Source organism: Cupressus sempervirens, chromosome 1 (assembly GCF_028749045.1).
Source record: "Cupressus sempervirens isolate cs-2001-9-10 chromosome 1, ASM2874904v1, whole genome shotgun sequence".
NCBI classification, from domain to species: Eukaryota; Viridiplantae; Streptophyta; class Pinopsida; order Cupressales; family Cupressaceae; genus Cupressus; species Cupressus sempervirens.
Genome location: NC_143118.1, coordinates 562,685,652 through 562,829,830, shown reverse-complemented (window position 1 = coordinate 562,829,830; position 144,179 = coordinate 562,685,652). Strand labels below are relative to the sequence as shown.

Here is a 144,179-nt window from a genome sequence, read left to right as displayed (position 1 = left end):
CAAGGGTTCTCACTTACCTAAATGCCCTACTCCCTGCATGTATACCCCCTAGGCCACCCAATTATTATAGATAGCCCATACCCTACTCTTCTAATGGGCCCCTACTCCTACCCCACCTTTTCCCTATCATTTTTGTCACCCCTTAGAGAAACAAAAATTCACTAGGGCAGGATATCTGGAGTTATAGTATCCAAAGGGTAAGTAGAAAGGTGGTATAGAGATCATGAACAAAAAGCTATAGAAATTATTCAATCATCATATTTGATTGATAGGACACTTGTGGGAAGAAAAGCTAGAAAAGTAGACATGACAAGAGGTTACATGAAGGATGATATTAGACATTCTATAGTGCTCCTGAGAAGGATCATGGGATTGTTGGATATAATTGATTAATTTTGTATTATCTTTGATGTTACACAAATGTTATATCATTATCAGTCAATATATGTCAAGCTCACTTGGGCGGTAAAGATAGTTTTTTGTGTCTACCAAGCGTTCTTGTTGTTGCCTAGTTTAGAAGGTATTGTCTATCGAGTTCACTTGGGTGTCAAAGGAAAGTATACAAAAGATGAGTGTTAACGAAGCTCACTCAGTTAATGAAGGAAAGTTGGATGGAACCAGTGCTAATTGAACTTAGTTGCCAAAGGATTTTCACAAATTTGTAGTGTTAACTGAGTTTCTGTTGGTTAACATAGGAAATCATTTCTGAGTTAATTTCTACTGAGCTGGGTTGGCTAACAAAGAATTTTCTTATTTTGGCATATTAAGCTCAATTGATTTATCTATTAATTCCAGCTAACTAAGGTGATGAATATTAATTATTCTAAGTTTTATATAAGCCAACTTGACAATATGAAAGATATAAGGTCAAGTTTTGGTTTCAAAGTGAGCAAGCATGAAGATGTTATTGAAGATTTAATAATGAGAAGAGGAAGCAAATTTGAAGGATAAGAAAAATATCCTTGTGAAGCAGAAAAGCTATATTTGATTAGAAAGGATCAAGTACAAGCTAGAACAAAGATCTATAATCAAAAATTTAGTTGCATTCAAATTAGATCATCTCATTGTTACTTTCTAACCATTGTAGAAGTTATCTAAATATCTTAATAGAGTTGGCTTAACATCTATTTGTAAATCCTCTAACAAGGTGGCAGTTCTCTTGAATTGTCTAAAGACCTCTAACAAGGCCACTCCTAATAGGGTGATCGAATCCTTTAATAGGGTCACACCTAACAATGTGTTTTATAACCTTTAACAAGGTTGGCTCCTAATAGGGCTCATTTCAGAAGAGTGAAAACAACAACTAGTTGCAATTGGTGATTTTTTCCAAATTGGGTTTCCACATTAAGTTCTAGTGTCAAATGTGTTCATGTTATTTTTCTTTTGTGTGTTTGAAACTAAGTTAAAGTAATGGTAATCACAGATAACATTTAAAGTTTATATGTTAAGAATTTACCAAGCACATTCAGTAATTACTGAGTTACAATATTTTATATGTGTTTATCGAGCATCGATAGTATTTAGTTTTTAGTATGTAGTTTTGTACTGACATCTACGGGATCTAAGATATATTTTAGTAGTAATTGATTCACCCCTCACCTCTTAGTTACTCCTCTTATATTTCCAACAATTGGTATCAGAGCTTTTGGTGCTTGAAGAGAATGTTTCAAGGACCTAAGCCAAAGATCAAGATGTCTTACAAAAGAGAGATTCCCAAGCTAAACATAGCCAATTTTGCAGCATGAAAAAGACTCATGAGGTTACACTTGGCTGCCATCAGTGATTTAGGATGAAAATATCGAATCATAACATCATGATGATTGATATTGTATCTGCTCTTAGTTATGTTGAATTTGATGAAGTCAAAGACCGCAAGACAACTTATGAGATGTAGAGCAAACTAAAAGATATATATGGAGGAGATGAAAATGTAAGAAGAGCTAAGGCTTAAAGTCTTAGAGGTCATTTTGGTCATATGAAAATGAGAGAAGATGAGAACATTGTAAAATACGTGGAAAGAATCAAAGCAAGTGCAAGTACAATCAAAGCATCTAGAGGAGACATTGAAGAAAAAATAGTTGTAAGTAAAGTACTTAGAACTCTTCTTCCTATTTATGAAATTAGAGTGTCTAATATTCAAGAGATGAGATGTGATCCAAATAATAAAATATCTTTGGATGCTCTAGTTGGAAGATTAATAGATTTTGAATTAGATAACTTTGATAACTATGTTCCTAGTTCAAAAGTTATTGAATCTACTTTTAAAGCTAAACTCTCACTGAAAGAAAAGGGTAAGAAATCAAAGTCTAGTCAATCAAGAAGTAAACAAGAAGAATTAAAATAAATTTTAGATAGTGATCTTGAAGTTTTTAAAGCCTTACTTGCAAGAAAGTATTCCAAAGGCAGAGGAAAGTACAAAGGTAAAATTCCTCTGATATGCTTTTCCTATGAAGAAGTTGGTCACATTGCTGCTAGGTGTCAAAATAAGGAAATCAAAGATGAAAAGAAAATAAATAAGCACAAAGGAAAGAAGGATTCCAAGAACTACAAGGACAAAGGTAAGAAATCTTATTTTATAGCTAAAGATTCTGATAACAGTGAAGATGAAATGGTATATATTGTTGTGAAAGATGAATTTGATGATGAAGGAGATAAGATGACACTTATCTCTCATGTTAGAAAAAATGATACATGGATTATTGACAATGGTTGCTTACATCATATGACTAGACAAAAAATGAAGTTTGACCACATGAAATATTATGATGGAGGTAGTGTGAGATTCAAAAACAATAAACTTTGTAACATAAAAGGAAAAGGATGTATTTCATTGACTAAAGAACTTGTATTTGACAAAGCTTATTGGGTTAAAGGACTAAAGTGTAATCTACTGAGTGTGGCATAATTGAATAACATTGGATTCAAAGTTGAATTCATGAATCGACAGGTCAAAGTACTAGATGGAAAAGGAAATCTAGTTGGATCTGGCAAGCAAACAAAAGGTAATCTATTTTATCTTGATCTCAATGACTGTTCATGTTTTATTGCTCAATTTGAAGAAAGCTTGTTATGGCACAAAAAGCTATGTCATGTAAACTTTGATAATCTAGTTAAGAAAAGAAAACATAGAAGAGTAAGCTCAACTTTCCTAGTTTGAAGAAGCCTGATAGGGGTCTATGCAAAAATTGACAAGTTGGTAAGATGGGAAAGACTAGTTTCAAAAGCAAAAACTATCAGTCAAAAGAAGTTTTAGAAATTTTTCATACAGACCTATGTGGACCTATTGGTATAGAGATTTATAGTGGAGATTTTTTTTTCATTTTTTTAATGACTATTCTAGAATGATGACTGTAATGTATCTAAAAGAAAAATCAAAAGCTTTTCAAAAGTCCAAGTGGTATCTAGAAAGAGTAGAAAAAGAAATTGGAAAAAGGTTGAAATGCTTAAGATCAGAGGTGGTGAATTCATCTCCAATGAATTTAATAATTATTGCATTTAAAGAGGAATCAAAAGACAAGTATCATCCCCTGGTACACCACAACAAAATGGTATAGCTAAAAGAAGAAACATATCTATATTGGATTGTGCAAGAACCCTAATGATTGAAAAGAATGTTGCTCTCAAATACTGGAAGGAAGCTATCAACACTATAGTTCATACTTGAATAGAGTACAGTTGAAGAAAGATTAAAAAAAAACTCCTTATCAACTATGGTATGGCTACAAACCTAATGTAAGTTACTTGAAGGTATTTGGTAGCAAATGTTATATCTTGAAAGAGTCTAGAAAAGGAATATTTGATGTAAAAGGTGATGAAGGCATATTTCTAGGATACTCCTACAGAAGTAAAGCATACAAATATTTGAACTTGTCTACTCATAAAATAATAGAAAGTGCACATGTTAGAATTGATGAGTTTGTAGAAAAGAGTGAAGAAGAAAACAACAAGGAGCTAGAGGATTATAGAAGATATGTTTACTATGAACCCAATACCTTGCCAAATCTATTTGAAAGAAAGGAAGTTTCATCTCCTGAGTCCCCAAAATCCCCAATAGTTACTGAGTCATAGACATTGCAACTCGAGTTATAGTCTAAAGGAACTGAGTCACAATCAGAGGCTATTGAGCTAGTTCAAACCAAGCTTGATGGACCTGAGTCACAAACAGAAGGACCCAAGCTTGAAACTGAAGTTCATAATGAATACAGTGGAACTCATTCAAAGCCCAAAGAGCCTGTGTTAGCAAGATATGACAGAAGACATCATGCACCTGATCAAATCATTGGAGACAAATCTAAAGGCAAAATGGCAAGAAGCAAATTAAAAGGTACATGTTTGCTTGCTAAATTTGAACCTAGATGTGTTAAAGATTCTCTAGAAAATAAAAGTTGGATTGAAGCAATGAATGAAGAAATAGAACATATAGAAAAGAACAAAACTTGGACTCTTGTTCCTAGATCCAAGGATAAGAATGTAATTGGCACAAAGGTGGTATTCATAAATAAGATAAATGAAGATGGAAAAGTTTCAAGAAAAAAGGCAAGATTGATGTATAAAGCTTATTCTCAAGAAGGTATTGATTATGGTGAGACTTTTGCTCTTGTAGCAAGACTAGAAGGTGTTAGAACTTTAGTAGCATATGCAACACATAGAGGATTTAAAGTATATCAAATGGATGTCAAATCTACATTCTTGAATGAAATTCTTGATGAAGAAGTCTACATTAAACAACTAGAAGGTTTTATAGATCTTAGCAAAAGATACATGGTTTTCAAGTTACACAAAGCATTATATGGTCTCAAGCAAGCTTCCAAAGCTTGGTATGAAAGACTTCATAATTACTTGGTACAGGTTGGCTTTCAAAGAACAAATGATAATAGTAGTCTATATATCAAGGAAGACCAGACAAGAAGATTGTGTTGACAGACATATTTGTTGATGATACTCTATTTACAAAAAATGATGATTTGTGCAAAGCATTTTCAGAAGAAATGAGTAAAGAATTTGAGATGTCCATGTTCGGTGAGATAAAATTCTTTGTTGGATTGTGGATACAGCAGAACAAAAATGGTATCTACATCACTCAATCTAAGTAAACCAAGGAGATAGTTAAGGAGTTTGGAATGGAAGATTTAAGACCAGTTGGAACCCCTATGTCTGCTGGACATAAGCTCTCCAAAAATGATGATTCCAAAGAAGTAGATCAGACCACATATAGATCAATGATTGGAAAATTGCAGTATGTAGTACATACAAGGCCTGATATTGCTCTAGCAGTTGGAATAGTGGCAAGATTTTCAGCTAATTCTAAAGAAAATCACATGATTGAAATCAAAAGAATCATGAGATATCTTAAGGGTGCTGAAGACTATGGATTATGGTATAAACTTGGAGACAATTTGGACTTGAAAGTATTTACTAATACTGAAATGGCAAGAAGTATTGATGATAGAAAAAGCACTAGTGGTGGAGCATTCTTTCTTGGTAAAAGACTAGTGTCTTGGACAAGCTAGAAGAAAAATTGTACATCTCAATCTACAATAGAGGTAGAATATATGGTAGCAGTAGTTAATTTTTCTAACATTGTTTGGTTCAAACAATCGTTGGAAGGATCCAATAGTCATATACTGTGATAACACTAGTGCAATCAATATATCAAAGAATCCAGTGATGCATACCAAAACAAAGTACATTGTAATAAAATATCACTTCTTAAGAGAATTGGTGTAGGAAAAAGAAGTCAGATTGGAATATGTGAATATAAAAGAATAGATTGCAAACATATTCACCAAGCCATTACCTAAGGATGCATTTTTGCATCTAACAGGTAAGCTAAGGTTCATTCCCCTATTTGAAGCTCATTAAATAAAGTTTATTGAGGCATCAACAATAGCTAAGTTGAAGATCAATTAGTTGGTGCAGAATTGACAAGGGCATATTGCAAAAGAAATAGTACTTAAGGTACATTGGTATTAACAAAGTTGTTGTCTTTGGCATGTGTTGTCAAAGAGGGAGAAGTTTACTATCATATCTTTGAGAATTTTTTTGGAACATGAATAAAGTAAGGAACTAAAAGAAGGAGAAGTTTGTTGTAAGAGGGAAAAATTTCTATGAATGAACTTGGCAGGAGTTGGTGCAAACAGAGAATAATCCAATGAAAGGAAGAGCTCATATTGATAGAGGGAGTTCTCAAGAACAAATCCAAAATTTCATTGTGCTATGACATGTTGTGTTGCCATCAATGCCAAAGAGGGAGATTTTTGGATACAATTGATTAATCATTTACTATCTTTGATGTTACACAAATGTCATATCATTATCAGACAGTATATGTTGAGCTCACTTGGGCAGTAAAGATAGTTTCCTGTGCCTATAGAGTGTTCCTATGCTTGCCTAGTTTAGAAGACAATGTCTACCAAGTTCACTCGGGTGTCAAAGGAAAGTATGCAAAAGATGAGTGTTAACTGAGCTCACTTGGTTAATGAAGAAAAGTTAGATGGAACTAGTACTAACCAAGCTCACTCAGTTGCCAAAGGATTTTTTTGCAAATTTGTTGTGTTAACCGAGCTTCTTTTGGTTAACATAGGAAATCATTTCTAAGTTAGTTTCTACTGAGCTAGGTTGGCTAACAAAGGATTTTTTTATTTTGGCATATTAAGCTCAATTGATTTATCTATTGATTCCAACTGACTAAGGTGATGAATATTAATTATTCTAAGTTGTATTTGAGCCAACTTGACAATATGAAAGATATAAGTATAAGGTCAAGTTGTGGTTTCAAATTGAGCAAGTATGAAGATGTTATTGAAGATTTAATAATGAGAAGAGGAATCAAATTTGAAGGATAAGCATAATATCCTTGTGGAGCTAAAAAGCTATATTCAATCAGGAAGGATCAAGTACAAGCCAGAATAGAGATCTGTAATTAGTAATTCAGTTGCATTTAAATTATGTCATCTCATTGTTACTTTTTAACCATTGTAGCAGTGATCTAAATCTCTTAATAGAGTTGGCTTAATAGCTATTTTTGAATCCTCTAACAAGGTGGTATTTTTGTTGAATTGTCTAAAGACCTCTAAAAAGGCCACTTGTAAAAGGGTGATTAAATCCTTTAAAAAGGTCACACCTAATAGTGTTTTGTAACCTTTAATAAGTTTGGCTCCTAATAGGGCTCACTTTAAAAGAGTGAAAACAATAACTAGTTGAAAATGGTAGTTTTTTCCAAATTGGCTTTCCACATTAAATCCTAGTGTCAAATGTGTTCATGCTATTTTTCTTTTGTGTGTTTACAACTAAGTTAAAGTAATGGTAATCATAGATCACATCTAAAGTTTATATGTTAAGGATTTACCAAGCACATTCAGTAATTACCGAGTTATAGCATTTTGTGTGTTTATCGAGCATCAACACTATTCAATTTTTAGTTTTTATTTTTGTACTAACATCTAAGGGATCTAGTATTTATTTTATTAGTAACTGATTCACCCCTCCCCTCTTAATTAATCCTCTTATATTTCCAATAGGGATTACCAATAGTAGGAAACTTAAACATATGGATGGTACACTTCATCAAAACGACAAAGATGCCAATTGACTAGGCTACAATACTTAGTGAGAATTTGGATGAATAGCTGGTGGCCATCAAAACTGATCCAAGATTCTATATGACCTCATACTTGGTATATCTGTTAGTAGCAAGGACTACTCATTACTCAGGGTTGTTTAAGAGGGGAAGCATGCAAGATGCTAATGCTTGGCCATATTTGGTATACCCCCAGCTGGTGAAGAAGAAATTTTCAAATCAAAGTAAAGAGTATCAGATTATGAATGACACCTTCTTTTTTGCAATAATCAAATTCATTAAAGGTGATTATGAAAAAAGGATGTCAGTAGAGGCTACACCAAGAATTGTAGAAATAGGTGCCTACTACATCCAATTTAAGACATTCACTTACCTAAGGGTAGCAGGCACAATGGTAACTCCTAAGAAGCTCCCTAGGTATTTGTTTGATAGACTCATTTTTCCAGAGATAGCAAGACAACTCACATTTGTGTATGGAAGAGTGAGGAAATAGCATAATAAGACCTAGGTATAGCCTATCACCATAGGTCCTTTTGGAGTTAAGCAAAAGCTAGATATAATGACTTTTGATTTAGAATGGGATCAATATCCCTTGCAGGATTATAACTCCTCTTGTTCGTGTTTTAACAATATTGGTAGAGTCCAATATTTGATAGGAAAACAATTTGAGCATGAGGATGCCATAGAAGATCACTGGATGAATGTGGTAGATGACTACGATATCTGAATCAGGGATTATTGTAGGATGACTCCTTATTTGACAAAAAAGTTCTTGAAGGTTAAAGTCCCATTGAAATTGGTTCAAAAAGAAATAGAAGAGGTCTTGGATCCTTTGAATGATCAAGATAAGCTATTTGATCGACCAATCTTGAACGCAGAGATTGATAGGGAGGAGAATGCATATATCAACGATAGGGCAAGACATACTACCCAATTAACCAAAGATTGGATCAAGAAGCCTTTCAAGTTGGACCTAGTTTTGGAAATAGTTGTCTTATAGGCCAAAACCTTCCTAGTAAAGGGAAGAGGGGCAAAAATTATAGTACCAACATTCACAGCCCAATCTCCAATTAGGTTGGAAATGGTGTATCAACATGATAGAGAAGTTGGATACATCAAGGTACAAAAAAGCAAGAATAAGAGGAAGAGAGTTTCTCCTTAGTGAGCTGAGCCCAAAGCTAAAGGGACTCAAGCCTAGGAGGCAACTCAAGCCCCTGAGAATCAAGAGTCAGGAAATGTAGAAACTACTCAAGTCCTGGACAATCCACAAGTGCCACCACTAGAACAAGGGAAAGGATTGGAAGAAAGAGCACAAGAAATGACTCGAGTTGACCAAGAAGAAGCACAAGAATTGTCTCCACCTATTCAAGAGGCTTCCCCATTAGTAGCTAAGAAGGATAAGAAGAAAAAGACTCCATTAAGAAGAAGTAGGAGACAAAAGGTGATAAGAAGGGTTATTCCTATTCCCTTAGTTCTAGAAACCATTCCTAAAGAAGTGGAAGAGGATGACCTTCCCTTAAGTCAAAGGACTCATCTTCCTAGGGCTACGAAGGAAGAGTAAAGGAGTTCCACCATAACACTGCCATCCATCCCTGCACAACCTATTCAGGTTACTACTTCAGAGGATGAGCTAAAATAGTGAATTGATGAGTAAGAGGACCAAGGGGCTGATGTCTTTAAGATGTTAGATTTTGACTTCATGCCTGTAGGTATTGATCTTATAGGTGATAAGATAAGGGATACACCAACAAATCGACCTTTAGAAAGGGATTGGAGTCAATCACCACCTCAACCACAAGGACTTCAAGGTGCCTCGCCATCACCAAGTCAAGAATTATCTTTCTTGGATAAAAATTTAGCCACTCCTCTCCCTCCAGTCAATGAAGAATAGGTGCAACCAATGTAGGAAGAAGAGCCACAATAGACACCCATTGATGAAGTATCAGAAGAGGGGTAGATATATGAAGAACCTTAGAAAACTTCCCAAGATATAGAGGCAAGGACTGTGGACTCAACTAATATGATGATGCTTGATGTAGATCTCTTATAGAAAGAGAAGACTTTGAAAAGGAGTGATAAGGGAAAGTGGCTAGCCATATAGACCACCTCTTTAGCTTAGTATATGTCTTCGATGGGAACTTCTCCAACCTTGTTGAAAAGGGAGGTGATGATTAGAAAGAAGAGGAAATTTCATTGTACTGAGGATGAGGCAACAAAAGAATTATTTGAAGCCCTCAAGAGACTTGAGCCACCCACAAGTGATGTGCAAACATCAGCCTTCATTATGAAGAAACAAAATCAAGACTTGTTGGCTCATATTGTCATCCCTTCATTACATGTAGCTATTGAAGATCTAACTCCAAAATACTAACAGATTAAGGAGGTCTTGTTGGAAAAGCCAACGGTGGACACTACCAAAGTTTTGGTTACTACTGGAATCAAAGAAGTGTTTAAACACTTAGATAGAGATGAGGCTAAATTGGTCAAGTTGAGAAATAAAAATGAAATCATGAGGGGATTTTTGCATGAGTTAGTTGGTCCTATTGACCCAAATAATCTAGAGGCCACTCTTGAAGTAGTTTTAGAGAAGAAAGATAAATAAAAGGCAGTTTTACAAGTGGATCCATTTCCAAAGCTTGTCAGTTATGGTGAGAAAGTTTTGAGGAAAAGGGTGTGCAGATAATATAGGGGAACCTTAAGTTATTGTACCATATGAAAAATAATATAGACAAACTAGTTGCTATTTTGAACTAGGATTTTGGATTGATGGACAAGGTACATACCTAGGGAGAAGATCTTCGAGCATTGCAGTCAATAAAAGGTTAGAGGTATCGTATGATGATGGATGCATTTACGAGTGATGAGTTAAATAAGATAGATGATTGGATTGAGAAGATTGTGGTTGGTAGTATAGTAATGGAGACATTGCATGTGGATATTCATAAACTCAAGGATCATACCCAAGAGCAGATTTTGGAAGTAGAGAAGTATTACAATGAAGCATGCCTTGAAATTTTTGAAGACAAGTTGAAAGATAAACTCCTGCTAGTGTAAATAGTTGTTAAACAATTTCAAAATATCTTTGATGAATATTTTACTGATGAAGACATTAGACAAGCATTTAAGACAAAGGAGGCATTATTACAATTGAATATAAAACTAGAAGATTTTGTGGAGACTCACATAGAAGTGGGTAACTACCGGTAGATAATAAAGGATAAGTATAGTGCTTTGGATTTACTAGATGCAACCAAAGTGATGGAGATAATAGAAAAATTCAAGATAAACATCTAGACATAGCTCTAGTATAAAGGAGAATAAAACCCAAAAGCTAGAATTTCAGTTTTGACACTTGAGAGAAAATTTTGGTTTTTTTTTATCCCTATCACTGAGATGTGCCTCTCCAAAGGTTTACAAGGTGTGCTTCTCCCAAGGTGTGCTTCTCCAAAGATGCACCAGAGGTGTGCCAATTTTTAACTGCTAGTTTCAAATTTAGAGCTTTCCATGCATCAAAAATGCATTCTAACGACAGTTTAACTCCTACAAACATCCAAATAAGGTTGAGATCCTATTTTTGGCATCTCTAGAGACTTCTACACCATCTAAAAGCTTTCTTATTCTTCTTATTTTCTCATACCTTCTTTTTTTAAGACATGTAAAGACTCATGCACCCATTAAATGATATAAACAAGGGTGGACCTCTACTTAGCACCATTTAGAGAGTCAGTTTGTACATAAATAGATTTGTTTTATTAGTTTAAATGCATATATTTGGATGAAGAGATCTCTCACTCTCAACAAAAATTGAGGAGAAGATTTCCTATAAATTGAGGAATTAAATATGTATTCTAGGCCATTATTTTGATGTAATAATATATGCTATTGGTGCTTTCATTCTGAGTGCAGCTATTATTGTCGGAGTATGTTGTATTTTTTGAATGTATGTTCATCGAGTGTAATGGAGCCAATAGTTTTGTTGTGTTATTTTTATTGAGCGATCTTTTAATTCTAGTTTTTGTTACATGTTTACAAATTTCACTGACGTACTTAGTTGGAGAAGAGATCACCTATTGTTCTTACATAGATTATTGTCTTGCATGAGTGCACTTTCTATGGCCTTGCAATTTGATGAGAAGTGAAACATCTTATGGTTACTGAATTCCCATCAATGATTGCATTAATGGAATTAAGGAAGCATTGCTCCTATTTTCATTGGTTATCTACTGATATTTTCAAAGGCTTAACTCGCAGACATGTTTTTTTCGTGGCTTATGTCCTTTAGGGATTTACTTTCATGTTATTTTCTTTCATCTCTCATTACCGTATCTTCGTGATTTGGTTTGCTAGCCCTTGGTTAAATTAGGAATTCATATAGTTGCATTGTTAGATTACATTCATTTAAAAAATAGAAAATACCAAAAAACATATCTCTTTTGTGGTTAATTTTGAAACAACAAGTGGATTGAGATCTTATCTAAAATTGGTTTGAACCAGCAAGCCTCCTTCTGAATAAACACATTTATCTTCAATTGAAAAAATTCTAGTAGGTCACAAGATCACTTGGAACCTTGGAGTTGATGCTAGATCAAGTTTCTAAGAGAGAATTTCGAAAGGATTCCTATCGTTAAGCATTGTGAAAAATGACAGCTCAATAGTATAAAAGGCTATGACATGTTAATTTTGAAATAATATTCAAGGTAGGAAGGAAGAACTATGTAAGGGGTTTATCCCCTATTACTAAGCCTAATAATTTTATGTGTAAAGATTATCAACTAGGAAAGTTGGCAAGTTCAATTTTCTCTAGCAAGTCACTTACCTTCGAACATGTACTTGTTACAAGCTAGAGTTGTCGTTGCAAAAAAAAAATTGACCTATCAATGCCCAATACTATTGACATTATAGTCAATTTTTTTTATTAGTGACACACTTATTTAGACAGCTAGTAGATACCGAGCTTATTGTACAGCTAACAATGTTAACACTTAATTTAGACTCTGCCGATTTCTATAGTTGCTACTGAGCACCAGGAACATCATTCAGTTTGTGTTGAGAGGTTACTACCAGGTTGGTGATATTAGTTTCGACCAAGCCTCATAAGGTTTACCAAGTTTTTGAGTGCAAACTAAGTTCTATAGTGGTTACTGAGTTTACAGTTATGGTGATGTGAATCTAATGTTGACTAAGCTATGTAGTGCGAACTAAGTGATTTAATTTATATGCTAAGTTTTGCATTGTTCACCAAGTCACCAGTGTAGACTGTGTTCAGACTACTTGGAAGTGATTATTATAAGCCAAGATTTTATGTCTACTGAGTGCATGATGATGCTAAGCATTTACAATGGTTGTTGAGTGTCAGAGCCTCATTGAGTTTGTCTTTAGAACCCAACTACCTGTTGTTGGGCTGATTTTGTGTATTTTGGTGAAACTTGTATTGTAGCTGACTTTGATGATTTAAAAATTGGATTGGTATATATGTAATGTATTGTATCACATTCAAATATATATGTAACAAGCAGTAAGAAGTAGAAGTGAAAAGTACAAGGCTACAAGCAATATAAGGAGCAGCAAAGATTTATCTATCAAACCAAGGTGATCATTACATTCAAAGGGTGTCTCACTTAGAAAATCATAGTTGTAGATTAGGGATCAACCACTAGTTCATTCTAATAGGTTGGAAACTTAAATCCTTTCACAAGGTAGACCTAACAGTCTTTTGTAAATCTCTTTACCAAGTGCATACTTCATTGTATGTTTGTAAATCCTTTTACAAGGTGGACCTAGCAGTCCATATTGCTCCTAATAGGGTAGATCATTAGAAATGACCATTGTAAGCATTAACAGGCCAAATTTATACTATAGTACTAAAGCTTGTGGTTATCATCCCCACCCTAGTTTTACTTTCTATTTGGAAGGTTTTTGGGTCACCATATTATGTGTCAAAGTGTTATGATTTTTTTAACACTTTTAGTTTATCATGTATGCAATTAGATCAGAATACACATGAAGGATCAATTGGTAAATAAAGATTAAGTTTTAACTGGTTACTAATTCACCCCTCCCCTCTCAATAACTTATCCTATCATATATTTCCAACAATAGTTATCAAAGCTCTGTGGTTCTCAGAGAAAAAGTTTAACTACTTGAGTAAAGATCAAAGGCGATGGAGGTATTTAGACTTGATAAGGCTATTGACAATGAAAGTTGGATTTGGAATTGGCTATTGGGAAACTCAAGAAAGCAAAGGAGTAACTCTCTCAATCCTTGAAAAGAAGAAAATATCTTGCAATATAGATGAATGAAAAACTTTACATTGAAGAAAGAATTGAAAACACCCATTCAAAAAGAAATAAAAATGAAGCTAATGAAGTAATCAAAGAATTATTAGAAAAGAATGGTACACTTCAAGAAAAAGTAAGAAAGCTGAAAAAGAGAACAAAAAATTCAGTCAGTAAGATTGTGTGAAGTCATGGAAGAGAAAAATAAGATAAAAGAAGAGTCAAAAGGAAAGAATAATGAAATTCAACATCTATCCCTTCAACAGGCAAACTTCATTGGTCAACTTACCAATGCAAATGAAGAAATCATGAATCTAAGATTAGAGAATGAAAGATTGCAGAATAATCTAAATGCTGAAAAGAAAACCAACGAGAGGATGATGAAATCTCAAGCAAACATGAATCAATTGAATGAGAAAAGCCAATATAGACAAAAAGGAAAAGTAGGAATTGGATATACAAAAGAGGGTGAATCATCCTATTGGTATTTTAAAACTTCATAGTTTCAAATTACCTCGATGAGAAAAAGACACATCTAGGGGCAGCTACTTCCCATCTTCAACATACCCTTTCAGACATTGAGCCAACTATAAGGTCAAACCCTTCTTCTACTTTAGGCTCTGCAAAACCTACGCAGGTGGACCTTTGAATCACTTATATGGTACCAGTGCTAAAACATACACTTGAATCTAACAAAGTAGATGAAACCCTTAATCTTCTAACACTTATACAGAGATCCCAGACATGAAATAGCTAATGACATGACCTAAGAAATTGATAAGCTAAGTGAGGGAATCCTTTTCAGTTCCTTCAACATTAAAGGGAAAGAAATTTGATTAGTGATGTTGATTTCAAAAAAAACATAATATAAACAACATAACACTCTGATCTTGTAGCTGATCAGTGCATTATCTATTGGAAAATCCCACAAACCCCTAACACACATCCATTAAAGTCATTGACATATCCCCTACATCAAGACTTCTTGATCCATCTATTCACCTTGTGAATCAGACATCTACATCTTTTTGAATCTCATACTCAACCTATCCCTTCATGAGATCCGCAATCCTATGATGATAAATCAAGAATTTACATGACTCCTTGAGTCATAAGAAAAATAAATCAACATATACAACCAATAGATTGCAACTGAGTTTCATACTCTTTATTTACAAAACACAAAAGATCACAAATAATATGAATGAGAGATAAGATATCAGAATGAAGATTAACTTGCTCCTGCATTTTCATTCATTTCTTTGAAACAAATACAATAAGATGCATGAAATTGAAATGTAAAACTTCCTAATAGATGAGAACTATCTGTATTCTTATTTCTTGTTGTTCATTACAAGGGTAGTTGTTGAAGAATGTGGTGGAATCATTGCTCTAGATCCAACAATGTGGTCTTACAAACAAACTAGAACCAATATGGTATCATAGCCATGAGAAATTTTCTCCAAAATTGGAACCTCTACAATAGATGAGAAAGAGAAAGATATAGGGGAAGAATGAGATCTCAAATTTGATCTGGAAGTGACATGTGTCCACTTGAATCTTCATTCTCTGCTGTTGTAAAACATCTCTCCTCTTTCTACCCATGAAATCTGATATGATTTTCATCATGATTTTGTAACAAACCCAAAATATCTCTTCCTCAATGATGACAACCCTTGTGTTGCCAAAATATCTGAAATGCATGACAAAATGCTTATAATACCTTGATTAAACTAATTTGGAAGTGACAAAATTTTCCCCTAACTACCTTCATACTACCTTTTATGTTCATGCAGTGCACCATTTCACTGGAAATGAAATCTGAACTGCCCCAACTAAATGAAACTAAAAATTGGGTACATGAGACAAATCCTCAAATAAATTGAACTAGTGACTTCCTGTGCAAAAACAAAAGCTCCAAAAATGGAAAGTTCATTCTCTCTCGATTCTAACAATATATAATACTTCTATACTTTCTTATAAAAAATGCTCAGAATCCCATTTTGAAATTTCAGCTCCTTGGCTTTGAGACTACATTTTGGCATATATTTAACTTTTCCTAAAGTTTAAACAATAAGATTAAATCAAATTTTATTTAAAACTCCTGCTGCATGTTCAAAAAAAAGAAAACAATAAAAAATTACTATTTTTTATGCCTGTTTGATTTTTCCTCTTTTCATCTGGGTCAAACTAGTTTGACCAATCCTGACACATGTTAATGTTTGATTGACCTGATTTCCTACTTAGTCACATGATACCTACCACCTGGATGCCATGTATGCCTATCTCATTGGTCACCTATTCTTCCACATGGTAGTCACCATGTCGCTATCCTAGTCAACATTGTGCCACATCATCGTGACATAACAATGTCGCAACATGTGTCACTTTGGTCCAAATCAGCATCTAGTTGGTAGTGCCACATCATTGCCTCATCACCACACCATGTCAGCCTACTATGTCATTGGTCACTGTCACATGACACATCATCATGGTGCCACATCATCATGACATAGCGATGTCGCAACATGTGGCACTATTTTCCACCTTAGCACCTTGGGAAGTGTGTCACATCTAAGTCACTCTACTAGGTGTCATTGTAAGATTCATTAAGTTGGATGCCACATGTCACCTACTGGTTGGTCAAAAATCTTGTCAACATCTAGATGTGTGTGTCTATTCAAAAGTACCTCTTGAGTTCCCTCTAGCCATCCACAGGTCCCACACGAGCATGATTATGTTGCCTTTGAAAAGGCTTGTGTCTTAAAGACACTTATGTAATGACGATTGGGGTACTTAAAGACAAATAAAAACATTTACAGGGCCAATTTTGGACAATGCAAGATGCATTTCTCTTGTTCTAAATATTTGGACTTTTGATGGTGCTAACTCCTGCAACTTACATTAGCTACCATATTTGTATATCTACTTACTGAACACAACTAGAAATCTCAAAATGGGTACTACAGTGGTGACAACATGGGGGTCATTGTGAAACTTTTGTATACACATTAAGTAGCATGGGAAGATACAAAATTGTGTTTGTACTAAAAACAAAGGAGTCCAAAGTTGAAAGTTGAAAGTTGAAAGGATGATCATTGCAAGTTAATTCAATATATCTGCTTAACTGATGAATCTTTCCAATGAAGCCCTCCATAATGCACTTCAAAATATGATTTTCACGAATTTCAAAGGTGGAGGAAAGAAAATTGTGTTGCATGTAATATTGCTATGGTTGTGAATGAACTCATAACTTTATTTACTCAAACACTTCCAAGGTTACTTCCCTATTCAATTTCAAGCAGATGGGAGAAAATCATTGAACAAAGAGACATATATTTCTTAATTGGCAACCAACTTCCTTAAAAAATAATTTATGCACATTTTTATGATAAAAAATTTACTACATTAAACCGCAGTATCCTGCATCAGGTGGCTAATCTATGAGTGATCTCCTCAACAATCAAAATGGTGTCTTAATCTTCAATCTCTTCTATGCTTTGAAACTCCTCATTGATTCCTTCTTTCTGCAACCTCCCATGCCATGCTCTATTCTTCATCAAATGGATTAGTCAATTTTCCATTCAATTGATGGGTTTCTTCTTCACGATGAAGGGTGGAGGCCTGAAAAATTGGTTTATGAAGGAATGCCAGTGTTCACTTCAAAACATACACTCCTTCTTTTGTCTGTGGTTAGTACAATCTTCATCTAAACTTTGGAATGATTGCACACCCCTGCATCTTGTAACCGCAATCTCCCCTTTTTATTTGACTGCTCTACCTTCATGGTGCCAAAAAATTCTTCCTCAACTTTGACTGTTATAAGGAGCTTCTCTATATGTTGTTGTGGCTCTTCTTGGAAAGACAACTTCATCTAATTCCTTTGGAAGATCAAGGGTACTTCTAAAATATCACTCCAAGAGATATCAAACAATGCTAAGTAGCTTACAAAACCACCATCCCAACTCATGCCTTCATGAAATATTTATGATTCCTTATATACTTTATTTTTCTTATATTTCATGAATGGAGAAACTCCAACATCCTTTTTTTATGATCAGTGATGTAATAGGTATCATTTCGTTTATTTCTTATTCAGGTCATATAGTCTTCAACCTCCAAAATATTAATGATCTTCAACTAGTCTCCATGGTTTTTCTCCATGCAAGAACAATTGCACATTTCACTTCACTCTACATATCTTCCCGTATGTAAAATCAACATCCACTTGATCACTACCAAGATGACACATATACACTAAAATATTATGGTGATCAAAACTATTGTAATCCTTCTTTTGTAACACCGTCAAACTCCCAATGCTCTAATTGGTTAGGTGAAAATAGTTGGGCCCCAAAGTGGGTCCGACTAAAAAATTTCAAACTAAAACACATGATTCCTCAAACTGATCCACTAGACCCATCATACTAATAAAAATAAAAATCAATCACTAGAAAAATAAATGAAACTCACTTTTCCACTTATCTACAAACTGTGATTTTCCTATTAAGGGGTCCTTTGACTAGCTTTAAAAACTAACCAAAATACTCGATTGTGCTCTGCAAATCAATATATTGAGTCTCTACTCCACATTCTTGCACACTGCCAAATCTCGTCTCATGAGGAATTCTCAATCAAAAGATATTAACTGTCAAATTTGACTTTTCAAAACTTCCTAAAAGCAAATGTGTTAGAAAACAATAAATTGCATTTGGATTTGACTTTGAAAATAGGGCAAGCTGACACTTGGGGAAACACAAAATGGGGCATTGGTTCATAGTTATGAGGAGAGTATAAATCTATGATTTGGGCTCATGATGAATAACTGGGCATATTTGGCGAGTGGTCAAAGTGGGCTACTTGGATTTGCAAAACTAGAAACATTGGCAAAAAAAGTGATTTTTGCAAACAGAATGGACCTGAAAAAGTGTGCAAATGGATTCATCAAGACTTGCAAACTGGCCCACTTAAAGAATTTTCAGAGTAGAACACAATGGTATAATCCATTTGATCTCACCTATCATGGATTCAGAGTTATAACATCTTGAACATGGGTACTGACCAATCTACGCTTTGACACCAATAAAACATCATAAATTGCATTTGAAATTGCGTTAAAAAATTGATTAAACAGATTTTCATAAGCTCAAAATTGAAATATAACAAGTCTCTAACCTCCAAAATGCAATGTAAAAGGAATTTTCTCATTTTGGTCAACTAGGTCAACTCTATAACTGATCAAATAGGGCCTTCCACAATTTTGAACAATTTGCATCAACATGACAATAATAAACGACCAACATTAAGGGATTCAAAACCTAGTCAAAACATGTTGAAATGACTCAAAATTTGAAACATAGGTTCTCTAATATAGATACTAAACACTCCTAAAGTGGTGAATAATGAAACATTATTGGGTGTGAGATATTCAAATGCAAACAAGGCCTCCTTTCATTGTTTGACACAAGCAAAAATGTAAGTTTGGACATTGCTCAAACTAGAACTTCATGGAATGACTCGAAATGGAAATTTATCTTCATAGGACAAGTGGATATATTGAATGCAAGGTGTTAGAAATATTAAAGACCTCTTAGGCCTCAAATAGACAGCCAGGTACACATGCATTAAAAAGCATTTGTAGGGCTTGATTTTAAAATGGTACTCAAAATTAGGGCTTCAATTTTGAGTCCCAACACATCCAAGAAAGGAGCTCAAAAGAATCAAATACCTACTTGTAGTCACTGTGGTAAGTTGGATCATACATCAAACAAATGTTGGAGCAATGGAAAAGCTAAATTTAATGGAAAATGCTACAATTGTAATCAGCATGGTCATAGAGCTAATGAATGCAAAGAGAAACCTAAATTTGAGGGTAAATGTCACAAATGTAAGAAGCATGGGCACAAATCTTCCAAATGCAAAACCAAGATATTGAATTCAGTAGAACATATTATAAAAGCTAGATTTGGTTGGGATTACAACACTTGGTGCATATGTCATTACTGTGGAGAATTTGGACACATTGGAATAAATTGTGTAAAACATTACATGAGGACAAGAGACACCACTAAGATGTTTCATTTGTACAGAACTTGGTCATCTTTTCAAGAACTATATGAATATTGGAAGAATTAAAGATGAAAAGAAAGCCAAGGCTGATAACATCAAAAAGTAGATGAGACAACAGTGGATTCCAAAATATTTTGAGAATGCAAGTCCAAGAAATGAAGCAAATGTTACTCAAGAATTGGGTGACTCAAGCATCTCTACTTGATCTCCCATGAGGAGAACTAGAACTAGGATTTTAAAACAGACGTCTTACATCAATTCCAGTTAGCTAAACAAAAAGATCCATAACAGAATTCAAGATGCAAAGGGATCACTGAGTTTCTGAAGAAATTCTTGTCATTACCAAGCAAGGTCGGGTTGCAGACCCTACCGAGCAAGTTTAGGAGCAACTAAGATTGTTATGTGGACACTGAGTCATGGATGGCTCTACCAAGAAATCAATGCAAGTTGAGTGGAAGACACTCCATCATCAACCAAGTGATCGTACCAAACATTTATGGTGATTAAAAGTTGAATTTGTTAAAAAAGATGAAATCAAATTCATTTGTCACTGTGAAATTTCAAGAGATATCTGCAAAGAGAGATTTTTGTGCATCCGAGATATCTGTGTGAATTATTGTTGAAGTTTTCCATATTTTCTCAAACCCTACTGAGTGATGGCATCCTCTAGTAGCAAGACAAAGAAAGGGTCAAAAATGTTGGTTTGAGGCATTAAATGGAAAGCACCAGATTTCAAGCTCAGTCCAACTGTCACAGAAACCATAGATCCAACCAGAGCTCAATCTCAAATCCCAGCTAAGGTACTATTGGTTAATAATATTCTCTCACATTTTTAATGTTCTATCCAAGACATAGGAACCTTGGAAATGGATGAAACTTTGGAGAAGCTACGTGTGAATGGTGTGTTAAAACTAGAGCATCAACACCTGGAAGCGAAGGGTTTAACCCACATTCCTCACATGCCCTGAGATTTTTAGATTAAGTGGATAAGGTTTATCCTTAGTCAAGTGCACAATGGGAAGTTATGGTTGAAGCAACCTATTTTGATAACAAAGAAAATGATCCATTGGATCACAAGGCTTCCAATGTTGGCGAAGGCTAAAACTACCAAAATGCTAAGTCAGGTGGAACTGGAGAAGAAAAACCTTGCCGAATGGGATGGAAGGGGTATGAGGATCAGCTGTGTTACTGATATGGAGATGAAATTGAGAATACATGTGATTGCACATAAGATTTATAGCTCTAATAGACTTAAAATTGTATCATGTGAAGCAAGGTATCTTGCTTTCAAAGTGGTCAAGAACAACCTATCCTTTGACCTTGAGGAGTTGATGTTGAACCAGTTCAAAAAGAATATGGAAAGTGTCAGAACTTCAAAGAATAACCCTTGTAAGTTTGGATCACTCTTAACCTATTTATTTTTCTTTGTGTAAAATTTTTTCCCATCAAAAGGTATAGTTGTATGGAGAAAAGATGTGCATGTACTTTATCAAATCAATGATTATATAGCATAAATGGGAGAAAATTATGTCAATATCATGGACAACTATTTTTATGCATTCAAGGACAAGATGAATAACAGATTCAGGATACCAAAAAACTTGTAGAAGACTACAAGAATGATATTTGTTTTATCGTTGATTGTGATAAAGTGTATATACAAGCAATTAGACCAAGAATTGTATGGGTCAAACCTTTAGGTTATGAGGTAAATATTGATGAAACCAAGGACATCATTGAAGCATTGTTAAATGAGCCTATTAATCCAAAGGCTACTTATTTTGGCACTTATGACAAAGCTAAATAAATAATTGAATTAGAGATAAAAATCTCTCAAGCTGTCAACAAAGGGAAGAAAAGAATATCAAAATTGAAACAAACTAGCTCTACTCTCCTATTGATAGAAGGTAAAGGAGATGACATAGAAGAAGATGATCCAAAAGATGAAGCAAAAGATGAAGAAAAATTAGAAGAAGAAGAGCCAATAAAGAAGAAAGGTAAGGTTATTAATCAAACCTACCAAACCATCTACTGTAGTGTTTATAAGAAGAGCATCTATGAAGAAATAGAAATTGGGTGAAGAAGGAGGAGATGTGATTGTCAAATAGCCTCCACCCACATTCCAAGAAAAGTTGAAGGAAATTGACTTTGGAGCCGACATGGAAAATTTCAAATAATTGAGTTATGAGATAAAAATTGTAGAAGAGAAAAAGAAAGTTGAATGGTTATGTCTAAAATGGGTAAATCGAAATATTCTCCTGACCACCTCGCACAAAAAATTTCTAGTTAATTGATGGAGAAATTCAAGCCAAGATGGGAACATGCCAAGAAAACTACTAAAGACATATATGAGCGGACCCTAAGGCAACTCATTTCAATCCTATGTGATAAAGAAGTGAATGAATTCATCAAGCAGAATGAAGAGAAACTTAATTTGAAGTTTAACACTTGTCTGATCCTAATCAATGATATTGAACATGTAGTGAAGAATGCTACCAACACATGCAAGAATATCTATAATCTTCATAATAAGAGTGATTTTTTTATTAATGTTAGTGATAAGGATGATGATGGTGAAGATGAAAAAGAAGAAGAAACAAAGATGATGAAGAAGAGACAAATGATGACAATAAAGATGATGAGGAACAAGAGCAGGAAGCTATTGAGGTGAATCTTCCTAAGATTCAAAGCATTGAGGAGACCGACCCTAAAAAGATTGCAACAACAATTATAGCCTCACCTACTCACTCTCTAAGAAAAGCTTCAAAGCCATCTAGCTTAGAGAAAGCTACTATTAAGTTGGTTGTGTCAAACATTGTAAATCCAAACACTCAACCAATTTTTACACTTGTTCAACTCAGTACTTCAGTGACAGAAGTAATCAACACTTCCTCTAGTGAGTAGTCAGTGATTCCTTCCTTATCAATTTTGGTTACTTAGTATCAAGGTATTCCTTTAGTAAGTGGAATATCTACTTTTACTTCTAGTCCTAACATTTCAACCATTGTTTATATTCCAAGCATGAAAATAATAAGTATGAAGATAATTGAGAGCAAGCCTCAACCGAGTACAAATTTTTTTAGCAAAGGAAAAGACAAGGAAGAAGACATTGATCTTGATGAAGATATAGTTATCCCGAATTGGGATATCTCTTATCTAAATCCTGATCAAATGTACATAATAGGAGAACTTCTATAGAAGAAAGCTAAGCAACAAAGACTTAGAGAAGAAGGGAACAAAGAATTTCAAGTGCTTGAAGATGCAAAGAACATTCTTGCAGAGGCACTAAGCATTGAGGTTGACACTTCTCAACCTATTTTGGCTCAACTAGAAGAAATGGTCTAGAAATTCAATGAATATTTGAATGGACAAGGAAATTTTTGCAAAGAGTAGAGAAGAAATTTGAAAATAAAGTATTGGAGCTAGTAGCACAAAAGATTGCAATACAACAAGTAGACTTGTCTACTATTCTAGGCTAACTAGAAACTGCTGCCAACAATGTGACTTCTCTATTTGATAAACTATATGACACATCCATTTTCACATAGGAAATTAAAGATAAAATCTCCAAGATTGATGAAGATCTAAAGGCAAGTGCACATCAATTGTCACTTGACCCGAACTACAGTTCTGCTCACTATACAAAGATCAGATTTCCAACTAATATGCAAGTAGAATTGTTAAGGGAAGAAGCTAGGATAAGAGCTCCACTTGTAAATATACAAGGCATGATTCTCCCAAACATGGATGCATTGCAAAAACATATTGCACATGCTAAAACTCTCATCCATGATAACAACTTCTCCATTGCCGATCATATGATGGAATTATCAGAAGAAGTGCAGATTGCATTGCATGCAAGCAAGGTATTGTAGAAAATTGTGACAAGACATTGTCATTGATTATAAAGGTACATTCTAATTTCTTGTCACATTTTGTAACAACCATGTACAATACACCTTTGGCATTTATGTCAAAATGGGGGACAAGATATAATATAAGATGTAATATACAAAGAGGGAGAAGATGCGATATAAAGGGGAGAAGATGTATATAATATGTAAAGTATAAAGTATATATATGTATGGGGGAGCATCATAAATATGCATGTAAAAATATTTAGAGAAACATCTCTTACAAAAGAAATTCTGAAAAATCTCAAAACAGAGTATGTTACTGAGTTGAAGACACAAGATTGTTTTTGAAACTTTTTGAGAACTCAGTTTTGGTTGATAAGTGTTTTTGTCACTAATGAAAAAGGGGAGATTGTTGACATTATAGTCAATTTTTTTTATTAGTGACCCACACTTATTTAGACAACTAGTAGATACTAAGCTTATTGTATAGTTAACAGTATTAACCAAGTAATTCAGACTCTACCGAGTTCTATAGTTGCTACCGAGCACCAAGAACATCATTTAGTTTGCATTGAGAAATTACTACTAAGTTGGTGATTATTAGTGTAGACTAAGCTTCATAAGGTTTACTAAGTTTTTTAATGAAAACTGAGTTCTATAGTAGTTACCGAGTTCACAATTTCAGTTATGTGAATCCAGTATTGATCGAGCTATGCAATGTGAACCAAGTGATTTAGTTTATATGTTGAGTTTCACAATGTTCACTAAGTCACTAGTGCAGGTCTAGTTTAGACTACTTGGAAGTGATTATTATGAGTTGAGCTTCTATGTCTACCAAATGCATGATGATGCCAAGTGTTGACAATGGTTGTCGAGTGTCAGAACCTCACCTAGTTTATCTTCAGAACCTAAGTACCTACAGTTGGCCTGATTTTGTGTATTTTGGTGAAACTTGTATTGTAGCTGACATTGATGATTTTTAAATTGGATTGGTATATATTTAATGTACTATATCACATCCAAATATATATGTAACAAGTAGTAAGAAGCACAAGTGTGAAGTACAAGGCTACAAGTAGTATAAGGAGCAGCAAAGATTTGTCTATCACACCAAGTTGATCATTACACTAAAAGGGTATCTCATTTAGCAAATCATAGTTATAGATCAAAGATCAGCCACTGGTTCATCCTAATAGGTGGAACAATTAAATCCTTTCACAAGGTATACCTAACAATCTTTTGTAAATCTCTTTACCAAGTGCATACTTCATTGTATGTTTGTAAATCCTTTTATAAGGTGGACCTAGCAATCCTTATTGCACATAACAGGGTAGATCATCAGAAGTGATCATTATAATCCTTAATAGGCCAACTTTATACTATAGTAGTAAAGCTTGTGGGTATCATCCCCACCCCAATTTTACTTTCTATTTGGAAGGCTTTTGGGTCACCATATTGTGTGTCAAAGTGTTATGAATGTTTTAATGCTTTCAGTTTATCATGTATACAATTAGATCATAATACACATGAATGATCAATTGGTAAATAAATATTAAGTTTTAATTGGTTACTGATTCACCCCTCCCCTCTTAGTAACTTAGCCTATCATATATTTCCAATAGATACAACCACCAGACTTATAGAACACAGGAGGCAGTTAAGCCATGTCACAAATCTTGAAGGGGAACGTTGGCAATTAGTCCAACAATCCCCATCTCAACATTACTTGAGGAGGTTCAAACCTATGACCAAGCTCTGATACCACTTGTTACTAGCTAGAGTTGCCATTGCACCAAAATATCAACCTATCAATGCCTAATACAACCACCAGACTTATAGAACACAGAATGTGTTAATCCATGTCACAAATCTCGAAGCGAAAAGTTCGTAGTTTTTCCAAAAATACTAGATCTAGTTCATATTTACTTGTGTGGTCCCATGAGGATGAAGAGTATATATGGTGACAAATACTTTATAATACTTATTGATTATTTTCTAGAATTATGTGGACTATTGAATTGAAATATAAGTAAGAAGCCTTCTACATGTTCAAAGTCTAAAAAGAAAAAGTGGAAAGGGAGACTAGTAGAGCATTGAAGTTCTTAAGTTTAGAGTGGGAAGGTGAATTCACCCCGTAAGAATTTGGAAGTTACTATGAGAAGCAACGAGTCATAAGACAAATGTTAGCTCCCATAACACCTTAGTAGAATGGTGTTGTAGAGAAAAGGAACATAACCATCATATATTATCTATAACATTGATGATCCAAAATAATATTGCATAGATATACTAGAGAGAGGTTGTATACACCTTGAATAGGGTATAAGTAAATATGAGGACACAGAAGACTCCCTATGAACTTTATTTTGGTCACACACCATTTGTTAGTTACATCAAGGTATTTGGAAGAAAGTGTTATATCAAGAGGGATGAACACCAAGGAAATTTTGAGCCTAAGAGTGATGAGAGTATCATTCCTGGATACTCTACCAAGAGTAGAGAATATTGGTTTTTGAATCTTCTAACAAACAAGATTGTGGAATCTACCAATGTAAAGGTAGATGAATTCTTAGAAAATAATGAGGAAGACAACAAGAAAGAACCAAAAGATTACAAACCATTTGAATGCATCTCACTAAATGATGCAATGGAGAGAGTACAGGTAGAGATTAGACCTATACAAGAGGTTGTACCAGCTCAAGTAGAAGAAGTTGATCATGAAGCAAAAAGAGAAGAATCACCTAAAGGGGAACCATTTCTAGAAAAACATGTGAGGAGGAACTACTTAGTAGACCAAATCATTGGTGACAAAGATGCTAGAGTGACAACTAGGAGAAAAATGATAGAGACATTATATCTTCTCTCACACATTAAGCCCAAAGTTGTAGGAGAGGCTCTAAAAGATGAAGACTGAAGAAAGGCCATGGAGGGGGAAATTGATCAAATAGTGAAGAATCATGCATGGACCTTGTTTTCATAACTAGATGACAAGAATTTAATTGGTACAAAATGGGTCATCTAAAACAAGATTAACAAAGAAGGAGAGGTAGTCAGAAACAAGGCCAAACTTGTTTGCAAAGGATATGCACAAGAGGAAGGCATAGACTATGGAGAATAATTTACACCAATGGCTAGATTGGAGGAAGTTAGGATACTCCTAGAATTTGTAACTTAGAAGAAGTTCAAAGTGTATTAGATGGACATAAAGTCTACATTCTTAAACTGATATTTCGAGGAAGAAGTGCACATAAAAAAACTCAAGGATTTTGAGAATGAACAACATAAGAACCAAGTGTGTAGATTGAGGAAAGCCCTATATGGACCAAAATATGAACCAAGAGAATCATATAAGAGACTGTACTCATACTTGATAAAATTGGGTTCATAAAAACTAGTGACAAGCACAATCTATACATGAAGCAAGAAATATAAATAATTTTGTTGATTGTAGAGATCTTTGTGGATGATATCATATTTGGAGGAGATGATAAAATAAGTGCTAAGTTTTTGGAACCCATGAAGAACTAATTTAAAATGTTCTTGATTGTAGAAATCAATTTTTTCATTGGACTTCAACTATCATAATTAAAAGGGGGAAAGTTTCATAAGGTAGACAAAATTTGTGAAGGAAATATTAAAGATGTTCAATGTGGAGGAAGCAAAACTAGTAGAGCACTCTAATGGTAATTGGTCACAATCTCAAATGAGGATGGAATCCCTAAATTGAATCAAATTATTTATTGATCCATGATTGGTAAACTTTAGTATTTTATGCACATCATATCATACATAGCATAAGAAATTGGACTAGTGGCTACATTTTTCACAAACCCAAAGGAATTACACATGGTAGTTATGAAGAGGATCTTTAGGTATCTAAAGTGTATAGAAGAGTATGGACTATGGTATCCTTTTAAAGGTAAATTTGATCTTTGTATCTTCATTGATGTAAATTGGGCAGGGATCATAGATGATAGAAGGAGAACAACTAGTGGTGCATTCTTTCTTGGTTGAAGACTCATTGCATGGACCAACAAGAAGTAGAATTGCATATTATAGTAAATAGTTAAAGCATAATATGTTGTTGCAGCAATTAATTACACTCAGGTTATTTGGATCAAACAAATCCTTGAAGGAATTCAAGAGAAAATGGAGGAATTGGTGCAATCAATATATCTAAAATTCTATTCATGCACTCAAAATCAAAGCACATATCCATCAAGTACCATTTTTTGAGGAAGCAAGTGTAAGTAAAAGAGGTCAAGTTGGAATATGTACAAAACAAGGAGCAACTAGCTGATATACTTACAAATCATCTTTAGAAGGGTACTTTGAGTATCTAAGAGAAAGGTCAATGATCTTACCCCTATCTAGCCTAAACTAAGCATCGACAGACAAGTATCAATCCATGGTCAAGAAATGAAGAAGTGTAAAGGTGGATTGATGAGAACATGAGACTATTCCATAAGGGGGAGTAGTTGAGAGAAAAAATAAAATAAAAGATAGTCTCCTTTATCATTATTGTCAAATGAGGAGAATTTGAGAGGAGTAGAAGTAGAAGAACAAAGGGGGAGCACATAAAGAAAGAAAAAGTTGAAAAGAATATGTGTACAAAGAACACAAGATAGAAGATAAGACAAGCCATAGAATGGTCAAAGCATATAGATTTACTATCTTAGGGGGAGATTTTGAAAGAAGGAAAACAAAGCACCAAAATAGAGAGTGCAAAAATGACTGTCTTGAAGATTGACTGGTAGATAGAATAACATACTTAGTTATCAAAGGTGTTGTCATTGATTCAACAAATATGAAGAAACCAAGACTAATATAGAGGAATAAATTGCAAATCACGTTAATGTGAAACTCTAGTTCACAAGGGTGGATAGAGAAGAGAAGAAATGTCATCCCAATAGAGGTGATGATAGAGGTAATTCACTTAGTTTAAGTATGATAATTTAATTATGTGTGAGAAAAAGAATGTTAAGTTGAAGGGAAAGAAGATAAACTAGTGAAATGGTTTGGTCAAGTCAACAAGGTGAGCATGGCACAAGATACCCATGACTTCCTAGTTATATAGAGGGTAGAAGTGAACTCAACATTGCACTTAATCTTGATGGGGGAATAGATTGAGGAACACTAAAAATAATTAAAATTTGAATTATTTCCAACTAGATAAAGTCATTGAGGACACATAACACTCATGACTCTTGTACAAATATCCTACATTCGATAGGCGTGACACGCTACTGCAATGGGAAGCCAACCTAGTAGTAGGAGTGAGAAATCAAATTTTGAATTCATAGATTAGGGGTTCCAAGAGAACATGGATGAAATTATAGAAGGAGGTAGTGTTTAAAAAGGAAATGTTAGATTGTTGAGTGATTAGCCAAAGAGCTAGAAGAACTGAGCTAAGTGGAATCTTAGGGTGTGAAGGAGAGTGAGAATAGAAAATTCACCTTTAGAGAGTTTTCATCTTAAAGGAGATGTTAGCAAGCCCAAACAACACAAATTTATCCTATGCAAGAGAAAAAAGAGCCAAGTGCACAAAGTGATCAAGGTCTAAATTTACAAAGCCAAGAGAAGGAAGAACATAGTTCCAGACTAGTCAAGAGAGCTACATAAGGATCTATTTAATGTTAAGTGTATTAGCTACTTATTAGATCATCTCTTATTGTTTACTAATCTTTGAAACAATAAATCTCATCAAGGGTAGACCTTAATAGGTTCTTTGTAAAAATCCCCTAAAAGGGTGACACATTAACTTCTGTTCTAAATTCCTTTAACTAGACTACTCCTAATAGGGAAACACTTTAGTAGGTCTTATTTAAATCCCATAATTTTGTGATACCTAAAAATTTCTTTGTAATATTCTAACATGGATAAACTCTTGATTAGACGCACTTCAAAAGAGTGAAATATTTGTGAGTTTTTACCCTAGCCAAATTTATTTGAGATAAATATTGTGTTATGTGTTGATATTTTCATGTTCTTTATTTTTTCTTTATCCTAATTGATTAAGTTATAGCCAACACAAAACCATAGATAAATGTGAACTATGAATTAGAATAAAAATTTAAAAGTATCAAGTATATTGATTCATCCCCCACCCCTCTCAATACAGTGACCTGTGGAAAGCCTAATAGAATCATGTCCCATGACAGAACATGCCATCTAGGAGTTAGGTGAATCAAAGGCAAGGTAGAATAATGTCTCCACTAGGAATTAATAATGAAAATGATCCTTTATTATTTATACCATCAAGGAAAGATTTTTCATAGCATATTTATCTTTGTTATCTTCTCTTGGAATTTGTTGAAAAGTCACATAGTGAAACTATTTCTTTGAATCAATTGCAATCCTCTTATAAGGCATTATTTTTTCATGTTTCAACTAGTAGAAATCATTCACTTGATTTATAACTAGTTGTGAATCCCCATAGATATGAAATTCATTTACTTTCTACTCAATGACCATTTGCATACCATTCATCAGGGATTCATATTCTATAATGTTGATAGTACAAGGAAAATGTATCTTGTATGCCTTGGGTATAGAATACTATAGAGGTGTACTAAACTAAGTTCAAAGACCATCCTTGTTGCATGAAAGAGCCATCAAAGAACATCTTCATTATCTTCTATGTAAGAACGATAAATATACTCATCTGGGAACTCAATACTTATGGGTTGATCATCATTCAATGGTGCTTATGCTAGCCGATCAATAATTACCTTCCCTTTAATATCCTTTTGATCAGCATATTCAATGAAAAACTTCATCAAGGATGATGACCCATTTAACCAACCTTCCTAAAAGTGTTTCTTTATTCAATAATTATTTCAATAAATTAATCTTTACAACTAGCCTGATAGAATGAGCTAACATGTAGTAGCTGAGCGTTTGAGAAGAAAATACCATTGTCAAGAAATCTTTTTTTATGATAGTGCATTTTATTTCATAGGAGACCAAATTTCTATTGATATAATAGATTGATCTTTCTTTCTTATTTTCATCCTCTTGTGTTAAAAGTGCCCCCAATAATGTGGTAGTCACTGAGATGTAGAGGATTAGTGACTTCCCCTAAATGGAAGGCTTCAGGATTTGTGGATTTGCAAGATATTATTTTAGTTGATTTAAAATCTTTTTACTATCTTAATTCCATTTGTAGGTGACACCTTAATGCAAAGTTTTTTAAAACATTTTTTCCTTGATTGCCAACTATGTTATGAGTCTTGTGATGGATTGCAAACTTCCTTGTAGCCCTCTTATTTGACTAATATTTCAAGGTGGTTTCATATCCATTATAGCCTTTACCATTTTAGGATAAACTTCAATTCCTTCAATTAAGACAATGTACCAAAGAGTGTTTCAAATGTGACTCCAAATGTACACTTATTTAGATTGAGTCTTAACCTAAATTATTCCATTTGATCTAAAATTAGGCTTAGATCTTCCATATGTATTTTTCTTTCCATAGACTTAGTTAGAGTATCATCTACACAAACCTCCATGGTATTGTGAATCATATCATGAAATATGGTCATCATGGCACACTAATATGTTTCTTCTACATTCTTTAGAAAAAAGGGCATAACATTCCAACAAAATGTCCTCTAAGGACAAGTAAATTTTGTTTTCTCTTGATCTTTTGGGTGCTATTTTTATCTAATTATATTCAAATAATCCATCCATCAGTCAATATATCTCATATCCAACAGGCATTTCCACTATCATTTCTATATTAGGAAGTGGAAAATCATTTTTATGACACACCTTATTCAAACCTCATAAATATGTGGACACCCTTATTGATTATTTAGGTTTAGTTACAAGAAAACTATTAGAGATCCACTTAGCATAGTCTATTTCTCTAATCAATCTCCCTTTGAGAAATTTTTCTAGTTCAACCTTTATCAATAATTTTATGTGAGGATGCATTTTACTTAGCTTATTTTTCACATGTTTCACTCCAAGTGCAACGGATAAATGATGCATGATGAGATTAGGATCAAGACCTAGAATATCATAATATGTCCATGAAAATTTAATATTCTTCTCTTTAAAGAATGATGTGAAATTTTTTTCTTCCTCTAATAGGGATTTGGCTAAGTGCATGATCTTTGGATTCTCTTTAGTTCCTAGATTGATTGGTTGTTTTGGTTCTATCAAAACTGACGAGGACTCCTAGAAGTGATTCTAAAGGACATCAAACATTCCATCTTCAGGCACCTTAAAAAGGTTTTCACCCTTAGATATGTCCTTTTTTTTTACTATTTTTGGTTGTGACACTACCACAATGTGGGTTTTTCCATTAGAACATTTATTATCTTTCTTCTTTATTTTGAGGCTGAGATATTCAATGTCTACCTCTAGCATATTCATGATTGGTTCACTGGTGGAAGATGTTATGGGTTTGACAATGTCAAGGTAACATGTGAGAGAGAAGTCATTTTGAAATGTAGGGACTTCAATAGATGTATTGTTGGAGTTCCAATTAATTAGCTCGAGATGCATGAGGGGAACTAAATTTGTCGGTTCAAGTGTGTCCATGATAAGATTGTCAAAATCTCAAACTTATAAGTTTTCACCTAGAGCAATTTCATCTAAAGGTGCATTCAAATCACTATAAGACCTAACATTATCAAAGATGGACACAATGAACTCATTTGACCTAATAATTGACCATTCTCCTACTTCAATTTGGTTATCATAGCTATGAACCATATCTATATACTTATCTGTAGTAGCCAAAAATAGTGAATCAAACTCATATTCATAGAAGTATGTCTATCTTTTGGGAAGAAGGTTAAAATACTTGCCTATAGTCATGGCTATACATTCTCCACTCTCATTGTCTTCTTGATCTTTTTCAATTCCTTACATTGGTTGGGCTTGACTAGATTTATCTTTTTGAAACTATGGAGACATATAGAGTTCACATTGATATTTTGGGTGGGTTATTTGTATAGCATGTAGTTGTTCATAGGTTATTGCATCGATTGACATCGATTGAATCAATTTCATTAGAACCACAATGTCTTTTAGCTATGTTTCCTTGTGGAGATTGTTCCTTATGAATATCAAGTAAATTAGAGATTTTTTAGGGATGGGATAAGGAATGGATCTTCCTCATCTGAGCTTGTATTATGATTCTTAGCAACTGTTACATTTATGTTCCTTCCTAGATAAAATGGTGCATTTCTAAAACCTAAACCTATTCTATCATTAGGCTTCCTAAATTTAGCTTCAGTTGGGTCAATTAAGACTTTTCTATTATTTCCAACTAGACCTTTCCCTTTGTATCATATTCTCTTCATCATTTTACATCCTCTTCCATATTTTATAGGTGATAGGTTATAATGTTTCACCTCTTTGTCTACATATTCTTCCTTATACAACCAAGCCAAAATAACTTTATCTTCATCTTCATCCTCAAGAGGGACACTTAGTTGTATAAAGGTACCATCATGTATAAAATTGTGTTGAAGTTTAGATAGTTTTATATTCTCAAAATATCTACCATACTAATGGGGATATGGCAAGAGGGACATCAATGCCAAAATAGGTTCTAACCTGTACTTCCCCATTCTTGTATCTTTTAACTTTAGATACTTCTCAATGAATTTTAGTTCATTAGCATAATTTCAATAGCTTCCCTATTGTCCAGTGCAAGTGTATCAACATATTTTTTTAATGCATTACAAGTATAGCTAGAGTCAGTAGGCATAGACACCTCTACTCCACTATAGGTAAATTTATGCATTGATGGATATGTAGAAGGTACAACTTGTCTTTCATGCATCTAGGTCTTTCCCAATAGGATATTGTAGGACAAAGATAGATCCAACACTTGGAAAATTACATCTCTCTCTACATGTCCACTCTAATAGGTAGTACAACAAATCCTTTTGATGACCTCTCTTCCTCATCGTAAGATTTTATTGTAATTTTCTTGTGAGGGTAAATAGTGTGTTCATAAAAACTAATCGTGTTATCAAATTATAGGTTCAAATATTAAGTCCACATCCTCCATCTATAAATACATGTTTTATGCATGACTTATGTATCAAGACTTCAATGTGTAGTGGTTTATTATGTAGGTGACTCGAGGATTTATCATTTTCTTCTAAAAATGATAAGTAATGTGGTGAGGTGAAATGACCTACCATGGGTTGATACGGATCCAAATCTAAGTCTTTAGGTATGTTTTCCTCAGTGAGGGATTTGTCCAAGATTCCCCTATGTCTAGGTGAGACTTTCAGCAATTCAAAGATTTTGATTTGAACACTGGGTGTTGTAATTATTCAAGAATATTGTAATTGGTTGCAACAGATGAAGACACTTATTTTCAGGTCTTCTTGGTAGACACAACTATTTATTTATTTTATTGTTTTTGGTTTGATGATGAAGTTCTAACTTGTTTAAGAGTGATCTTAGCTTATGATCTATTTAAAGCTTGTGTTGATTTAGAGTATTTGTCTTTCTTCTTTAAAATGATTATGTTGCAATGTTTTGTTTCAACTAGTTCTATCATCTTGATCACTTTATCATCGTTGGAGTAAATATAGTTCACCGTAGCATTATTCTTAGATTTGGATCCTTCCCCTTTTTCATACTTAGGAAATGGTTCTTTGAAATATTTGTGGTCATTGATTGTGTTATGTCATTCTCCTACCACATCTCCTAAATCTATGAAATCTTAGATTACGCATTTAAGTTTCATGAAATTACTCATTTTGTGACCTTTATTTCAATAAATATTGCAATAGTCATTATCATCCCATCATTTTGGTTTTACTTCCTATTCACGTGTTCTTAAATTATATGATAACATGATGATTTCATTTTGCAAAAGTCTTAAAAACTATTTCAAGAGGTTCTCCTAGGGGTGTAAATTTATGTTTAGGTTTTGGTACATAGGGTCTATCTTTGAATATGTTTCTAGATGTTTTAGGTGTTGATGCATTCTTCCCAACAACCTTTCTTTCTTTCATATTTCTTATTATATTGAAAATAGTTTTGGCATTTTTAGGAGCTACTACATCCACAACTCTGTCATTTACAAAATCATGGTTTTTATTCTAATATTTGTTCTCATATTTCCTCAAGTTATATCCATATTTAGTCTCTTTGTAAAGGATATATCTTCTTTCTTTATCATGAAATCCTCTAGCCTTATATCACTTCTGACCATATCATCAAATAAAGATGGCACTTGTAGTTATAGTTTGTAGTTTAATTCGAGAATAAGGTTTTTTATAAGATAATCACTCTTTCATCTTTAGGGGTCTATCAAGAGTATATATATTATAAACTCCTCTATCTTTGAAGGAAGGTCAAGAAAGGTTCTCTTGTTCTCTATTTTTTATTACAAAGATCCATCATAGTAACTAAATGGTGTATATTATAGGAGTAAAATTATAGGATAGTTTTGGAAGTTCATAAAAAGTTCCTAATTCTATTATGTAATCTAGAAAACCATTCCATAGCTTTTCTACCAAAACTTTGTGGAAAGAAATGCATAAGTTATGATTGATTGTGCATGAACTCCATAAATAAAGAGAAAAAATCTCTAATGTGATCTTGGGGGTAAGAAGTAGCCCAGTACTTGTCATACTTTGGTATTTCCTCTCCTTTGGTAAAAAGGAGGCATGAACATGTTGTTATTAAAGGGGAATGGAAAAATAACATCCAATTAATATTTTACTGTTGATTTTTCCTTCTCTTTCATCATTTGTTGCATTTGTGTTTGTATGGCTTCCATGTCAAGATGGGGTGGTATTTTAGCTCCTTCAAGATAAAGTTCAAGGAAGTACTTTTCCTTCTCTTGTTTTATCTGTAAATTCATTATTTTCCCAAAATTCTTTTCATTTTTTACTTTTCAATATTAGCAGGATCATTTTGATCTCTATGAGATCTTTGAAAGTCCTCATTTTCCTGATTGTGTTTAGACAATTCTTCTATAGGTTGATGTACTAGTATATCATTGTTTGTTCTTACTAGTGTAGGTGTTTTTCTCCTAGTGATAAAATCAAGTTCAAAAGATGGTTTGTTAAAGCTTTTATATGTAGGTTTTTCTTGGAATAGTAGGTTAAAACCTTTCTAATAGTTTCCATATAGCATTTTTTTTAGAAAATTTCATTTCTCTGGTGGTGGAGATTGTGATTTATCATCACTGGATTAAGAGAATATTAAAATCTAGTTAGGACTCTTATGTTTCCTATATCTTTTAGCATATACTTTTCTTGTACTTCTATTCTTAATAGGAATTAAGGTGTATGATAATAGTAGGATTGCACCAATATCATGTTTAAGCTTTTTCTCTATTCTGATGATGGTGACAACATGATGCAGGAGCATCTTGGGCTTGCTTGCAATCCTACATGGTTGGAGGTATTTTGGCTAAGTGTTGTGGACTTTCTCACCTAATAGTGGTGCTCAGTTGCTGAAGGGTCTAGTTATGGTCGAGGAGCTTGATCATTAAAGGAGCTTCGTCACTTAAGGAGATCGACAGATACAATTTTCTCAGCATTCACTATAGTACTCAACATCTTTTGATTTCTTGGCACTCTCTGTGTGCTCAACTTGTGTTGGAAGCTTGGCATGTACCAGGATCTCACCATGTACTAGTAGTCTACTGATACTCGGCTTGGTCTTTCTAACACTTGGCTTGGTCTTGGATCCTGTTGGTGTCAAGTTTTCTATGAGCCAACTTTGGGTATTTAATTTGTGTTGTAGCTGACTTCTGACTCAACATATATTTAATGTATGTGATTTAATTTAATTTGTAATGAAATGGGCCAACTTGTGGCTTAGTTGGGTATAAGTAGGGGGTGTTGTGGAGTCTTTAGGCATTAAGTGATCCATCTTGGAGAAGAGGATGTGAACTTTGAAGGGCTAGTAGATGTGGCTTGAGAATCATAGGATTTCTTGGTGGACTTGAGGGTACAAGTGTGGATTCTTCTTAGTGTTCTTATCCAGTTATGGATCTGGACTAGTTGGGATTGGATTTGTAAAATGAATCTTGAGGGATCTTGTAGGACTATTATTGTAATTTTTCTTATATTTGGCCCTAACTTGTAAGGCCTTATAGTTGGTCATATTGCATGTAATCAGTTATTTTATGAATAAGAGTTGTGATTTGGTATCATATATTTCATTTGTGTGTCATTTTTGCTATGTGGTTATTTTTTGGGGGCTTGAACATCTCCTCTAAGGATTCTCCTACCTTGTACTGCATCATAACAACAAGGTGAAGCACAATAAGGTGTGAATCATCAAAGTAATGGCTAAATAGTGAAGATGGTGACTCTCATAGCAACAAGTGTGATAACACAGTAAATAGTAGTGGGTTGATGGAAGATATAAGACTAGTTTGCACATAAGTCAAGATTTTAACTAGATTTTATTGAATAGTTTAGACTTTAGATTCAACTATTTAGGATGTCAAACAATGCAAATTTTTCCCAGGAAGTGATTAGATCAAGTAGGTGGCCAAACTGGAAATATTTCATTCTCTATTTTGCAAATTTTCTATAGGATCATACAAGTAGATACTCTCCCAAATGATAAATTGCTAGGCTCATATGATAGAATGCAGGTCTTAGATGACAAAATGCAAGTTTTTGCAGATATTAGAAGTATTTTGGCATATGGTCATATGACATTACAAGGATAAATAGACAATAATGTAGGGGTTTCTAGATGATGTTTCAAAGACAACGGGTTATAAAATCCTAACTCATACAAGATTTATCAATAGAACAAATGATAATTTATAGATTTTTTCAATTTTCACAACTTTTGAGGAAAATTTTGACAATAACACATTACAAATTTGGATTTCCATAGCATGTAGGACAAATGTTTAACAACAAATTATGTAAGAAATAGTAGTCACAAGCAATTCACAAGACATAAAGAAATCTCATGGAACAAAAACATGAGGAATTTTAACTCAAGGATTGAAATAATGCAATGTGTATTTTTCAATTATTTCATCAAGTATACCGCAATGAAGACACTTCAAGCATAGATCTATCTAAGAAAAAATTGTTATAGTCTCAAAACCTTTTCTCATGCTAAGTATCTCAGGAATATTGACATGTTGGGGGATGAGTGAACCACACATTCAAAGAAATCTTATGCATGTTTTCATATTGTAGAGTATAGATGGTGAGTGTAATTCTTTGAAGAATTTGTGTAATCCACTGGATCTTTCTTACACACATATTATGATACTTTTAGATGTTTTCTAGGTAGTTTTTTCCCTAGAGTTCTAAATACATGTTTTAGTCACAATTATACCGTGTGGTCCCACAAGCAAGATGAAGGCCTTTCACAACCCCATAACACTCAAATATAAGGCAATCTCATAAATGAGATCAAGAGTACTAGACCCTACATAGATATGAGTGTATTTCATCATAGTTCACCAAAGTATCCTATAAGTACAAGGATGAGGAAAGTCCCATAAGAGATATTAAGCCCCAAAGGCCCCAGACACTCACCAGAGTAAATAGTAAAATAACTAATTCACCTAAGGCACAACAAGGACAAAGTCTCACATAGTAGTTCTTCCAATTAACATCTGTCATAGCTTGAGAATATAGGCTCTTTTGGAAGACAGTCACATGTTACATTTGTATAACCAAATTAAGAAGAAGAGAATGGAGAGGATGAGGTTACTTTATTTATAGATGATGTACTCTTCTTAGATGTAGAGTAGGATGCATTAACTATTGGTTTAAAAAAAATATTTCATCTCTGATAGTTTTATGATTCAAAAGAGGGATCACTCTAGAGCGAGGCTATATGGTAGACATAAGTATAAGAGTAGTGATCTTAAATATGCAACTAAATAGCTTGCATATTTGATGGTAGTGGGAAGTTTACTTCTCAACATTGAATCAATAAAGTGGACACATATTTGACTCTTAGGCCTATAACAAAGGTGAATGATATTATGTTTTTAACTCTTCATTTAGATGGGCAACCCATAAGTAGTTTATTGATAGGTCAATAGAGCATTTTGATCACAAGGATCCAAAAACTTATTTTTGGGACCTTTCTCATCTCAAGTCGATAAGTAGTTTGGATCCCTTCACTAGTGAATTTCTAAGAATCTTTGTCATGGTTCCTAATGTGATAACGAAGCACTTTTTCATGTTACATGCATAAGGTTTACATTAGCCACTTAGAGAATGGCTTAAAACATTTTAATTTCCTTTTCTGTAAGGGACCATCAATAATGCCTAGAGCATGGAGCTTTCAAATCCTAAGAGGTTATATCAATCTAAACCCACCACATTACTTATAGATGAAGTATGCCCACTAGTTTCTAGTGACAAAGAGAAGTTAGTTTGTGAAACATGATGATGCAACTCATGAGGATTTGAGGAGAATCAAACTTTTTAATTGGCGCAAAGAGACTTATGATAGAGATCACACTTTCCCTTTGAAACCTAGTAGTAAATAAAATTATTCTATGTGGATCATATACTATGATGAGATTAATGTTGAAACTTCATAACATGCAACTTGTTCAAATGTTGATGAGGATCAGAGAGTCACTATAGTGTTTTATTGTGAAGCTAGGACTTCACGTATAATTTTTTCTACAACTATATCACCTCCCTTTGCTTTTAGGATGAGAGGGTTGGTAAATGGTCAGAATTACATTGTTGTGCTAGATGCCAAGACCACTCATAAATTCAAACATGAAATTTTTAAGCCATTGTAGTCTACATGCAAAGGAGATTGTTGGGTTTTTAATCAAGTTGAAAATGGCTACACCCTCACCTATACCAAAAGCATTTTTCATCTCTTAGTATTTCTTGGTGACTGTTATATATAGTCATATTTTTATGTGATCAACTTGTGGTAGATGGATGTTGTGTTAGGAATGTAGTGGTTGTAGGACATCGAGGATTTTTCCCTTATCTTACACTTGATGGAGATGAGGTTTGAGTACCAAGGAAAGAGATGTGTTGAGAGGAATCACAATGGGGAGTTATCACACAATTTATCTTGGTATAAATTAGAGTAGGGATATTCAGAGTCATGATATTGGTTAGGTGGAGAAGGTAACATGTCTCGTCTCCTACAATTTATGATTACATAGTTTAGATCAACATACAGGTATAGTTCACTTTTTGAACTATCACTTATTTGATATTCATGTTATTTTGTCATATGAAAATCCATAATTTGAGTTTGATGTTAGTCCCCATTTGGATATGTGAGATGAGGATCTTTGGGATCCCATCATTGCACCAAGATTTCAGATAGGTCTTTTAGAAGAGTTCATAGGGGTGTAGATAGTAAGGGATGCATACAAATTTCCATTTTATCCTTATGTATTGGATATCTATCAAATGTAGAGTATGTTACTATGTAAGCTTGATGATTGGTAAGAAATCTTATCTTGCACAAATAAAGGAGGGAAATCTAGTTTCTTGATAGAGGTGCTTCCACATGGTGCTCTTGCTCATGTATCACTAGTATTAGCATTGGATTTAATTTTGTGAACTTTGTTTATTATAAGGATGGTATTTTCTTTACAATAATCATTTGGTGATGATATAGACATCACACATTTATTTGTGGGATCTTGGTGGATGTGTAACTTTTTGGGGGGTTTGGGTTTGGTGAGTTGCTAGATGTGAGATTACTTGGGAACAAGCAATTTCAGGAAGGGAAGACTATAATTTCCCCAAATTTACTCACTTTGTATTAGATTACTTGAAATAATCTTATAATTCATTAATTAAATTTAATAATTATTAATTAAACTTTTATAATGGAATAATAAATTATTATTTCATATGACTAATTTTAAGTGTCTTAAAACTTTAAGGAGAATTATAATTTAATACTATAATTCAATCTTTCAACTTTTTAAAAATGTAGAAGTTTTGCAAGTAAGGGCTTAATATTTTATATGACCCTTTATTATATGTATATGGGAATCATTCTTGCAAAGGAAGAAATTATGATTTAACATTATAATTCAACTTTTGAATGAAGATTTGACATTATGGTTCAAACTTCAGAACTCAACATTTTTATCCTCATTTCCTCAAATAAGTAGTGTATGGTTGAAGTTGATGGTTGAAGGTGTAAATATGAAAATGAAGGTTTATTTTTAGAAGGAAAGAGAGGATATGCATTGGCTCTCATTTGAATATCATGAGGATATGCATGAAAATTTTTCCATTCTATGTCAATTTAGTGGAGATTACCTACATGTCATCATTTTCATTGGAGACATACTTTAATTGGGCATAACTATACTAGGTTTTCTCTAATAAAGTTTGTATTCTCAGTTTATATAGATCTAGCATTGTAAATATTGCATGTATTTGAGGAGAAATAAATTGAATCTGAAAGTTGGATTGAATCTTAGTTGTTTGGATCATAATTATTTTATTTAGTGAGAAAAATAAAAAAAAATCATAATTCTAAAGTACCAAAAAAATTTTAAAATACCAAACTTTCAAAAAACTTATAATTTAGTGCATGTAATGAAGTTAGAGCCAGCATGGCTCTTACACTCAAGATTTTGTTTAAAATAAGACCAAAATATTAAGAAATTCTAAGATGTTATTTCAATATTATATGTCCAAACATAGGTGTTAAGTTACTTTGCATTATCATTAGCCATCATGTTAACGAGGTCTTAAATCTGTATTGTATTAAGCTCCATTTTAACAAACTTGGGTTAACAATAAGTCCTTCATATTAGGTCATTTTAATTCTCTAGTGTAAGTCTTTAATTGGGTTTCAAAAATTAGAAAAATTAAACTCTAAGGGAAAATTCTAGGTTGTTGTTAGGAAGTCCAGATATTGATAAAACTTCATCTTTTATTATCAACAACTTGAAACTCTAGTTCACTAGCCTAGTGAAAGGAAATACTTTGCCATTTTCATCATTCATTCTTTTGATTCTTTAAGATCTTGGTTTATTTCTAAGTCTCTTAGGTTTTCCTACAAATTAACATCCTTAAGGTCTCAAAACTCTCAAAATCTCAAAAGAATAGGTTGTATTTCCCATCCTTAGCCAATTATATCTTTGTCAAATTTCTCACAATATCAAAAAGATAGATTGCATTATCCTCCTCATTTATATTACATCCCAATACTCAAAAACACTATATATATATATATATATATATGTCAAGAAAATCTCAAAAAAATCAAAGTATTGGCCCAATGATCATTGATCGAGTCCAAAATAAATACGATAAATTGGTGTTACATGTACTATAGAGATAGAGACTTTCCAATTGAAACATCACCCCCATATCAACCTTCCTACTCTCATGGAGCATGTTGTCACAACCAACTTATCAATCACATAAATACAACGTATACATGTCTCAAAATTTGAATCAAACTTATCATGTTTAAGAAAATGGCATTCCTATTTCTCAATCATGAGAGGATAAATTGGATTAAGAAATAGAGATATGTAAAAAAAATTGAAATACATTGAAAAAAAAGGCCCCATAAATCCAAATTACTTCAAAAACTTGGAGGGTCAAAACGTACAAGGATCAAATAAACATACAATATCTCATCTCACAAAGAGATATGACAAACCAATTTCAATCAACAATGAAAAAAATTTTAAAACCCTATCATTCAGTACCAACAACAACAACCAATTGTCCAACATGTTCAACAAACACAACAAACAACACAATTCCAACAAAGAGAGTTCAACCCACTACAACTAAAGGGAAATGTCATATGCAACTAGATTTGCGCCTAAGAACCATGTAGTTGGGTTTTGACCCAATTGTAATATCATCTAGCAAAAAACATACCACCAAAGTTGATATAGTTGAGCTAGGACCACCATTAAAATTTGAACCAATTTACCTACCAATGCAACTAAGATTCAATAATCAATCAAGCAAGAAAGGTCATTTTTTATATTTGAATTGGTTAATAATAATTAAAGTCAACTTGTCCCAATGTCACATATAACCACAAATACACATTTACCATTGGTGACATTATACACTACTATAACTCCTCTTATGTCTTTAAATGCACTACCAAGGGTGTCCCAAATAAGCATGAATATAGGTACAAGCATGCTACCATTTAGACATCAACCAAGCATAGTCATTGTTTCACTTATTTTGTTGCAAGTTCAATCAACCAATACCTTACATCATGAAAATCTTAGTGTATTATCACCAAACCCAAGTAGAAAGAATACCAACCCAAAGTTATGGAAAAAAATAGTTTGAAAACAAGATTATACACAAGAAACTATTTTTTAATATGATATAAATAATCTATCCATGTCTAGAAATGTCTCATTAAATAAAATAAAAATGGTGAAAAACCTACTTCCCATCAAGAAATTGGTCTTGAAATAACCTCCACATTTCCTATCATTCCTTCATCCCAAGAAAAATTGGCATCATATCCATCTAATGATACATCCAATGATGTAATCTCCCAAGCGATACCCAAAAGAGATGTCCAAGATAATCCATTTCATGATCTTCGTCTCCTTCTCCCTCTTATTATTCTTCTTCTTCTTCCTCTTTTCCTTCCTCTTTTCCTTCCTCTTATGCTTTCTTTTCTTCCAATTCCTCTTCTTCTTCTTCTTCTCCATCTTCTTCTTCTTCCTCTTCTTCTTCCTCTTCTTCCTCTTTTGCCTCCTCCTCCTCCTCCTCCTCCTCCTCCTCCTCCTCCTTCTTCTTCTTCTTCCTCTTCCTCTTATTCCTCTTCTTCCTCTTTGTCTTCATTTTTTCCTTCCTCTTCTTCTTTATATTCTTCCTCTTCTTTGTCTTCGTCTTCTTCTTCTTCTTCTTCTTCCTCTTCCTCTTTTGCTTCCTCCTCTTCTTCTTCTTCCTCTTATTCCTCCTCCTCATCCTCCTCCTCCTCTTCTATAAGACCCCTCCTCGTGTGTACTTATTTAAATTTGAATCAACATTTTATGGTTTAGGTATCCTAAGGGAAATGGAGATTAGTTGATACGTTCATGTTTTAATACTCCATGATTTGAAACTTACTACATTATCTCAACTGTTTAAACATCAATTTGCACTAATGATGATACAAAATGTTTCAACTTATGATGATGATGTTGACTATGGAACCTTGATGATTAGGTTATATGCATTTAGATGGTTCAGTATGCCCTATTAATGATGTTTATGATGTTTAGGTATATGCATGCCTAATGATGATTATTCTAGTATTTTAATTTGAATTGATGAATAGGGTATGTTATATTGATTATGCAATTATTGATGATAGAATGTGTGCAGAAATGAGAAAGGATTATTTAAATGAAATGATTTTTTGATCAATGTGATTATGTAATTTGATTTAAATATATGAATATGATGTTATCGAACTATTGATGTGCCAATCGGGTGTGTAGGATTATTAACCAAGGAATTTATTAGAGAATCAATAATTTACCCTATGTTCAATCTATGAAACTAAGGTTGAGTCTAATGAAAAGACGTAGACCTCATTGTTTTGTATTTTATTTGTATCGTAATCTAAATGTGTGTATCATTCTGTATTTTGTAAGGTGTTGAATGTTACATAACAGTGAAACTTATGGTGTCACTTGACACTCGTAATGCATGTATGTGTATCAACATGTTAATTAGGGGTAGCAGAGTAAATTGATGATTTGAGATTGATTAAGTTAGTAACCTAAGATTAATTAGTTGGTAACTTAGATTAATTACCCTAATTAGGGTTTAGTGGAAAGTTTGCATTCCTAGGGTTGTTAGAAAGTTCAAATATTTCAAGCCAATTATAAAGGTCTTAAAATGACCCTAGAGGCCAAAATTAATGTTATCCAAGTGCCTAAGGGTTATGTGTATTGGTTGAGGACATTTTACACCCTTCTAGACCCTTTTGTTGACTTTTATGACCTTTAAATATCTCATTTTCTCTTTAGTGCGAAAATTGAACATCTCCATGAGTTTTCCAAGTTTACACTTCACCAAAAAGGTTTTCTTAATGGTAGGATCAGGTGGGAATACCCTAAAAGGCTTAAGTCATGTCTGGAGGTATTGCCATTTTTGGGTGGGTGAGTTTAGAAGCCTATTTAGTTGCCTTTTTAAGGGTTGAAGGGTGTTCACCCATTCTCTACATTTAAAGAGAGTCAAGATTGAAATTAAAGAGGAAGAAGGATTAGCTCTTCTCAAAAACTCCATTGCCATAACCATTTGTGAAGGTAGGATCCTTCATGGCCTTGTTCTTCATGTTGTGTTTTTATTTGCTTAAGTAGACCTATTGCATGTGTGTATTTTGTATGTGTGATGAAACATGTGAGGGATGGGTTATTGTGGGTTTCTTATTTATTTTTCTTTCATGTTTTACATTTTTTTGTGGGGAAAATTGGAAGGGTTGTGTTGGCATTACTCACCCTTGGATAGGGAAGAAGTGGCCATCTACGGGAAGAGGGCCTTAATTGGACTCTGGGTCAGTGCAGAGTCTCTCCTCATGATGAAGAGAGGAAGAAAGTAAGGTTTTATGGGCCCTTACTTGTCAATACAAATAAGTTCTTATTTGAGGAGATAAGAAGTGAAACAACAAAAGTTCTTTGTGATTAGTAGCCTCAGAAGCGGCACATGTTTGGTGTTGTGATTGACATCTCCTACCCTAAAAAAATCCACCTTCTCCCTAGTCTCCATTCAATATGGAACCTAATGCACAAACCTTGGATGAGATAACTTTTTTGAATGTGTCAATGTGATTGAATTTGATTGTCACCCGATCAATTTTGGTTCGCCATGGTTATCTTCATGTAAATTTGCAAATTGATTAGTTGATACCATGATATGGAGCAAAACTGGATTCAAATTTTTTGGTGTTCTTAAGTCCATTGTTATGGAGACTTCTCCTTGGGAAATATGATCATGATGTATAATTCATTGCTAACTTTATATTTGTAATGATAACGATATTGAGTTTTCTTCCCTGATTCTTTCCTGATTGAATCTTTGAATCAGGTTTTTAATAAAATGATAGTTCCTTATAGGAAAAAAGTTTCATTGAGTTATTATAATGTTTCAATAGTCCTCTCACTGTGATTATTGTTAGTAAATAGAAATAACATATGCAATTGTTAAATATTGATTTGTATCATATTGAAAATCCATCCCCTTGTAATTGGTATAAATCATGAAAGAACAAAGGATTATTTTATTAAGCTTTAGTCATAATATCATATGAAGAAATCAAAATGAATTGTGGAAATATTTACTTGAGTTCACTAATCGAATTCTATGTTTGAAATGATGCACTTCCCTATAGTTGTACCTTAAGTTTAAATATAATATTTAAATGTTAGACTAATATGTTTATAATCATATTAGAACTATTGCATTCTACCTTATAAATCAGCCCAACCCATGAGGAAATAGAAATATACCTAGGAACAAACACCTTATGTGAGAGAAGAAAAAAAATTTTAAAAAAAAGTGAAAAAGAAGCACCTAAGGATGTTGTCTTTTGTACGGAAAAAATAATTAATTTTCAAAATTCATTGACAGTCATAAAAGAATTATATAGTTTCACCTTTAAATGGACCATCAAATCACCCATATATAGAATATTAAACATTTAAATTAAACCTATCATATTCTACACTTATCTCCTTCCCACAAACCCACCTATAAAACTTTTTGCATTTACTACCCATTAGACCTCTTCAAGGTTGGAAGACTAGCAAATTTGAAATAAAGTAATTAAAAGAAGAAAAAAAGAAAAGAAAGCAAGGCACATTCAAAACATTAAACGATAATCTTTAAAATAATTGAAACTCACCTTTTTACCCTCCACATCCCTTGTTTCATTCAATTTGGAGTTAGTCATTCAAATGATGGAGGGGAGGATGGGACACCCATGGGCCCCACCTCCACCTCATCTTCCTCCTCCCCAAATTGGGGCATAGTCTCCTATTAGACAAGAAGAAAATCAAGCCATTTTTAAATGCAAGCAATACTTATTTCAAACGAACCTTTATTGCCCACCTTTTTGCAAATATTCCATCATGGAGGGAGATACTCATTAAGATGAGACATGCATACTCCCAAGGTCAGACCTTGGGCAGCCAACATTCAGCCCTTGGATCACATGCCTAGTCTTTGGGCAGCATCCACCTTGGTCCTTGAGTCCCCACTTGCCAAGTGGGGTGATTAGACTAGGGTTTAGGGAGGTGTTAAGAAAAGTTAACAAGTGTTTAGGGTAGTTAAGTAGGATACTGCAATTTTAATGTTGATTAGTATTTTAGTGTTTTCAATTAGTAAAATTACATGATGCTTTGCAAGATTTTTTTATTGGTAAAATGTAATAGGGGGCTACCTAGTGGCCAAGTGGCCCACTTGTGTTAAGTAAGGGTTAGGATAGTAGTTTAGCATGTAAATGTAGTTTAAGGAGTAGTTAATAGATGTAAGATAGAAATTAGTATATATTTTTATTGTTAGTGTTTTTTTAAAAATATGTTTAGTAATGCATGGTTGGAAAATAGGAGTTCCATTATAAATTGTTCTAATTAAAGGAAACTTCAGTGGTTAGGTTAGCTACCTTAAGTTGCTTATTGTTATTGAGTTTAGAGATTTGATTAGTGGTTGGATTTTTAGTTTTAGTTATATGGTAGAGTATTTTTGGAAATATATATTATTTTATTAAGAAAAAATATTTTAGTAATGTTTCATAATGATATTATGTATTTAATTATGGGTTTGAATTAGTTTGATAATTCTAATGTTAATGATCAAAAGTGATATAGAAAGGATTGCATAGATACCTCGATTGTTTCTTTGGGGTTATGTTGGAGGATAAATTTAAATGTATGTCATAATTTTTTTAATGATGAATATTTAATGTCTTGATTTAGTTCTAATAGGTTATGCTTATAATTGAGGACAAGTATTAAGGTGATAGGTCAACTCCCTAAAAATACAGAACTAGTTCACTGAGGATTTTGAACTAGTATAACAAAATGAATTTAACGTATCATATCAACCTAATGAAAACTTATGTTATTAATTGAATAATGTTGTGAAATGAAATATAATTAAGCAAGGTTGCCCGAATCGTTAAATAGGGTTAAACCCCGAATGTGTCAAGGTTGTGGTGTTTTCTATCCTCATGTCAGAAGATGAATCTTATGATCCTGACTCTATTGAAACTATACCTAACTTTCTCAAAATCAATCTAAGAACTTGGAAACCCTTAAATGACATACTTTTGAAAACATAAACCTAGGGTTTAATTAATCGAACTAATTCAACTGATGCTAAGTGTTCATGTAGTGTTATGATTTATGACCTTGAATCCAATGCAGTGTGTTTAGATACTGACCCTATATCCCTATGAAATGTAATTGAAATTCAAATGGTTGTCTAACTCTAGAAGCAAAGAATGAAATCCTCTATGAGTACTACAACTTACCTTTATCCTAATCGAGATTATAATCAGAGAACAAACCCCTTGATCTCTTTAAACTAATTGTGAAACCTTATAACTTGAAACAAATCTTGTCATCATCTTTTCACAACACATTCAATGTTAGTATGTTTTAAATATAGTCTTTATTACTTTTAAAAAAAAAATTTGTTGATGTGTTTTTGCCCCAATTTTTGGGCATGATATCTTCTTCATCGTCTTCTTCTTTACCCTCTCATTCTTCTTCCTCTTCTTCATCTTCTTCTTCTTCCTCTTCTTCTTCCTCTTCCTCATCTTCTTCTTCATCCTCTTCCTCCTCATCCTCTTCCTCCTCATCCTCTTCCTCCTCTTCTTCTTACTCATCTTCTTTCTCTTCTTATTCTTCTTCTTCTTCCTCTTCCTCTTCCTCTTCTTATCCCTCCTCCTCCTCCTCTTCTTCTTCTTCTTCATTTTCCTCTTCTTCTTCCTCTTCATCTTCCTCTTCCTCCTCACCTTCATCTTCTTCTTCTCCTTCTTCTCCTTCTTACTCTTCTTTTTCCTCTTCTTCTTCTTCTTCTTCTTCTTCTTCTTAGTTCTTATTGAAGTGTAAATAAACAACTAAGTTCTAAGATGGGTGATAAAATATTCTTTTGTTTTTTATAATCTCTAGTTCGTTAATTAATGGTTTGAAGTTTATCTTTAAAAATTCTTCTAATCTTAATGTTGAAAAATGAAATAGCTTCTAATTGATGAAAAAACATATACAAGGTATAAGTTCAAAGATCCTCAACCATAGCACAAACTCTAACAATGATGCCAAAAATGACGTAACTGCATCTAACCATAATGTATTATGTGGATAGATTATGAATCTAATTCAATAGACAATCATATTCCTTATCAAGTAACCTAGAAACTTAGATGTGTTCATTTAACTATCAACTAGAGAAGTGTATCCTCTTAGATGTTAGAATTTTGTGTAGTTAAGGAGAATCGCCAAACCATTTTATTGAGTTTGTATAGGAAATCAATGTAAAGAAATGAACTAAAATGAAAATAGTGTACTAAAGATAAATTTAACAACATAATACTTGTTGTAATAAGTATTTAATGGCACAATACTTGTCATGAATAATTGTGTCTATTAAAGTTAATTGCGTTGTAGTTTTCTCATACACAACTTATCTAAACAACTTATTATTGAGAAATTATGTTTATTAATCTAAATTAATGGAATCTAACAATTATTCTATTAAATTAAAAATATATATACTATCGCTAACAATAATAATCTGAACTACTAAGAGAAATACAATATGTCAAGTGGTCCTCATTTGAGTGTTTGTAATTGTAGAGAAAAGAAAATCAATCTATTAGATTGTAAAACTTTTGGTTTTTTTTGTTTCGAGGGCTAAACTTAAGAATTCCCTTAACCTCCAAAATGATGATATATGGATAAGTGTAATGTTGTGTGTTCTACAAGAAATCATCTGAATGGTAGAAATTTGTGTCAAAATAGTGACATACACTTAGTATTTGTCTAGTGAATCACCATTATATCTTTAGATTAATTTTTAGAAGCATTTCAGTCTTTTTAAAGAACTTCTTCTAGTTTTACCATGAAGTTAGTAGCTTTAGGATTAGTATAGGTGAGTGCCAAAAGAAGCTAGCCTTGTTTGGATTTCCATCTCAATTATTGGATACTCATAACCTAGAGTATTTCCATGTGTCACCAAACAGCTGAGTTCCAGGCTTAGTAGGGTCCAAGCTTGTGAGATATCAGTGACCTCAAAAATCATATTCAATCCTCATTTAAATGCTTCATTATGAACATTCATCAAATATTTCAAATTGAGAAGAGTACATTATTTAGTAAACATTGGTAAGCTACTTGACTATAAAATCTATTAACTAATGGATAACTAGTAACTAACATCAACTCTAATAGATTCAAAAATTTATACATAAAACCTTAAAGAGTTCAATTATTCAAAAACTCTAAACCTACTAATAGATGTTGACTCTATCAAGATAGCAAAGAGTAATTATTTTTCGGTAAACAACAATGAAGGTTATGCAAAGGAACGAATGTCACAATCTTCTTAAAACTCTACTTCATTAAGCAAAAATTATAATTGAAGACATGTAAGAATCGTCCAATAGTATTTATGAACCATGTTTTCTCATTCCACAAATCCTCGTTCATATGATTGGAATCACTCCTAATCAACATCAAATAAATGTGGCGAGATTCATAAATGAATCATCCACATTCCAAATTTCTACTCCTTGGTTACTAATTCCTCAATTACAAGGTTTAATGTGCCATAGATGTTAGTTCTTCAATTTTTGGTTCACACTTAGGCTCTCCTATGGGCAAATTTGTCCAAAAGTATCTTATCAATATTAATTATCATTATCAACATCAAAACCTGTAACATTCCATAAAAATCACCCATGAAATATTAATAATTTTGAATATAGGAAATGTTGAAACAATATATTTGACTATAGTTATTTGCAACCCTTATGCCTCCTTATTCCTTCCACAACAAAAATTGGTATGTAACCTTTTTACCTCCTTATTCCCTTTTAAGGATAGTAGAACACCTATCAATATTAGTCATTTACCTATAATGTATCAAGTAGAATTAAAGGTTTAAAATCAATTAAAAGGTGGGTCAACTCTCTTCCATGGTTAATGTACCCACTCGCATATGGGACATCTAGCAAGAAATAAGATAATTCATTTAAAATGCTTACAATTTTCCATCATTCCAAACTATATCACTTTACTAATCAATGATCCTTAATGCTAATTCAACTAGGAATAGCCAAGAAGATGGGTGACTAACTAAAAATACTTGAAATCTCCTTTAAGCTAGTCCAACCTAGAAGGAAAGACTGAACTATATAGATTTTCCTTTTAAAATACAAATCTTTAGTAAATTTATTACTTTTTACAACTCACAAAGATAAATACCAAAACTAAAATAATTATATTTTTAGCACGAATCTCCAAATTGGAACATTCCACTTCAATGTAAATCTGCCTATATCAGGCAAGGAAGCTCTTTCTCCACAAAATGATCTTTGTCTAAGGGTTTTCATGCTAAGGTGGTAGAAACCTATTGAATTCCATAGTTAGAGTTTCAAATCCTCAACCTCCTTTTATAACACTGCCACCCCCACCCACCACCACCACCACCACCACATACGCACCAAACCTCAAACAATCATAATTTAAAGTCATTTTTAAAATAATAATCATTTTAACTTTTTATAAGCGACTTTATATTATTCTACTCTTAGGAATTTGTTTAGAAATAATATTTTATAAAACAACATTTAATAACTTTCTAAGAACCCATACTTATCTCCATATAAGTCACTTTATAATTAAAATATTTATAATTTCACACAACTACCAAGTTGTGAAAAGTACTAAAATAGGTTAACTATGAAGTTTGGCTATGCCAACGTAAACTTGAGTTCACAAGATATTAAATGAAATTTGGTACATTCCAAAAATAGAAAACTACTCTAAGAAGTGTAGAGGTATTTTGAAATGTCATAATTGCAATTGGAAAGCATCATTGAACTCATCTTGAACATTAAAGCTCGTTGCTATGGTCAAATTTCTTTTTCAATAAAGTAGGCACTCCAAGAAAGTTGAAGTTTCCAAGGATATTGACAAGACCACAATTAGGAGAAATTACAATTACCATACTATTTAATTCTATGATTTATTTTATTGTTGTTGATTTATTATTTTACCCTAGACTTTATTGGACGAGATTTTTTTTGTGAAATCATCAAAATTGATTGTAAGGAAGAGCACAAGCATTTTACTTTCAAAATTATAAATAAAGATTTGATTGGCGTTCTGATTTGCTTCTTGAAATGTAAAATTGTGTGCATAAACTAGACCTGGTTTGCATGTCATTGTTGATTTCTCTTTTTGCATGTTATGGAACGAGATAGGCCTAATTCATTAGTGTAAGCTCAAGATTTTGGAATAGCAAATGAAAGATTATTAAGTTTAATAATTAAAAAAGCCAATGGTTATTTAGTCAATCTTACATCCCAAGTAAGAAAATTTGTACCACATACAATTGTATTTCTCAAGGGAATTGTAATGTTGTGGATACCTCTTTCAACCTTGCCTTGATATATTCTAGAAAACATAGAAGAGATATATTGTATTGAAATAATATTTTCCTCTGGAGCACTACACAGGCCTTTGCCTAGTTTTCAAGTAGGGATGTTGGGTGTCGTTGGTGTTGTTGATTGCATGGAGGGAGTGATGGGTGCCACTCCCTTTAATCTTTGCATTTTTGGTGTGGGGGTTTCTTTTGGAGTAGTGCTCATTGGGCACTCTCCTAAGAGATCTTCTACTAGGCCTAATAATGCTAAAAATGAGGGGTCCCTTCAATCTTTGATAATGGTGGATGAAGCTTTGCTTGTCTTGCCAGACCTATTGTCACTCTTTCTTCGATGGTGAAACCTGAAACTCTTTCTTGTGCTAAGACCTACTTTCTAGTGCTATGTGGCCTTGATGTGGTGGACGTTGTGGGCCTCTACCAACATTGTGTGTAGATTTGCTAGTTTATATCCTTCTCTTTCTGATCTTCATCATTAGGTGACAGATTCTTGTAGACCCATAGTTACTAGTAACATTGAGCTTTTCCCTTCTATTAGGATTTTTTTTGTTACTTTTGTTTCTTCAAATTATTGAGATCTGGTGATGAGAAAGTTGGACTTAAGGCACTCACTCTTTTTTTGTCAAACAATCTCCTTTGACCCTCTTACTGAACTACTTATTATACATCCAATGTGGGTTCAACTTTCCAATCCACCTTCATTTTGGGGAAAACTCTTGTTTTGAGGCCATTGGTAACTGTATTGGTCATTTCTTAAATGTTGATAATACTACACCTACTATGGATCTTTCCAACTTTGCACACACTTTGGTTGGCATGGACATCTTCACACCTCTTCCTATGGATGTGGTTTACATGGATGGGGACAAATAAGGAACTCAGCCGCTAGATTATGAGTGCCTCCCCTTTTAATGTCATAAGTATTTCTCTATTGGTCACCTAGTAATAGATTGTTTTGTCTTGCATTGAAAAGGCATTGGTACTTGGTGGAACGACACTAATGATGATCATTTGATTATCCTAGCTTGTGATTCTTCCTTCTTCTTTTTTCTTGATAATAAGATTTATTTTATTAATAAGATCGTTTGACAATAGCTTGGCCCAACCCAAGAGTAGTAACAAAGGAGTACAACCATCTTTGAAGACAAAACTCTAAAAATCCACTACCAACACACAAATACATTACTATACATAAAGGGAACGAGTGCCACACATTACTTGTCTCATGCTTTAGTGTGAGAACAAAGAATCCTATCAGAGGAAACATCCTTCACCTTCCGCTCCTATCTATTTTTCATTGTGTACCACCCATTTTCATTTTAGATAGCAATGGTGTCACATTCACTAGATTTATCAAAAAATTGCATAGTGTCAACATCTATGGCTACCCTCAAGATCTGATCAATCATAGCTACATTGGCCTCAGGAACCTCTGATCCCAAAGGCCTGTGTTTATTTCCTCTAGAGTACCAACACTAGCACCTAGTTGAAACTCTCTCTCCACCCATAATAGAGTAGTAGTATTATAGTGTCTTATTGGTAACCCCTCCTACTAAACAATCCTACTAGCCTATAGTTATTCCCCTATAACTACCTAAGATAATCTCTTATGTTTCTCCCTTTTTTATCAACTATATAATGTTGTTGGGCAACATCTTCCCACTAGGATGCATCCTTCTATTGCTTTACTCTATCATAGTTTGCAACCATATTGACTAATATGAAATTATATTTTGCATCTAAAAGAAATACCTCCATAGTCCAATGTCTGCACCTAATATGATTTAGAAGTGTTAACTTTGATTTATGTAGGAAGCCCAAATGCAATATATCCATTTCCACTAAAATATGTGCATAGGTTGAACAATACAAGTTTGAAGCATTCTCATCCACCATCAAAAAAATTCTTCAAGGCAAGAATCAAACCAGAGATGGAGAGAAAATTTAGGAAGTCTTACCCTAACTAGAATTTTGTCAAACACTTTAGAGCTTAGATTGAAATCATGGTGCTAGGGTTTCAACATCAACACATACTTTTCTTCCTAGCACCAAACCTAGCCACCTGAAATCATGTTTCTATATTGCACCTTTTTTAAACCAACACTGAGAAAAAACCTTAGTTGCACGGTGAAGCTAAACCCATCTCATTAGAATAGGCTTCCAATTATCAAAAATCCAAGGGTGCAACTGTTGTAGGCTAGGTCAAAGCCTCTAGAATGTCCAATTAAACCCACTTTAGATAATAATAAAATAATACTAGGTTATGCACCACTTCCTCATCCGCTACATCATCCAATCAATAGAGACCACCTTATTAGAGGTAGCCAAATGCTTCCTAGCTAATAACTCCTCTTGTTGTTGAAACCCTAGGCATTTTTTTGCTAAGTGAGACTGAACCTAAGTTTTTGGCACTTCCCTCACCTCATCCTCTCCATGCTAACCTAAGCAACCCCTATTTTAATTGGGTCACCACCATTTTTAGCCTTCATTCGCTTGTCTTCCCCATTAGTAGCATCAACCCCGTGAGTACCTGATAGAGAAAGGACCCCAATCCCCAACTGAATAGCATTCAATGCCCTTTTTCTAGGCCATCTCCCAATGTGAACCATTACCAGAACAGAAGGGTCTTTTTCTTTTTGAATACCCTATCGCTCCAACTATGAGTAATATCTCTCAAACAAATAAATAATATACACAAAGGAACCACCAATTTTAAACACCACCTTATTCCTTCGCAAACGTTGCACCTAACTCTCACACGTAGATAACCCATTAACACCATGCAAATTCATTGGCTACAGTTGCTTACCCAAGCAAGAAGACACAACAACATTGTGTAGGGGGGGGAAACACTACCCCCCTCAACTGCAATCCCCAAAAAGGTCTACGTATCCATTTTCTTATGATTCTTTCTTTGATGACTCTTCAAAGGCTACTGATGACTCCCCTCAAGATGATGCTCCTAATGTTGATTTGGTCTCCTCAAACCTAGTGGATCTTGCCTCGTGTTGTTGGTGCAACCCCACTGACCACATTGACCCTCTTTAATTGCTACTACTACTTTGCTCCAACCTTTGGTTGGCAATGTTACCAACACTCAATCTTGTGGTTGATACTCACAATGAGGCTTCCACCACTTGCCCACCCTTATGGTTTGAATCATAGTGATAGTATTGCTTAGATGATTGTATGTAGATGTATGGAATTCTGTTCTTTGATTTCTCATTCTTCTCCCACATTGAGGGTGAGTTGTCTACCTACTCTTGATATGGCTTACTAGTTGTCTTGCTAGTGCAATGTTAATGGTCTATTTGACCTTGTTGTCAATGGCCTTTCTACTCTATTTTTATGAGGGCCAACACCCTTGTTTTGTTGTTTGATATCAAAAACATTTGCCTCAAAAGTAAACAAATGTTTCACTTGAAAGAGTACTCTAGTCTATAATCATAAGATTGTTAATTGTCTAAAATCTTGGAAGTAAGGTATTATCCTTCAAACTTAGGGACATTATAAACTTTTTAACTAATTAGGGAGAGGAACCTATGCTTGTGAAACCTATTTTGGGGGTTTAATGGACACATTATATACATAAACTAAAAATTATGTGTGTGAATTATTGATAAGACAAGATATTTTTAAAATCAAAATTTAATTGTTATATTCCTTTGAGATTAAAATTAGAGTAAGAACTTACATGGGTGAAAGTTTGAATACATTAAAAATTGTATTAAAGCTAAGTTTGTATGTTGGTATGCAACTATGACAGTACATAAATCCTCGCAATCGGATTATATTGTATTAAAATCTCCTTGAGCATAATTGTACCACGGATGTGAAAATTTCACGTGTATTTTTTCTATGTATTATTCCTTTTACATTGGACAGCTATCATGAACATTGATACTTGTTCATCTATGGCTTTTTTCTTTATGTACTAGTGTACCAATACACATCGCCTGCACTATTTTACAATAACAATGCATTAATATGGGAGGATGTATCTTTTATATTTGGAAGCTAGGGCATATTGGAGAAATGTCTTTATAATGTAGGCCTACAAATGGTTTTTGTGGCACAAACACCACTACAAGGAGATGTGAAGATTGATTCCAAGCATAAGGGACCACAAATCCTGATTTAGGGATGACATGGGGATGACATCTAGTAGAGGTTGGCAAGCAAAGCCCATATCAAGGTCAAAGGAGATTTGTGTAGGAGCAAATCCCCTTGCAAGATTGAGTGATTGCACCACCAACCTAAATGGCCTTTGACACCAAACAAACCTTCATGATGCATGTCATTTGGATAGTTTTACCACTACATCTTCTTCCGCACTATGTCTTCACTATTTCAACATTTCTAAAATATTTGTTCTTCTAATAATAATAATAAAATTTGACCAATTCAAACAATAATGGATTTTCAATTGTGTAGCTTTTCTGAGTGTTTAGCATATGGATGGGGCATATTAGACTACTAGAATTAGGGTTAGTGGTTCAAAAAAAATTCAAATGTATTCATTATTTTTAATTGCAAATAAAGGGCATTTGCAAGTTTATGTGATATTCAAAGCATGTGATTGACTTCGTGAGGGTCCCTAAGAAATTCGAGGATCCCGTCATCAACCCCATGAAAGAGGTACCCCAAGAATCCCCCTCTCTAAGGAAGACATCCTCAAGATATCTGTTTTATAGTAGAAATGATGGTTGACACAATGAAGGGATGTTTTCAACCATCACGGTGTCTCAAAAAACAACCCCATCTCCAAATATGATATTTTTCAAAGGAGACATCCCTATGGAACACTTAGTAGAGCATAATATCAAGTTAGCAACCAAATTCAAATAATAAATATTCCCATTGTGACTTACATCTAAGGTTTTGAGTGGTCAGTTACTTATGAACCATTGTTGTAGGAAACTTCCAACTTATCTTTCTCATCTAAAAATAATCATTCTTATACCCAATTCCAAACTCTTACATTTCTATCAACCAAATCAGTTCAAACTTCAAAAAGGCAAGAAATACTAGAAACCACGATATCAAAAATTTATAACCTTAATTTAGTTTGTTGAAATGTACTCATGGCAACAATTTCTCCCTAAACATCTACCGTGTTGTAAAATAAATAAAAATGGTTCAACTCAGTTATAGTCATATAACACTCTTGATTGTCTGCAAAATTCCATCACAAATTTTTTAATACATTTTATGGTAACATAATTTTTACACTATCTTATAAGGGCTCCAAATTCTTTGGCAATATAATTGCAATGTGATGATTCAACTTTCCTGATGGAGGCCTAATCTTATGCTGATGATAGTATGGGTGAGTGTTATTTACTTAAAGATGGATGAAGAAATACTTTAAGCTATGGGATGAATAGAAACTAATAATAAGAGGCTTGAAAAGAAACCAACCCAAAAGTAATTTGGCTAGGTATAAACAAACTAAATTCACAGCACAAACATTATAAAATGAAAAACGGGTTTTCCACAGGAAAAACAAAGCTTGAGATACAAAAGAATGCCAATAAAAATATATTGATATTTAATCAACAAAGCTCATAGATCAAAGATCCAATGAATTTGTATTGATATTTAATCAAGAAGCTCATAGATCAATTTCTTTTCGGATGGGAGTTTATATTTTCCATCAGGCTTCTTCGATAACAATGTATGCACAAAGCATACATTGATTGTCGTGGCAAGTACAAGACCTAGTCACTCCATATCAGAGGCAACTCTTCAAAGATCAATTAAATTAGTTTGCTAGTGTTTTCATATTTAAGCTATTACAGTGTGTCTACTGTCATTTACCTAGAAACTCTAGCCCCAATGCACAAGGTGTGAGATTATGAGCAGATAAATACTGGGGATTGTGGAATTTGCTTAGATGTCTCATCCCACTGTCACACAAAATTGTTACTATAGTGTAGCCAGGACCTAAAAGACGAGCTACTCGGACAGCCCCAACACAGTTCATGGCAGAGGAGCTTCCAACAAATAAACCGTCATTCTTCAAGAGAAATCTACAAGGAAAAAGAACAAAGTTAATTTCCACGACAATTTTAAATCCCCTTCAAAAACAATAAACAAGAATTGAAAAAGTTAAATCATACCTTGACATCTCAACAGCCTCCATATCTGTGCCTCGGAAAGCTCCATCTAACCTTGCCATCTGAAAGTTTTGAGTTACTCTATTAATACCAATGCCCTCCGTTATCGTGTCAAATGGATTCTTCAACCGTTTACCCTCTGCCTCTTCACGTGTATACATGACCCCTCGTGTAACCTTATTAAATAGGCCAGAACCAGGAGGGTCAATCAAAAAGCACTTGATATCAGAAGCTTTATCCTGCAGAAACAACAGTATGCATAGATTTTGTTAACCCTATTCAACCAGTTATTTGATTTAAGCAATAGTAATATGAGGATCATAAACCTTAAGAAAGCAAGAAATGCCAGCAAGTGTGCCACCAGTGCCTGCTGCAGCAACAAAAGCATGCAGATTGCCACCCGTCTGCTCCCAGATCTCAGGACCAGTGCCTTCATAATGTGCCCGGAAATTAGCAAGATTCTCAAATTGATCTGCAAAATATCCTCGCTTACTCTCATTGCCATCTGAACTCTCTTTAACCAATTTACTATGGTCATCCAGGAATTGGCCAGTGATGGTGTCAGATAATTCAGAATCAACTTTATCATAAAGGTCATTGAAGCAATCAGAGCTCCCCATAAGGTTTCCATTTCTGCACGGCTTCACTTCTTTTTGCTTGGCACAAGTTGTGGCTTCCGTAGCTCTCCTCCTTGCAACATTTACAAAATGATCTTTATGAGTGATGGAAACAGGTCTTACTCTTTCCACAGTAGCACCAAGTGCTTCCAAGATTTGGGCCTGTAAGAAATTCACACTTTTTCACTTAAGGGAACACAAATCCAATTTGAGCCACCTTATTGGTTTCCCGAGAAAATTTACATTGAAAACTAACAGTCCCACAACCAATAATGATTAGTATAGTTCACAAAGAGTTAGAACCAGAGTTGCGAAGGCTGAAAATTTCTAAGTACGTGTTAAAAACCCCAATTTCATTTTGCCTAACATTTGGATAATTGCTTCAAATTCAGTTAGGAAAATAAGCAAAAAAAAAATGGACAACTGAAGTTCAAATATCTTTAGCGAGTGGTTGTGCATTTTAGTGAACAGAAACTAAGGTCTCTTCAAAGCAAAAAATATTGTCAGAATCTTGAAAAATGTGAGTTGATAATTCATTCCAACCAACTTCAAGTATCAATTGACAAACACTAATTTCCAGTAGCTTTCTTACTCATGCACCAATTTCTAGCAATTATAATATTAATAATGTTGTAGTTTCTGCAGGCGATTGTATAAGAATTTTTTCACGTCAACATTTCCGATAACCCTCTGTCATCCATCATCAAAATGTTGTAGTTTCTTCTCCTGTTACTCTCTTCAATCCTGATGATGGATCACATAGTGTAATCTGAAATGTTGATGTTCAAAAATTCTCACACAATCAAATCCGAAAACAACAGCATTAATCTTACGAATTGTGGAAATCTAATAGCTTTAATTATAATATTATTTTCCTGCAGTAAGTAACTGAAAGACGTAATGGAGTTTTGATGGTTCACATAAGGTGGAATATGTTCTGGAAACAAGTAAAGATCAACTACCATACCACACTGCCATTGCATCCATAAGACAGAACAACAGAATTTACAATAAGAAAAAAAATGATTATTAAAGGTTATATTTTTATTCTACAATTTAAAACTTACACCTTAAAGCATCTTTCCTTTAAAAATCTATCGATCAACTTATCAACCATGCTACTGAACCCTCGCTCATGTAAATGGCCTACTTGTTATTTCTCTAGTTTCACAAATTATTGTAACCAATTGAGAACAAAACCTGAGATAACTGTTAGCATAAAATTGTTATTCTAAAGTAACTGCAAAATACTAGAAACACTTTGGAATGCTCAGCAAGTTTTTTCTGATTTTTCATTACCATTAAATGGTGCAAACAGAAGTTTGTCAATGCATTATTCTATAAAGAAAGAAGCTCAAGAATCTTCCTTAACACAAATCAACGTTCAAGGGGTTGGAGTATAACCATTCATATCCACATTGAAGGGGGTGAATTCCATTTACAAATGATGGTAAATCATGTTTGAATCTAAGGTTCTAATCTTCTAGTTTATGTATCCAAGTAAACAAGGAACATATTTATTTTGTTTCAGCATCTCATGGTCAGTCGGTTTACCAAATGCCCAGATTTTGGGCGGTTTTGGTTTTTCCACTGTTCAGAGGTTCAATAAACATGAATATTAGTAAAAACCTTTTGAAAACCTGGTATAACTTGTAACTAGTAAAAAAATAACAGAAGAGGGATCTGCAATTTCAAGAGAAGGAACAGCAGGAAGAAATCAAGCAGGTACTGTATCAGAGGAAGAAATTAACCCAAGTACAATCTCCTTTGACATAGCAATGTTGTGTGTGCACATAACTGGGACATGAAAGTTCCAAAACGTAATAACATCTTCAAGGGATAAATTCATTGCATGTTTGTTGAAGCACAAGTATGGGTTTTGGGATCTTTTGCCCAAGGAGTATGGCTGGAAATTTTGGGACAGTGAAAGGATATATGCAGTTAAGCTCAAAATGGATGCTTATATAGTGGAAAAACCCAAAAATGTCTTTTTGGAAGGTGATTGCATATGCGGACAGCAAGCTTTATGAGTGAAGAATGCGTGAAAGATGAATGGCATGGCATCTACTTAAAATAAAATGTTTTCATCATGAGTCAGCAAGCAAGTACCATCATGAATTTTAAGTCATGTGGCAGTGGTAGAATAAGTGTGGATGAAATGCGTGTAAAGTACAAGAGTGGAGTTTTTGGATGCATTAGCATGGTGTAAAATGGGCTTGTTTTCCTTGGTAATTCCAATCATAAGATGGGGTTTTTAATCCCGACTCCATATGAAAGCAAGATGAAGCACTTGCATATGCAACTTTACAGAAATTGAGATGGAAGCTGGAGCATATCACAATCAAAAACGTGTGCACATTTGAAAATGAAATGATTTTTTTTGCAACAGCAATAAGAACAAAAATATATACATCAAAGCCCTGTGAAAAACACAAGAGTTCTTACCTCTTACCACCAAAAGAAAGAGAATAGGTCACCTCAAATATTTGAGCAAAATCTTAAGCAAATCCAAGAGATTTTCAGATTTAGAAAAGATTGCAACAAAGAGACTTATATAGACTTCAAATCTTTACTCAATTCTCTTGATATGAAAGCATTCCGGAGTCAAGATCCATTGCTTGCCAAGTGTTGAATGATGGAGGATTAAAATGCACAAGAATAGCAATCATATTGACCAAATTAAATGCATATGCAATAGCAACCAAAAATGGTGCCTAGGGCATCAAACGCAACTTGTAATGAACATGATAAACAAGCTGGAAACAAAATTTAATACCCACGAAATTACCCTAAAATCAAAACGTTGAAATTTGATTAAGTAAAGATAAGATAAATTTATTAATGCCCAACAAGGGACCACCAAAAGGGTCCAAGGGACTGAAAGCTACAAACAAGGAAACCACTAACAACAAGAACACCAAACGGTGACCGAGAAAAAAAAAACAAGAAGCAAAGGAGAGAAACGAGAGGAGGGCTACAAGTCCTTCCTTCGCTGAATGAAATCCATAACCGAAGGGTATGCACCAGGGCAACCAATCTCAAGCTGTCTCTAAGTACCACTAGAGATGGAATGTTGTTGTCTGGTGAACCCCCTAGGGGGGTGTCACGGATCTGGTATGCCACAAAACGAGAGTATGGAGCGGCCACTTCGTGCCCTTGGCGGGGGACAAGGGTGAGTAGAAGTCAGTGATATGTCAATCCAAAGCTTGGCTTTGGGGGAGGAGCAGTTGCAAAGTGTGATCACGAAGCTGAGTAGTATTGCGGAGGTAAAGCACCAAGCAAAGTTGATCGATGTAACTGAAAAAGGTTGGCAGGGACCTCTAGTCTCTAAAAAGACAGTGAAATCTCCCTATGATCTCGTTGTAGATGGGACAATGGAAAATGAGGTGGGTCTCCATTTCCATCTACGATAAAGTGCAAAGATGGCAAATCCGGTCCTCTGTCAATGTGGCAGTTAGTCTAAACCCAGGGCCAATGAGAACCAAGAGAGATGTGAAAGGCGTGACTCCACCGTCAGGCGGCTAAGTAGACAGGACGCACAATAATCCCATCCCTGATCTCTAAGAAGTGCTTTGCATAAAAGGCCATCTGTGCTGCAACCCTCCCAGAGGCTTACCACATGTCGTGATGATGTACTACTCGTAAATGTCAAGTCTAACATGCTCATTCAACTCCTGATGTGAGGGGAGGAGGTGGGCAGGGGCATCCAAAGAGCTCTGATAAGGACGGAGAAGTCAATCTCAATCCTAATAGAACCCAATAAAGTAGTGTCTTGAGCATACCAACAATGGGCCCTAGAAGTTGGATCCCAACTAGTGATCGTGATAGATGAGCAATACGCCAACTAGGAGTACCTATCGCGACCATCCACCGAGTTAGCAAACCCTCGGAGGTGGTGAATAAACCAGATCAAATTAAAGATGGCCCCGAGTTTGAAGGGATGGACCCCAAACTCAACCAAAATAACACTACCAGAGTGGATCTGTGGCATCTAATAATACGTCTGAGTAGGAGCGTCTAAACTCTCTCAATCGAGTCCCAATCAGAAGCTAGGAGGAACGAGTCCCACACTACAAAACCATATAAAGTTGTCGGTCTGAGCAAAGAGTCCAAGAGGAGCAATTTGGAAGTAGTGTCTTGAAAGTGATGTTTGAAACACTATCTCTCCAACACGGTGAGGGAGCTCATTCCCTTATTAACTGTAGGTTGAATAACAAGTCTCAAGTTGAAGCGGGGGTTGGAGAACTTATCCTCGAGGTAAGTACATGAAGAGATGATCTCGACCTACTGATCCTAAAAGTTGAAATGGAGATATGAATTCATCAGACCATTGAAGACCATAACTCGAGTCTTGCTCAAGTTCACAACAAGTTCTCATCGAACACAGAGAGAAGCCAGCCCATCAAGAAGTTGTTGAAGTCCCTTAAGAGAGGAGGCCAAAAAAATCACATCATCAACTAAGAGGAGAATAGAGATCAGAACTTGACGCAAATACCGTCTCCCAAGAGGGAGGAATCCCTGAGAAAAGTCTCCAACTCATCAATGTAAATGCCAAATAAAGTAGGGGAGAGAGGGCACCCCTATTTCATCCCGATGGTGCTTTGAATCAGATCGAAAAAGCCCTCAAGACTTGAATCGGCCCACAATAGTCTCATACAGCCTCATAATCGCAGTTAGTAAAGTCTCTAAAATCCCAATGTCTCTAAGTCTTTGAAATAGGGCTACCTGGGGGACAAAGTCAAATGCCTTGCGAAAGTTCACAAAGCAACAATAGACTTTCGCTGAGCGGTGACTAGCCTTCTCAATGTAGTCCACAATGTCAAGATGTGATCCATAGTCTGGAAATCTACTCAAAAACCAGCCTAGCCTCTCGCCCTACAACATCTCTTGTCAAGCTCTCTAGAAAGAATAGTACGTAGAGCAATGGCATGGGCAAAAGTATGCCCCATCATAATGGTCTTGTAGTTGCTAGGTCCGAAACCAATCCGGTCTTATGTATCGAATGGATCAGGTGTCTCGAGTAGGAATCTACGAAACCAATGCAAATCGCTATGTTAAAGAGGAAACCAAACCAAGTTTGAAGATCTCATCATGGAACCCTTCCTCATCCCCAGCTCTGCTACATCTCATGGATCTAACGACCTCATAAATGTTGGAGGAAGTGAATAAGTGGTAGTGGGGATTGGGGGTGTGGTGGAGGGAGGGTTGGTTAAGAATTTCATAAAAGAGAATGGAGATCAAGGATGGAGCAGAGGGGGATGACAGGGGAACAAGGTGCACCAAAGGAGCTTCGAGCAGTGAAAAAGCGTGTCACAAAGGGCTCTGTAATGCGAGGCAACATACCACTAACTCTTTTGACATAGAAGGCGTTGATACGAGAGGTGCAATTGGGTGTAGGAGGTGGAGTGGGCAGCAAAAGCCAAGCGAAGGAAGTGATGGAGGGCCTTACAGTCATCGTCATACCATTGGTTCATAGGACATGTTTTTTGACACACGAAACTAGGAGGGGAAGGGGATGTGTGGTGGGGGATGGAAAGGAGGGGTTGAATCCCATATCGTAGCGGCTAATAAGTCAAACATGGAAGAGACCTTACTAGTATCCGAGAAGTGGTCGGGGGGGGGAGTCGTCTGAGATGGAGGATGAAGAGGTCAAGATCACTCTCTCGGAACTGGAAAGACGTACAAGGGCCAACAAATGCAGATGGGGGATGGAGAGAGGGGCTGGGGGCTGGGAGGAAACATGGACAAGGCTGAGGAGGGCATGATCAGCCATGTGGAGGCGAGTGACAATGAAACGATTGATGAAAGGGATGGAGGAGGTACAAGAAAGGACATAGTTCACCACACTCGCACCATCGCAGTGGGACCAACAAGTAAAGGTCTAAAAATCCAAAGAGCAAGAGATACTGTTCAAGATCACCATGTCGAAGGACTCGCAAAGTTGAATAAGGTGGCAATCGTAAAAAGAAAGAGGTCCCTGCCAATTCTCGGAGAGGCGCTCAAGACCTAAGCTGTCAAGATCAATCTCATGAGTACAGGTCAGGTTAGTGTCGCACTTGTGAAGAGGAATCTAAAGATCTCTAGTCCACACGTTGAAGTCTCCTAGAATAATGATGTCACCCATGATAGAGAACTTGGAGATGCCCTCATGCAAGTCCATAAAGGGGTCACCATCCTCAGAACTGTGTATGGCATACAAAGAGGATGGCTATGAAGATGTCTCAATGATGATGGTTGGTACGACTAGTACGGATCCACTTAAATCTGGCAGAGGTATCAAAAAGAACCACTAAGGTAAAGCTAAAGAGGCCATCTCTAATCAAGCAAGCGACAGCCCCAGAACCACCAGAACCCCATACCTCCTCTTTACAAACAAACAACTATTGATAACCCACAAACCTGGGAAGAGGACGTGCATGACTCTCAAGAGTATCTGTAATAGCCAACACATCATCAGATTCGATAGCATCCCAAATAAGGCCCGACAAGGACCAAAAACTGTCATTACCATTCCAGTACTTGAAAAGAAGAGAGCCAATAGAGAGCTTATTCTTGCCCAATTGTTGGCGACACTGTGGCCATGAAAGTCAGCCTCTGCTCCCAGCCATGAGTTGGTGAGTCATGAATAACCACTCTGAGATTCCTGATAATTGCCCACTTCTCATTACCCCTAGCCTCTGCCATTAGAGCCCTGGAATGTCTAAGCTCCACAACATGAGACCTCATAAGGTCCTCATCAAGATAAATCTTAGAGGGACGAGAGAATAATTTCCTCTTTTCCCTGAGAGCTCATAACCTGTCAAGGAGAGTGAGAAACCAAGGTAAAGGGTGTCGTCCGGACCACCCCAACATCTGTCAAGCATAATATTAGGGATGCCAAGTTGATCATTGAGGAAAGATTGTCACCCTGACAAAGGATTTGTTGTATTGTGAGAGAGGCCCCCAACCCTCAAATTAAGCTCATTGGAACACCTCATCTTTTCCTCATCAAGTTTCTCCTAAACCAGGTTTCCAACACCTTAAAGAGGAGTAAGGTTAGTGTTATTGCAAATGGAAGCCCATGACTTCCCTTGTTGATCAGTTTCAGATAAAAGTAATGTCTGTTTAGCCATGACTTCTAACTGTTTCTCTTTCATGGAATCCAAATCCTCTAACTGCTCAATGACAGAGTCGAATTGGGTTTTGATACATGTTGTCTCGAAGGTGAATGTAGTGGCAAAACTGCTAATAAGTGAAGAATTGGAATCTGCCTGCAAGTTGAGGTCTGCCACAGTCCCAGAGAGAGACAGCACGGTATCCCTTAGGTTCTGATTTTTGGCCTCCAACTTGATAAGGAAAATGTCAACAAAGGTGCCCTAGACGAACTATTTGGAGGAGAAAACACAGTCAAAACAATCTGCAGTTTCTATTAAAATCACCGCCTAGTTATTAGGAACCAAAATGCATAGAGTGAGGAGAAAAAATGTGTTTTTTGATGGCAATAACATGCAAAATAGCATCCAACTTCAAACACACAAGATGAAGGAGAAGAAATGTGTTTTAAAGGAAGAAAAGGATATGCTTTCACTCCCAAAATCACTACCCTTGAGTTTTAATGCCAAACACTACCTTGGAGAGGTTATAACGAGCTTTTTTGACCTTGTAACACATGCTTTGTCACCTAAAATTGCCATTTTATGTTTTCTAATGCAAAATGCCTCATTGGAGAAGTAATGACGAGCTTTTTAGATGGAAAAGGACATGCTTTTGCTTTTAAAACTCAAATGTATATTATAAAGCTCACTATGTAATAATCCTTACTTAATCTGATCCGGAAATTAACATTTATGCTGATGGAATTTTTGTCAAAACAGTTGGTGTACGACCTCTTGTATTAAACTATAGGGCCATTGAAATAAACCGATTCTGGTAATACATGCCAAAGTCTAATAGAGATTGAAATAAATTGATTCTAGCAATTACACAGCAATGTTTCAAATAATGATAACAGGATTAATATTGATTACCCACTACTAGAAATATGACAAGGGAATGAATCAAATTCAATGTTTTTACTTGCAGCAGTTGATTACAGTCTTTCAATACAAACAAGAGTTAATGCACCTGGATGTTAGCCGCTGAAGGAGAACAGCCCAAGTAAGAAGGTATGAGAATCTGCAGCAGGTTACTGGTATCTTGAAGTGGGCTGCTGTAGGTGACTGTCCACATGAGCTGGAGATTGTACTCTGCTGTAAGTTACACTCTCAGATATAATCAACAAACCGTCCCTTCTCTCTTGGATGTGGGCACTAAGTAGACTGTTGCCAAGGTATATTGATGCACTGTGACTCCTCCCGTGATTTGTGTGACCCAGAATTAATTTCATCTACAACCCGCAGACTAAATCCCTTCTCATAACATAGACATAGATGCTGGGTTGAACATGTGACTGCAGACTCAGCTTGTAACTGCAGTTCGATACTCCCTTGCTCTGATTGTGGATACTTTTCCTACTGCTGTGAGGTGTCTATTGACCTGTCTACACTGCAAGGACTATGCTGACTGCAGTCTTACCTCCCTAGCCGGCAATAACTATTACTGAAAGTATGGAGTAAGAACCAAAACAAGTAATTCCTACTTCACTGTAACAAGTAACTTACTTCCAGCCTGATACGAAATCACTGTTCACTTGCCGTTTCCTGCCTGAACCATACGTTAATCCCAGTATGAGGGGTTGGGGTGACATCTAACTTCCTCAAAGAACTCGAGGGGTTTCATCCTCAAAGTTGCCCAATCACATTAAAGCAACCGTGGTACCAATATATTATATTTACCATATTCATCGTTGTTTTAATCCCAATGTACCTCCATGCTTTTATAACCTTGATATGAGGGAAGACACAAACAACTAGGCAATGTGGGATTAAAAGCCAATTTTGTCTTTTAGTCACTTAAGTGACTTTATAACTTTATGACATTAAAATATTTAAATAAATCACTTAAGTCACTTAAACTTTAATATCTCTTGAAATACTTGTCTAATTGCCATGCCGTCTGAAATAGGAATCTCTCCTCATAATTCCCCATGTGACCAAATACACTTTTTAAAAATAGAAAGGGTCCATCTCCATTACCCCTGACTTACTATACATAGTAAGTAAGGCAAATGGGGTCCAAATGACATCGAACGAAGGCCAGATCCATAAATCGCTGAATGTTGGAGATGAACCAAACCTCTGAAGACCCTCTAACCATCCTCATTAGCCTACGAGGATCCAATATTAGGCTAAACCCTGAAATACTGATGTTGGCAACCAATGGGGACATTATAGTCCTCCCTTCCCGAGATTGCTTGCCCCCAAGCAATCCAGCACTAAACTCCAACTTCCACCTGGATCCCAAATGAAGTAGTATGCGATACCCCTCTTAACATTGAACCAATTGCATACCACTAACATCATCAGGACCAACAGCATAACCTACAATATAGCACTCAAAACTTGTGCTAATGATCCAGGAGTTAGAATATCACCATAATAATCCCCCACAAGAAATATCTTTATCCTAGTTCTCACCCATATAATATAAACTGGACTAGAATTCAGATCAACATTCCCTTGAAGAGACATAGCTACAGGAGAACCATATGCACTTATGCCAACTGTATCAACCATAGGTGTAGCCACGTCAAAATCTGTAGACACAAATATGTTACTAACTATTGCAACACAAAATCGAATCTTTACAGATGGTGAAAATTGAGCCCCACTCTACTCAGGGAAGTGATCAACCTCAAACTCAAACAACGGATTGTCATAAGACAATGTTGTATCCATGTCAAAAGTAGGATTATCCATGAAGTGAACATCAACACTTTGTTGATCGATAGTGTAACATGACTCTATCACTACATCGCTCACCTCATCAACAATAACAAGTGTACTATCACCAAAGCACACATATACAACCACATGCATACTGCTAAACTCCTCAATGGATGGCTCAACTAACACAGAAGTGGCTACTGATATGACAATATCATCACATTCTCCTAATCCCACTATCATTGCATCACCATCAAATACATGATCTGGGGAACTCATGCCAATAATTGCATCATCTGACTTAACCTAACATAAATCCTCATCACATTCCACCTCAAGTGTGCCCAACTCATGCAGTGTCTCATAAAAAATGTTCCGCAAATCTGAAGTTGCGGCTGTATCATTACCTTCCACTCTTAGAAAAAGTGATATCATTCTCTGCTCAAATCCCGGCTTTGAAATCGGTTGGGTCATCCATTTGTATTTTGATTCATTTCAGTCACTAGCACATCCAACTGTTTCCCAATACCTTGTATCTCATAATCTCCCTCCAATAGCGGAGAAGTACGCCTTCTGTGGGTGTAATGAATACCAAACCTTTTGTCACCATCCATAACATTGAAAACCAAGTCCTCCACCTATGAGTCAAGAGAAAAGTGATGAGCACTCCTTACAGTGTAATGTCGATAAAAACTCCCAATCTCTGTCAAGGGCTCATTGTCGTCAAATTGGAAATCAAAAGATGACTCCAATCTCTAACTCTGAACTATTGGTCGAGCAGGATCCTGGGTAACCCCTTCAGCAAGCCCAACCACAAAATCCCTATTAGGAAGCATTGTAGCCAAAGTCTCTACAATCTTCCTCACCAACCATCGAATAGCACGAGAGCCTTGAATGAGAGCACCCTCAGATATACTATATGAAACCTCCCACAAATCCGAGCTCTCGAGCAAATACTACATGAATGACTCAGTACAATAGAAATTATATGTGGAAGCATCAATCTGCTCCCCCGTAATCCACAACTAATCTCTCTGAAAATGTGACAATGCCAACTGTCCAATGCTACCAACTGTTCGAAAAGAAGGAATAGATTCACTCCCAGTAGAAGGAAACAAATCACCACGAGAGTCCATCTCCACTGATGCTCTCGCCTCCTCTGTACATACTACACTCATATCTTGGACGAATGTGTTCGCCACATCATCACGTCCCTCATCCTCAATCATAGAAGCAAACTCACCACCAACCACAATATGTAACTAAACAAGGTCTAGGGCTGGTGTTGACTGTACCCGCTCTAACTCCACAGTAACCTCACCTCACTGTGACTGAGATTCCTGAAGAGCCAACTGAGTATACTGAAGAGAGTCCACCATCACCTCAAGCTCCCAGGTGAGCTCAACCATCTCCTCTTTCCCTAACACCTCATAGCATGTGCTACCCCACTCGAGAAGGTAATCTCTGTCATCAACTAACTGAGAGTAACTATGCTTCAAGATCCTAACAGCCTCTTGAAGCGCATGAACCTCTACTAGGGAAGGACTACTATCACCATGCTCATCTGACACTAGGGCACCCCAACCAGATGTAGCTAGCATATGCCAAATAGCATCACAATGATAAAGAGATGAATAAATGTCACTATCACTCACCTTCAGCTGATAAGTCACATGATGCCTTTGTAACTCTTGACTCCTATGTAAGCTCTGTGCCTCACTAATTGCACTATGATAGGAAATTGAATCAGAACTATCCACCACAAGATCACTCATACATGTGCTATTGTCCTTGCACAACTTTGAATCCAAGATACAACTACTATGTACCTCAAACAACTCCCCCGAAGAAATAGAAGCCCTCACAATCTCAATCTCCACACGTCTCAGCTTCCATCTCAAAAGTAAGATCCTGTAAACATTGATTCTGGAACTCATCCAAAATCTCATAAGGGTCATCACCCAATACTTGACAAGGGGTATCATACCTGGAGCTAATCATAACATCATCCAACAAATCACTAGAGATGTCCACACTGTCTACATCCCCATCACTTAATGGAGTCTCAACTACTGTCACCTCACTCTGCACACATGACTCTATGCCAGACCGTGAATCAATAATGCTAGAGCATGAACCCACATCTACTGACTGCGTTGTAACACCCAAATCACCAACGTCACAATTGGGTGACTCCATACATGCATGGGGCCCACCTAAGGAAACAATTGCCTCCTGCACTGGAGCAACACTATGACAACTCCCATAAAAATCTCCAATAATAATTCTCTCCTCAAGAGAACCTGAAGTATCAATAGTAACAACTCTAGGGGCCTCAACGTGCTGAAACTTAGTGTTGCTATCCATCGAGGGTACTAACACATCTACTGATCTCTGTGAACTGGGTCCATCATCAACACAACAGATAGAGCTAGCAGATGTTGTACATAATATAGGTACATATGGATGATAGACACCTGTCGGGGAAACTCAAGTTTCCTTCCTTGCAATCTCGATGTCAATCTTCTAAAGGCAGAAACCATATACCTCGCTGTCCTCTCAACTGTCTCTGGATCTGACAAGCTCTCCATTTTTTGATTTAAGTATTGAACAAAGGACAAATTTTTCTTAACCGAACCAAAGAATAAATCCCATTCATCGTACATTGCCATAACGTTATTTGGTACTCATTTTGGTGCTGCAGGTGGTGCTACCTCTTCCTTTGCATTAAAAACGGGCATCAAAGGCTTGTCAGTGTTCCGTGTGGGGACCCTAGCAGCTCGAGGTGATCCTGCCACACTACCACCTCCACTGTGATGACTCGGGGCTGCCTTGTGAGGCGTAGCTAACTGCTGCATCGCATCTGTAAGCTGCTGAAGTGCAGTGGCTATATTGTCCTGCCCATCTCTAATAGCCCTCAAAGTTTCCCTCACTTCTCGTCCTTGTTCATTCTCATTACGAGCCATTTGAGTGTCTTGTATGTGTTTTACTTCCTCTTTCCTATACCCGCTACTGAACAATGCTTCAGTTCATAGCACTATTGGCTCCTGGCTTTTATTATCTCTATGATGATAGCAAAAAATTTTTAAAAAATCACAATACCACTATCTCCCAAAACTACGATTTTGCACTATTGCATTCACAAACAGATTTTTACTTGCATAAACACTCAACAATCTCCATCTCTCAACTTAAACTGTTTCTAATAAATCCTCATAAAAATATGCCTCTATTATAAATCCACAGGCTGGCAGGAAGACTAGCTCTGATAAAACTATAATAATCCTTACTTAATCTGATCCCGAAATTAACATTTATCCTGATGGAATTTTTGTCGAACAGCTGGTGTACGATCTCTTGTATTGAACTATGGGGCCATTGAAATAAACCGATTCTGGTAATACATGCCAAAGTCTAATAGAGATTGAAATAAATCAATTCTAGCAATTACACAGCAATGTTTCAAATAATGATAACAGGATTAATATTGATTACCCACTACTGGAAATATGAGAAGGGAATGAATCAAATTCAATGTTTTTACTTGCAGCAGTTGATTACAGTCTTTTAATACAAGCAAGAGTTAATGCACCTGGATGTTAGCCACTGAAGGAGAACAGCCCAAGTAACAAGGTATGAGAATCTGCAGCAGGTTACTGGTATCTTGAAGTGGGCTGCTGTAGGTGACTGTCCACGTAAGCTGGAGATTGTACTCTGCTGTAAGTTACAACCCAGATATAATCAACAAACTGTCCCTTCTCTCTTGGATGTAGGCACTAAGTAGACTGTTGCCAAGGTATATTGATGCACTGTGACTCCTGCTGTGATTTGTGTGACCCAGAATTAATTTCATCTACAACCCACAAACTAAATCCCTTCTCATAACATAGACATGGATGTTGGGTTGAACATGTGACTGCAGACTCAGCTTGTAACTGCAGTTCGATACTCCCTTGCTCTGATTGTGGATACTTTTCCTACTACCGTGAGGTGTCTCTTGACCTGTCTACATTGCAAGGACTATGCTGACTGCAGTCTTACTTCCCTAGCCAACAATAGCTATTACTGAAAGTATGGAGTAAGAACCAAAACAAGTAATTCCTACTTCACTGTAACAAATAACTTACTTCCAGCCTGATACAAAATCACTGTTCACTTGCTGTTTCCTGCCTGAACTGTACATTAATCCCAGTATGAGGGATTGGGTTGACGTCCAACTTCCTCAAAGAACTCGAGGGGTTTCGTCCTCAAAGTTGCCTAGTCACATTAAAGCAACCATGGTAGCAATATATTATATTTACCATATTCATCGTTGTTTTAATCCCAATGTACCTCCACGCTTTTCTAACCTCGATATGAGGGAAGACACAAACAACTAGGCAATGTGGGATTAAAAGCCAAATTCATCTTTTAGTCACTTAAGTGACTCTATAACTTTATAACATTAAAATATTTAAATAAATCACTTAATTCACTTAAACTTTAATATCTCTTGAAATACTTGTCTGATTGCCATGCCGTCTGCAATAGGAATCTCTTCTCATAATTCCCCATGTGACCAAATACACTTTCTAAAAATAGAAAGGCTCCATCTCCATTACCCCTGACTTACTATACATAGTAAGTATGGCAAATGGGGTCCAAATGACATCGAACGAAGGCCAAATCCATAAATTGCTGAATGTTGGAGATGAACCAAACCCCAGAAGACCCTCTAACCGTCCTCATTAGCCTACGAGGATCCAATATTAGGCTAAACCCTAAAATACTGATGCTGGCAACCAATGGGGACATTACACACTAACAGGTTTGTTAGATGCAAAAACATGTGCTATTGGGTTCAAAATTGCCACCTTTATGCTTTTAAGTCATTACTCAAGTCAAAACACATAATGACGTGTTTTTTAAAGACAATAACACATGTTATATGGTTTGAAAAAGCCACTTTTTCCTAAGTCATTGATAATGGGCTTTTAGAATATAATAACATGTGTTATTGGGTTGAAACTCCTCACTATAAAGCCTTTTAGTTAAAAGGATTTATAATAATGGGTTTTTAATATGCAAACACATTTAAAAACCCCACTTACCCACTTACACATGTTAAGTTACATGTTTTTAATTTAAAACTCGCATTTAAATAGTCCATCTTTGTGCATTTGAAGCTTAGACTTTATGGATAGCGGGTTTTAAAAAGTGATTTGCATGTTGATGATATGCAATGTGTAATCATTTAAAGTGTCTCATGTAATTATATTTATATGTAACTATAGATTTTAATAAAGTAATATGCAATTACGCTAGAAAAACCCACCTTTGCATTAATACATTGAAAACTATACTCAAATCAACTCAAAATGATATGAAATTTGAAAATGGGTATCAAAATCCATTGTACATAAAAATAATAATTTTCTTTCCTACAATTACCAATTAAAAACTCCCTTTTGAAGGATTTATAATCAGACATCATGCTAAAACTTTAATAACGTGAGCTTAACAACTTTGTTTGGGGCCTAAGATAGCTCAAAATGAGTGTAATTTCAAGGGCTATAATCCTAATGGAAAAACGGGATTAAAAATGACTCACAAGAATGAGACAAACAAAGAAAAGACTTGAAGATTTTCCAAAAATCAAGTGCTTCCAGTCAAAGATGAAAAAACTTGTTCTAACAAGCATTTAGGTGATTAACTTGATGGAAACCTTCCAAAAGAATGCATAAATAATGCTACATAAAACAAAATTCAAGGATAAAGAATTGTTTTCATGGCGCTTTATTCATGCAGTAGAAAATAGAGGATACACCTACAAATCCATGAAAAATTTGGTAGGGTTCCCCAATTTTGTGATATCAAAATTGAGGACAACAAGAAGAAAGATGGGGGCATGGGAACTAAGGAAGACGTAATGGAAGGAGATGGGAAGAATTGAAGAGCGTTGTCTCTTTCAAAATGTGGTAGTTATGAAAGGTTGTGACTCATTCAAATGGCATAAACAATGATGGGTTGTGACTCCCTTGAAAGGTTGTGACTCTCCCTTCATGATGATATAAATAGGAGGGCAAGTCATTTATTGAAGGCATGGAAGAGATGATTGTCACATGGAAGGTAATTATAGTAAGTTTTGTTCTAAGATATAAGGTAGCTATGATCTGCATAAAGGGAGCATAGGAATTAAGGATGAATGGAAGAAGTAATACCAAAGGGTGATAGAGGCTTCTGACCAATTCAAAGGGTGATAGTTGTGGAAGGGTGCTACCATTGAATGTGTGAGCCTTCCTCCCAAAAGATATAAAGTGGAAAACAACTATTTCTCACGCACATTCTACCTTTCCATTTAAGAAAAACAATTGTTAAATTCATTAAATGAATCTTAATAGCTAGTCCAATCTTGCATGCCTCTTCATCTTTCCCAAACAGCTGATTTTGTAGGAGTTGATTGGTCATTCTGCAACACGGTTTGAATCTCTACAAGACGAAACAACTTCTATAAGAGAGAATGGTGAGACAAACTTGCATAACAAGGATGCATGAAATGCCTTTCTTAGAAGCAATGTGAGAAGTAGAATTATACAGGATGTTGACATGTGGCTTAAGCCTATACAATGAGGTAAGAATCTTAATCAAATATCAAATGACCCAAGAAACTAGAATTGAATTTAAGTGATAAAGATAAATATGATGTCTTATCCAAGACTTCTAGAAACAACAAGAAGGACCTAAGTAAACTTAAGTCATGTGAATAGGTCCGCTAGTAGGAACTAGTGAAAACACTAGGTACAAGACATCTATATAGGCCAACAGTTTTTTCATGGACTCAATTATTACCCTTTCAGCTTTTGTATAAGAAGATGAATATTTTCTTGCTTGTCTTAGATTGCTTTAGATGTCGCTCAAATATAATAGAGTAACAAAGAAGTTAGCTAATGAGTTCTTCCTACGTGTGCAATCTTATGCTTTTATGTTGATAACTTGATTGTCATAGATTTCCACCTCTTTTATATAAAGTGCAAGTTAAGACAAATGGAGAGTTTAAATGTTTGATCTGGATCTATTTCACTATGTTCTTAGTTTTCAAATAACTAGGTCTAAGCCAATCAAGAAAAAATGACTAGGTCTAAGCCCAAGCATGATATTTCATTACAGGCGTGATATTGGAAATGGGTTAGAAAGTTTTAACTCTTGGGCACAGGAAATAATGATGTTATGTCAAAATATCATGATATTGATGAAAAGGGTGTTTTTGGAGCCAAAGGGAGTCAAAAAATAATATTATTCAAATGTGTATTTAAATATTATTCAAATATAAAGCAAAGGGTGTTTAAATGAAAAGGGTCTTTATGAAGCTAATTGTTGGAGTGATAAGGAAGATTTGGTTTATTATTATAAAAGCAATGGCTTGTTGCAAAGGAAACCATTATTGGATATCTTTTGTTTGCATTTTTGTGGAGAAGTTGGTCTTGAGGGTTTTGAAGTAATTTCATGGCTAGATGTCATGTCTTGCTTGCACTTTGATCCATTCTTGATAATGGTGAGTCGTGCATACTGATAGTGATATTTGTTAATGCTCAAGAGCAGAAAAAATATCACTATCGCTCACATTCAGCTGTCTAGTCACATGATGTCTCTGCATACCCAACTCTTATATAAGCTCTCTAATTCACTAACTGCACTGTGATAGGAAGCTATATCCCCACCTCTCACATGAATACTAACATAATGTGCACTAACAACCTCACACGTGTCCATCAACAAGGTACTGCTACCAAGTATCTCTGCAAACAACTCATATAATGTGGAAGCTATTGCTATGTCCAACTCCTCGTAAATCTCTGCTTCCTCCTCAACTGTAAATCTTGTAAAACATGATCCATTCCATGACAACTTCAAGTCATCACTTAATGCTTGACATGATAATCCAAACTAGTTGTAGCATGAAACATTCTCATACAAATCATCAAAGGTACCCATAACACTAGTATCCACATTGTCTAATTGAGACCCATCTGTTATCTCTTGTTGTTGCATACATGACTCAATGTCAACATCTAGATCAAAATCACTACGACATGAATCTACATTATGTAACTCCTCAACACTCAAATCGTGTGTTATCACCAAGTGACTCCATTCCCTCATCTTCTACATATGAAAAGACTATCATCCCCTGCACTAACCCAACACTATGATTGCTGCCATAAAAGTCAGAATTGTCAATGCTCATATCCTCCTCGCAGTCTTCAATGATAACACTATCATAAGGAAAGTCTATTAGTGGTATCAACTGCATCTTTTGTACTCGCACTATCAACACCATTGAGTTCCAGCGGTCAATGGTGTCCCCTTCTTAGCATGACCATGACAGTGGATGGATCTAACCTATCACTGGGTCCTTGTAGGCTAATACTAGTGATTAGAGGACCCTATTGAGGGTTATGGCTCTATTTGGTGGGAGTTACTATTTATAGTCAGTCAACAAATAGTTTTGATGGGCTCACATGAGTTAGAGAAGTTGAATAATGCTCTCAATTTTTATTTTGGCTTCTGGTTTAGGCTCCAAGAATCTTGGAGGGAGTGTCTATTTTTAATAAGTCACCCCGTCAGGTTCATTCATAGTCTTTCTTCATCAGGATCACTCGCGCATTGTCATATTTCAATTCTAATGCTTCTGTAGTCATTTTCGCAAGGCGGTTATTTTTGTTGGTATTCTATATTGGCCACCATAGTGTCATAACTCATTGGAGCTAGGTTGAGAAGTTTTAAATCTTGGGTAAAGGAAGCAATGGCCTTGTGTGTTAGAATATCATAATATTGTTGACAATGTCATTTTTGAAGCTAAAGGGAGTTAATAGATTTTATTATAAAAAAGTGTACCCAAGCATAAAGCAAAGGGCTTTTAAGTGAAAAGTGTATCTAAAAAGCTACATGGCGTTTAATGTGATGGTGAAGTTTTGACTTCCAAATCTTATAAAAAGCACTCCATGAGAAGGATTGATCATTCATTTATGCTTATGATTATTGAGATTGGAGAGTCGAAGGGCTTTTAGTTTTACATGTGGTTTGGAGAAATTGATGATTTCTTCATATTTGGTTTGCACTTTGAGTTGGTCCACACTGCTAATGAATTGTGTGTCTTACTGATTTGCATTTCTATCTTAAGGTGGAGGGTTTTGTTGTGAATCAATTACTCACTACTGCTGTGATTTGAAGACAAGAGGAAGGGCTTCTTTGGCGTCTTAATTCTCTAAAAGACTCCATAAGAATTAATGTCGTTTGGAGGTAATATATGGTGGTGCAATTTAAATTGTTGTAGCAGTGTTAACAATCTTTACATCTGCAATTAGATTACAGAGGTGGAGTGAGACTCCAGGTTATGGCAGTATTCAATAATAGCTAGCTGTGTTTCATATATAGCTGCGCCTCACTTTAATCACTGGCAGCAATCCCATACTAAGAGGTGCTGTAAAAAACCCTTGCTTTCCACAAATTTGCTGGTTGAAAATGAGAAATGTTTGGATTTTGTGTTTCTATTTCTGATTTGAAAACTATACCTTTTTAAAATTCTTTTCAGACATGAATTGGTAATGAACAATATTGCAAAATGACACTCTCTCAGAATTCTCCAGAATTTATTTTTTCTAATTGAAATGCTGATGGAAAACATATTTGAGCTGCAAAACACAACAAATGATCTATGAAGAGCAGTTTTTAATTTGCAGGAAACCACTACAAATGCGATTGAAAATTCAAGTCATTTGCATTCATAAAATTCTGAAATAGATAAATAACCACTAGAACCTGATTGGCACAATCAGCATTATTGATTTCCCACGAAATCCAAAGACCATCTTACAAGATTCGATTGTTCAGGTTGAGAAGCTTGGCAGCCTAGCGTTCACCCTCTCTCTCATCGACCTCGGGTAGTTTTGAAGTTATAATAATCAGACAATACGTATCTCTCTTCTTATCTAGAGTTTAGTTGTACTGGGCATATATGCTTGTCAAACGAGCACATCTCCTATATCTAAAACAGAATTGCATTTGAATCACCAGATTGTGTTTATGTTACTAGCCCATTGAATCCATAGGTGTGACCTATTTATTAGCTTATGTCAATACTAATATCCGCATAGTTGTGTCTGATTTATCAAAGACTGATATATAAATGAATTATGCTCTCTTTTTCTATAATCAATCTAGGATGCGTAAATCTTGTCAAACTTATCGCATATTTTGATAGGGAAATCATTTATCTTTTTTTAAATTTCTTCTCAAGGCGGTCTGACTCATTAGATGCCAGACATTAACTTCTACTGATGTCTACTAGTTCGAAAACAAGAATGATTGTTCTCACCGACGGGTCTATAATTGGCAGTATTATCCATTGAGCCATGGCTTCCGTTTCATTTTGTTCTCTTCCAACCGCTGTAGATGAGGCCAAATGTCTCTTTAGCGAAAGGAATTGATCTGTTGTGATTGGCGAAAAACTAGACAACTTAGCCTTTCTTTCCCATCCAAAATGTATTTTAGTTACTTTGTAATAAGTTAAATGCAGTAGACATTCGAAGATTTATTAATTGCAGCATATACAATTTTTAGTCTTGACTATTGAGTTTGAAAATGTCATGTGAAGTCAAAGTTAACATATATATATATATATGAAGGAATACGAATTACCTTGGACCCGAATAAAGTTACATATATATATATATATATATATATGTTAACTTTGACTTCACAGGACATTTTCAAACTCAATAGTCAAGACTAAAAATTGTATATGCTGCAATTAATAAATCTTCGAATGTCTACTGCATTTAACTTATTACAAAGTACTCCAGGCAATTACCACATACAAGCTTGCAGGTTGGATCTGATAACATGTTGATTTTCAGAGGTAGGATCGCTGCAAGTGTACTAAGCTCTGCCAGATGTATTGGTATGTGTGTTCCAAATGCAACATCCTCTTAGATATATATATATATATATATATATAGAGAGAGAGAGAGAGAGAGAGAGAGAATAGGCCATGAATAGACATGTCCCATCATGGGACATGTCTATTCATTAATCAGATAATTAATAATAATAACAAATTTAATCTCATATATATATAATATTATTTTTTCTCATATAATAATGATCTTATATCTCAATATATAGAAAACATATAAATATAAATTATATCTCATAAATAAACATATATAGGTTTATCCGACTGAAGCTATCAAACATTTACACACCTAAAGATTAACCTTAGGAATAAACCAAAACTTATTGATCGACCATTTATGTGGTGAAGGCAAGGATGATTCTTTGTGATGTAGGCCAACTCCACCCTACAACAGCACAAGAAATGCAAGAGAAAATACTTACTTTTATTAGTCTAATTGAATAAATAAATACAAATATTCCAAATTCTGCAAAATATTGGCCAAATTGGCTTTACAAATATGCAAGGCCTCCCTACTTATGTTTTGCATTGAAGGACTCAACTTTGAATGCTTGAACCTTTTATTCCAAGCCCCTATTTATAGTTCTCTTATTCCTCTTGCAACTCTCACTTTCCTCTAAGAGGGCAACATGTCGCAATAAAGAAATGCAACACACAGCCAATAGATGACCTTTCAACTTCCCCAAGAGGCTACCTAAAGAGGTGTCTTTTCAATTCTTCCAAGTGGGTACCTAAAAAGGTGTCTTTTCCTAGTTTACCTAAAGAGGTGTCTTTTCAATTCTTCCAAGTGGGTACCTAAAAAGGTGTCTTTTCCCAGTTTTATGTAACCATTCAATAAATGAGTGCATGACTCTTCCTCTCTTTTTTTCCCACATCAAGAAGGGTATTTTTATGATTTTAGCATTATAAAAGATTAAAAAGTTGTCACTTCTTGAAATTTACAATTGTCATTCAGCATAGGGCACAAATATTAAATAATCTCAACCTCTCATATCCTTTCAGACACTTTCCTAGGTATATGGAGACCTACAGATGCTTGCATTTATTTTTATTCAACTAGCCTTATCACAACATATTTTTGGTAATATATGATCACTTAGTGCTCATGGATGCTCATGCATCAATTTGGGTCCTGTTTAGCCAACACGCCAACTTGATGCAAGAAAGGTCCCTAATCAAAATAAGGTAACTTTTCTACCTTAAATTAAATATTGTATACTTTACCATTTTCAAACTAAGCCTCATGACCATGCAAGGCAATAAACAAGGCTTGACAACCCACCCACACTATAGGCACGTGTACAAATCTAAATGTGTTAGGAAAAGGATGTTGTACACCTTGCACAAGAAGGAATTATTTTAATTATGTAAAAACTAATATTTAGTGGTGCATCTCGAGGAGACATGTTGAGCCACATTTAATATTTATTTGGATCCACTTCAAAAGATGTATGAAATTGGTTGTATATTTTGTATGGGTTTCACATGGAAAAATATGATATTGTGAAAACTTAGTACCGGAAAGTAAATGTTGGGGTCAACCAGTTTTGTATAGTCATGGTTTTAAGGCACATGTTTTTACCTTACCACTGCGTTGTTTAGTGTGAGCTTAAATCTATAAAAATAAACGCATGTTTAGTGGTTGGGGTTTGTTTGATCACTCGTTAACAGGTTGAGTGGTTCTCTTTTGTATCGAGCTCTCTTGTTGAGTGCATATGTGGAACATAGCATGGATTTTGCGGATATATGCTCGGACACATGAAGAATCCTTTGGAGGACTTCGATGTTTCAAAGTATTCATGGAGACTATATAGATGTATTGTAATGTTTCATTGTTGAATAATATATTAACTATGAATGCATTTGATGGTTGTGGTTTCCCCTTTTGAGGGTCTTCCCAAGTTTTATCTTGTGTAATCTTGTGCTATGCCTTTGATCTTTGCAAGATGGTTATTTTGTAAGCTTGTATATATGCTTTTCTTTCACGGGGTTATGTATAAAGTGGTTTTATGAACCTGCTTACTTCCCAATAGAAAGGAGGTATGACATGTATGCCAAATAAGACAATATATAAGATAAAATGAAAAACAATCCTTGTGTGTGCTTCCCAAATGGGGGTCCATAACACTAAATCGGTGTTTCACTTGGTTATGACCAAAAGACCTAGCTTTGACTCCTACTCTTATTGTACTATGAATACATTTGAGAAAACTTGTGGCTATATATGAAATAAACATTGAAAGATCAGTTTTGTCCCTATAAATGAGTAAACATAATATCATGGAAGAACGAGTTATGACAGCCGTGTAACACATTTTCAAATTATGCACTAAATTTTGGGTTTACTCATGTTGTTTACAATGTTAATTTGTGTCCTCAAAAAGCATTAGAATTCATTTTTATATAAGCAAGATGGAGATAGAACTTAGTGGCTAGGGTACCTAATAGGCAAACATGCAAGAAAAAAGGATTACATTCAAGTTGTAATCTCTCAATTTAGGCAATGCCAGCAATCTTGAATTAGAATAAATACCTTTTCAATAGCAGCATCGTCTGGAATGACAACATGACATTTGCATCCATACGCTGGAGCTACTGTGGCAAGGCTGACTGCCGTACTTCCAGCACTGCCCTCTGTTATAACTCCTCCTTTTACAAGTTCTCCAGATTGCAAAGCCTGAAAGGAAAAGATGATCAGATGACTAAATGAAATATTAGTCAGAGGGATGGACTAGAGAACAAGCAAAAAAGACTTCTACACTAATTGCTTTGTAGACAAATTCCCAAATCTTTGTGCGTCAAACGAAGGAAGCAACAGCAGGCAGACTACAATAGAATATTTTCAAACACTTCAAAGGAAAATGAAAGCATGGAAATAGTAACCACTCAAATTTAGAAATCACTCAATTGAAATAAATTTAACTCAGTCTCTGTGTTGAGACAGTCAATTTCAAGCCCAACATTTTAAAATCAATGATCTAGTGGCACAGCAGGCAATAGTCAATAACCTGACTGAAGTTCCATTTGTTGATAGATTATACTTTATAGTGGTTTGAAATTAAGAACTGCAAACAAAGCTTCACCGTTACTTCTGTCCATCCCATTTCCTAACAACTTTAACTTGATTAGCATAGTTCTTGCATTTGCAACAAAGAGGAATCTTGGACAAGTTTTCATTATACCAGGGCATAGATGAGTACAAAATCTACAACCTATAGCACTCTTCAAAGAATTCACATTTTTCATACTTATAACTGGTCCCTGATCAGCATAAATATTCCATAACTAATTCATCAATTCAATTCTTAATTGAATTATTACAAATACCTTAGATCTGTGGAGTCGTGCTATCACATCAACACTTGTGATTGCATTTCAAGCACACTTGCATCATTTAAGATACAAGGCATCTTATTCTCTTATTCAAGCCTTTGCTACTAACAACATGCTTCCCTAATTCAAGAATTACGATTTGATTTCAAGGTTAATTCCTATAACGGGATTCGGCTAAGGCAATCCCCTTTCCTGATTTTTGTGTGCAGATCACAGGTGGCGCAGTTGCGGAAAAAGCTATAAGTGAATCTGAAAATGAGTTACAAGTAGTAGAAGTTTCATCAAAATTTGGTGGGTCTCAAGCACCTCCCAAGAACTTATGCCAGTTTGGTCACCTTGTATCATCCAGGTCATCCTGTAAACTGCAGGACACGCCACTCTTGCTATTCTGGATTGGAGTTTGGATCATAGGTTAGTCACTATTTCAGATTTTCAAATCTGATAGCAAAATCGAGTTTACAATCTACTATCTCTCTGCATACACATTTATCCTATTCTTAACCTACATCTTGCGTTCTTCACATTTCATTTTGTGTCAGTCAACCCCTCCAAGCAAAGAAATCCTTTCACCCTCTTGGTTCTTGAGCCTCCTTGTGCCTAGTGGATCAGCCTTCCTTCCAATGTGTGAAAGCAAATTGGTGATGAGGGGCGACGAGGGGTGATGAGGAATTGGGATATAACTCCTGATTTTGTTGACTTAGACGTTATTATTGCACAACTTGCCAAAAATCTCTTTTTAGACGAGACAACTTCTACAAATAACATGGCAAGTGGAAATGACATTGTAACTCATTCAGAGGTTGAACTTGTTTTTTGGTTTATGATATGTATTAAGTCTAATTCTAATTTATTTATGATAGAAATGGATAAGTGTTCGACAAATGTAGTAGTGTGTGTGTTTCCTAAGAATAGTTTTGAAAAATTATGTTTTTAAAAAATTAGAAATTATGGGAATAATTTCTAAGAGTAGTCCCAAGTTTTTAAAAAATTTGAACCTGTCAAGTAATTGTTGAGTCCCAGATTTACAAATATGCTTGTAAAAACTAAATCTCATTCTAAATTGCTTTTCTTGGTAACATTCCCTTGGGATCTTGAAACACTTCCTCAATTTAGTACAATCATTCTTGCATTTATCTCTGCTTTTTTATTAGCAGATGGGTTAGAGGAAGTCTTGTATTCAAGCTCCTGATTATTTGGCTTATTTCTCAAAAAGTAGTAAATCAAACTTCCCACTAGTATTTATCAATTTTCTGCCTTGACTAGCACTTACCACGAAGATCTTTGATGTACTTCATATACTGATGATGTAGCTTTTTCCTTTTTCGACTAAACAAGATAAGTTAATTTTCTCATGAAACTAGTATCTCTAGCATACATGTATGAGCTGTCAAATGCACCATCATGCACATCAAGAGGAATAACTGGTAGAACCATATTGATTTATCTCAAACTTAGCATTATTTAGTAAACTGTTTCTCACCTCTTTAAGTCACCCAACCTAAAGAAGAGTTAAGATGATCGTATGTAACCAACTCAAATTATGTACCAAATCTTTTGAAATCGTGTTTGTTTGTGAACAAGAATAAAAAAGAACATCAACCTTAGTCATTTTAGTTTGAATCTTACTATGGAAAATTTGCTATTCTTTATCATAATCATTGCTACTACTCAAACATATCTCTCTATGTATAGAAGTATAGTCAATCCTTTTATCCACGTCTTGCATCCTACCTCTTTCCCTTCAAAGCAAGCCATGGCTGGCTTTGTCTTCTTTTGCTTGTATAAATATTATTTCTAGATGTAAAATCCAACAGGTCTAATTTGTATGATCATCGACATCACAATGCCCACAATGTTTCTTTTAATCTTTCTTGAAAATAGTAGTGGAAGCAGTACACTTACCTTTCAAATTTCTCTTTTGACTTAGAATAATCTTGTTTTCTTGTGCCTCTGAAGAGGATGACGGACCTTCCTTTTAGTCAGTAACCAAGCAACGGCCTTGGGAACATACATATATGTATTTGAGCTTGACCAAAAACACTGATTTCCTACAATGACTATGAATTCCCTTAATATACATCACCAAAGTGTCATGATTTTGAACACCTTTGATCATTTGGGTAACCATTTTTTGAAGATTTCTTGCATATCGTTTAACACTTTGATCCTGTCCTTGCATAAAATATTGTCTATTAGAAATTTACTCTTCATAACAAATAAGATAAAATTGCTTCTTGGTGGACCTCTTGAATTCGCCTAATTTACAAATCAGTGGTATATTGAAGTTTTAATTATATCTAAATGTGTACACAAGTTTCAATTCAAGTGAGGGCATCCCTGGTTATTACTATGCCAAGGAAATTAATTATCTTAACTAATGTGAAATATCATGTAAAGTGAAATATGCATAAAAAGAGAATACATCTGTGTTCACAAATGAACAGTAATTTGATTTCGTTCATTCTTTCACATGCACCCTTTGCCAAAGTGATAGAAGCCTTTCTAACTATAAAGTTAGACAGAATGATGTGCCCGTGCATGTGTACAGTTTACCAACTGCATTCTCAGTTAGATTGAACGGACATGTACAATCTACTAATTGCATTTCAGTTAGATTGACTCAGATGCCCTTGCACGTGTACAGTTCATGACCTGCACATGACAAACTATTTGAACTGTCTGTGCATGCTCAATTCGTAGACATTTTGTATCAACTTAACTTCATTGTCATAAATTTATTCATTGCACACAAATGGGCACTGTACATAAAACATTATCGGCAGCTGTTGCTTGTATTTTGAGCTGTCCATTTAGGTTTTGTCATTCACTTTCTGCAAAAGAAAAGTATAATAGATGATATGTGCATACACCATTGCCAACCCAAAGTAGAAAAATGTGGGCTTAATTTGCTCTATTGACAACAATATTAGAAGTAAAAAGCAAAATATTTGTGTGACCAGATGATCATTTTGCCAGATTGTGGAAGCTGCTATGTCTGTCAAAAGCTGTTGTTAGAGGAAATGTTAAGACCTTTCTTGTTTTGGGATGTTTTCCTTGTTAATGTCATCTTCTTTTCACCCTCCAAGTTGTGTTTTAAAGAAAAATTACAAGGTACAGAAAATGAAAAACCATATTGCCAGTTCCCTTTTGAGTTTCCAATATTTGTGTTATACTATGGTTGTGCATCACCATACCTTATGGCTGCAACTTGCATATGTTATTGTACAGTGTAACTACATGTGTAACTTGCACTTAGGACTATGTTGGGGCTAGAGTCACAATGGGTTGGACAACCTTTTTGCAACTTAGTGGAGGTGTATAAATAGAGGCAATGCATCTCACCCAACCAATCACTTTCGTATCGATCCATTTTCACATATAGTGAATTACTTTTCTGGTGTCTTGACATTTCAACATATCATGTTCATCTTATGCCTATGGAAAATTTACCTTGTTCAAGTATGAACCTGCATGTAATGTCTCATTTCAATTACTTCTGCTTATGTAAGTCCAATCCTTGTTTAGCCAATATAGATAGAAAAATGTTTTGATAATTGGGCATTTCAGTATTGAAAATTTGTAGTAGAAATAAATAGTGATAATATAATGACTTAGTAGTACATGGGATTCTAGAAGTGAGTTGTTGCAAACTTTGAGACACTTGATAGCTTCCTCGTGATAATTTTTTGTGAATTTATTATGCTGCGTGGCAATTCTGTAAGTCACTGTGACCACAATTTACAACACTTTGGATAGTTTGCAACCGACAGTTTTTAAGAATCAATTGCAAAACAGTGGTTCCAGCCACAGCATGTGAGACACAGTCTCTCCTACTTATCAGGGAAGGCTCCCCCCGCTTAATGCTACTAGAATCAAGAAAACACTTAACTACTCGTTTATACTAAGCTAAATTAGGGTGGGACGTTCATCCTATTCTCTTATTTCAGAATAGTTGTTACTATCAAAATACAACCTTAAAGTAATAGTGTATTTTACTTACAAAGCATCTGTTGGAGCAATAATTTCAATAAACAATAGATTTGACATAAGAATAATCTTCAGCATATGAGCATTTTGTAATCAACAAACTCATGAAAGCTCAAAGCCTTTCCATGGTTCCTTATGAGATTTTGAGATAAAAAATGAAGTGCATATGCAGCTCAAAGTCTCTAACATGTCTTTCACCCTATATGCACAAACGAAGAAAACAAAGCAGCACAACGTTTGCAAGCTATTCCTTTCCTTGAGCATCCTATGTTAATTTCAGATCTGATAAACAGCCCAAAGTCTCCAAGATCAAACCACATTATAAATATGAACACTATATGCAGCAAAAAGTCTGCAATATTGAGTTCAAATCCCTTTTAAATGAAGCATAAAAATCACAATCAACTCAAGAAAATGTTGTCATTGCAGTTTGGATTGGCACAAAGTCTCAAAACAACTTGCCTCTTTTGTTGAAAGCAATTTAATCTACATCCAAGCACAAAATCTTAGAGTTCATATACACAACTTGACAGAGTTTTCTTATATTCCCAAAAGCTGTGTTGGGTGGATATTTTGCAACGGACAGTTTTGGGTAAAATCCAGTCGCAAAATAGGATAACCAGGCATAGTGTGTGAGACAAAGTCTCTCCTACTTTAAAGGGAAGGCTTCCCCTTCTCACCGTTCCATGGATCAACTCAAGGTAAGCAAGAAGTTAAAGAGATTTTGTAAAAAAGTGTTACCAATATTTTTTCCTCTCAACTTTCAAGAAAGAATCTACTTACCTGTGGAGCAAGTAATGGGCAAGGTGAAATCTCTAACTACACTTCTATCTAAAAGCTAAGAATGGTGATATCAATAAACCGACATTAACTCAAAGGCTAGCTGAAAGTGTACCGATTTGGCTCTAAGCTTAGACGTAATTCTATATGAATATGCTTTACTGATAGGGCACAAAAACTTCTAAAAGTAAAGGTAAAGTAAAGGTATCTTAACTATTTTGTGAATCAAGAAAGAAATATAAGCTACAGACAAAGCTTCTAACTATATATCTCCACAATTGCTCCCAGTCAAAACTCCGGCTCCAATTGCTTCATAACTCTTTTATACTCAATTATCAATAACAAAAGATTAAATGAATCAAAGATAACATATGCGAATTACAGACAAAGCTTCTAATTCACACAAGTCGCAATCTCACTCAATCAAAGTTAAGTTTCAATTTCTCCTTTGTATTCACTTTTCTCTCAAAATAGTGCTACACAAACAAAGTTTGCTTCTTAACTCTTTTATACTCATTTATCAAGAACAAAAGATTAAATGAATCAAAGAGAACATATGCGAATTACAGACAAAGCTTCTAATTCACACAAGTCACAATCTCACTCAATCAAAGTTAAGTTTCAATTGCTCCTTTGTATTCACTTTTCTCTCAAAATAGTGCTACACAAACAAAGTTCTACTAGCACAATTTCTCCCGAGCTCTCTTGCATGCAATAAAAGATAAAAGATGATTTTACAATGAGGGGATACTCCTTTATATAGGCATAGGAGTTGAGAAAAAGATGGAGGAAAAAGTGGGAGCAACTCAACCAACTTTGACCTGGTCCCACCAGAAGAGAAATTATTGGGTTACATGCAGCTGCACATGCAACTCACATTACATGTAACTACATTTTTTCATGCAATGCATCCTCTTAGATCTACAAACAGAAATAAAAACAAAATAACAATCTTAAAGATTGTTCTTTAGTGCCTTGAACTTGATGATAACATCACGCACTATAGGAAGATCAGAAATCTCCATTGTCTTTGATATGGCCTCCATCCTTACTAAATCTACATATGCTGATTGCACAACCTTAGAATTTGCAGCTAGAAAATCTAGCAAGTGTTTTGTCGAAGATTTATACAGGTCAAATTTGTTCATGTGAGAACCAAAATCCTTAGAATCTAAATCAGCATTGATCCTGATTGTATATTCTGAACTTGCCCTTTCAACTGCAATCAGATTATCATATTCATCAAGAACCTAACATCCCATTTGTCCTAAATCACATGTGATCCCTGTTTCCATTGCTTGGCAATCTCCAAGGGCTGCTTGCAACTTTGTGTAATGCCCCGCCAGGGAACCCAAAACAAATTAACCTAAAGTTTCACTGAGTTTGTCAAACATTTATTTTTAAATATAATAACATCAACAAATTACATAGCGGAAGCATTAACTCACATACATACAACAATCCAAAACAGATTATATCTCTTAAGGGTTCTATGACGTTGAATCACATTTAAGTTTTATTAATATTAAATCTAACACAACCAAAATCCACATCATGGAATAATCACAAGTACGAATCCAATAAATAATATACAATTACATATGATGCCTCTTGGCATAATTAGATGCATAATCATCCACTGTACAAATCATAGGGTATGAAAATTTCAAAGAATATACATCATAAATAAATACATCTCATAAGATCTCTGAAAGTCAGATACAGTACAACAAAATAAAAACCATCCATTAGAAAAACACAAGATCAAAAATGAAAAGAACAATTGCACAGGTACATCTAGCAATGACACCCAGCAGTTGGATCTCAATGGTATAAGAAAAATGCACTACCATCTAACGTCGTGAAACCTAAATGGCCCACTCCCACTGTGCTGAAGAGATAACCTCAAGTCTCAAACAGATGTCAAAACACAAGTCATAACCAACATCCAAGTCAAGGAAATCCTGATAGAAATCTATCTCAAAGGTACCAAGGCACAAGTATCATCTAATCCCAGAGGCAACAAAAACACATAGGAAATCTACTATGCAAGTGGGCAAGTGTCATTGCATGAGCCAACTTAAGGTTACCTTAGTAGCCTCTCTAGACTCTGGCCCCCTAGTGTCTCTATGCGGCACCAGTATCCTTTCGTACAGACAAGGCATACTAACAAAGCAAGGTCGCAACCAAGCATCCTCTCTATTCCCATCCTAGCCTATACTAGCACTCGAGGCATGGACAAGGAAAACACTAACTCTTATTAGTTCATTTTAAACTCATTTAATGAAATGTTATCACTTATTAAAACAACTTACAATAGGTTACCCAAGCAGTCATTGAGGGCTTCGGCCTCCATTACAAGCCACTTCCAACATACACAGAGATTACCTACCCTAGGCTCATAAAAGTGCAAATCATAGAATCATAATTTTCACCTCAGTCCTTTATAAGTGATTGGAAAGCACCTATATATAAAACATAGTATTCACCTTAGTCCTTTACAAGCAACTGGAAAGCACCTAAAGACAAATCATAACATTCACCATAGTCTATCCAAGCAACTGGAAAGCACCACAAGACAAATCACAATAATCACCTTAGTCCTATACAAGCAATTGGAAAGCACCAGAAGATAACCGATTGAAAGCTCAAAGGTTACAACATGAAAGTCACAAGCATCACCTCAATTCTATACAGGCAACTAGAAAGCACTGAGAAATACTAATCATAACTCAACATAGAAACACGTGCAACATCACCATGGTCAAGTATAAAAGATCGTATATAAAACATTATAGAACAAAAACTCTCAAGCCTCTGGTAATACATCTTGATTGGTGAAAGTACTAAGTCAAACCCAAACCCCAACATGAAATACAACATACATCTCATTAGAATTTATACAATTGTTTTCACTGTTCGTTAGGTTTTCAAACATGAGTTCAATATGCAAACAGGGTTTCTAGTTTCATTTTCCTCAAGTATTCTATCTGTTTGAGTTTTCCTGAGTTCACAAAGATAATTAAGATTTCTTTTGTATATAATTATTTCATAACAACTGAATCCTTTCTAAGATAATGTTCTTCATAACAAAAATATTTTTAATTACAAAAAAGGAAAACATCTACTCATTTATTTTAATATATAATTATTTATATATAAAATAAATAAATAAATAAAATTTTAAACAAAATGTATTTAATTAAATTTTATCATCAAAATTTAATAATAATTATTAATTATAATATTTATAAACTATAAAATGATATTTATATATACTAAAGGGAACTTGCCTACAACATAATGGTAAATTGTGAGCCTCTCATATGGGAGGCCTTGGATTCAAGTCTACTCAAGCTTAACACATAATAATAATTAATATCCACAAATAATAAATACTCTAGGCTTCGGTCGTTTACCGATCAATATATATATATATATATATATATATATATATATATATATATAATTATTAAAAAATAAATATATTAAATTAACTAATATAATAATTAAATTATTAATATTAATAATTATAATATTTATTAAAAACTATAATCATAAATTTTATTTAATAAAAATAATAATTAATAAAAAACCAAAAATCACAACCAAATGTCATACGTTAAAAATGCATTCCCCATAAAGGGGAGGTCGTTAGTCGGTCGGTTGCCTGGAGCAATTGCTGCTTTGGCAGGGTTCATTGCCTCAGCAGCAACAACTACTTTGGCAGTGCTCGCTACCATTGCAACCGAGCTGCCTTGGAAGTTGTGAGGGGGTGAGGTTATGACCCCTCCTCACCCTATATATTTTTTTTAATTTATAAAAACAATAAAAAATTGTGCCCTCCCGAGTGAAATTACAAACTTCCATATTCATTATTTTCATTTATAAATTTTGTTTTATATTAAAACAAACAAAACAACGCCCTCACAATAACCTTAGTAATTTCAATTTTAAATTTTTTATTTATTTTTAAATAAAAACCAGCATAGACCTGATAGAAAGAAAAATAGGAACTATCAAATTTGTAGATTTTTAATCTCCGATATTCCTTTTATTCAAACCCAGCCCGAATTCAACCAACTAAATAAAAATTCCTGAAATTTCATCGAATAAGGGTTTCAATCTTCATTTGTTTATGGATGACTTAGGAACAAAAAATAATAGATACACAAGGGTTTCAAATTAAATCATAAACAATACAATAATGGAGATCAATTTCTCTCAACAATGGCCCAACTTAATTCTAAAACAAATACATCAATCACAAAGACAACAAAATGTTTTCACAGAGGAAACTATTGCGCAAAACTCACAAGATCCTACCTAGATATGATGCTAAACAATGAACGCACAAAGCTCGCAAGTGATTTCCTCTTCTTTCGAGAACCCTCTTCTTGGAAATTGGCTCCTCCAAATCTCGGTATGATGAAATGAGCTCTGATTTCCTAATAAAGAGTTTTTTCCCATATTAGAGCTTCGATTTTGCAATCAAACGAAACCCTTTTCCTTTATTATTTTTATTATTTTAATTTCATGCACAAACTTTACAATTTAATTAAAATAATCTTTATTAAATCAATTCCTTTCTCTCTCTTATTAAATTGCAAGACATGTTCAATTAAATATTTATTAATTTAACTAATAATTATATTTAGAGTTTTTTTTTAATCGGTAAACGGCCGAAGCCTAGATTAATTATTATTATTTGTTGGAATTAATCATTATTATATGTTAAGAGAAGGTAGATTTGAACCCAAGACCTCCCACATGAGAGGCTCGCAAGTTACCGTTGCATTGTAGGCTTTTGCCTAATTATATTTAGAGTTTATTATTAAAATGAAACTCCTAAATAAATTATTATTAAATTAAATAAATATAATTACGCCAAAATTAGAACTTTAATTGAATCTTTTAAATTTAATTCTTTTATTTAATTAATTTCTCAATTAATTAAATATAATTAAATATTGATTTTCTTTATAAAATTTTCATTGAATTAAATCATTTAATAATCTTTTAAATCTTATTTAATTATAACTGATAATCACAATAGACTCACAAAACCAAATACGAAAACTCAATTGAAAGACATAGCATAGATTCAAACTCCAAGGTCAAAATCACGAATTCACGTCACTTGACAAATTCGGAAAGGTAAACAACTCAGATACTTGTCCTACTTTCTAAGACAATTGGTTTAGGGTAGAGTTTGGACTCAAGAATTATCTCTCCACTTTTACCATTGAGATATTGCAATAGGGCACACTCATCCTCGCAATTCAGGGAAGTTGATGCTTATTTAATATATAATTATTTATATATAAAATAAATAAATAAAATATTTTTTTTAAATAAAATGTATTTAATTAAATTTTATTATCAAAATTTAATAATAATTATTAATTATTAATTATAATATTCATAAACTTATTAATAAAATGATATTTATATATACTAAAGGCAACTTGCCTACAACACAATGGTAAATTGTGAGCCTCTCATATGGGAGGTCTTGGGCTCGAATCTACTCGAACTTAACACATAATAATAATTAATATCCACAAATAATAAATACTCTAGGCTTTGGCCGTTTACCAATCAAAATATATATATTTATATTTATATATATTAAATTATTTTAAAAAATTATATATTAAATTAAATAATATGATAATTAAATTATTAATATTAATAATTATAATATTTATTAAAAACTATAATGGCAAATTTTATTTAATAAAAATAATAATTAATTAAAAAACCAAAAATCGCAACCAAATGCCATATGTTCTAAAACACATTCCCCATAAAGGGGAGGCCGCTAGTCAGTCAACTGCCTGGAGCAATCGTTGCTTTGGCAAGGTTCACTACCTCAGCATCAACCGCTGCTTTGGCAGTGCTCGCTGCCATCGCAACCGAGCTGCCTTGGCAACTGTGAGGGGGCGGAGGTTATGGCCCCTCACCCTATTTTTTTTTTTCAATTTATAAAAACAATAAAAAACTGTGCCCTACCAAGTGAAATTGCAGACTTCCATATTCATCATTTTCAATTATAAATTTTATTTTATATTAAAACAAACAAGACAATGCCCTAACAATAACCTTGGTCATTTCAATTTTATATATATATATATATATATATATATATATATATATATATATATATATATATATATATATAAACCAACATAGACTTGATAGAAAGAAAAATAGGAACCATCAAATTTGTAGATTTTTAATCTCCAATATTCCTTTTATTCAAACCCCAGCCCGAATTCAACCAACTAAATACGAATTCCCAAAATTTCATCGAATAAGAGTTTCAATCTTCATTTGTTTACAGACGATCTAGGAACGAAAAACAATAGATACACAACAAGGGTTTCAAATTAAATCACAAACAATACAATAATGGAGATCAATTTATCTCAACAATGGTTTCAACCCAACTTAATTCTAAAACAAATACATCAATCACAAAGAAGATCGAATGTTTTCACAGAGGAAACTACTGCGCAAAACTCACGAGATCCTACCTAGATATGATGCTAAACAACGAACGCACAGAGCTCGCAAGTAAGTTCCTCTTCTTTTGAAAACTCTCTTCTCGGAAATTGGCTCCTCCAAATCTTTGTATAGTAAAATGAGCTCTACTTTCCTAATAAAGAGTTTTTCCTCAAATTAGAGCTTCAATTTTGCAATCACACGAAACCCTTTTCCTTTATTATTTTTCTTATTTTAATTTCATGCACAAACTTTTGCAATTTAATTAAAATAATCTTTATTAAATCAATTTCTTTCTCTCTTTTATTAAATCGCGAGACGTTTTTAATTAAATATTTATTAATTTAACTAATAATTATATTTAGAGTTTATTATTAAAATGAAATTCCTAAATAAAATATTATTAAATTAAATAAATATAATTACGCCAAAATTAGAACTTTAATTAAATCTTTTAAATTTAATTCTTTTATTTAATTAATTTCTCAATTAATTAAATATAATTAAATATTGATTTTCTTTATAAAATTTTCATTAAATTAAATCATTTAATAATCTTTTAAATCTTATTTAATTATAACTGAAAATCACAACAGACCCACAAAACCAAATACGAAAACTCAACTGAAAGACACAGCACAGATTCAAACTCTAGGGTCAAAATCACGAATTCACAACACTTGACGAATTCGAAAAGGTAAACAACTCAGATACTTGTCCTACTTTCTAGGACAATTGGCTTAGAGTAGGGTTTGGACTCAAGAATTATCTCCCCACTTTTACCATTGAGATACTACGATAGGGCACGCTCATCCTAGCAATTCAGGGAAGTTGATGCTTATTTTAATATATAATTATTTATATATAAAATAAATAAATAAAATATTTTTTTAAAAATAAAATATATTTAATTAAATTTTATTATCAAAATTTAATAATAATTATTAATTATTAATTAAAATATTTATAAACTTATTAATAAAATGATATTTATATATACTCAAGGCAATTTGCCTACAACACAATGGCAAATTGTGAGCCTCTCATATGGGAGACCTTGGGTTCGAGTCTACTCGCGCTTAACACATAATAATAATTAATATCCACAAATAATAAATACTCTAGGCTTCAACTGTTTACTGATCAAAATATATATATATATATATATATATATATATATATATATATATATATATATATATAATTATTAAAAAAATTATATATTAAATTAAATAATATAATAATTAAATTATTAATATTAATAATTATAATATTTATTAAAACTATAATCGTAAATTTTATTTAATAAAAATAATAATTAATAAAAAAAACCAAAAATACAACCAAATGCCATACGTTCTAAAATGCATTCCCCATAAAGGGGAGGCCGCTAGTCGATCAGCTGCTTGGAGCAGTCGCTGCTTTGGCAGGGTTCATTGCCTCAGCAGCAACCACTACTTTGGCAATGCTCGCTGCCATCGCAACCGTGCTGCCTTGGCAACTGTGAGGGGTCGGAGGTTATGGCCCCTCCTCACTCTATTTTTCTTTTTTCAATTTATAAAAGCAATAAAAAACTGTGCCCTCTCGAGTGAAATTGCAGACTTCCATATTCATTATTTTCATTTATAAATTTTGTTTTATATTAAAATAAACAAGACAATGCCCTCACAATAATCTTGGTAATTTCAATTTTATATATATATATATATATAAACCAGCATAGACCTGATAAAAAAATAGGAACTATCAAATTTGTAGATTTTTAATATCCAGTATTCCTTTTATTCAAACCCCAGCCCAAATTCAACCAACTAAATACGAATTCCCAAAATTTTATCGAATAAGGGTTTCAATCTTCATTTGTTTACAGACGACTTAGAAATGAAAAACAATAGATACACAACAAGGGTTTCAAACTAAATTACATACAATACAATAATGGAGATCAATTTCTCTCAACAATGGTTTCAACCCAACTTAATTCTAAAACAAATACGTCAATCACAAAGAAGGCAGAATGTTTTCACAGAGGAAATTACTACGCAAAACTCACGAGATCTTACCTAGATATGACGTTGAACAATGAACGCACAAAGCTCACAAGCAATTTCCTCTTCTTTCGAAAACCCTCTTCTCGAAAATTGGCTCCTCCAAATCTCGATATGGTGAAATGAGCTCTAATTTCCTAATAAAGAGTTTTTCCCCAAATTAGAGCTTTGATTTTGCAATCACATGAAACCCTTTTTCTTTATTATTTTTATTATTTTAATTTCATGCACAAACTTTTGCAATTTAATTAAAATAATCTTTATTAAATCAATTCATTTCTCTCTTATTAAATTGCGAGACGTTTTTAATTAAATATTTATTAATTTAACTAATAATTATATTTAGAGTTTATTATTAAAATGAAACTCCTAAATAAATTATTATTAAATTAAATAAATATAATTACGCCAAAATTATAACTCTAATTAAATTTTTTAAATTTAATTAATTTCTCAATTAATTAAATATAATTAAATATTGATTTTCTTTATAAAATTTTCATTAAATTAAATCATTTAATAATCTTTTAAATCTTATTTAATTACAACTAAAAATCACAATAAACACACGAAACCAAATACAAAAACTCAATTGAAAGACACAGCACAGATTCAAACCCCAGAGTCAAAATCACGAGTTCATGTCACTTGACAAATTCGGAAAGGTAAACAACTTAGATTCTTGTCCTACTTTCTAAGACATTTGGCTTAGGGTAGGGCTTGGACTCAAGAATTATCTCCCCAATTTTACCATTGAGATACTGTGATAGGGCGTGCTCATCTTGGCAATTCAGAGAAGTTGATGCTCGGTACCTACAATCTGCATAAAATCCGAGCATGTACATATACATATAATCCAAATTTAATATGCAATAGTGGAAAGTGGTGCATCGTGTAGATCCTAACTAGCAAGTGACTACGACTCCCTCTCTTAACCACATCAGAAACGTCAATCATAAAGTAAAACATACAAGTACACCATACACATGCAAGGATGGGGTAAGTATCCATAGAAAATGCATATAAAGCTTTCATCTACCTATCATCATGAGATAACTGAAATCTTTGTATTAACATACATATATCATCATCGAAAGAATAATCATGAACACGTAAAATAACCATGAACACATGAAATAACTAAGTAACTCAACACATATATCAACTGAATATAAAATACATATAATCAAATCCAATAACCATGTACTGCTAATCATAAAACTAGCCTAAAAGAATTTGGCAATATGACATGAAAAGTCAACTAGGGGTAGGCATTACACTTTGTTATCAGTTTTCTCAATGTTAACTCTTTGTAGCCCATAAGTCCCTAATATCTAAAGAACAATTCACATGACTGAAGAATGTCATATGAAACCATGGCATCTAAATCAAATTTACCAATCTCATCCTAGTCAATGAGAATCTCCTTCAAATCATCTGCTTCTTCAATCAAGGATGTAATTAAGTTTTGCTCCATTTCATTCATATCTTTGATACGCTTAAGAACTGCAAATGTTACTATAATGGCTCGAACTCCTTCAGAGATGACTTCCCCTATCAAAGACTTGGCAACTTCAATCAGCTTTCTTTCCTTCGATATCTAAGACACAATAACAACACTTTGAGAAGATTGTTGCCGAATGACTTTATTTAGGTGAGTAACCTCCTGTTTGAGTTGATTCTTTTTCTCCCATTATTCATGATTGGTTTCAGTCACATTCGCTAATGCATCTTGAGCATCTTGAGCATCTTGCAAGCAATTCAACTATGACTGCTTCCTGATTTCTACCTTAGTGAACTTGTAATCAGAACGAGTAAGTTCTTCAATAGGTTTGTCCACTAGTGGCTCAGCAACTTCTACAAAATTGGTTTCTCTTAATCAACTAAGATCCTTGAAACAATCTTATCTTTCAAAGATTTGGACTTAGTTTTCTTTACAGGGAGGTTATCCGGAGGTACAAGCACTTTTCTTCTCTTCATTGTGATCTTGCTCAACCATGCACGCAAGCTGAAACTTTCATCTGTGGAAACAAGTACAATGGAGACCACTGGCATTGATCCTGAATTCAAAGTGCATGATGAGAGGATTTTGTCATGAATAACTCAAAACCTGTTAGAGATGTATCAAGTTGAGAAACTTGACCCGAGAATTGGAAAATCTTCAAACACACTTCCCAAATGTTCATATTGTTCATTTGCTAAAATGAGAGGAGCGGCTGAAACAATAGGAAAAGCCAACTTATTGACTTTTGAAACTAGAATAGGTGTGAAAACAGTGGAAAATGAATCCACATCATCATCAATCTCATCCAGAAAATGTGTTTCATGCTTGGATGGTGCATGAGTCTATGCAGGTCTTGGAAGAAATATGATCATAACTTCCCCTTCTTCTTCCTCATCTTCTTCATCTGATTCTGTCTCTAATTCCTCCTCTGATTCCCAAACTGGTTCAGGGATCTAAGATGATTTAGATCCCTTTCCACCCTTCAACTTGAATTTAAGAGACTTCTTTGCATCAGAAGAAGCTCCATCTTTTCCTGTAATTTCCAGCTATGATGTCCTTCCAAGAGGGCCAAAGCTTCCACAATCCAAACCCAATTTCAAACTAACCCTTTTTAGACCTTTAATTTTCAGCCACTTATTGGTGTTTGCCAAAATGGATTGAAATCTATAAAGAATGGATGTACCTTCCTTCTATTGCCATTGAATGGGAAAAGGGCATCTTTTACCAAAACATGCTTGATGAAATTTGAAATCAACAACATTGCCATCATCTTCAATTTGGAAATCCGAAGAGATCTCAAGCATGTTAAGATCAATGATTTGTTGCAAAGTTAATCTACAGTAATCCATCTTCATTATATCCAATTTCGTTCTCATATCAATCCAAACATCCTCGATGCGATGAACGTGCGTGAAAGCCCTCTCGATTTGAGAATTCATTTCTCAGTAATCAAAGTCAAATCTGGCTTTAAACTTCTTCAAAGTAATTAACTACAATTCTGCTTCCATAATTTTTGCTTTATGTATAGAATTGATCAAATAGTTATCTATCGCCAAGGGTTTGGCAGAAGAAATACCAAAACCAGGTCTATGCAAAGTATATTGATTAGATTGAACTCCCACGAGTTGTCTGGCTAATTCCATCATAATGATCCTATCAGTAGCATACCTAGGTAAGGTATACGGCTCACCTTTAAAGTATCCAACCCTCAAGTAAGTAAAAGTTGGAAACTAGATAAAGATACAACCATATTGATTTACTTTTTCCCAAGCTTCATCAGATGCCCTTTTGATGGATAACTCTCTATCAAACAAGCATTGGAATGACCAAAGAAAGCATCTTGAACTCTTGTGTAATGGAACTTACTATTAGCCAGAGTGATCTGATCATAGTAATCCCAAACTGGAATATAAAGACGATCTCCTTTGGTTGAGAGACCAAAGAAAGATCCCATGGCAGCAGCAATGTAAACAAGGTAAGAATTCATGTAGCAAGGCACTGAAGTTCCTACATTTAGCAATTGTTGACAAAGTGCAGTACTAATCAGTTCTCCCCAAAAGATGTGTTCTTTATTCTCCATGATCTAGAAGATGAATTTGTACATCCATGGATCAAAATAGGTGGAATCTTTAAGACCACAAACCTTGCTGAGAAGAATGATAAGATCTTTGTACTCCTGCCTGAAATTAGACCTATGAATAGTCTTTGGCCATCTTGAGAAGTTGCTCCTCTTGGTATCCAACCAAGATTGATTTACATACTTTTGATAATCTCCCTTCTTCTCATTCCATATTTCCAAAGATGATTCTTTGGTCAGATCTACGCATTCTGCATTATGTGGCACTTTGAAAATTTGCTCGATAACTTCTAGATCAAGACTAATAATAACCCTACCATCAGCATCCTTGATTGTCTTTGATTTTGGGCTTAAACATTTTGCACATCCAAGAATGAACTTAGGTTTCATGGCAGCCATGGGAAATGTAGATACCAAGTGACTATGACTTCTCTTAATACATTTCATATCATGACCAACAAGAGTTTCTACTCTTTACAAAAAATCAATCATATCCACATGTCCGATCTTCGTATCCAACATATTGTCAAGAATGGATGTGACATGAGATGGAGTTGCATGACCCAACTCTTTATCAAACTGGTATTTTATTTTGCCCTTAGATTTAGATGGTGAGGGTATCTCTTGCGCTTGTGCTACAACACAAAAATCTCAAAACATAAATACATCATCAGAGGAAATCGCCATAAAGGTTGATTCTTGATCAGCAACAAAGATTCGAATATGGATTAGATACTTTGTAAACCCAATGAGATGATCTCAAAAGAGATATCATACATATGCAATGAATGGAAATGGAAGATGAAGTGAAATATTATGGAAGTGAAAATGGAAGGAAATGGATGTGTAAAGGTGGAACGCATGGGAATGCATGCAAATGGAGATTGCTGATTTTCAAAAAGTGACTTAGGTTTTTAAGACGTCATTGCATGGAAAATGGATTACATGTAAATGCAACATGTAATGAGGAATGGAGAGTGAGATGATATGTGGATGCGGACGGAGAATGAGCTTACATGTAAGTGCAGATAACAGATGAGATGCGGAATGTGAAATGACACAGGAAGGGGACAAACATATATTTTCTCATGGAACATAAGTGCAACATGTAAGATGGAAATGGAATGTAGCTTGAGGTGAAATGAACTTTATAGTCGTCTTTATGGAAAGGTGAAGTCAAAGTACATGGGAAGACATGCATATGACATTTTTGATTTTTCAAAAAGTGACTTTAAGTCGAAAACAGGTTTTGGGGATGCAATTACATGTAAGACTTCTCATATAATCCTTTCATGCGAATGGATGCAAAAAGTGAGATGAGTGAAAATGGAAGTGGAAAATGAGATTACATGCACGTGCGGATGATGAATGAGATGAAAAACATGTAATCGCATTTGACAGATGAGATGTGAAATATTGTGACATGAAAGATGGAAATGGAATATGATGATGGTCTCACATGAAATGGAAGATGGAGTGAAGTGAAACATGACCAAGTTCTTGAGAAAGAACTTGCAACTTCTCCAAAATGGAGAAAAATCGGAAAGCAAGCACATAAAACATAAAACAAACTTCAAAAAGAAAACATGCCTTTGGCAAATGACTCAAACATGTCAACAAGCAAAGCACTTCAATATGCAATTTCGAATTTGGAGTTTGGGAAAAAACCAAAAACATGAAAATGAACTATTTCATCATTTTTAAAAGAAAAATAAACTTTCCATGGCAACAAAATCAACAAGTGGCAATCATCAAGCTAAAATGTGCATAAAATCAGTAAGATAAGCATAAATTTATTAACAAGAAGGAAAATATCCACTTACATGATGACTAAGTACCAAAAATGGAGGGAAAAGCTCCAATATTGAAAAATTCTCCAACAAACTTAGATCTTTTCAAAGAGGAATCCGTAGTGGGCAACAAATGAGGCATTTTTCATGTACAATGCCAAAAATGTGCCCTAAGAATGCTCAAACTTCCAACGTTTTTGGCAAATGCATGCCCTTGGGTCGTTTTTGGATAATAGTGTCTCAAATCTGCATGTTAGAAGTCGTTTTTCACTTCCAAATGCAAAAATGTGATCCTCGATGTATTGTAAATGAATGAAAATGCCAAAACTCCTCTTTTCTTTGCAAAAACGTGATTTAAAATATGTAATAGGCTCTCCCAAGGCAAAAATGCACCTTTTTGGTGCATAAGCATGTTTTTAAAATGTGTTTTTTGACCAAAAACAGGTTTAGGAAGTGAAAATACATGTCTTTAATGAAAAGCTCATATTTTTGGTGTAAAGACATATTTAAGTTACATGCATATGCATCTCAAGGCAAAAGTTCACATTTTTGGTGCATATGCATATAACACATATAGCTCATCTTTTTTATGTCATTGCACATTTCAAGTGAGTTTACATGCAATGGCATCAAAAAGGTCCACCTTTAAGTGATTTTACACTTTTAAGTTGAGTTTTACATGCAATGGCATGAAAAAGGTTCACTTTCAAGTGATTTTTCCATATAATGACATGAAAAAGTTACACTTGATTTTTTCATGCTTAAGTGGTTTTAATAAACACGTCAATTTAATTTTAATAAAATATTAATTAAGTGGGACATAAATTATATTTACATATCATATTAACAACATAACATGTAAATATCATTTAATAAGTAATATTTACTAGAGCATTTGATTTAAATGTCAAAAGTTAAATTGAACTATATAGTTAATATAGTCACTTAAGTAAAAAATCAAAATGCAACTCAAATTAAAAATATAACATAAAGTGCACTATAGTTACTTTAAGTGAGAATTTAATTGATAAAATAACTTAAAAACATAACATAAAGTGAATTTAAGTTATATTTTTCAAAAAGTGAATGTAAAATTAAAAATATAACATGATATTTTTAGTTTGTGTTGTTGCATCAAAAAGGTCCACATCTTGGGCAATAAAATGGTCATATTTTTTGACTGACAACTCTAATTAAGCTCTAAGTTGAATCACATCGAAGGGGAAACCGAAAGCCATGACTTGAGCAAAATCAAAAGACTAAAACAAAAAAGACTTGACAAAAACCTTCAGTAAAAAAATTTGCTATGTGAATTGGAGTTGATTGATCAATCAACATTAAGCAATCAAATAACAAATTCAACTTAGAGAAATGCAAAACTAGTTTGAAAAAGTTTCGTACTATCACCTACATTTTATCACACAAAATGCAGGACAACAAGATGAAAATTACAATGAAGCTCGCTCCTACAAATAGGAGAGGAGTAGAGAAAAAGGTGGAAAAAGAAGGGGAAACCCTTAACTACCTTTGACTTATTCAAGATTAACATGTTATAGCTTTGCATGTGTTACCATCACATGCAATTACAACTTGCTACCCAATTACATGTAATTTGTCAACAAAACTACACCCATTTATAAAGCATATGAAAATGAATAAGTATTTGACCAAACACAACTTCTACTACATCATCCTTTGTCAATCTCCATGCTACTATAGGATGCTTTGGGTTTGAAATGTTCAAGTTTGGTGAAAGCATTACAATTGGAATACAAATCTACATCCTTGATTGTTTTGTATCATAATGGTTGTACTGGGAAAACATCTTTTCAATGTCATTTCAATCTTGAAAGCATTCTATGCTCTCCTTCACTCCATTTTTTCCCTTCCTTGCACAAGCATATATAAATAAGTGGAAAGATTTTCCTATTGTAAGTGCGGCTTTTAAGTCCAATTACAAGTCATTTCGGAAAGTACTTGTTGCCTACAAACGGGTTTTTTAAAGTCTATTTGCAGCTTTGGAAAAAGTCAAAATGTACTTGGAAAATGCTTTTAGGTAGGGTTTTTAGCTCTCACTACAAACTAAAGGAGGATTTTAATGTTAGTGTAGTTTCAGTCGGATAAAACTCACTAAAGATTTATGTATATGAGATATATGAGATATATTACACATATATTATATATGTGATATTTATATATATACAAATATATATGTGTGTGTTAAATGACAAACTATTTATATTAAATACTAATGAATAGACAAGTCCTGTGAAGGGACATGTGTAACAACCACTTTTCCCGGGTCTTCACTAACAACTAACATATCAAAGAAATACAGTTATTACTTCATTTTCAAAGGAAGATAGTTATATCAGTTATGTTCAAGTGAATGAGATTAACGGTTACAATCAATTAAACAAAAATTTCATAACTAACAATTCAAAACACCATCAATGAATTTACTATGGAAATTAAAATCTACATACCATGGAATTCGAAACCGAAATCAATCTAGGGATGCTTCTGCAAACACCGAGGTTAGTCCACAAATACCACTTAGGATCAAATGACGATTACCATCCAATACCACTATATCAAAATCAAATGACGATTACCATCAAATACCACTATATCAGTATCAAATGACGATTACCATCAAATACCACTATATCAATTAGGGCATCGATTACCATTGGATCATTTAAGGCATCACATACCACCGTGTTAATTAGGGCATCAATTACCATTGGATCATTTAGATCATTAGATACCACTGTATCATTTGCAGCGTCAAATACCACTGCATCATTTAGGGCATCAGACACCACTATATCATTTAGGACATCAGATGTCACTGTATCATTTGGGGCATCAGATACCACTGTATCATTTAGGACATCAAATACCACTGTATCATTTAGGGCGTCAAATATTTCTATTTCATTCATTTTCTTCCTATTGCTAACTGTGGCAATAACATAAGATTAGAAGATATGCTCATAATCATTATTCTTATAAATGAAAGACTGAAATAACAATCCTATAGATATATTCCATATTCTTTTGACTATTAAACCCGATTAAGCCCTAAGATATACCGAATCAAAGGGAAAACCGAAAGCAAAGGTTTGAACAAAACTAAAAGACCAAAAGCATTAAAACACACTCAAAAATGCAAAAAAGGACATTTAAGGCTTCATAGATCAAGCAAAAGCTTAATAAAATGAAAACGAAAAAAACTTGACGAAAGCCTGTAAAAGGGATCATTATATAAATTGGAGTCGATTGATTAATCAATATTAGCCAATTAAATAATGAACTATCTCAGAGAAATGTGAAACTAGTTGGAAAAGTTTCGTACAACATATGACATATCAAAAACGACGTCTTTACACTATAAGGCTGCTGACAGGCTTTGCATGAGATGCTACAAGTTACTTTAAACATTAAAAAAGGGCTTTTTTATATGTAATACAAGCAAAAACGCCACCCTTTCCTCTTTGGAAAGGTTTAGCCATTGCTATTGCAAGTCGAAACAAGTTTTATCTTAAAACAAATGCTAATACTTTGCAAGCAAAATTAGAAAACCCACCTAAAGCATAAGTTTAAAATCAACTTTCGTTTTAATAACAGGTTTCTTATGCACACTTACAAGCAATAAATCTTTAATGAGCAAGCATATAATTAGGCTCAAAAAAGCCCACCAATACTTTATATTCTCATTAAAGTTCACATATTTCTTTGTAAATATGTATGGTAAATTTTTATTTCCAAATTTCAAGTGAATGCAGCCCAAGAAGACATGTAAAGACTAACAAAAAGCCCACTTAACCAAGATTTTAAATAAGAAATGAAGACATGCAGTCGGGCTTAAATAGATCACCTGCAATGTACTTAATTCCTCATTATCTCTTGCAATACAATGTCGATTTAGGCCCAAGATAGTTCAAAAAAAGCAGAATTGAATATGCAACAATCCTTGGGCAAAAAACAAAATCAAAGTCAACCAAAACAACTAAGAAAATGCCTGGGAGAGTTTAACCTACAAAATTTCCCGTAGGGTTGCCCCAATTTTGCAAATACAAAATTGAGGACAACATATTAATGAGGACTTGCAAGTTGGTATTCATGACAAAGTGGGGGCTATTTTGGGGAAAGAATCTCATTAACATTTTAATTACTATTTTTGAAAAGAAAAGTGCTGCAATGGAATTTGTGTCCTACTAGTGCTATATTTTGAGGTGCTTGGTTGCCTTTGAGACATCTTACAATTTATTCCATATTGTCTATCACAGTTTGAGCTTTGTGTTCAGCAATAGACTTTGAGGACGAAACCCCATGGATTCCAGAAATTTAAAGATAAAATCTCTTTGGTTTCTTGGAGCTTGCTGGATGAAAACCTTTTTGATTTTCTATGGGAAATCTCACACAGGTTTTATTTGCAATTTGAGGCTTTGCTTGGGTTTCAGTGTATATTTTAGTATTTGTGACAAGTTTTGCACTTCTGAAGCTTCAGCATATTGTAGAAACACATATTTTGTAGTTATTGAAGCACCATTACACTGTCGAGGAAGTTTTATTCATATTTGTGTGCAATTCTTTTAAGCTTCGACATATTTACATTATTTGTGGGATCGATTGATACATTAACCTGAGCATTATTATCAGAAATTATATATACCAATAAATATACATGCAATTATTCATACATCCATACATACAGTATGTAAAGTGGTGAACAATAATATTATATCACTGTATGCTCTTACCTCACTCTCATCAGATTTTGGTGACAAAGAATTGTAAATATTTAATATTAAATTTGTTGAGCATAGTACACTATATATCTAAATCAAAGAAAAATATTTGATTTATCTTTTTTAAGCAACCAAGACCCAAAATTATCAGCAAATTTTGGAAAAAAAAAATAGTATGTATAATAACACTATTACTCCAAGTACAATTTATCACCCTCAACTAAATGGATGACAAAAACAGTCAAATTTTCAGTAAGTCTCTAAAAGGAGTTTGGCAAAATATGCTATCAATGAGGCTCAAAAAACTTCATTGCCAAGGCTATAACATTTATTACAAAATCCACATAAAACAACATGCCATAAATCCATTGGAATAGTGGTGTTTACAGAAGCTGTTCATATGCATGACTCCTTTTACTTGTTTTGATTACTAAGTAATTAAGAACACTTGATTTCTGTTTAGCAGAAATTTATCAGGGGAAAGGTAGTGGGTGATGAAACTCTTAGAGAAGAACCTCAAATGCTCCCAAGATAGGATTAAATCCAAATTGTGCCATCATGGCAGTGGGAAAGAATTTTATGTAGGAAATGGATCTCTTTAATGTTCTAGCCTTATAAGCATAAAATTCTTGAAAATGAAGTGGAGAAACTTGGCCCTGAATACTACCAATTAGATTCAAGCAAAAGTGGGCCAAGGTGAATATATTATCAACTTGTCAACGGGTTCATGAGTGCATAAAATCTCTCTTGTCTCTACTTGAACAAAGTGGTGAGACCAAAAAAATGAAATTTCAAATATATGGTTTTTAACTCATGAGTGCATAACATCTCTCTTGTCTCTGATTGAATAAAGTGGTGAGACAAAAAATTGAAATTCCCTGCCTCACCTAAAAGATGAAATATATGCTTTTAAACTCAACAGAACACTTTAACAACAAGCAAAGCTGAGGATTAAAGTATTGTCAGAATAATGAAAGAATGGCATGTGGGAATGAATCATGAGTGCATACCATCTCCCTTGTCTCTAATTGAATAAAGTGGGAAGACAAAAATTGAAATTCCTTGCCTCACCTATAAGATGAAATATATGCTTTTAAAATCAACATAACACTTTGACAACAAGCAAAGTTGAGGATTGAAGTAAGCAAAGCTGAGGATTAAAGTATTGTCAGAATAATGAAAGAATGGCATGTGGGAATGAATCATGAGTGCATACCATCTCCCTTGTCTCTAATTGAATAAAGTGGGAAGACAAAAATTGAAATTCCTTGCCTCACCTATAAGATGAAATATATGCTTTTAAAATCAACATAACACTTTGACAACAAGCAAAGTTGAGGATTGAAGTACCGTTAAAATAATTTATATGTAGGACTTGGGATTTTCTATTATAAAATGGCATGTGGGAAGACCCAGACATATTGTAACACCTAACACCACAATTAATAGAAGTTGTTTGACTAACCATCAACGTTACCCTTTGGGATTAGTGACATAACTTAACCGCCTCTTGTGTTCTATAAGTCTAGTGGTTGTATTGGTCAGATTCATCTTTTAGTGCAATGACAACCCTAGCTTGTAACAAGTTGTATCGGAGCTTGGTCATGGGTTCAAATCTCCTTGGGTAACGCTGAGGAGGTAACTATTGGACTAACCACTGATGTTCCCCTTCGGGATACATGGCATGGCTTAACTGCCTCCTGTGTTCTATAAGTCTAATGGTTGTATCTAGCATTGACAAGTTGAAGTTGTGGTGCAACAACAACCCTATCTTGGAACAAAAGAGTCATTATGATTCTTGGGGATAATTTGTGCAATGCTTTAGGAATTATTTGAGTTCATAGGAAGCCAAATTCAATAGAATCAGAATGAAGGCTGCTAAATAAATGAGAAACTGAATGGCTTTACACTTTGACACTGCAATTGTTTGATCATGGGAAATAATACAACCTGCATGAATAATTCGGGCAAAAGATGAGGCACTCTTAGCTCTTTTACAACATCCTCAATCAATTTCAACCAGCACATAAGGATAATATATAAATCTTTCTAACTTGAGATTTATTTATAGTCATCTATCATTTTCCTTAAGCAGACACCTATCCATAACAACCATGAAGTTGATACATCAAGTAGAGTGACTACTTCTCAAACAATAAGGGTCCTTTGATTTAAGAATAACATGTGGGGTTCATAATGCCTTATTCCTCTTAATTAAAGTAGGGATTTGATGTAGTACAAGGCAGGAGAATCCCCAAAGGAGATGTCCTAGCCCCCAACAAATACTACACAGCAGAATATAAACAATAACATAGAGATTTAGATTCAAAACAACACCAATTTTCATAATAGAATCATAAGATTTACATCCAACATGCCTGGTTGTCAGGCCTTCTTTGTTATATCCAATACAAAGCAATTACAATAACATTTATTCAAGACCTCGCAAGATCCAAACTCCTAGCTAGCCCAGATCCACAATCTGGTAGAAAACCCCAAGAAGAATCTAAGCTTGTGCTCGCAAGCCACCAAGCAACCTTCTTGTTTCCAAGCCCACACTCGGCTACTAGCTCTACTAAACTTTGCTCCTCTTAGCTACTCCATGCTGAACTAAGTCCACCCTCCTCTCTCAACACAAGACAAGACAAGTCGGCCTAGCAACCCTAACATTAAATAAACACTCACATTAAATACACCTTCAAGCCACAAGTCGGCTTCACAACAGACATTAAATACATGAAATAACTAAATACTTAGGACAAGCCCCAAGTTTACAATGCATAACTAACTCAAATGACAACATGAAAGTACATGTCCTTAAGCATACATCCACGTCCCATCCAATGATCCAAATCCAAGAGCACACATGCCAACTCCCTCAAATTGAAGCTCGCGGAAACAATCTCCAAAGTCTACCTATAAATCAAAAACACACGACCAGCAGTCACCAAAACATCTCTAACTCCAAGATGATTACTCCAATCATCATGCGCACTTAGCACAAGGTTCCCTAATATGCCTCAAACATATCCCTAACTACACAAACCATCAATCCACCATTTTGAGCTCAAAGCCCCTGTATACAAGATTGTGGACTACCCTAGGATGCTCCTGCATCGGATACCCCATGTGTGAAGAAAGATGTTAATTGTTGGAAGAAAATCTTTCAAGGTTTAGCACATAAACCCCAAACTGGTTCTTCACATAAATGTCCTCCAAGTCTTCAACTCGTACACTCTTGCCTTTGTTCCACTTCTCTAACTCCAAGATGATTACTCCAATCGTCATGCGCACTTAGCACAAGGTTCCCTAATATGCCTCAAACATATCCCTAACTACACAAACCATCAATCCACCATTTTGAGCTCAAAGCCCCTGTATACAAGATTGTGGACCACCCTAGGATGCTCTTGCATCGGACACCCCATGTGCGAAGAAAGATGTTAATTGTTGGAAGAAAATCTTTCAAGGTTTAGCACATAAACCCCGAACTGGTTCTTCACATAAATGTCCTCCAAATCTTCAATACACTCTTGCCTTTGTTCCACTTCTACAAATCTTCTCCTACAACAAACAATTGTTTACTCTGCTTGTTCACATCTGCCCTTAGTGTGTCGCAAGTCTGTTTCCATGCTAATCTCTAACCCCTTAAGAATCCTTCAACTCAACTCGACTACAAAAACTCAGATTCCTCCTACTAAACTTTGTATTCTACAAAGGAATCAGGGAATGCTTCTTGCCATCCTTCTCAGCTAGTAAACACATTCTTGACAGAATCATGCACTGCGTTGCAATCATACTGCCAAGGTCTACCAAGTAATATGTGACAACTACTCATGTCCACAATATCACACAACACTTGAACTACATATTCTCCAATTTGGAAATTAACAAGGTATTGCTCCTTCACTTCCAAAGCATGTTCATCTTGAACAACTAATCCTATAAGCACAAGGATGTCTCACTCTCTTCAAACCAAGTTTTTGAACCCTCTCCTTAAAAAACTAGGTTATCAGTTCTGCCACCATCCACAATTACATTCCAGCGTTTACCTCCAAATTTACGAGTCCTGAACAAATACCTTCTTTGACAAGGTTCCAATGTCTTCTTACCAAGCAACACTCTTTGAATCAGCAAATTATCCCCTTCAGGCTCTTTACTGAATCCACATTCTCCATTCACCACAGCAACTCTTTTATCACCAACCTTCCTGTTAGCATTGAGACATTCAAAAGCTCTATGTCCTTCTTCACCACATTTTAAACAATAACCTTTAAAAGCAACCTTACCTATTCTTCTATTTTGCTCAACAGGTTTTGGTTCATCTCTTGCAACCTGTTTATCCTTCTCAGAGTGTTCCTTCTTTCCCTCCCTCTGGAATCTCCTTGATGTCTTCTCCTCAATTTATCTTTTGCCCTCAGAGCATAGTGATAAGCATCCTCAACTAAAGCAATATTCAACAAACCAATCTCATCCTGAATATTGAATCTCAAACCATTAATATATCTAGCCACATTTTCCTTAGAAAGTTCTCTATGCCCAAACCAAATAGTCAACTTGTAGAACTCCTCGGTGTAATCCTTCATAGTCATATCCTTCTGCTTCAAATTCTGCAATTTCTTAAACAACTTGAGTTCATAATCAGCAGGAATGAACTTAGCCTTCCATTTTGTCACCATCAATCTCTATCTAGTGATCATCATTTCACCTTCCTCTTCTCTGTCTCTTCGCAATTCTTTCCACCATAAAGCAACGTGTCCTTTCAACTTAATTTGTGTCAACCTCGGTCTAAGCGGATCACCAATATCCTCTAACTCAAAGTAGTCTTCCAATTCACCAATCCAATCAATCAGGTCTTCAGGATTCAAAGTATCTAAAAAATTAGAAACATCTATCTTATGCTTCACCTTCAAGTGAGTTGCAGATCCATCCAATCGACTAGTTTTGTCTTCCACGGGTTTCTTCATCCGATCAGCTCTGTCTTCACCACTAGATCGAGCAACTGCCTCGTAACCATCTTTAGTACCCACATTCCTAGGTACACAAGTTATACCTCTCACTATCTCAGCAGTCATACCATTCTTCGTCAGCTCCATCTTAGATTTGAAATCTAATCTAATCTTCTCTATAATCCTCGGCTCCACAGCATCACAAAAATCTGCAATTGCCCTAGGGTCCAATCTTCTCGGAAGCATCTTCCAAGATCTTCGCAAACCCAAAGCAACAAATCCACAAGATCAACCAGATCCAACCTTCGCTCTAATACCAATTGACGTAGTACAAGGCAAGAGAATCCCCAAAGGAGATGTCACTGGAATATAAACAATAACATAGAGATTTAGATCCAAAACAACACCAATTCTCATAATAGAATCATAAGATTCACATCCAACATGCCCAGTTGTAAGGCCTTCCCGGTTTTGGCCAAATACAAAGCAATTACAATAACAGTTCTACAAGACCTCGCAAGATCCAAACTCCTAGCTAGCCCAGAGCCATAATTTGGTAGAAAACCCCAAGAAGAATCTAAACTTGTGCTCGCAAGCTACCAAGCAACCTTCTTGTTTCCAAGCGCACACTTAGCTACTAGCTCTACTAAACTTCACTCCTCTTAGCTACTCCATGCTAAACTGAGTCCACCCTCTTCTCTCAAGACAAGATAAGATGAGACCCCCAAACCCCCTACTTATACTAAACCAAGCCATGAGTCAGCCTAGCAACCCTTACATTAAAATAAACACTCACATTAAATACACCCTCAAGTCACAAGTCGGCTTGGCAATATACATTAAATACATGAAATAACTAAATACTTAGGACAAGCCCCAAGTTTACAATGTATAACTAACTCATACGACAACATGAAAGTATGCGCCCTTAGGCATAGGTCCACATGCCATCCAATGATGCAAATCCAAGAGCGCACATGCCAACTCCCCTGAATCGAAGCTCGCGGAAACAATCTCCAAACTCTGCCAATAAATCAAGAACATGCAACTAGCAGTCACCAAAACGGCTCTAACTCCAAGACAATTACTCCAATCATCATCCGCACTTAGGACAAGGTTCCCTAATATGTCTTGAACATATTCCCAACTGCGCAAACAATCAGCCCACCATTCTTAGCTCGAGGCCCCTACATACAAGATTGCGGACTACCCCAGGATGCTCCTACATCAGGATCAAACATGACTAGACATTCTTACGTCCAATAAAATACCAGCTCAAGGACTTATAGATATAACTAATAGGTAAAATTCCCACCTCTAGACATATACCTATATATGTAAGCAAGAGACAAATTCTTAAAGTGTAACATAGTTTTACAAATGTAAAAAAATGTAAACATTTATTGGGTTTGACACCAATAAAATGGCTCACTCCAACACTTGCAAAAGATTTCCACATTGTCTCCATTATGTTGTCAAAAAAAGAAGTGAGAAAGGCATCCAAATGACAATGGTAAGTGATGCCTCAATCGTTCTAGAATATGCTAGTTTCTTCAAAACTCCTACCGTGCGTGCATGCTATCTTGTAAGAAAATCCAAAAATAGTACATTATTAAACAACAAAATACTTTTTAAAATATGAAACACACATAAAAGCAAGATTGAAATAAGGTTCATGTGAGGCCTCACCTCGACCAGTCATAGCATAGGTATTTTACTTACATTTTGATAGTCAAGATTTGGATATTTTGACATTTATTCGAGACTTAGACGAATAATGACTTATATTATCTATTGATTATGGTATTTACAGTAGTAATTTCCACTTATGATATGTATTAAGAACCAAATTTTTGTATGGGATGATCAAACAAATATGGATGCAACTTTACACATGGTAGGATAGGAATTAGATTATGATGTGATGCAAAATCCTAATTCAATCATGTTGATTTAAAACTAAATGTGACATGCGGATTTTGATATTTTAATGTTTTGAAATGTTTATTTGAAATGATTAAGAAATGAAATTTAATTGAATTATGTAATATGGATTTCGTGACATTGGAATTTGTATGCATTTATGATATGTATTTTATGTGACCTTTATTTGGACTACTGATGCTTGAGTTTAGTGTGCAGGCCGTGGAAATTTATCGAGGGAAACAAGGTCCAAACTCATGTGAACATGGTTTAGCCAAGGCGAATCTTTGGAAGATTCAAAAGCCTTGTTGTGATGTATTTTATTTCGTAAATGTAAGCTTGTACATGTGTGAAAATTTTAATCTTAAAGATGCATTAGAGACATGTCATGATGATGTGTAATGTGCTTTAATGTGTCACTTGACACTTGTAAATTGTTATGTGTCAATGACATGTCACTTAGGGTTTTGGTCATGGTAGCATTTTACCCTTAAACTAATTACCTTGTTAAAGATTAAGTAAACCCACTTGACAAGGGATAGGATGGGTCATTATCAAAGGGAAATTCGAATTCAGACTTGACTGGGTTTTGAGGGGGTCATTAGGTGGTCCCAAAGTGTCCTTTGTGTGAAAATAAGCTACCCATATGATAGTATAATATGTTAGGGGCCTAATTTTGACCATGTTAATACCTAGATAGCCTAGGGGGGCCCTTTACCAATGTGCATTCTTCCACCAATTCGAAAATGGAGTTGTCGCATGAGTTCTTCCCCATGTTTCCACTAAGTCAAAAATAGCAAACTTAGGGGGGGACAAATTTGTAAGAGGTGGTGGCTTAGTGTTTTTGCTAAAATAGATAGTGAGAAAGCACTTTTAGGGAAACTTGGACAAACTAGTGGGTTGTTCACCCACTCTCTAAGTTTAGAGACAGTTAGGGTTTTGGAAGGGAGTCTAAGGAGAAGGGAGCTCTTCATCAACTATCATTGCCTTTAGCTTGGACCAAGATTGGTGCTCAAACCATGAACATTCTTTTCATTTGCATAATGAAGTTGAAAAGCTTGTATTGTTGTTGTGGATGCATGTATTGTTATTGTGAATCCTTGTATTGGGTTGTGATAGTGTGATCGTGATTTGGGTTATATGTATTTTCTTGGTTCTTTCTTTCTTTTATCTCTTTGTTTGGATTTGGGATGTTGAATTGTTAATGGGTGTGAAGGCTTCACTCACCCTTGGGAGGGAAGAGAAGTCTTGGGTGAAGGGGTTAGTTGGGCTCAACAATGTAGTAGAGAGCCTCTTCTCTTGGAGGAAAGGGGGAAATTTCATGGAGTATGGGCTCCATTGAAGCCATTGTCTTGATATTATGATTTGGGGGTGGTAAATGGAAATTGTGAAGAGAAGCATGTACAATGCAAGCCTTATAGAGGCATGGTGAAATTTAATGTATGTGAATTGTATTGACATGGAAATCTCCTCTTTGAAGAGCCCACCTTCACCCAATGTATTTATGATTCCAATGGTGAATCAATGTGCAAGCCATGGGAGGGATTGTTATGTGTTGTGTTGTGTAGATGTATGCATTGCAGATGTATTTGTGTATCCCGTTTGGGCTTTGTTTCCCCAGCTCAGTGGGTGGCCTCCTTGGAGGCCTAGGATGGGAGGTGAGCCTCCATGGTTCTTGTGTCTTTGTTTTGCAAGATGATGCTCTTGGATCCAAGAAGAAATTTGGGATCTTTCCTCCATCGATGAAGAAAAAGATGTGTCATGATGTGATGTATTCAAAAAATGTAGTGTTCTTCAATGTCATTGTGAAATGTGTTGTGTTGACAAAGTCTCCATTGTTGCTCTATGAAATGTAATGTAAGAGAGGACCTTCATTTGGAGTGTATATCATTGTGAATATGGTGCTAAAAAAATGAGGAATTAGGAATATGCACCTTTATAGTTGCAATATATCATTCAATGTGTATGCATCTAGTTGCTTTGAAATTGTTTCACCATCATAAATGGAAAAACAGATAGGGTATTAGATAAAGGAAATAGTCATTGTCTTGGATGTACAAGTAATGAACATGTAAAAGAAGGATTTACTCTCAAGTAATAGACATATATTTCATAGATTTATTGTGTGGGAGAGATTTGTTATAATAGCTAACCCAATTCAAAACTTAAGTGAGTGCATTGCAAAGTTATATGTTATGTATGTGATGCAATGGCAAGAAATTTCCTTGTATTGTAATAGTCATATGCTTGTAAGGGAAACATTTACCTATGCTCAAACTTATGAGCAATTCTACATAGAGTTTATTCATCATTGGTAAACATATATTCTATCTTGTGCAATCACAACTTGTGCGCCAAATTTTGATTTTTGTAAATGTAAGTGATCCAATAGATTAGAGGGATACAAAGGAATAACATCAAATTTGCAATTAAAAGGAATAGAAAAGACAATTCAAACCATCATCAAACCCATAATTTATAATGGGAAGAGAAATAGAGTATGCATAAAACCCAAAGAGAGAGCATGCCTGTACATGCACTTTTACTCTCTGGAAATTGTATGGGAGAAGGAAATAATCCCTCTCCCCAATTATAGACAATAAAATAATCAAAAACATATTCCTAGTACCTTGTTCTGTCAACAAAAGAGACCCATCAATAATGATTTAGGAAATAAACCTTTCTTATTTCATCCCATTATGCTAGTGTCAAACATGTGATTGCATGTCACCTTCTACAACAAAAAAATAAATAAATAAATAAATATATAACCTATGGACAAAATAAGTATAATAATATATGCTATTACCTAAGGATTAAATGTGGACAATACCAAAAAAATATATACAATAAAATAACTAAATTACATGACACCTAGGCACCCTTGGTGAGTAAATCCATGCATGAACACCATGAACACCTTTTAGACCAAAACATATGTTTTAAAAAAAAAAAAAATCAAATACTCCCAAAGCCGCCCACCCCTGGGTTTTCTAACCTACCCTCTCTCCTCACATGTGGGAACATGTACACACTCCCAGCAAGTACGCCTGACCTAGGGGGAGGTGATATGATGAAAAAAAAGGTGGAAGGGATAAACGTAAAAGGCTTTTCAACCAAGACAAGACCTGCACCCATCCATATCACCTAGGGGAAAGCGCTCAAAAGGGAGGGGCCAGGTGGAAAGTAGAGCCTCCTCTCTTGTCACGTGAACCATGAAGAGAAATTCGCTTGGAAAAAGGAGGAGGTTGGTTGATAAAGTTAAATTACAAGTTGGTAGTTAAGTATTAAAATGACTTAGCAAAGGAATTTAGATGCAGATATGTATTAAGGGTTAGAGTGCTAGGTAAAAGAGATATTGAAGTGGAATGTAGGTAAGTATAGTTAGGATTTAGGTTGTTAAGTTAGAAGTAAATAATTATGTCATAAATAAAGTATAGGGATTTGTCTTGTAGGGGAGAGAAAGTAATTTAATTCGTGGATAAGTAAAGGTTGTGAGTTATATGCAAGCTTAGTGGTAGAGTTACTAAATTAAATATTAATTGATGATAAAAATTTAGAAAATTTATTATTAAATAAGCTCTTTAATAGATTTTCTTTTTATATATTTATGCTTGCATATTATGGATTACTTAGTACATAGAATAGCTACGTAAAGATTAGTATTGCTTGTGAAGATACTTTATCCAGTATATTTAATTTAAATTTTAAGAATTAAAAAGGGGATTATTATAAGAATAATAATGATAAAAATATATATATAAATAAATAATAATAATAATAATAAATAAACAAATAATTATTTTATTTTATTTTATATATATATATATGTAAAAGTTATCGGTTTAACTAACGACCTGTTTGATACGATATGGATGAGACTAAGGCATAAATTAAGAAAATGTAAGAATCTATTTAGATGGAAGTTACCTACACAAAATGAAATAAAATAGAATGAAATTTGCATGGACTGTAATGAATTAAGGTAAGACAGTTGAATCGGATTATACAGGGAAAATATATATACTTCTACACATTCGTAGATTATTATGTTTTTGCAACTATATTGATAAAGGGATTGGTGACCCACATTTACATATCTTAACTACCAGGCTAGGTTGAGAAAATCAAAACGATAACATTGCCTATCTCTTATGCTATAGCTTTGATTTTCAACAAATGTTAGAAAACTAATTGGTCTCCCTTGAAAACTTGAAGTCTAGAATTTCTGTATGAAACAAACCCTCCTACATCAACTAGAATCATTACCTCCAAACTATACCATGGAATTCTACCTGTGAACCTAGGACATGATTGTAGATCTTTTCCTAAATGTTATTTAGTACTACTTCCCACTCATCAATCGAATAAGTGATATCCTAATATCCTTGAGAAAACACGAGTTATTATACTCCAAACATAGTTTGATAAAGTATTCGTAAGAAAACATAGGTCTATTGGTAACATCCTTTAGTTCACTTTAAAAATCGATACAAAAGAAAATAAAAAATAAAAAATATTTGTTGGTTGCGTTTTGCCTTGGAAAATTTGGGCATGACAGTTCCCATAGTTGGAGTAGAGAAGACAAGCTTCTAAGTTAAGGATTACCTCTTGAATTATCTTTGCTGCTACTCTATCTTTAACACTTCCTCCAGGATTCAAAAACTCTGCCTTAGCAAGAATCTGCAATCAAGATACTTCATTAGGTGAACACACCGTAATATACTAATATCTGAAAAGCAGCCCACCCCTATCCCAAATAGAAACAAAGAGAAATCAATCAACAACAAAGCTTTCGAAATTTTTTCTTTTAACAGGCATCGGGCCTTACATCCACATGTATGAAAAAATTACATTCAACATTATGCTGATAATGATTAGCAAGGTTTGGTGGGAGTGAGTCTGATTCCTCCCATACTAGCAAGGATTGTTGGCAAGTGTCAATAATCATAGAAAACGATGCAAAATTTTGAAGCACAATATAACATATGCCTTCAAATCTAAGAGGTTAAAACTCAGAAGCACTTTAAAAATGTATCCTTTGATAAATGATTAATCCTCAATTAACGATTGATGGTATTTGATGGTAACCGTTCAGGTCCTTGTAGTCATTTATAGTTTCTGTTCAACGATTTCGTGTTTAGGTCAACCAATGATTCTCTGCTACATTGGCCATTTATATTTTCTGTTAAATGATTTCAGATTTAGGTCAACCAAAATTGTTTTGTTTGTCAAGAAGGTATTCTTTTGTAAAATCCTAGTTATCCATATGGAAAAGATGAAAGAGCTTAACTACATACACTAGTGATTTTTTAGCAAGGTGCCTTCAGATTGCCTTGCCCTAGTTTGGAATCCATATATCCTCAGAAATTATTTCGCTGCTATTGCCTAAGCTGATCTGTACTATTAAAAATAAAAATACGAATGATAATTCTCCCGCCTCTCTACCAGAAAAGAAACTACCCTAAACCGATGCTTCAGCCGTAGCTTAAAAAATACCAAAGATGTTCTTCCCTTCTCCATACCAGAAAAGGAAAAAGATATTCGTTGTGTGGAAACATTCTAAATTGTGTCCCTACAATCCAAATTTGTAAAATTTTTGACAAAGGATTTCTGACCTAGGATTTACAATAGTCATAGCAGGTTTGCGATCGAACCCTATCCATACTTTAAGCTGAGATCAGCAGAAAGGATCAGATATTAATCCAGGCTTCCAAGCTTCATAGCATGTACCTATTGCCAGTTGATTAACCACCGTGGGATAGACAAGACATAGCAGACTTTGATCCACCGTAAAAAAGAATTATTCAACTCATTTCAGTTCAGTGTATGTCAAAGGCGATAACTGAATATCAAGAGAAAACAAACATGGAAGAAATTGGTTACTTAGGATTACCTCGCAGCCGGTGGCGTTGGACAGGCTCTTGATTTTGATGAGTGGAGTATTGCCAATGGCACCAATTACTCCATCTGCCACACTCCTCTTCTTTCTCCTCCTCTTCTCATTCACACTGAAAAGAATAAAATGTGAAAGAAAAGCAATGGCCAAGACTCCAGCCACAACAGTATTCTGTTTTAAGAATCCCATGGCTGAATTGCAGTGTGAGGGTGAGGCTGAGGCTGAGGATGAGGAGCCACCTCTTCCTCCCACACTGTTTTGTGCATTGGCGGTGTGATCTTCCCTCAGTTGCATAAATAGATAGATAGATAGATAAAATTGTATCAATAGTTGTGACTTAAAAGTTGTTTTTGTTAATGATGACTACTCGCAATTGAATTAAAAGTGTCGCTTTTTCCAAAAACAACCAATAGTGTGATGCCACATCAGCTGCATAAGTATGGGGGTCTTCAATGCACTATGATTGGTCTCACTTTTTTTTGGATTGTTTTGAACACTTTGGCAAAAAGCATGTTGATGTGGCATCATATTTGATGATGTGGCTTTGAAACCTTAGTTATAAGAAGGGGTCTTGCCAAGTAAACCACTATAAAAAAATTGGAGTGAATTGAAATTTCCACATAAGATTTTGAGAAGTGTGAAATTAGGGTGCTCAACTACTGGGTCCTCTTCCCTACATGAGATCATTTTTTTGAATGACATGGAATTACCATAGTATTTTAAAACTTAATTTATATCATTTCAATGAATGTAAATTAAATTAATTTACATTACTTTTAACTAATTTTATTTTATTATATATTCAATACAGATTTAGACGTAAAAGTGACAATTATATAGTTCAAGGCTTGGCTTGAATTAGGAATAAAATTAGGAAACAATTGGAAAGAAGTTTTATTTTATTTTATAATTGGTGTGGATATTGATAATAAGAGAGTATGAAGGAAGATGTCATTTTAACTAGAGTTTTTTTTTGTTTTTTTTGCTTTCTACATGACATTTTGATGGGTGTGGCTTCAACATTATGTTGGATTATTGTATGTGTGGTTTGATGAGATTTCTTGTGATGCTTTGTTTAGGCTATGATTGCTTCAATGTTGTCTTATGGGATTGGTTATATGACATGTGAGATGATATGATAGTTTTATTGATGTATGTTATGAATGTTCCCTAGTAGTGCATTATAGGTTTAGTTCTACGTATTTTGGTTGTTGATGTCAAAGATGGGAATACAAATAGTGGCACATAGTTGTGGATCTTTCTCATTTATGCATTTAAGTGTTCTATAAGCATGACTTCATTTGTGTATGACACTAGTATCTCATATGGTCACAATAACATACTTTACACCTTATTCACCTGAACCTAAAACCTCTAAAAAAATGTGTACTTGTACCTAAACTTGGAATTGCGCATTTAAACAAATAAGTCTTTGAGTTACATTTTTTTTAATCTAGTTTGGCCCAACATATAGGTTGATTCAACAATTTTAAGGAAAATGAACTTTAAAGTGTGTGATCCTTAATAAATAGGTGCAAAGTGTGAACCACTGCAACATTGGTAGTCTACCCAGTAAAGCTCAGTTGATGTTACTTGTATGTGTGGTTGCTCCTATATGTTGCCCTAGATGTTCAAGTGTGTGTTGTAAGTATCAATTCCTTGTTATACATTTCTGATTAACTTCTTTCTACACACATGAATCTTTTATTCTTGATGCAAAAAATGGTATGAGTGAGAGAATTAAGTTGTTCATGCGTGACTAGTATTATAAATTGACATGGGACACAATTTTGGTATCAATTAGAGCTCTAAGAAGTTTAAAAGTGGGGGTGGGGTGGTAAAAATAAAAACACTAAAAAAGTGCCAAATGAGAGACTAGAGTGCTAGATTATGTACAGTTGAAACTACTTTTATATAATTTTGGCCATGATACACAACTTCTTAAGTTTCTCATATGTATTTTATGTAAAAATGCATGACTGATTACTATAACTTAATTTTTTAAGAAATATTTAGCCATATATTTTCATATTAAATTCACCTTTATTTAATGGGCATTGTAGATAATAAAATAATTATGTTGATCTTACCATCAATTCTACATGACACTAATGAAAAACTTCAACTCTCCTATCAACACTTGACATCCCATCAATAATATATTCCACCAACAAATACATTTCAACCCAATTATTAACAATTATCCTATAAATAATATATTCTATCAATAAATGCATTACAATAACCTAACAAAAAATGTCATTGTATCAACAACCACACAACTGCACCAAAAAAATGTATATTAATCTATCCATCAACAACTACCATATACCACCAAACAGCTTGAAACCCAAAATTCACTTCTTGGGAATCCCTTCAACAAAGAGTGCAAGGAGATGAAGGATATACTAAAGTGGGTATAAATAGGGAATTAAAGTCAAAAGAAAATATATTAATTTGAATAAATGTGTTCTTATCCATTCCATACATCAATGATGATGATACATATCTTCATGATTTTGAAGTGCTAAAACTTGACATTTATAAAGGAAATGGAGACCCCTATCAAGAAGTTTTTTTTATGGCATACCAAGAGGTTGGGTGTAATGACACATGTCATACCTACTATATGGATCCATTTAAAAAGAAATTGAATTTATTCATAAATTAATAACCCATTTTTCACATAATGTCAAACACGAGTTAAATATGTTCAAAATGGTGATGTTTTTGCTTCATTCCTTCAACAATGGAAAAACCTAACTAGTCTATTTTCATAGCCAACACAAGAAAAACAACTAATTGATATTTTCATCACATATCTTAATCCCAAAATACTCTTAGTTACAAGTCATTATGTCTTAACTCTTGATAAACATGTTGACAAATGGGTCAATCTTATGAAAGCCTTTTTTGAGGCCAACAATGACATGTTTTGATGATTAAGTTGATGTGTTTTTTTCCTTGCCATCAAAGTTATAATCTCATTTGGAGCGGGCTCCCCCAATTGTGGCATGACTAGTGCATAGCTTTGGGTCAAAGCATTTACCCCTGAAAAAAGGCCCTTTTAAAAAAAAGATTTGGTTAAGATAAAAATAAAGACAACAAAAAATAACAACCATACTTTTGAGGTTGGCATAAAAATATTATCAACTAATTGATATTTTCATCACATATCTTTATCCCAAAATACTTCCACTTACAAGTCATTATGTCTTAACTCTTGATAAACATATTGACAAATGGGTCAATCTTATGAAAGCCTTTTGTGAAGCCAACAATAACATGTTTTGATGGTTAAGTTGATGTATTTTTGTCCTTGCCATCAAAGTTAAAGTCTCATTTGGAACGGAGTCCCCTAATTGTGGCATGATTGGTACATAGCTCTGGGTCAAAGCATTTACCCTCGAAAAAAGGCCCTTTTGGAAAAAGTTTGTTAAGATAAAAATGAAGACAAAAAATAACAACCATACTTTTGAGGTTGGTATAAAAATATTACCAATGATGACGTAACTAATTCCAATCTTGTATGAAAAACATAAACCAAAAAAAGAGGAAGTGTTTAAAATGTTCAAATGCATGTTATAATGCTGAAAGGTCAAAGAAAGAAACCTAATAATTGAAGACACATATACACTTGTTAGGGTCTATTGAAGTGGTAATTCAAAAACATTTAATCTTACTTAATAAATTTTGTACAAACCTAATATTTTATGAGAAAATATCCAAAACTACATTGGATAATAATTTTGAGTATCATCACATTAAAAACCATGAACCTTCTAATACATGAAACTTGAGAACTACATCCAAGATCTTGTCAATCACAATGTGGTAGAACTAGAAGACCGTATATTCCCCTCACTAATGAGTAATTATGTGTATATTGAAATGCATTTCCAATGTATAATAAAAAAGAGTCATCTATGTTACTTAAACTTCCTACCATCTAACCACTTGAACCAAGAAAACCTCTTCCTAGATCCTTGATTCTAATTCTTATTGTCTCTATCACCGCTGACCCGGTCATAACACTAAATGGTGTTGTTCTCTGAAGAACTATATACAAGATCTCATTGAATCTAATGTGATATTTTTTGATATGGATGTTAACCATGGAAACAAGTATGTTGTACCTCCTAATCAAAACTTGTTGATTTTAACTAATCCTTTACCATTTCACTCTACCAATACTATTGTTCAACCCTCTTCCTCTACTGCACATTATTTTTTATTATAAATGTATAGAATCCAACCATGTTTTTAATCATATTGAGTGTTTCCAACTTAAACATAAGCCTCAACCTCCACCTAGACCTCAATCTTAACCTGAACCTAAACCTTGCATTGATTGTGTTGAGATGATTAAAGAACAACCTAATGCTCTTTACATTACCGCTAGGATGGCTCGTATTCCTTCCTATGGTGTTTTAGTTGACCCTTCTTCCATAAATAATGTTCTAATTTAATAAAATAATAATAATAATAAATTGCACAAAGATTTCTATGATACATACAATGTATAGATTCAAATTTGTAATAGTTTCCTTTATCATCATCATGGCTCTATCTCTCTTCCTATTGAACTTTATGGTAAAGTTGTAGATACTACCTTCATTTTTATTTCTATTTTTTTATCAATTGTAAGTTAAGTTTGGTCTTCCTTGGCTCTTGTCTATGCAAGCCATAGCTTCTTCAATTTACAAATATTTTAAGCTTTCTCATGATGGTGAGATCAAGACCATTAACCATAGTTTTTATCATCCTTATAGACCTAGAGATTGTGCAACCTTGATTTATTTTGGCCTTCTATACATCAATCACCACCAACTCATCTTGATTATCTCTTTTTGTTCTTATAAAAATTTCAAAATTTAAAAGATTATTGAGCTTAGTCAACCTAAGATTAATCCTAGTAGTTGTCTTATTCTTATTCCACCTATTCCTCTTTTATCATCTTATCTTCCTCATGTTCCACATCCTCTTATTCCTATCTCTCAAGCTAGTGTAATTCCTTTACTCTTACCTCACAAGAAAAAAACAACTTGATGTTGAATTATCATACTTCACCCAAAGTCTCTTCCAAAACCTAAATGTAATTTGTATTCTTGCGATCATTGTAAGGAACATCAAGATAAAGATAAAATGTACACTTGTGTTTCCCAAAATGCTTCATCATCTCATATCCCTTATACTTCACTTCCCTTTGATTATCTCATGAATGATCTTGTAGAAGAAGTGAATTTGCATAAAGATAAATTGGATAAACATGACAATAGTATGTGTATCTTTAATAATATTATGATTAATATAGATGGAGAAGATACATTTGATGATATTATTGATACTAACAATGATATTCATGTCAGTGATTCTAGTGATTTATATGAGATAATTAATCGTGATCGTGATTTACCATGTATGCTTTCTCAAGAATTATTAGTCCCTCCTAGTAACAAACATAATGATCGAGCTCTAAAGCACAGTCCTTATTTAGAGTTAGCTTGTGTTCCTTATATCATCCTTAATGTTGCTCCTCTTGTGAGTTTCCCACCTTCCCTAAACATAATAGACCAAGATGGGGGGAAAGTAATATTTTTTATTATCTCCTCTTGTTTGTTGTTCTTAATTAATGTATTTTCTTGTTGTAATGTGCTTCTCCCATGATGTGCTTCTTGTTATAAGTGTTGACTAGATTACTATAAGTGAACCTTGTTTCTCTATTATGACAAGGCGATAAATGAAGGAAACATGTTGAAATCATTATTCTATTTGTACCTCTTTCTTATATATGTTATTTTTAGGATTCTTAGGTATCAAGAGGGGATGGTGAATTAGTACAAATAGTTAATTTAAACTTTAAACACTAATCTACAAAACTAAATTACTAACTTCCAAAGAATAAAACATATGACTAGTGCCAGCAAGTAAAACATAACAATATCAAACCACCATACATTCATCACACATTACATAATGATTTTTGTATTGCATAAAATGACCTTGTTAGAAGGTAAAAAAATTGGTGGGGATGATACCTATTACACTTGTAATAATTCCTTGCTCTTTTGATTCACCTTTGAAACTCTATTCATACCCGAGTCAAAGTTGAACTTGAACCTTCATTTTATCCTAAGTTCAAGTTTAGGTTCAAGTTGTTTGTGAGAATGTTGGAAGCCTCATTCCTTTAGTCTTCAATCAGCGGTCCACCAAACTTAGATGTTGAAGTTGAACCTTGAACCTCCTGATTTCAAGTTCAAGTTCAACATCAAGTTTTCATTAATTGATCATGCTATGATGATTTTTCTCTGTGGGTGTTTCTTTCCTAATAAGGCATTGACCCCAAATCATTTCAAGTACTTTCCAAATCTGGAATGCCATACATGATGGAACTGCTAGGTATTGAAATATTATGATAAAGATAGTTGGCAATTACATGGTAGAGTACGGATCATCATTAAATGAAGTGTGATAGTAAGATGAGGTCATTGAAAACTAGGGATGTGTGTTGATTTGACAGGAGGAGTTAATTATAAAGCCATAAATGTCTTGTCAAATAAATCCTCGCATGAATGCATTTATTATTTTATACTCCCACATCTATTTGTAATATTTCTCAAATTCCCACCATAAATATTGATCTTTTCACTATTGTTTCTTGATTGGCTATTATGAAGATTAGAGACGACGAAGCTGGTAAGGATTTGCAAGAGTATTTTGACATAGGAAATTGGTAATCAAGAACTTGAAGTTGAACCAACTCCACCTAAGGTTCAAGTTCAACTCAGAATGGATCCTATCAAAATGATAACTTGCTCAAACACTAAGAAGAATTAGAGGGAGAGTAATCCTAAGAAAGATAGTGAGACATTAGTGGATTTGGCTCCATCGAAAGTAAAACAAGAAACAAAATAGGTTCTTGACTGTGACATTCCCAATATGGCTGAAAATCAACAAGCTCTAAGCAGTGAAGGCAGCATTCCTATGGATTCCCTCACCTTAACTAGTAGCTTCACAACACTAGAAAAGACACCCATAACACCCAAATGGTTGGAAACTTCTATTACTAAGAATCGAAGTATAGTGCCTCTATCTTTGCCTATTGATAGCCTAGTAAGTAAATGCCTAGGCAAGACACCTAAGAGAAAAAAGACAAAGACTAAATCCAGGCTCGAGTTTGATGAGAATACAGGGCACTGTGTGGCAAAAATTTCCAAATTGGTCCAGGATAAAGAAGATAGTGAAATGACTACTCAAGACTATCAAATATCAAATGTAGACCTTGGAAAATGAAGTAGAGCAGCCAATATGGAGATTTTTAAAGCATCCAACAAGAAGATTTCTAAATGAGTTTGGAAGGATGCCAAGGACAAATAGGACATGAAATAAATGATGAAAATCATGGCTCAGTATATCAATTTCATTCAACACCCTGAACTGGTACCACTCAATGAAATGCCTGATATACAAACATCAAGTCCCTAATTAATCAAAAAATCCCTAGATCATCTGCAGAGGAGCAAGGTAGTCACCAAATCATTTGAGGATTGGATTAAGTTTGTCAAGGTAGAGGCAATCAAATAGATTGGTGTTCTGAGTGAAGCTCGAAAAGAAACCACCAATGTGATCAAGAAAATAGAATCAAGCATAGATTCCCATGAGAAAGAGAAAAGAAATTACATCAAAGAGGTCTCATAGATGGAATAAGTATAGGGATATGGCTTACAAAAAATCCTTACAGAATAACTAGTATCAAAACTTGATGATAAAATTTTCTATGTGATAAAGGACTGCATTGAGTGGAGGAACAAAGCTATAATGCAAGGCATCTATGAGATCAAGGAATTGCTCAATGGACTAGAAATCATAGATGAAATCATTCATGGGGGTTTAAAATGGATTAATAAATAGTGCACTAATGTGGAGGAGAATTCGGCCAGGTCTGGAGAAGAGATTGCCAAAGATTTGTAGAAAAGATTTCATAGATGGAATAAGTACAAGACTTTTCAAAGGTTTCTCACTAGAAGTTATGTTGATAATCAACTAGAAACATTTGGAGATGCATAAGACAAAGATCAAGCAAATTCACGAAGACAAGTATAGAAATAGAGGATCACATATCTCAAGTTGCCACATCAAAAGATTATCTCTACTTTTACTTTCGCCTATGAAAACTGGAAAATTGCTCGACTGGCTTTTTCTCCAAAGGAGAAATCCTAGGATTTTGGGATACCTAGAGATGCTTGACAGGCACTCAGTGCCATAGTTTAGTTTTATTTTGTGTTATGCTTTAGCAATTTAAGTAATTAGGGTAAATGAAAACTATTCACTCATGGTGGAGTAATTTTGACTATGGTTAATTTTCAACCCTGTGTGGCTATATATGTAAGCATTTGATATTGGTTTAAGCCTGACTCTTGGTAGATACAAAAGAAAACTATTTTTGTTTGATATCTATGTTGTAATTAAAGTAAGAACTCTATGGTGAAAGATATATAAAATTATGTCAGTTTTTAATTTGAGTTTCTGGATGTTAGATATTGTTGTCCATTTATGTGTATGATTTTTTTTTTTGATGGAGGTAAATTGTATGTGAAGATGCTTGCATTTTATCATAGATAAATTCTAAATTTGATCTAAAGTAATAGAGGGAAGAAGCATTGAAGTTATAATTTTATTTTATTAATAATAACAATCATGTGGTTGATTATTGGTATAAAGTTTGAATGGGTTTTTAGATTGTACATTCATTTCATTTTGATGAATTGAGTGTTTTACCTTTGTATTTTCTGGTTAAAAATACATGTGAGAGTCATTCTCTCTTGTAATGAGAAGTTATTGAATATCTTTCAGAAAGGTAGCAACACCTAAAAGTAAAATTAACAGAAAGTTTCCTATTATAGAAACTTAACATTTGGCATAAAAAATAATCTTCCTTCTTTTGATGTGAAAACAAAAAACTCAAATTGTCAAGGGAAATATTGTTTGCCAACAATTTTTGGCAACTCCACTGGGGAATGAAATTAGAATTTATGGTTGCCAATTAAGTCATACAATGTTTAAAATATGGTCATTCCCAATCATAATGAATTGTTGATCTTACAACCAAATTTAGGTTTTGAGAACACATAAGAAGACCTTATCTCAAATCTTAATGCTTGTGCTTGGGAAACCAAAGTAAGCAATCATCAATACCTTCAAGTTCAAAGGGTGTCAGAAAGAGAAAAGGAGATAGTTGAGAGGATTAGAGGAATTCTTGAGGCTAAAGAAGTGGTAGTCAATAATAGAATTGGCTGCATAAATCCATAAGGTAGTTCAAGGTGTTAGAAAAGTCAGTCAACTGGGCTAAAAGAAGTTACACTTGGACTGATAAGTTCCTAGGATTAATAGATAAAGATTTTAAAGACCTAGCCAAAATTGATTTCAACCTGGATCTTTCTTTTAAAAGAAGGAAAACTAAAACCACCAGTAGGCCATCATCCCCAACAAAAGCCATCCCTAAATCAACGTCCTTCCAATCCTTGCTCATTCTTGGAACTTTGATCCCATCTTCCATAAATATATTCCCCCTCAATATTGTATTACCAAGAATGGCCCTAAATCAACCTTGGGGTGTTGTTGCTGTAGACACCTAAATTTGATTACACCACTTTGGTAATCTTATTTAGTTATCTCTAAAGGCATCATTAATTAAATTCCTATTTAATTAATCATTTGCCATCCCCTAGCTGATTAATTTAATTAATCATCTATAGTCCTAATTGATAAATCAAATAACCTATTATTTATCAATTTAATCCTATTCTTCTATCTAATTCCAAAATCCCCATTTATTAAATAAATCTATTTGATAAATAAAGCCCTCAAATCTAATAACCCCTAAACTATCCTAAACCCCCTTTTTAGCCTAATCCACCCCATCCACCCATACTAACCAAGCTGAGCCACTAACTCACCCACCCTCATGAATGCCATCCACTTGCATATATCTAACAAGCCTAATATAATCCTACACACAAGCCTAATCCACCCCCTAATGTTGTTACATTCTTTAAGCAAGCTTAAGACTTTCCTAAGCCAAGCAAAGTCAACAATCTCAACACCCTCCAAAATATCCCAACCACCAAGCCATAAAGACTCTTACAAGCCCATTCATTGCTCTTACAAACCATTATGAAGGGTCTTTATGAAGATATTATCCCTTGAGCCTCTTTTGTTGGCTCATCCATCCCCTTGCCTCCATCGACTCACCCTGTGACATGTGTCACTCCCTGGTTGGTGCTAAACAAGCACAATCCATGTGCTCCCCTTTGAGTGCATCCTAGCCCTCCTTAAGCTTTCATCTCTCCTTGCATCCTATCCCTCCATCCCTCAAGCCCTTAGCTTATTAATTGAATCCCCTCCCAAGCCATTTTATCACAACTTTTGAGCTAAAGTTATAATGTCATTTTAAAACCAAGTTTTATATCAATCTCATACATCCACACCAAAAATCTCAAAAATCTCCATTGAAGCTAGTTTGAAGCTTGAGCATACATCCCATAATCCTACCAAACTAATCCATTAGACTCATCCATATATCAAGAGAATAATCTCATTGAGAGAGCCATTCCATGGCTCATATTCTCATTTGAGGGTTTTTCTTTTGGTCTCTCTTATATGTTATAGTAATTTTGTTAGTTAATGCTTTGTTCTTTTAATAGATTAGTATTCATTTGCTAACATATTTCTCATATACATTTTGGCACGCCCAATGGGACCCCACTATGGGTCATTTCATCATCCATTTCTATCTATATGTTATTTTTTCTAATAATCTAATGTGTGTTGTTGTTTGAGTGGGTTGTAGGGTGTTTTGCTTATTTTTGCAAGTTTAAGAACGCACTTAGGAAGAAGACATACCCTCTAAAAAATTGAAAATAACCAAAAAATTAAAAAAAATTTGAAAAAATTTGCGCATTTCTATTTTGTTCACGCAGTGTCATCTTGGTAGATCAGCGTCTCCACAGATTGGCGTCTACGCTTAATGAACTGTCGTCTGCACTTGGTGAACTGTCATCTCTGCAACCTTGACTGTCGTCTCTGCAGATTGGCATCTGTGCCTACAAATTGTCATCTTTGCAAGCTACTATGTCATCTCCATTGCCGCTTCTAGTCCTCTATCGTCTCCGCCGCCGCCTCTAGTCTTCTGTCGTCTCTGTAACCTAAACTGTCGTCTCTGCCGTCGCCAATCTAAACTGTCGTCTCCGCAGATCAGCATCTCCATAGTTCAGCGTCTCCGGCCAATTTCCTATTTTCTGTGCCGCCAAACTGAACTGTCCTCTCCGCCTCTTTCTTTGTCATCTCCGCAAATCGACGTCTCTACAGATCAGTGTCTCCGCAGTTTGGCGTCTCCGCCTGATGAACTATCGTCTCCGCCTGTCTTTGTTGCATTTATGTTTTAACATCTTTATTTCTGCACGTTCTAGTTTTTTTTTGTTTTTAAAAAGTATAAATCAAATTTTAACTTTTGGTGGTTCCATAAAGTAGAGGTTTTTTTAAAGCATTTTTACGCCTAGAAAAAAGAACAAAAAAAGTTAAAAATTTTTTTTCCATAGTTAAGCTTTCATTTTGAAAGATTTTAGGTGACTAATCAATTTTTTTTTTTGTCTCATTGCAGGTTGGAGCAACAAAATTAATCATGTTTTTTAGGTTTTTTGTGGAATGAACTTGAATGATTAAACACATTTTTCTTTGAATGTATGTTGTTCAAAACACACTCTTGAATGCCATGGATAAAAATCAATTTTCCTTAAATGCATGACTAAAACAACAAATCTAATCTTGAATGCAAAAGATCAACTAACCATTGCAATATCTCACACTTCAATTTTTGGTGCATTAAAAAGAACAAACAAATCTCTCTTTTGCATGCAACTCAGGCAAAGTTAATTTTTGAACACTTAAGAAATTTGTTAAGTCAAAAACAAATCAACAAAAATCAAATTTAGTAGTTTCTTCATTAGACTCACCTTCTTTAATCACCCATCAATTTAACCATTGGTTGCAATCTCAACGCCATTTATGGGGATGGGTCCACCTAAGAGAGTGTTAAGTGTTTCATAATCAGATTCTACTTAATTCGCTTTTTGAGGGTTTGTCTTAAACTTATAAGATTTCTTCAATGTCCAAAAATCTAGATTAAATCGATCACACTTCAAGTTTGGATTTTAAAACTGAACAACCAATTGATGTGAAGGGCCTCCGGGCGCGCGCTTGACAATCGAGTTTCATACATCTTTGTTTTGGGTTTAAAATGAACAAACACTCAATCTTGAATACCTTAAAGAAAATTAATCGATACTTGACGTGGAGTGCCTTCGGGCGCACGGGTTTACTTTCTTGTTGACCCTAACTCTTCTTCTTGTTCGCATTCTTCGATAAATTTTTCTTTGTTGGCGCATTTTAAAGTTGGAATTGAACATTGTCTCTTAAACATGAGTGCTTGCAAAGTCTAGATCAGAAAACTTAAGCATCAGTTGGAAAAGAATCTTGTCTTTTAGCCCAAGGTCATCCAAGTCTTCTCTCCCCTTGTCGTCATTCGAGGCTATCTTGGGTGCATAAGATTAGGATCCAAAACCTTGTTTCTCTTTTTAAGAGGCCTTCTTGGAGATTTCATCACCCCTTGGACGACCTCAACTCCAGCATTCTGGTGGAGTATAAAGATCGGGAGGTGAATCTAAAGACACCTCTCTTGGAATCAAGATTTTGTCACTTGGGTTAAGCCTCAAGAAACTTTATACCCTTGAGAAGTGAAAGAGGAGAAGTGGGTTACCGCTCCTCTTAGCTATGTGACATTGTTTTGGTTTCATCCATGGATTTGGGCCTCACGTACCTTGGGTATATCAAGGACTCCCTAGCTAAACCAGTTGTTAGCCTTGCAGACAACCATCTAGGATGTTAATGTGTTTGAAGTGACTAATCGAAACATTTATAAAACATACACACTCATTGGCACAAGTATCACATTCTGAGAATCAAAAACTTCTATCTGGTTGTTTCTATCTATTGCTTGATCTTTTACTTATTGAAAGCATGTTTGCCAAACTTGGTCAATCCTAGCTTAGGGCATACTTAGCGTAGTCACTGCCTATTCCAAAAGTTGAACAAGTCGAAGCAAAACAATCGAGATCTCTCAAAACCAAGTAGATTCAAGAATTTATGTTAGAACAACCCAAACCCAAACAGAAGTTTCACAAAGTCAAACTCAAACCATCTCAGGCATACCAAGAACTTTTAGCCAAGAGAAAGGAACTAACACCAAGCTCTTGAATTGCCAAACTCCACAAAGCAGAGGACAAAGCTACTGACGAAGCCCTTCAAGACGCCTGGTTAGATCGCACCATCCAACTTAACCAACATTTAGGAGTTAACAATGCTTATGCCTTACCAACTAGGCATGACTTCTATGATTAGACTCCCTTGTTTCTCCACATCTTCTTGCATAAGTTTCAGTTTAGAGTCATCTTTGTAGGAAAGCCAACCATCTTTAGTCATCCCCTTAAGCATTTTAGCTCATCTATATCATTTAGAACCAAACCATCTAGCCAACAATCCAAAAAATATTCACATCCAAGCCTTCAAAATTGTTGTCACTTTGCCAAAAGTTTGCCATTCTTAACATCTTCCAAATCCACCAGCCTCGACAAGGTTATCCCTTTGACAGAGCTTTGTCTAGGGTAATCTAGCTTTGTCACTTGTTATCCCTCGTCACCTTGAGCTAAAGGTTGGGATCCACAAGTGGTCAATCTCGTGTTCTTCCTAAAGGATCATCAGTCTATCCTTAAGTTGACACAATCACCACCAAGCTTGCACATAGGAAAGCAGACCTTTCGTACTTTGGCAACATATCTTTGAAGTTAGCATCCCCAACTCAATCCTCCTTAGGTTTTATCATATAGCTTTTCCTCAACCTAGGAAATCATTTGCATAGAAAAGCCTTCCCCCCTTTTGCATCCATCAGCATTGTTGTATCTCATCCCTAGGAACATTCTGCATTTTCATGCCACCCATCACTCGCTTAGGCAAGAAGAAGAAGGATACAATGGAGCCCTATCATTTGGATCCAACAGCATCACTCCCCTTGAGCACTCAACCATCCTTCAGCCTAGAGAATGCTATACCATCACCTACTGATATTGAAGCTTTCATGAACCAACCAGGAAATGCAGTATTGGTGAATGTCATTATAGACAAAAACAAGGAAACAATCATGGCTAACTTTCAAAGGGACAACATTGGAGCCTTCGACTTTGGAAGACCTCTCCCCTTATCAAATCCATCTTACCCCTTGTTTGAGAAACTCCCACCACCCATAGGCTCTTATGATTCAAATTATCCTCAATATGTGCCAAAAGAAGAGCCTCAACCCACCCCATATGATCCAACAGACCCAAACATACCAGCCTCCACTCAAGTTGAAATCTCCCTTCCACAAGCCAATCCAGCCACCACCACTCCACCATTGGTCCATACCACTCCATCCCAAACTTCCTTCACCCAAAACACCTCATCATTCACTCCCTTTACTATTGCTACTGCTGCTCTCCAACCCAACCTTCCAAATCCACCCATCTCCCAAATTAGTGCTAGTATCTTTGGCCAACCTTAGCAATACACAACTGGGATGCCACCCATGGGGCCAAGTAACCAACCCTTCATCACCCCCGGCTTGTTTACCTCAGCTCAGAACACAATTCCATCATTTCCACTAGGTCCTTGGAGCTCAGTGCCATCAGCCACAAATCCACAAGCTACTACCAATGTTCTGCCCAGCTCTCAAGTGACCCAAACTCCTGCCACCACTCTACCAAGCTTTCAAATCCAGCCACCAAGCTATCAAACCCCATCAGTTCCATTTCCAAGCTTTCAATTGCCACCACCAACTAATCCATTACCTCCTATTACCAACTATTTTTCTATGCCACTTCTAGGAGGAAATCCACCACTACCAACCACCAATTACTTGGCCTCCTTTGCCATGCAAATACCTTCCCAAATGGGGGCACAACCCACATATATTGGTCAAACTCCTCAAATCCAAAGTCAAGTTCCACAAGCTCCCCAATCCTTTCCCCAAGCTTCACAACCATCTTATACCTTACCTCCACAAAGCAATCCATTTATCCCATAGCCAACTTATGTTCCTCAATCCCAACCTCAAATCCAATATCAGCAACAAGCCTCACAACACATGCAGCAATATGTGCCCCCTCCACCCCAGCAACCCATCATCCACCATTCAGTTGCCCAAGCCATGTACAATCCCTACCAGCCCATACCTCAAAGTCATCCATATTCCATTGCCCCATATAGCACATACCTACCTTAGGGCACTCCTACATTGGGGGCACCCCAACCATCACCCATTAATTCAGAATGGGAAGCCATGAAGACAACTTTGAAGAACATCCAGGAGGGAAATGATCCAAAAAACCTTCAAGTTTGAGAATGTGTGTCCTTACCCATTTGATAGAGCCATTACCATGACACCATTTCCCGAGCATTTTGAGACACCCAAGTTTGACAAATTTAGAGGAAAAGGAGACCCTGTCACACATATCAAAGAATTTTACATGCACTGCCAAGAAGTGGCATACGATGATGTCTTCCTCTTGCGTCTGTTTCCCAAAAGCTTGGCCAGACCAGCTCTTGAATGGTTTTATAGAATCCCCTATGGCACAATTAAAATTTTTGCTAAATTGTCTGAGGCATTTGTAGCGCAATATGCCCATCTTGTTGAAACAAAGCTATCAGTAGTTGATCTTGTCCACACTAAGCAAAAAGGTGGAGAAAGCCTTCCCGAATATCTACAAAGATGGCAAACCCTTACCACCCGCATATCTTGCACCTTGCCAGAGTGCCATTTGGTGAAAATTTTTATTGATAATGCCCATCCGAGCTTGGATCACCACATGACCATGAACTGTTTGCAAACCTACAAAGATATCAAAGAGAAAGGAATGATCCTTGAGCAAGGACTCATTAAAGATGGTGTGGTCAAGATTTACAAGGAAGCTGGTCAAGATTTACAAGGAAGCCAACCAAAATCAATCACATTCCAATGACAAGTCTAGGTATTGGAACAAAAACAAGCATGTTGCAATAGATGGCGTCACTGACACCAGACATGTGAATATTGTTGGTCCTTCTCAAAACTAGGCCAACCCACCATATCAACCATACAATCAACAAGCTATCAACTGCCAACAACAGAATAACCAAAGCTATCAAAACCACAATCCAAGACCCAACTTTCAAGGGTCTAGCAATCAAGCTAATGCCATCAATGTAGCTACAGGACAAAAGCACAAATTCCAACCTGCACCTAGAAATTATACACCCCTTGGTGAACCTTTGGATGTCATTTTTGAGAAATTAGTCAAGGAAAACCTCATCAAATTTCCTCCTACCCAGCAAATCGACCCAAGCCAATCCAAAGCTGCATGGTACAAAGACAATGAGTACTACAAATTTCATAGGGTAAAAGGTCACACCACCCTCAGATGCATGAAATTGAAAGATTATGTGTAGGACCTCATTGATCGGAAAGAAATCACCGTTGGTGCCCAAACCTCTCCCAATGCAGGCTTACAGATCTATCAAAATGCTTGTCCTCCTCACAACAACCAAAATCCCGGAAAAGCACCTATCCAAGCCAACAACAACAACACCAACAACCGCCAGCCAAACCAACAACATGGGAAGAACAATGACCACACTTCATCCTATATAGACTATGGTAGCCTCATAGGTTGTATATCCGAGAAAGAGCCTTCTGTCAATGTTATCAATATCCAAGGACCAAACAATGAGTGTGCAGTCACCACTCGAAGAGCGTGATTTAACATCGCAAGCCCACCAGTTTCACCAGCACCATCAGCTCCATCAAAAAGCCAGTACAATATCTTGGAACACCTTGGGAACATGCCAACCCAAATCTCCATTTTAGACCTTCTTCGCACCAGTCCTGTATACAAGAACATCCTTGACAGTGCTCTTATAGAATCTCGTGTCCCTTCAGATATCAATGCTACTGATTTTCGTAATCTTTTTGGACACCTATCCTCCTCATGTGCCCTATCATTCAAACCCACTGACATACTCGTGGCCGAGCCAGATCACACCCTTCGACTTCACATAGCCATCATGGTATCCAATTTTGCCATTAAAAGAGTAATGATAGATAATGGATCAGCCTTGAATATTTGCACCCTAAAATTCATAAAACAAGTTGGGTATACTGAGGCAGATATCATCAGTGAGGTTATCACCATCAAAGCTTATGACAACTTGGAAAGAACCATAAAAGGAACTATTCTGCTGCCAATCAAGGTTGGGCCAATCATCCAAGAGACACTCTGCCATGTTATTAATCTAAACCTACTATTTAACATCCTCCTCGGTCACCCATGGATTCATGCCATGAAAGCCGTTCCATCCACTTAGCATCAGTGCGTCAAATTTCTGCATCAGGGCATTGAGGTAACCATCCATGCTGATCCAGAACCCTTTGCTTATTGCAATGCGATTGAAGCCTCATATACAAACCATTGCCTTGGAATTGATATCGACATAGCCATTGCTAGCTCATCCCACACTTGTAATGACCCAGAAACCATCCTCGCCTCCACCCTGTCTACCGTGAAGATCAATAACAAAGACTGTGGAGAGTATAGTCTGTCAGATGCATTCGCTGTCGGGGCACTCCCACTTGATCCACATGCCCATGGACGACCAACATATCACAAAGTTAAGAAGATTCCACCTCCTCGATACAAATAGTTTGGCCCAACAACCTTTGTATCCTCAAAAATCCCTCTTCATGAGGAGCTCACTCCAAATATCAACAATTGGTTACATAAGGATGCACCTCCAAAAAATCAAGCACGCCTTGATCACTTTAGCTAGAAGTATCCCCAAGAACATAAGCTCATCACTGACAAATGGAACTATCAAGGTGGTGGTCTAGGACCAGAAGAAAGAGGCATGCAGTGCCCCATCGACACACACAAGTGGGAATCGAAGTCAGGTTTTGGCTTTGGCATACCCACAATTGGGGGCACCAATACGGACGATCACGCTTTTTCTAACATTCACTGCAACCTTGTCAAAATCGAAGACATTCTTGAGGAAGTTGAAAAAAGAGCCTATGATGATATCCTAGACCAAATCTCCCTCGAAGACTCTGTTCTCCAAGAACTATCCATCCACCTCATTGACCTACCACTCGCCCATCCACAACTCATAGATTGGGACCAACCAAGCGTCATACATATTGATGAGTTCACATCAGAGGAAGCGCTTTTGAGATTCATGGGAGTCGAAACTCCTTATAAGCAAACAAAGCCAGATTCTGCCTATATCTACAAGCTAGATCCCAAGGGGTATTTTGGAGAAAATCCCCAACCTAGTTCTGGTACACCCAAAACTAGAACTAAGGTGAATCTGAGACTAGCTATGGCAGTGAAGAGAACCCCTTAGCAAGAACATCCTGAGCCACAAGCAAAACATGAGGATTTAGCATTGCCTCCTCAAGATAATCGACCAGAGGTGTCTTCTATTCTAATTGAAGATACTAGAGAAGTCAACATCGGTTCTTCAAAGATCCCCAGACTTGTTCACATTGCTGCATCCCTATCACAAGACCAAGCTGACCTCCTCTTTGAGGTCTTAAGAGAGAACATTGGCCAATTTGCATGGTCATATCAGGACATGCCAGGACTTGATCCAAAGCTTGTAGTTCATTATCTTGCAGTTGATCCAAAGATCAAGCCCGTCAGACAAAAGCTTAGAAAAATCCACCCCAAGGTAGCATTATTGGTCAAAGCTGAATTAGAAAGAATGTTAGTTGCTAAGGTTATTTGACCTATCAACTACTCAGAGTGGATCTCCAACATGGTCCCCATCACTAAACCTTCCGATGACATCAGAATCTGTACTGATTTCAGAGATCTTAACAAAGCTTGTCCAAAAGATGATTTTTCCTTGCCCAAGATAGATATGATTGTAGACCTTATAACTGGACATGAAATTTTGTCCCTCATGGATGGATTTTCTGGGTATAATCAAATCAAGATTGCAGAAGAGGATCAGCATAAGACATCATTCACTACCCCTTGGGGAACCTTTTGTTACAACATGATGCCTTTTGGCCTAAAGAATGCTGGGGCTACCTATCAAAGAGCTATGACATCCATTTTCCATGATCTTATCCATAGCATTTTGGAGGATTATGTGGATGATATCTTGGTTAAATCTCACACCTTCATGGATCATCTTGCTGACCTGGAGAAAGTCTTTGATAGGTTAGCCAAATATCATCTCATGCTGAATCCCAAGAAGTGTGTCTTTGGGGTCACATCTGGCAAGCTTCTAGGCTTTATAGTCTCTAAACGAGGTATAGAGATCGACCCCAAGAAGGTTAAGGCTATCTTAGACATGCCTCCTCCCCAGACACTGTGACAGCTTTGCTCTCTTCAGGGAAAGCTTCAATCTGTCTGTCGCTTCATCTCCCAGCTTGCAGATAAGTGTACACCATTTTCACATTTACTGAAGAAGGATGAGAACTTCAAGTGGGATCCTTTATGTTAGCGTAGCTTTGATCAACTCAAGTAGTATCTCGCCAATCTTCCTATCTTGGTTCCACCAGTTCCTAGTCATCCCTTGATCTTGTACATATCAGCAATGCCTACTACTCTAGGGGCACTTCTAGCACAGCTTGATGACTACGACAGAGAAAGAGCCATCTACTACATCAATAGAACCCTAGTTGGTTATGAACTCAATTACACTCCTATGGAAAAAGCTTGTTTGGCAGTTGTTCTCTCAACTCAAAAGCTTTGCCACTACATGCTAAGTCATACCATCCAACTAGTCTCCAAGATCGACCCTCTCAAGTATATGCTCTCTAGAACAACACTTACAGGCCGTTCGGCCAAATGGGTTATGCTCCTTAGCGAATTTGACATCCAGTATGTGGACAAAAAGGCAATCAAAGGGAAAGCTATAACAGATCACCTACCTGATGCACCTCTAATAGATGCATATCCTTTGATCACAAAATTTCCAGATGAGCATATCTGTCTAATTGAAGAAACAACCCCCATGGAAACTTTATTTTGATGGCTCATACACATCTCATGGATCAGGGGCAAGAATTTTGTTGGTCACACCTCAAGGAGATTACATTCCAAAATCCTTCAAGCTACAATTCCCTAGCACCAACAATATAGTTGAATATGGGGCCCTCATAGCAGGATTAAAGATAGCTATAGAATGAAATATCACTGAGTTACAAATATTTGGCGATTCTTAGCTCATCATCAAGCAAGCCCTAAATGAATATCAAACCAAAGATGAAAAGCTATTACCCTACAAAGAGCTAGTTGATCAGTTAACCCAGCATTTTACAAAGCTTCAGTTTACACAAGTGCCTTGAATACAGAACAAAGTAGCAGATGCTATGGCTACTATCGGCTCGCTCTTGGAAATTTCCCGAGCAGCTACATAGTATGAGTTTTTAGTCGAGCAGCTCCTCACACCCGCCTATGCGAATGAGGATTCAAACCGTGTTTGTATCTTGGTTGGTCCCCAGTTCCCTTGGTACCATGAGATTCAGGCTTACCTTAACAATGGTATCATATCCCCTCACCTCACACGTACCCAATGCCAGAACCTCATCCAAAAATCATCCCGCTATGTTATCATAGCCAATACCCTATATCATTGGGGTTATCATGATATTCTCTCTCGATGTTTAGACCAAAACGAGGCCACGATGGTGTTAAAAGAAGTACACTCTAAACTTTGTGGTGCCCACACGAGTGGTATTGTCCTAGCGCAAAAAATCCTTAGAGCAGGCTACTATTGGCCTACCATTGAAAAAGACTCCTGTGACTTTGTCAGAAAGTGTCTCCCATGTCAGCAACACGCAAATCTTGTGCACGCTCCAGCATAGGATCTACAGCCTATTGCACCACCTTGGCCTTTCGCTTGTTGGGACCTTGATCTAGTTGGAACTATCACACTCCTCTCATTTGATGGACATAAATGGATAATAACAGCTACAGACTATTTCACTAAGTGGGTGGAAGTAGTCCCCCTAGTCTCAGCTACAGGAGTTCAGGTCTCCAATTTCATCTTGTACCACATTATTTGCCGCTTCGGCATCCCATCCACCATCTTCACCGACCATGGAGGTAACTTTGAAAATCTCAACATGGAAGAATTATGTACTTCCCTCCGCATCCATCACCGCTTTTTTAGCCCATATTTTCCACAAGGTAACGGCCAGGCAGAGGCAACTAACAAAACCCTCCTCAAAATCCTAAAGCAAGTTGTCAATGACTTCGGTCGCGATTGGCACCTACAAATAAATCCAGCCCTATGGGCCTATCGAACCTCCTTTCGTACATCCACAGGAACAACTCCATACTCCTTAGTCTATGGTGCCGAAGCCGTACTACCTATAGAGGTTGAACTTCCCTCTTTGCGCATATCTTTGCAAGGGCAAATATCAGATGAAGAATATAGAGTAGCTCGGCTCACCCAGCTAGATCTCTTTGACGAGAAGTGACAACAAGCCTATGATCATCTCACAATCTATCAAACTCATCTCAAAAGGAATTTCAACAAGAAGGTGCTTCCATGACACTTTTAGCCAGGTGACATGGTCCTCGAAGAAAACATGAAAGTCCAAGCAGATTGAGAAAAGAAAGGCAAGTTTGAACCTACATGGCTTGGTCCTTATGTTGTCAATGCCTTCTTTGGCTCCGGAGCCTATCAGCTATCTACACCAAAAGGAGAACTCTTGAATGATCCTACTAATATCATTCATCTCAAGAAGTTCTATGCTTGAAGATCCTTGGTATACCCAGCTTTTGAAAAATACAAAAAAATAAAAAAAATAGTAAAGAGAAATAAGCGTCCAATGGTGAAAACTTGGCAATTCAAGCGCCTTGGATAGGTACCTTGGTGAAAACTTGGTAATTCAGGCGCCTTGTGTACTAAGACTAATCCATTATCTATCACTATCCTATCCCTCATCCATTTACCCACCATCCCATAACACAGCTGCTTGTTCCTTTGGTGTTCCAACCAAATATCCAAAATCTAATGGAGCTTGTAAATACCTCATGTACAGCTTGAAAATCTTGTACCTCAGCTTGTAAATCTTGTACCCCAGCTTGTAAATCTTATATCCCCCCTTGTATCATAGCTTGTATATCCAAATCTTGTCCAAAGCTTGTATCCTAGTTTGTATCCTATCACATGCACACAAAGAATCCCATTTTCACTTAAGCTTTTTGCAAACCATCTACCTATCTGCCTATCAACTATTGCAGACATCCCACCCTTCACAAACATTTCCATCTCACAAAACCCAAACATGAACAACCTTTTAAATTTGTAACATATTTTGGTCTATCAACTTGTACATCCTCTTTTGCTTAGTACCATTGTATCTATCCAGCTTTCATGTCAGTTCCTCCTTGATTAGCATCTTGCACACATCACACAACCCTTGGTTAGCTATTCCAATGCATCCTTTAGCTAGATCTCCTGTCACCAAAGTGTTATCCTTCTTAGTTCAGCTTGCCAGACACATCACTCATCCAGATCCATCAGCTTAGGTGCTCTCCGATAGATCCTTGCAGGATATAGCTTTCCTCATGTCTGATCTTAGTCCGTTAGTACCTCATCCTACCCATCTCGTTGGAAAATGGTTCTCTTTTGGATTTTCACTTTCTTTTGATTTGGAATCTTCCCTTTTGGGTCTTGAAGTATCTTTTCCAAACAATCTTTTTGTTCCCTCCTCAAAGTTGCCACGATCTTCCATATCATGGTATACTGTGAATGGGGCAATCTGGGTGTAAGGTCTTGATCAAGTCTTTTGTTTGTTTTTCTTTTCTTCTTGTGGGTTACCTAGTGTCGGTTCCACTCTGATTCTTTCGAGATTCATGTGTGATGCTGGGGCAATCCTTGCATGTTTGTTTTGAGTTAGTCCGTCAGTCCTCTAGACAGTTGGTGAAAAGGGCTTGATGTTCTTGGTAACCTTGGCAATTAACCAACAGTCCTATAGAAAATCTAGTGCTCAACTACATGGTGGTACTTCTCTTTGAAGTATCCCCCTGCTCAAAAGGCTTCAATGGATTCCCTTCATCTCCATTATCCCCCATCCATCTCCAGCATCTGTCGCTCCTCCCCCAGCTTATGGATCAGTATCTCTTTGAATCACTCCTCACCTTTAGCTTTAGGGATCCACAATCCTAGTCTTAGGGATCCACCAATTTAAATCAATCCACCAAGCCTCATCTTTTGAGATCCACAATCCTAGTCCTAGGGATCTCCGAAACCCATCTTCCACCAATCTAACTCTTTGAAATCCTATTGCATCAGCTTTATAATCCCCTCATCCATCTCCCTATCTTGGATTCTTTTTTATAGCACTTTGTTCCTTCATCCTCCTCCCAATCCTGAAAGTCTTAAGCTTATTTACTCTTGTGCCTCTGATTTTTCCCTTTATCATTCTCTCGTAGTGAGAGTTTGAGCTAATTTTGCCTCTTCTCTTAAGCCACTCTTCCTCCTCCCATCTCAAATTCTTGTATTTTTCAAGAAGTCGTCGAGCCTCATTTTCTCTCCCCATCGCCTTCTTGAGGGGGCATCTCTATGTCTAGTCTCTCCTCTTCTTATTCGAGACTGGGGCAACTTTGTTGCTAAAACATCTTCTTCTTGTCTTCTTTATTTGAACTTCTTTGAAATAGTGTTGTCTCAACACTATGTCAAAGAGGGGCAAAATGTAGACACCTAAATTTGATTACACCGCTTTGGTAATATTATTTAATTATCTCTAAAGGCATCATTAATTAAATTCCTATTTAATTAATCCTTTGCCATCCCCTAGCTGATTAATTTAATTAATCATCTATAGTCCTAATTGATAAATCAAATAACCTATTATTTATCAATTTAATCCTATTCTTTTATCTAATTCCAAAATCCCCATTTATTAAATAAATCTATTTGATAAATAAAGCCCTCAAATCTAATAACCCCTAAACTATCCTAAACCCCCTTTTTAGCCTAATCCACCCCATCCACCCATACTAACCAAGCTTAGCCACTAACTCATCCACCCTCATGAATGCCATCCACTTGCATATCTCTAACAAGCCTAATCTAATCCTAAACCCAAGCCTAATCCACCCCCTAATGTTGTCACATTCCCTAAGCAAGCTTAAGACTTTCCTAAGCCAAGCAAAGTCGACAATCTCAACTCCCTCGAAAATATCCCAACCACCAAGCCATAAAGATTCTTACAAGCCCATTCATTGCTCTTACAAGCCATTATGAAGGGTCTTTATGAAGATATTATCCCTTGAGCCTCCTTTGTTGACTCATCCATCCCCTTGCCTCCATCCACTCACCCTGTGACATCTGTCACTCCTTGGTTGGTGCTAAATAAGCACAATCTATGTGCTCCCCTTTGAGTGCATCCTAGCCCTCCTTAAGCTTTCATCTCTCCTTGCATCTTAACCCTCCATCCCTCAAGCCCTTAGCCTATAGATTGAATCCCCTCCCAAGCCATTTCATCACAACTTTTGAGCTAAAGTTATAATGCCATTTTAAGACCAAGTTTTATATCAATCTCATACATCCACACCAAAAATCCCAAAAATCTCCATTGAAGCTAGTTTGAAGCTTGAGCATACATCCCATAATCCTACCA

At 35.1% G+C, this 144,179-nt stretch overlaps 1 protein-coding gene across 3 annotated transcripts; it reads right to left on the bottom strand.

The window, feature by feature from the left end:
• Positions 1-57,881: 57,881 nt before the first annotated feature.
• On the bottom strand, positions 57,882-119,677 carry LOC149578673 (Pyridoxal-5'-phosphate-dependent enzyme family protein). Of its 3 annotated transcripts, none has more exons than XM_089831010.1 (6): positions 119,408-119,677; positions 118,120-118,194; positions 82,390-82,533; positions 58,809-59,261; positions 58,486-58,721; positions 57,882-58,395 (listed from the first exon to the last, which is right to left on the bottom strand). In XM_089831010.1, exons 1-6 carry the CDS (start codon positions 119,597-119,599, stop codon positions 58,176-58,178), a joined length of 1,320 nt encoding a protein of 439 aa, XP_089687136.1. In that variant the 5' UTR covers positions 119,600-119,677; the 3' UTR covers positions 57,882-58,175. The 3 variants fall into 3 exon arrangements, with proteins under 3 accessions (XP_089687136.1, XP_089687138.1, XP_089687142.1); XM_089831012.1 differs by having other exon boundaries at positions 58,486-58,658; XM_089831016.1 differs by lacking the exon at positions 118,120-118,194.
• Positions 119,678-144,179: the final 24,502 nt, after the last annotated feature.

Excerpts from the sequence above, each read along its gene's own strand:
- LOC149578673 (XM_089831010.1), bottom strand. The coding sequence starts at position 119,599 with ATGGGATTCTTAAAACAGAATACTGTTGTGGCTGGAGTCTTGGCCATT. Across the intron at positions 118,195-119,407 it reads CCAACGCCACCGGCTGCGAG|ATTCTTGCTAAGGCAGAGTT; the intron begins GTAATCCTAAGT and ends TCTTGATTGCAG. Across the intron at positions 82,534-118,119 it reads CAGCAAAGATAATTCAAGAG|GCTTTGCAATCTGGAGAACT; the intron begins GTAATCCTTAAC and ends TTTTCCTTTCAG.